Source organism: Anolis carolinensis, chromosome 2, assembly GCF_035594765.1.
Source record: "Anolis carolinensis isolate JA03-04 chromosome 2, rAnoCar3.1.pri, whole genome shotgun sequence".
NCBI lineage: Eukaryota > Metazoa > Chordata > Lepidosauria > Squamata > Dactyloidae > Anolis > Anolis carolinensis.
In genome coordinates, this window is record NC_085842.1 from 104,523,855 (window position 1) to 104,668,033 (window position 144,179).

General features: G+C 40.7%; 1 protein-coding gene across 10 annotated transcripts; it reads left to right on the forward strand.

Annotated features, from left to right (window-relative positions):
• Window positions 1-18,661: 18,661 nt before the first annotated feature.
• Window positions 18,662-92,901, forward strand: LOC100563478 (core histone macro-H2A.1). 10 transcript variants are annotated; one of them, XR_010002741.1, is made up of 9 exons: window positions 18,662-18,797; window positions 35,022-35,233; window positions 72,911-73,017; window positions 73,194-73,391; window positions 74,266-74,373; window positions 82,493-82,583; window positions 86,293-86,395; window positions 86,823-86,912; window positions 89,068-89,085. XR_010002741.1 is itself a non-coding variant. In XM_008115518.3 (9 exons), the coding sequence occupies exons 2-9, from the start codon at window positions 35,062-35,064 to the stop codon at window positions 92,361-92,363; spliced, it is 1,116 nt and encodes a 371-aa protein (XP_008113725.1). In that variant the 5' UTR covers window positions 18,662-18,797; window positions 35,022-35,061; the 3' UTR covers window positions 92,364-92,901. The 10 variants fall into 10 exon arrangements, 6 of the variants coding, with proteins under 6 accessions (XP_008113725.1, XP_008113727.1, XP_008113726.1 ...); XR_010002742.1 differs by lacking the exon at window positions 89,068-89,085 and adding an exon at window positions 77,061-77,160; XM_008115518.3 differs by lacking the exons at window positions 82,493-82,583; window positions 86,293-86,395 and adding exons at window positions 77,061-77,160; window positions 92,198-92,901 and having other exon boundaries at window positions 89,068-89,242.
• The last annotated feature ends 51,278 nt before the right edge of the window (window positions 92,902-144,179 follow it).

Genomic DNA, 144,179 nt, shown 5'->3' on the forward strand with positions numbered 1-144,179 from the left:
ACTGTTTCATGCACAAAAATATTTTTAAAATCTTGTCATAAAATTGCCTCCAGCAAAAGATGAAACATCAGTGAATTTCATGTTTAGACTTGGGTCCCATCTCCAAAATGTTGCATTATGTATTGGATTGTATTATATTATTTTAAAGTGCAGGTATTCCAAATCTTTTAAATCTGAAATCCAAAACACTTCTTCTCTCAAGTATTTTGGGTGAGGGATACTCCACCAATAGAAGCAGTCTGGCAGCATAGTACCAGACTTTGTCCTATAAACCTTTTTGTTGCCTTATGCACTCCTCGGTTAACCAGAAAAAGGATGTTGGGTTACTGTTTTGTTTATTTATTTGACATTATTTATAACCCAGCTTGCTTCCAAAACTGGGATTCAAGGCAACATAAAAATAATTTTTAAAAGAATAAATAAGAACACCCTCATGTTTAAATAATAAAATTGAACAAATTATAAAATTAAAACATAAATAATTCAAAAGCAATTTTGAAAGTATATCAAATCCAGCACCCTCTCATTAAAAACCCTCTTCCTTGGCAGCCAATCAGTTGCAAGAAGCCCACCTGAAGAAATCTTTGCTGGCCAGTGGAATGGCACAAAAAGGAGGTCAAGTTAACTTCTCTTGAAAGCGAGTTCCAAAACGTAAGAGCAAACCCTCAGAAGGCCATCTTTTCCATTTTCAGTAAATGTGCGTTTGAGACTGGTGGATCTGACAAGAATGTTACCTAAAAATCTGAAAGCTCAGATATTTGTGACTTGTTTTCTATGGGCCTATTTACACTGACCACTTACTGTGAAACAGCCCTGGTTAAGCTCAGTGGCGGCCAAATGCCACCCGGAGCTGATCTGGAGTAATGTGGGGAGGCCATATTCACACAGCCTTGACCCACGTTAACCAAAGTTGTGAGATGCTCCAAGTTCTGTCCCAGAAATTTGAGAACAATTCCTGACTTTGGACTCATGCAAAAAGTTCGGTCAGTTCCGAGATGGAACCAGCTGCAACTGTTTTTACTGCCATCCCGTGTTCCCTGGGCTTGAGAGTGCAAGATGGTATTATTGTCTCCTCCTGTTCTCTATGTTGCAGTGATCTCCAGCTGTGACAAGGGATCTATAGGTCAGCGTCATCTGCAATGAGGTCAGTCAAGAAGATGGGATAACTGGGGAAGGGAGGGAGGAAAGGAGATGTGAATCCTCCTTTTTCTTTTTCCTTTGCCCCATCGCCCCAACTGATGTCACAGCAGGCAGTGGCCAATTGGAAAAGGGAACAGATCAGGCACATGTTGCTGCCATCACAGCTCGCAGACAGCCATAGAGCTCCTTGAGAACCCCTAGGCATCATGGGAATCCCATAATGACATCAGCAGAAGCACTCAAGTGACCAGGAAGAAGGGGAGAATTGCAGTGACCATCTGGACTCCAATCTGCTGTCACTGTGGGTTTGGGTTTTCTGCTTTCAACTGGCCTTAATTCACCAGCCAGTGTATATGAGCCCATATTCCTAAACCGTAAAATATGGTTTGATTATCTCATCTTCATTATTTTCCATAGTGGTCCTATTGGACTCCTTGCAGGTCCGTCTAGCAGGGAAGAATTAATAATGCATCCTTTATTGACTGTTTTTCCTCTTTCACAGGAAAATGGTTTATGTTTTCTTATAAGTAATTTTAAAAACAGAGCTCACGATGGTCCTTTTCTACTGATCTAACAATATGTTAGATCTGACCAAGGTGGTCCATGCCTTAGTTACCTCTAGACTGGATTATTGCAATGCACTCTACGTGGGGCTGCCTTTGAAGACGGCCTGGAAACTGCAATTAGTACAATGTGCGGCAGCCAGGTTTCTAACTGGAGCAAATTACAGGGCACATTCTACTCCCCTGTTCAAGGAGCTCCATTGGCTGCAGTTTATTTTCCGAGCCCAATTCAAGGTGCAGGTCATTACCTACAAAGCCCTAAACGGTTTGGGGCCCACCTACCTTCGCGACCGTATCTCCCCCTATGAACCTGCACAATCTCTTCGCTCGTCGGGGGAGGCCCTCCTCTCGCCCCCACCACCCTCACAATCGCGGTTGGTGGAGACAAGGAAGAAGGCCTTCTCCGTCGTGGCCCCCCGGCTTTGGAACCTGCTCCCCAGGGAGATCAGGCAGGCCCCTATCCTCCTCTCCTTTAGAAAGAGCCTGAAAACATGGCTTTTCCAGCAGGCCTTCGATAATTGATCCAGTATGTCTGACCTCTTGCATCTCCAATAATAGTCCCATATTTACGCCTCTTCCAGCACCCTGAAGGCGTTGACAATTTGGATAATTCTCCCTTCCTGATGATTTTGACAAACTAGCACTTTGGCCCAGGTTTTTTCTAGATTTTATCCATGATTTTACCTTTTGTTCTTGAATGTGATTTTATTACTGGTTCTTATTGTTATTATTTGTTTTTATTGCTTTGTTTTTATTGTGGACTGGGCTTGGCCCCATGTAAGCCGCTCCAAGTCCCTTCAGGGAGATGGGGCGGGGTATAAAAATAAAATTATTATTATTATTAAATTATGTTGCACATGCAAGATTATAGTCTGTTCACAAGATAAAAGGAGAATCAGAGAATATTTTGAAACCTGATATGCTACGGTACACAAATCTATGCAGTTCATCATAGTTGTAGAAAACAAATCTAAAACTGAACAACAAAACTAAACCATATTTGTTCAGACTTTTAAATAAAGAACATTTCTGCAATAAAATGCCGTGTGTGTTAATCATAAAGATTTCAAGCAGTAGTGATAATAAACCACAACATAGTTTCAATGCAAAAATTATCTGGATTAAGATGGCTCTCTGTGTTAATGGACAACATTTGTTTCAGATATTTCAAAACATTTGAACTACCTGAGGTGACTGGGTTTTGGCAAGAACAAGACTCTCTGAGTAATCTATGTGAATTGTCTACAAAAGTGCCATCTCCTGGTTGAAAAGTTTAATTGCATATCCATGTTTGCTGTCAAACTGCCTTTGACATGTTGTGACCCAGTGACTGAGGCCTAAACAGTACACAAAAAATACCAGATCCCACTTGATCTTGGAAGTTAAATAGGGTCAGTCCTAGTCAGTATCTGAATGGGAGACAGCAAGTGCTGTAGACAAAATACCAAGTGCTATAGGCAAAATCATCCTATATCTATTACTTGCTTAAGAAACCCCTATGAAATTAAAGGCACATAAACAAGCAGCTGAATGAAAAAATCTGAAATGCCCCTGAAGTGCCTCACTCACCAGTAATCTTACTCAGGTCTTTGAGTCAAGTAATTTATATTTGCATCAAGCCACTGCTTACTTACTTAGGCGATCCCTCGTAGTTCGAGGATGATTGTCTTCCACCTTGGGTGTCCATAGATAGCTGAAGAGACCTATTCTTGATCTGCATGTTCTCCCACAGTGAGGACATCGGTTTTCAGGTTGAAGGCGATCTCGGTCAGGGTTGGCTTGACGCTCCTTCCTCTTGGCATGCTTCTTCCTTAAGCCCTCCATTCGTGCCTCTTCGAACTCTGCAGCACTGCTGGTCATAGCTGACCTCCAATTAGAGCGCTCAAGGGCCAGGGATTCCCAGTTCTCAGTGTCTATGCCACAATTTTTAAGGTTGGCTTTAAGCCCATCTTTAAATCTCTTTTCCTGCCCACCAACATTACGTTTCCCGTTCTTGAATTCGGAGTAGAGCAACTGCTTTGGGAGACGGTGATCGGGCATTCAGACAACGTGGCCAGTCCAGCGGAGTTGATGGCATAACAACTGCAATTCGTACCAGCATAAAAGCTTCCCATCATCTCTGCACTAACATGATTGTTTAATATTCTTAAATGAATTTTGTAGTACAATATGTTATTCCCTGAGATCCTCAGATATTATTAAGACAATAAATAGCAATAGCAATAATTATGAAAGTCTCTGTCACTTAAAACTATATCATTTAAAATCAGTTGTAGAAATTTAAAATAATGCCAACCATAGCAAATGTACAAATTGCATGAAAACAACTAGGCCTGGAGGCTGTACTAAAACAGACATATTTTAATTTTAGAGTGAAACCAGTATTGGTGCCAGTCATACAGCTTTTCTGGTCTACTGTGGTATTTTTGGGTTGAGTTCAGATGTCTCCGGTGAGGAATCCTGTGCAAGCAGACCGCTATGGGAGTGGGAGGCAAACTGGACTGTGAGTACAATGTGGCCCTTGGGTCTTAAACGCAGCCTCTGAAGCCCCCAGAAGCTTCAAAGACTTTTAAAAAACAGACTGATTTGGGGGGAAAAATTTCATCCAAACTGCCCCGAATGTGCCTAAAGTACAGTGGTTAAAGCCACAAAATTGGCCAAAATCTTGGCCAGAAGTAACATCACATTACTTTTGGTACACCAAAATGTGCCAGTGCAGCTAACTGTACTGAGGATGAATGATTATTTATATTGGCAATAAGTTTCAGGTAAGTTCAGTTGCTCCTGCAACTTGGCTTCATTTTTTCTGAAAATGCCTATACCCCCAAGTAGAGGATTTTTTTGGCATCCCAGTGGGTCTGTGTTAAAGAACATGCCTTCCTGCCCTGAAATAAGGGTGGTAGTTGTGTACCTTGAAATCATTTATGACTTATGGCACTCCTAAGGCAATCCTAACAAAATGTTTTCTCTGCATGTTTTATATACAGTGGGGTTGCTATTATTTTTACCTAAGGCTAAGATAGTTATCTTGAGTTTCAATGGCTGAGCAGGGATTTGAACCCAGTTATTCCAGAGTCCTAGTCAAACACATGAACCACTATACCATACAGTCCCTCTTGAAATAAGGGACATTCTTTATTCCAAAGCAGGACTTATTAAACGTTTTTGACTTGTGACCTCTTTACATTCAATAATTTTTTACATGAGCCCAAGTATATAAGTATATAAAATAAATATACAGATCAAACATTTACTGTTAATAAATCATAAAGAAATTTATTTAAAAACAATTCCTTGGTATATGCATAACTTTACCATTTATTAAAGATTAAAGTAAATTTGCATACTAATGAGATGGCAATGCTTGTTTATTTTTACATAAAGAATTAATTTTTGATTGAATATTGGACACTACAGGATGTAGAGCAGCATAGTGAACCTCTTAGAGACTGAGTGCCCAAACCGGGGGGGGGGGGGGGGGGGCACTGTGGGGCATGCATGCAAGCAAGCAGGCAGGAGAGGTGGTGAGCAGGAAAGCAAGCAAGGGGTGAGTGAGCGGGCTTGGGGGCATCCGAGTGGGGGGGGGGGGGTGAGGGTCAAGCAGGTGGTTGGACAACCAAATGGGCGGGTGAGAGTGAGAAGGTGAGCAGGGGGTGGGTGAGTGAGGGGGGGGGGGGAATGGCAATCAACGGCACATGTGCCAGGAGAGAGGACACTGCATGCCCCTTCTGGCACATGTGCCATAGGTTCACTACCACTGATACAGAGCATCTTCAACATTTTTCATGCCATCCTGGCATACTTGGTTTGCAGCCTCAAGTGACAAAATATACAAAGTGGGCTCTCATTTTTTCTCCTTAATTTGGCGACCGCAATTGAGCATCTGAGGGGGGTCCATATCCCCAACTGAAAAGGTTCAAAGTGGCAGAGTGAGCCATGTGCCTGCAATGGACCCATATCCCCATCCCTCTTGTTCCCATGATGATGTGTTCACATACATGCACACATTCAATTTCCACACACACACACCAAAAAAGGTGGTATTGGCCCTTCTCTCCCTGCACATTACTGATCTTTTAATGACAAATAACGGATAGTTTTTATTTCAATGAAGCATGGTTTATGCACCCAGCTTTGTTTTTTAAGAATCAAAATTTAAAGAAAAGTATTTCTGAACGTGCTAAACAAGGAGGGCTAATTTTCTGGCTCACCACCACCACCACCACACACACACACACACACACACACACACACACACACACACACAAATACGTACAGAAGGGGGGTACTTTTGTTGCCAGAGATGGGAAGAGTGAAAGGAGAAGAGATGTAAGGGGAGAAAGCAGAAAGGGGGAACAGGAGGAGGAAAGCTGGGAATGGATTTGCAGCTGAAGCTTCTGTTCAAGCTCCTTTTCTCTCTCTTTTGCCCATGTGAAAAAAAGCTTCTGGAAGGAGATGGGAGGGGCAGGAATTTGCATACAATCTGAATTTCTGATAAGCAAAAGGGGAAGAGAGGGAGGGAAGGACTGGTTTGCTGGCTGGCTGACTGACTGGCTGGCTGGCTGCTTGGGTCACCTGCTTCTGGGTCTTCTTTGTAAAAGAAAAAGCAGCAGCAAGGGGGTGCTGCGAAGGGGGGCGGGGAATACAGCATTTGTGACATATTGTTACTAAAAGATTCATATACATGTCTAAAACAGGCACTAGGTGGCAACCCCCACATTCAACTACAGTTTTTCAAGCCCCACATTGTTACAGGGCCTTAAATGGATCACAAACCAGTTTAAGAAGCTTTCTTCTATACCTGGCAAGTCTAACACCTACTGATAACATTCCCACCCACTGGCTCAAAGATCTGGCTTTCATTATGATGGGACTTCTTTTCTCTTCACAGTCATATAGCTGTCAAGTAACAATGTGACAGAAGTGACATGTAATCATGTACAATGGTGACTGGTGACTCCCATGTTCAGCCCCACACTGAATCTGCTATAAATTTAATTTCCCTTGAATTAAAATTCCTTGCAAATAGAAGTTTTTCATGTCAAGGAAAAAGATTAGGCTAGAACTGTTTGCCCTGAATGTTTGGGTTCTGAGTAGGGCAGATTTTTCTATTGAGAAGTGGCAAGTGTCGAGAAGCTAATACACCTACAGCCTGCCATTGTATACCCTCCAATATTCCACAGTTGAATAACAAGGAATGTGTGGCCAATCAATATTAGGATATGATCAAGATGACAAAAGTTATGCATGAGAAAGGACAGACAAGTTAGTAAACAAATTCTACTTGGAGGACAAGTTTGGCTCCCTTCTGTGTTCTCTCTCCTGCTGAGTTGAGTGGAGAGTATTTTTGCCCTTTGAATTCAGTTTGCAGCAACTGATATGAGGAGAGAAGAAAGGTGGGAGAAGGATAAGAGAAGAACTAGACATTTAAAAGGCAAGTGGGAAAAACAATTAGGATTGTCTTTTCAGACTGAGATAGTTGGAGCATTTGAAGTGGTTTAGCAGACCCAGACTTGAAACTGAAGAATGTAATACAGATACAGCATATGAAAAAAAGACTGCAAGGAAAAATTACTGCAAGAACTCATCTATTGAAACAGAATAACCTTAGTTTCTATGCTTGTTCTTTTATAGACTGATAAGAATAGCATCAGCAGATGGACTCCAGATGTTCTCATCTGGCACAATGTCACCTGAAGTTCCCAGTGGATCTACACACAACTCTGCTACTTTCAGTGTGAGCCTGTGTCTATGAAATGCAATAAAAGAGCAATTACATTCTCCCTGCAATACACATGATCATAGCCATGAACTATATTTATTCTATATTTCTTTTTCTCCTAAAGGAAATTCAAGAGAAAATCTAGCAATCAATTTGTGGAACTAAGCTTGAATTTCTAGTTTTGCATTTTTTTTATTTTCAGAATTTGAACCTGGAGGAAAGTTTACATGGTTGAAAATGATGACATTTGAATTTCCCTCATATGAAACTGATCACTATGATCAGTTTGTTTTTAAAAAGGAATCTCAGCTCACCATCAGTAGAATTGCCATTTGCTTCAGTTAATTCTCTATCCACAGCAAATTTGAAAGTGAATAGCAAGCATTTCAATAAACATAAATAAGTATACAAATGTTTTGTGCAACCTGTCCTGGTTTGGAGATTTGGATCAGGCCAGCATGGAGTCCACACAGGGACTCCCTCAGCCACTGCAGAGATAGGATGGTGCTATGGGCAGCTCCCCGTTCCCCCTCCCTTCTTCTTCGCTCTGGCTGATGTCAGAGCAAGAGGCAGAGAAAAGGTAGATGCTATGTCATAACTGGGGACCAGAGATTCCCACCCGGGAGTTCAGAGCCGGGAACTCAGGATGGCAGTCAGGATAGCCAAGGCCTATTCTAGTTGGGAACTGACTCAACTATCTTCACAGCGCCTAGGTTGGGGAGTTTGGTCTTCCCCCAATGTAGATTAGCCCAGATCAAGGTTGCATTAAGGTTGTTTTACTCTAGGTTTTCCTGGGTCAGCTCCATGTAGTGAATACCTGCAATAAGACTGATCCTTATCTACACTAACCTAAGTGGTTAGAGTTGATCTGCCCCAAGATCACATGGCAACTGCCACCTTAGGCAGATGCCCTAATTTGGCTAATGGGATGGTCAGCCTTACAATGCTAATTAAGGTGATTAACTGCAACATTCACGCTGGCTTCCAACTGACAAAGAGTTTTTCTCACACCCTGGACTCTCCACAGATATATATTAACCTTCTTTGCTTAGTTGCTCCATGCCTCACAACCTCTGAGGATGCCTGCCATAGATGTAGGCGAAACGTCAGGAGAGAATACTTCTGGAACATGGCCATACAGCCCGGAATACATACAACAACCTTACAATGCTTATTCTTAGATAAATCCAGTTTTTAGTGAGTCACTGATCCTTAATTACCCATGCTTATTTTACATTTACTTACAAATTAGCTTACTTTGTAGGAGCAAAGATGCCTCTGGATCCAATTCTAGATGTTTTAAACACCAAATTGCAGGATATAGGAAATAATTTATTCACACTGAAGCATCAGCCAAAGATGGGCAGAGTTTTTGTTGTCAAGAAAACTGGAGCTGCTAAAAAAATTCACATCTAAAGTTGCCTGAGGAAAATGGTGTTTCCATGCTAGATATTTATTCTAGAATTAACCATTTTGTTCTACATCAGCACCTGCATGTCATCATCATGATTTTTGTATTGTCTCCCCATTACTTTGGGAAGCTCTCAAATGTAGCTATTTCTGAAAAAAGCAAACAGCAATCTAGTTATAATAGCTGTGACTTTATTCTTATGTTCTTTGGAAGAGCGTTGAATGTTACATTAGCAATAACACTTAGAGGAAATGAGCTGATACTTCTTTATTTCAGTGCACTTTTGCTTATTTTTCTAGTCAGCTCTATTCTGGCAACATGTTTTTAATGCAAATTTTGCAACTACATTTTTTACTTACAGTGGTAAAATTGTGCACCTGTATTGTGTAAGAGCCTATGTGGTATAGTGGTTTGAGTGTTGATGAGCCTACAATTCTGGAGACTAGAATTTGATTCCCTGCTCAGCCATGGAAATCCATCGAGTAACCCTGGCCAAGTCAATCACTCTCAGTCCAAGACAATCCTACAACAAGTTCACCTTGGATCACCATAAAACAAAAATGACTTGAAGCCACCCAACAACAAATATTTAAGTGCAATATCCTAGGCATCAGATTCTATCTGATACGCAGGGTCAGACCTGGTTAGTACTTGGATGGGAGACTGTCAATGAATACCCAGGTGCTGTTGGCTGTATTTCAGAGGAAGGAACTGGCAAAACCACCTGTCAGTATTCCTTGCCTAAGAAAACCTTTTTAAAATCATGGAGTCACCATTAGACTTGAAGGCATATGCACACACACTCTCACACACATACAAACATAGGCATTTTTGTGCAAAAGGCTCGAAACTGCTCCTGCAAAAAAAAACCCTTGTTATTTATTTATTTATTTACAGTATTTATATTCCGCCCTTCTCAACCTGAAGGGGACTCAGGGCGGATCACATTATATACATATCGGGCAAACATTCAATGCCCATATACACATAGAACCAAGACAGAGACAGACGCAAAGGCAATTTAACCTTCTCCTGAGGGGATGTTCGATTCTGGCCACAGGGGGAAGCAGCTGCTTCATCATCCACTGTGACGGCACTTCCTCTTTCCAACATCGTAAATTAGTTAAATTTGCCTCCCCACTTTATAAGTGGTACCTTATTTCCTACTTGATAGATGCAACTATCTTTCGGGTTGCTAGGTCAGCAACGAGCAGGGGCTATTTTTTTATTGACGGGTGCTCACCCCGCCACGGACTGGCCTCGAACTCATGACATCATGGTCAGAGTGATTTATTACAGCAGGCTGCTCACCAGCCTGCGCTACAGCCCAGCCCACAGCCCGGCCGGGTTACCCAATACCTTCTGCTGTTTCCAGCTTTTACAAAGAAATTAGACTAAATGAGCAATCAATTACCATTGATTACAGTTTTAATTAAAAGAGTTATGTGCAAATTAAAATTCTATATTAAAATTGCCATTTTGATGTGAATAAATTGATGATTTGTTTAAATGATGCACATCAGATGCAATCCTGTATGTCATGGGAGGGACACACATCTCTGGGCATTCATAAAGAATGAAAAGTTAGAATTCTGCAGGATTCTGGCTTGTTGGAGATAAGAAAAAATGCACTAATGGGGTTTAAAGTTCCACTTATTTTTTGGAATTGGCAATAAGGCAATTCACTCCCTAAACAAGCCATTTGTTTCTTCTAACATAATTATTTGCCTTCTCAGGAAATCAAAATTTTATTTATATCCTGCCCCCTCTCCCCGTGGTTATTCAGGGCAGAAAGACTCAAATCAGTAAAAAAAAAACTATGGACAGAATCAATTAATCCTGCTGGCAGTGGTAGCATTCACAGACCATGTACCAGTTTTGTCTAGCCTCCTACACAAAAAGGCAGCTACTATTCCCTGATGCGCCAACACAGTTCACCAGCCCAAAGAAGTGGCTATGGGGAGAATACTGCAGCCTATGCTACTTTGATCATCTTTGATCTCTATCTTCCTTTGGGCAACAGAGCTATTGCAAGGGGGCAGTCCTTGCTACTACACATGCAAAAGAACAAGTCAGGCAGAAGCTACTTCAATGAGCAAAAAACTGCCAGTTCCGCTTGCTCACCAATGCACTCTCTTTCTATTGTGGGTGAGGAGCAGAGGGCCTTGTGGCACCTTGAAGATATAAGTAGTAATACTAAAACTAATAATGCACATGTTAACCCCTGGTTTGATCCAGTGATCACATGAGGATAACCACCCAAACTTGAGTATTGGCAGAAGAACTTTGGCTCTCTCTGTGTTTTGGCTTACGACTCCCCTGAGCAGCCTGCATTCAGCATGGAAAGGGCTTGGAGGGATCCATTGTAGGTAGGGTTGCCAAAGGGAAAATTGAAGAGGGCACCTGTACATTTTAGTGGTTCTGAAGAAAAGGGATTTTAATAGGTGCTGTCTGCTATGGAACCTGGTAACAAAGAACATCAGTTGAAGTTCCCTTTTCATTGCTGTTATCGTTTGTGTGCCTTTTTCTCCAACTTCTAATAACCCAAAGGGAAATCTATCTCAGAATTTTCAGGGACTTCCACACAGCTGAATAAAATCCCACATAATCTGCTTTGAACTGGAATATATAGCAGTGTGGACTCAGATATTCCAGTTCAAAGCAGATATTGCAGGATTTTCTGCCTTAGTATTCTGGGTTATATGGCTGTGTAGAAAGGCCTTGAGAGTGTATGACTTGCTCTGGATTACCCAGTAGGTTTTCACAAAGGTAGAGGAGTCCTCTCCAATCTTCATTCTGGCAGATGAGCCTGTCCCAATGCAGCCAGTTTTATCCCATTGGAGTGGTTTTACCTGGCTCAACAGCACTGCCCAGGCCAAGGGGGCTGCTGGCCATGCCTGCCACCCACTTGAACTTCCTAGCTCTCCCCCTCCCCCACCCACCAGAGGAAAGGGAAGTTATATCTATTAGGCATGGACCAATTCCTCAGAATAATAAATTGGAATAAAATCGTATCTATTCCGATTTGCGAATGGGGTTCCGACGCACATTAGCACGTTGGAATTAACCCTCAAAGCATTGGAGACCATTCATTTAATGGGCTCGTAATTTAAATTGGTTGCTTCAAAAATGCATGCTCATATATCCAAACTTGTTTGCAGAGAGGAGCAGCCTAGCCTGGGCTTGCCTCCCTGCCCAATTGGTGTGGGCTTTCATGTAAGGGCAGGGGTTTGGACATCCTCCTTTAAAAGCGTCTGGTGCATGCCACAAGGCTCATTCTAACTTGGAAGTTGGAGCAAGGAGGGTGGCTGGTCTTTTGCTACTTGTGCCTGCCTGCCTGGCCTGTTGTTGTTGGAGGGGGACCTAGAGGCACTGGGGCAGCCATTGAAAAAAAGGAGTCGACTCTTTACCAAGAAGAGGAGGCATTTTTGGGAGTGGGGTGGGAAAGGGTGTTGTGACTCAGCCACAGTATAGCCAGAGTGAGGATGAAGAAGGGGATTCTGGGTTTCAGATACAAGAGTCAGTTGAGTCAGAAGATGGGCTGCAGGAAGATGGCATGGGAATGCAGGCTGATTCAGAGGCGAGAATTGCAGTTTAAGCAGAATGAACTGTTGATCCCAAAAGCCATAGATAACAGCTAGGATGACATTCCCATGGGAATTAACGAGCAAGAGATGTCTCAAGTCCCGGTTCAGGTGCAAGATAACAAAGACCTTGAATTATCTAGGGCGGACCGGTTGTTATGGAAGGGAGTTCAACTTCGTAGGAGTGTGAATCTGGCGGGAAAGAGAGAGGCCTCTTCAAGGAAGAGAAATGCTTTTCTGGGGTGCTTTTAAAAGTGTGTGTTTGCAGATAGATCTTCGTCAAAGCAAATTCTCACTTCCCCTGTGTGGATGTTCATGCTTCATGCCTAAGAGAAGTTTTCTGGATCTTTGTAACCTTTGGGCCTTTATTCTTTGGGATCTATTGTCTACTGTTTTGACCTATGGATTATTGGATTGCTATGGCTTATGGACTAATGGATTTTTATGGCTTATGAACTAATTGGATTCCTATTGACTTTTTATTGCAACTTTGAAAAACCTTTCAACTGCCTGCTTTGATATATATTTGCTTTTGCTCAATAAAAGTTCAAAAGACTTCCTTCTGTGTCTGAGTGTCTATAGCAAGGTGAACTATTCTGAGGTGCGACAAAGGGATTGTTGTTTTAAAAATCTAAAATAAAGGAGTAAAAGACAAAGCATTTATTTTTTGAGACAAAAGTGGGGATTGGTAGTTTGGAGAGAGGAAAGGGGTTATTTTAAAAATCGGACGCATTTTCTTCTAAAATCAAAGAGCAAGAAAAAGCATTTATTTCTTGAGACAAAAGTGCGGGTTGGTAGTTTGGGGAGGGGAAGGGGGTTATTTTAAAAATCAGACGCATTTTCTTCTGGGGAGAGGCAGCAAACATTACATAGCTGAATCCATCTATGGGTTCAAGCCCTCTCCACCTTTTGGGTTTGTTTGTTTGTTTGGCCTTATCCTCTTCAAACATCATTTCCAAAAGCCCTCTCTGCTGTACTCCCTAAGTCTGGGGAGCCTAGCAACGTTACATAGCTGAATCCTTCTCCGAGTTCAAGCCCTCTCCGCCTTTTGAGTTTGTTTGTTTGTTTTGGTTGAGCCTCCTCAAAGCACTGCATGTCCCATCATTTCCAAAAACTCTCTCTGCTTTCAAACCAAGAACAGATTTCCTCATTCTGAGGCCGATGGGCATCTGTCAGGAGTGGTTTGATGGTGTGCTATGATTTCTGTTCCTGGTTGATAACTGTCACTTCCTAATTGGTTCTCTCACAAAAACACGGCAAAACTTTATTACACTGCCAAAACTTTGTCTTTGCACAAGGGACATCGTGCTGCAATAACACATTATGGTTTGCTGGATGTCCACCAATTTAACAGAGTTTCAGCCACAAAAACAAAATTTCTCAAGTAGAACAATGACTTTCAAAATAAAGACAACCCAGTGAAACAGGAAATAATATGTTTAAATCAGGAACAGATTTCTGTAATTATTTTAAAAAAAATTATATTAACTATGAAAATTCTCCAAAAATCAAAGGATAAGGGAAATGTTCTGAAATTTGGTAAATAGTGGTAAATGTGTTCTACCACTGTAGCAAATTTCATCAGGATAGCTCAAAAAATGTGAGTGGGTGTCAGGACCCAGGCTGCAGAGCACCAATAACCTTACACAGAGGCCAGAATCTATCTAATATCTTTATTAAAGAAATATATAAAGTCAATAAAAACAAGTGAAGAATATAGTTCAGAAGCAGACCTTTCAGATGAGGTCAAATATAGTCCAGAAATGTATTGTCCAATATAAGATATTAGAGACCAAAGTTTTAATCCACTTGACCGAAACACACACTTTGCCAAGCAATAGTGTGGGGAAATCAACAGAGTCTTTAAAGTCCAATGAAGCTAGACAACAAGGCTGGAAAATAAACTTGATTCTTGGCTGGATCAGTGACTAGAAGACGAGGTAAACATGAAACAGGAATAGAGTCCAAGGAAGTCCGTGAGACAAGACAAGGCTGGAAACTTGATCCGGGAAACAAGGAACTGGATTACGAAGTCCACACACGATCTCTCTCCTCAAGCTGAACAATTGACTCCGCAAAGTATCCCTGGCGCTAAGCACCTATATTGGGTCTCGTTTTCCTGCCAACAGAACTCTTTCCCTAGAGAACGAGAAGCGAAACCCAACTCTGTCCAGATGTGTGACTCCTTAGAATTTCCCAAGGGAAGTAAACCTAATCAGCTTGATTTCTGGCAGCAATGCGTAAACTCCTCCGATGAGCCTCTCTGTTTCCCCTTTCCCGGGAATAAGATTCTTTTCTGGGAAACGGGGGAGAGTTCTGCCCAAGGCCTGTTTGGCTGAATTCTTGAGGACAAACATCAACATCCTGCAGGTGAGAATACTCCGGCTCTGGCTGAACCGGCAAAAATCCCATGTTTTCCTCTTCGTCTGTCACAATAGTACTAGGAACAGGACTACAAGGCCCATGAGTCATCACAGTGGGAGGGTCCCTTAAAATCCCCCCCCCCGGTGCTGTTTTTTGCTATTGCTCATGTGTGTCCGCCATTAACAAAGTAATTACGAAGTTTTGGAAGTTTCAGAAACTTTCAATTTGTTTTGCTTCAAAATTCAGAAATGACTTTAGAAACTAAGCGCCAATGCCCCCTCCTTTTGAACAGTTTAGACCCATTTTTTTCTGGATCACACATGCCTAAGTGTGTAGTTGGATTACTACTCAGAGAACCAGGCTTCCAAGGTCCATTCTCACCAACTAACTATGCCCATTCCTTGAGAAGCCAGATATGGCCATGATGGTACATGCCTTAGTTACATCCCGTCTAGATTACTGTAACACATTTTACGTGGGACTGCCTCTGAAGAGTGCTTGGAAACTTCAGCTGGTCCAAAGAGCTAAAGCCAGTTTGCTAACTGGGACTGGGTACAGGGAGCGGACAACCTCCCTGTTGCAGCAACTCCACTGCTTGGCAGTCTGTTTCTGGGCACAATTCAAAGTGCTGATTAGGACCTTTAAAATCCTAGATGAGTAGTTCCCAACCTTTTTTTGACCAGGGACCACTTGACCGGGGACCATAGGGACCACTCTCCAACATTAGTACCAAAAGAGTCATGAATCAGTTTATGTTCAACTTTAGATTCGGTTTGGTTATTTGGATAGACCACATCAGCTCTAGTTTCTGATACAGAACATATGACATCCAGTAGTCGCCATCTGCTCACCCACAGAAAATGTTTTAATAATCTAGAGCACCCCAAATAACCCCAGGAGCAGGCCTAAAAACAAAGACACCAAGAATATTTTTGGGTGGGCTGTATTATTATCTCTGGATTTTGTTAACACTCATGTAAAAAAAGGGGGGGGGGGAAGGGGTTGAGGTTGAAAAAAAATACAAAAAGTGGAGTGTGAAACTCAAGAAACTGTCCCTAACAGCTTTAACAACCATAACAACAACAACTTTGGGGAACTAAACAGGGTCTTACAAAGGGTTGCTTTCCCATTACAACTGATGTATGGAAATAAGAGCTAATTATAGTAATAATAATTTTGGGGACTCTCCTTCTCTGGCGCATGCGTGCTGCCGGGTGAGTATTCTCCGTCCTGGTCTGGGAAGCCTCCCAAGGGCGAAAAGCACTGGCAGGGGTGAGGGCAACACGCTGGTGTCTCCTTCTTTCCTTCCTTCTCTCCCTCTCCTCGCTCTCTCCTCCAACAGCGGCACATACCCCCGGTACCAATATTCCTCACGTCTCGCGGACCTTACTTTAGGTCTTGTGGCCCATGGGTTGGGAACCACTGCCCTAGATGGTTCAGGTCCAGGCTATCTGGCTGACTGCATCCCCTTGCATGAACCTGCCCGGGCTCTGGGATCTTCAGGAGAGGCCCTTCTCTCAGTCCCACTTCCATCTCAATGAGAGCGGGCCTTCCTTCTGGGTGACTGCCCCTTGACTCTGGAACTCTCTTCTTCCCAGGGAAGCCAGAATGGCCTCCTCCTTGCTATCCTTCCAGCGGCAGGCAAAAACCTTTTTATTTTGACAGGCTTTTAAAGATGAAGGTTTTTAAGATCAATTCAGGAGGTGCTGTGGTTTTTTGCTTTGAATTTGATTTAATGATTTTTAACTGGGATTTTTAAAAATATTGTTTGCATTTAATCCTGTTTGAATGTTTGTATATTTTAAATTGTTACGCTGATGGTTTTATGTTAAGCTGTTTTGAGTGCCCCTCGGGGAGATAACTGTTGGCAATAGTAACCTTCTACAAGCCTCCTATACACTGTCAGTATGCTGCAGTGTATAATTAGTCTTTATTGAGTTGATGTTCAGTAATGTATTAGGCTGAAGAGAATGTTTGTATGTACCAAATAAGAGACAAAAACAATGTTTTAATTGTTTAAACTAGTGGTTCTCAACCTATGGGTCCCCAGGTGTTTTGGACTACAACTCCCAGAAATCCCAGCCAGTTTACCAGCTGTTAGGATTTTCTGTGCTGTATGGCCATGTTTCACCCACATCTACAGCAGCCATCCTCAGAAGTTGCAAGGGATTCCCCCAGGCAGGAACCAGCCAGGCCTTGAAGCTGCAAGGCTTTTCAATGCTAATGATGGTGATCAATTACGACATTCACACTTGCTTCAGGCAGACAAGAGTTCTTTCTCCCACCCTGTACCTTCCATAGATTAATAAACCCAATACCAGGGGTCCTCAAACTTTTAAAGCAGAGGGCTGGTCCACAATCCTTCAGACTGTGGAGGGGCCGAATTATCATTTGAAAAAAAATTTCAATGGGAAGTGTGGGCCTGCTTCTGGCCAATGAGATAGTCAAGTTAATTAGGACTGTTGTTGTGCCTTCAAGTCATTTCAGACTTTGGCCGAGCCTAAGTCTAAAATTATTTATTTATTCATTTACTACATTTATTTATTACATTTATATCCCGCCCTTCTCACCCCGAAGGAGACTCAGAGCAGCTGTATGTACATACAATGTATTATATTATTAGCATAGCACAATATTAGCATTATATATTACTATATTGAACTATACCACTATACTGTAATATTATATGTAATATATAACATATAATTAATATTATTATATGGTATTATTATTAGTATTATATTGTATAACATTATAATATCAATATTATATGTATATACAATATATTGTTTTATTTAAAATGATATAAAAATATTATAAAACTGAGGGCGGGGGCCAGGTAAATGACCTTGGAGGGCCGCATCCGGCCCACGGGCCTTAGTTTGGGGACCACTGCCCAATACAGTGTTCCCTCACTAATTCACGGTTCACTTTTTGCGGATTCACTGTTTTGCGGTTTTTCAATAAACTCTAAAAGACTATTATAAATGATAAAAATTTACAATTTACAGCCTAAGGATGGGAAGAAGGAAAAGCCAAAGGGGGAGAAAAGGCACCCACGTGGCAATGGGAGAAGGAGGCGATTTATCAACACACAATTGACTGATAAAGACTTAAAATAGTGTATAACTACTAAAATAATGTATAAATATTAAAATAAATATAGTATCACTATGCGGATTTTCACTTATTGCGGGCGGTCCTAGAACCTAACCCCAGCGATAAGAGAGGGAACACTGTATACCTCACAACCTCTGAGGATGCCTGCCATAGATGTGGGTGAAACGTCAGGAGAGAATGATTCTGGAACATGGCCATAAAGTCCAGAAAACTCACAGCAACCCAGTGATTCCGGCCATTTTTTCGTGTCAGGAGCGACTTAAGAAACTGCAAGTCGCTTCTGGTGCGAGAGAATTGGTTCTCCGAAAGGACGTCACCCAGCGGACGCCCAGATGTGTTTTTGATGTTTTTGCCTTCCTTGTGAGAAGCTCCCCGCATGGAGCTGGAGCTGAAAGAGGCAGCTCAGCCGCGCTCTCCCCGGTTGGATTCGAACCGGCAACCTCCAGGTCAGCAACCCAACCCTCATGTACAAGAGTTTAACCCACTGCGCCACTGGCGGCTCCGGAGCTTGTGGTTTGTGCGAGGGAGGCGAAAGGCCTCGCGAAAGGGCGCCGCCCCCCTTCTTCCAGAACCCGGGGCCAGCGGTGCCCAACCCGCGGGCGGGCGAGGCGGGGCCTGGGCCGGCGTTAACCTGCGGGAGACACCGCGGAGGGAGAGGAGGGGCGCGAGGCGGCGAGAGACTCAGGCAGCGGCAGCAGGGAAGGCGGCTCTGCGCCTCCCTCCTCGGCCGCGGACGGAGACGGAGGAGGAGGGGATGTGACGAGCTCGGGCGCCGTGCATTGTGGGACTCCCTGCCCAGCCTGCCGACTTGTTCCAGTTCACACGGAGGCGAAGCGGAGAAAGAGAGGAGCCGGGGAGGCGCAGGGAGACATATTGCCTGGCGGAGCTCCGGGGTAAGCGAGGGGCGCCGGGGCTCCCCGTTCCTCCCTGTCCGCCTGCCTGCCTGCTTGCTTTGGGCCCCGCGCTCGGCCGCCTCCTTTGTGCGTGCGCGTCCCAGGTCTGAAAGGGAGAGGCAGGGCTTCCCTTGGCTTGCTTGCCCGCCTATCTGCCTGGCTGGCGGGCTTCCCTCCTCCCAGGTGCAGCCCCGGCACAGCGTTTGCCTTGAGGGACCGGAACTTGGCTTCCTCTCCCGGCTCTGGTCCCGCTCCCAAGGCAGCGCCCTCGTATTGTGTATTGTGTTGCTTTCCTTTCGGATCTGAGCCTTGACGGCTGGGAAAGCGAACGCCTTTGAACAAGGTGGGGCGCAACCGCCGCCAAGAAAGCCCGTTTCTTTCTTTCCTTCCTTGCTGCTTTTCCTGCTTGCTTGCTTCCCCTCCCGCTCCCTCTTTCCTCCCTTCTTCCCTTTCCCTGCCTTTGCCGCCCTGGGTCGTGGCGCACCAAAGAGAATCCCTCTGTGCAGAGAGAGGAGTAAGGCCGACGAGACAAGACCAAGACCAGGTTTCGCTTATCGCCCGTTACTCCATCCTGGGAGAACCCTAAACAGTCACCAGCCCTTTCCATAAAACCCACTGTTGTGTCCTTACTCCATCCTGGGAGAACCTTAAAGAAACACCAGCCCTATCTATCCACAATGCCCACTGTTGTGTCGTTTCTGGCCTTTTGGAATGCCAAGGCAGGAAAAGGCTGTGGCAGTTGCAGGTGGCAGTTGTGTTTTCTCCTCTCAGTGGAATAACCCCCGACTTAAACCTAGGCCATATCAAAATCCATAAGTTGGGCCCCCACACCTGCCTTCAATGTATACATGACTAGATATCAAGCACGAGGAAACTTGAGCCCTCTCAAGTGTTTTGGACTTCAACTCCCACCATTCCTAACAGCCTCAGGCCCCTTCCTTTTCCGCTTATGCGGCTGAGGGGGAAAAGGAAAGGGCCTGAGGCTGTTAGGAATGGTGGGAGTTGAAGTCCAAAACACTTGGAGGGCTCAAGTTTCCCCGTGCCTGATATATGTGATAAATCCCATTGGTTGCACTAGGGCTGTTCTAGGCATGACTAAAATCTGGGCCCAGCTATCTCGGTGTGTGTGTCTTGCTGTGATGTCTTTGCAGTTAGGTATTTCAATCAGATATATCTTCAAGGAGTTGTCAAAAGCTTTCATGGCTGGAATCACTGGGTTGCTGTGAGTTTTCCGGGCTGTATGGTCATGTTCCAGAAACATTCTCTCGTGGCGTTTTGCCCACATCTATGGCAGGAATCCTCAGGGGTTGTGAGGTCACAACCTCTGAGGATGCCTGCCATGGATGTGGGCAAAACATCAGGAGACAATGCTTCTGGAAAATGACCATACAGCCCAGAAAACTCACAGCAACCCAGCTCCAAGGAGCTTCAGGTTTTGTGGAATGCCCAAATTGTAAGTGCTGATTGGGATTTCAGATTTTGTCAGTATGATCAAAGTGCTCATATTTAAGCCTGTGGTTATTGTGAGGCTGTCACTTAGCAACAGGTGTATAGTGACTTCCAAACCAAAATACAAGAAACTGTCATTACAGAAGGAACACCTGCTGAGGAGATATATTTAAGCAAATACAGGCCCATTACATTTTGATTTAGCATTTAAATGTTGTTGAAAGAGTGACTGAGTAAATCCAATATATCAATTAATTCAGCTAAAGATCTGTGGCATGTTTTAAAACCTATCTCTTGAGACATAATGTGGAAGAATTTCAGTCTGTTTTCCTGTTATTCTGAATCTAAAATAAGTTTGGGGAAGAAATAGAGGAAGTTAAGCTCTAGATTTTACACTGTTGTAACTGAGAACAGAATTTGAACCAGTGACATTAAACACTGGAAAATACAGTTCAAGGGTTCCTAACTTTAGCACAAAGTGTTGTGTGAACTATTGATTAGAAAACATATCAATATATACACATAGGAATATAATGTTCATGGCTCAAAATCTTCCAGTCACAAAATAATGGCTGCTGCATAAAAGAGAATTTTTTGAAATAAAAGGCACACTCAGTTTAAGTATTTTAAAAAATTAAATTCTGCAGTATATGTAGTCATCTAACTTACAATTATAATAAAGTATCTAAATTATTTAATCAGAATTACTGGGGAAAATAAGGGATTTTTTTGCCTTTGCATAATTACCTTTGATGACATTTTTGAAAACCTCAGCCTACATGTCTAGCAGAACCTAGGTATATGAACTTAGGTATATGGAAAGGATGAAAAGAAAACTACACTCTGTACTTTTGAGAGGATCTTTTGTCATCTCAACAAGGAGAACAAGGGAATATGGTTTTCAAACAGAAACCTGGAGAGAGATCCTTTAGCTTTAATGATTATGCAGAAGAGAGAATTTTAGTAGGTGTTTTTTGTCACACAGCCAGATAAAAAGCTTTATATATATTGTCAAATATACAGAAGCCCTGCCTATATTTCACTGTGACAATCTTACCAGGGAGTAGTTCATGCGTGAAGAGGCAGATTGCCAGCATGACAAGAAATAAACATATACTGGGCAAGCGAGGGAAGACTTATGAATGCAACCCAGCCCACAATTAGTGGAGCAGTCCTATAACTTCATATTTCAAGAAAAGGGAAACCATGATTCCCTAGACCCCATGGAGTTGCCATTGCTCTCATTCACTGATGCTGCTAACAACAGAAGCTTTAATGGCTATGTAAACTATCCCATTCCCCCATATATGTTTCCCCCATTCTATTCCAGAAGGATATATGTATGATTATCTTTTCGAAGTGGCAGATGTCTATGGCATAGGATTCCTCTGTTGTCTTAGAGGGCATCTTGGCTCCATTCTGCACATCCGAGAGGTGCTGTGGTTGCCACCAATGTTAGTAGTTGCTGTGATAGTGAGAAGCTTGCATGGGTATGTGCCTCCAGATTGCTTGTCAACTTAGAGAACCCTGGACACTGTCAAATGGGGGTGATGGCAACAGGAATGTATGGCTTACTAGGTAGGGTGATGGGTCCTGGAGAGTTGTAGTGCAGCATCTCCCCTCCAGCCTCAGTATTACCCACCTCTGAAATATAGCATGATGATACAGTGAGTTTAAATCCTGGAGATGTATGGATTTATGTTGATGTTGGTGACTGCACTCTGAAATACTGAAAGTATACCAAAACTCTCTTTAATTTGAGGCTTCTTGTGCATGATTTTCCTGATAAGTATAAATTATTTTATCTTTATCCTTAGAGAAGTAAAGTAACATGCACTCTGCCTATTTTCTCAGTTCAGTGGTGTTGCACTTATAATCCTGCCTCCTCCACTTGACATTCTGTACTGCCTATCCATCCACCTGTGATTTTTCTGTCCACCATTCCCTTGTCTGGTGGGATTGGCACTTGCTTTGAATAATGTGCTTTGTTTGCTTTGAAAAGACACCCTGGTTCTTGTTGTTTGTCTTCAAGTCATGCCCTACCGATAGCGGTCCTATCATGGCATTTTCTTTGCAAGAGTTGATCAGGATAGGTTTGCCTTTGCATTCCTCTGAGAGGCTGAGAGAGTATGACTTGCCTAATGGACTTGTCACCCAATGGGTCTCCATGGCTGAGTAGATATTTGAACCCTGGTCTTCAGAGTCATATTCCCATGATCAATCCACTACAGTGGGAAATGCAGTGTTTAGTTAGAGCCATGGGATTTGTTTCCTGTAGTGATGGCTTAGACAGCATTAAAAGGGAATTAGATAAATGCATAGAGGTTGAGGCTGTCAGTGGCCACTAGTCATGATAGCTAGAAGACAGCATGCCTCTGGATATCAGTTACTGGAGGAGAGAGCTGTTGTCTTTCCATGAGTGGCTGTGCCCTGCCTTTCCGTGAGTTACCACCTGTGGAGAACAGAAAGCTGAAAGTTTTAAACTGCTGCATGCCAACCGTTGTTTTGAAATTTGACCACTTTATAGTGGTTAACCACATTGTCTCTTTGTGTCAAAATAATTAAGATGGAACACATTGTTTTGATATTATAAATAATTAGCATGTTTATGGTTTATAGTGTCAGAATGCTTTTAACCCCCACTGGCTCACACTCAATTTCTCATGCACATGTGAGTTTTTCTTTTTCTGATTGCACGTCTTTAAACATGGAAGGACTTTTCAATGTGTGTAACTTTGTGCTGTATGTACAGAGATCTAACTCCATTGCTTAAGCTTCATGTATAGCCTCCACAATATAGCAGTATATTGTAAGTTCTAAATGAGGTGGTTTCCATGGCTTCATTTATCAATTTCTCTAGCAAAATATGTCTTCTCTAGGCATTTTCTTGTACCTCCAATGCAACTTTATGGTATTTTGAGGCCAAAAGCCCTTAAATTCAATAGGGTTTACTATTTGTAATTTCACATGAGCCCTCGGTGGCGCAACAGATTACACCGCTGAGCTGCTGAACTTGCTGACCAAAAGGTTGGTGGTTCGAATCCAGGGAGCAAGGTGAGCTTCTGCTTTTAGTCCCAGCTTCTGCCAACCTAGCAGTTCGAAAACATGCAAATGTGAGTAGATCAATAGGTACCGCTCTAGCAGGAAGGTAACGGCGCTGCATGCATTCATACCAGCCACATGACCTTGTAGATATCTATGGACAATGCCAGCTCTTTGACTTAGAAATGGAGATGAGCAGCAACTCCCAGAGTCAGACATGACTAGACTTAATGTCTGGGGAAAACCTTTACCTTTACCTATGTAAAGTCTGGGAATGTATCTCCCGCCACTGTGAGGGTTGTATTATATGCAGTTTTCTGAACATTTAATATAGATGTATATAAATATAGCATAGGTGCTGTTGGTTTTGTCCTGACTTTCCGTCTGTTCTTGAAATATGAAGAGTTGATGGGAAGGGGGAGATAGATGCCAATAGGATCATAAGGAGCTGTGGAGTACAGTGTGTGGAGATTGGCAATGATACTGAAATAGGAGGAATTGGAATTGTAGTAGAATACTTAGAAAGAATTCAGTAGAACAGTAAGAGAACAAGTGTTATATCATGGTCAGTATATAGGAATTACACTTGGAAGGCTTGGAATCAGCAGTGAAGTAGGCTGGATGGTCAATTACAGTCCCTCTTCCTAATGAATCTCAGGTGGGTTTTATGAAGAAAAATGAGCCAGCCTACATGGCGGAAGAGTTGAATAAATTGATATGATAAAATAATATTTGAGTGGTACAAGGCTGATATAATAATATATTACAACCCCTGTATGGAGGGCATGTCCCCAAACTTCACATCTATCTTTAAAAAAATGTAATGTGTGTTTTTCCCATGGAGTAAACAACAAAACCACTGAACCAGATCACACCAACTTTGGCCACAAAAGACATAGTTATCCAATCTATATCTTTCAATAAAAAACCTAGAAAAATAAAGTTCAAATTACAGAGGACGAGGAACAGCTGTTCTCCCTCTGGCTGCCAGTTAGAAGGGTCGGACCCGCCCCCTTTAGACCTCACTCACTTCGTGTCCTAGCAGCCCCCTCCGCTACAATGGCTGTGGGTTCACTTAGGCCTCTTCCACACTGGCTATAAAATACAGATTATCTGATTTGAACTGGATTATATGGCAGTGTAGATTCAAGGCCCTTCCACACAGCTATATAACCCAGAATGCCAAGGCAGATAATCCACAGTATCTGCTTTGAACTGGATTATCTTGAGTCCACATTCCCATATAATCCAGTCCAATGTGGATTTTTTTACAGTTGTGTAGAAGGGGCCTCATATAATCCAGTTCAAAGCAAATAATATAAGATTATAAATATAATATATAAAAATTACTGTGGTATAATAAAACAGAACAATATAATTTCTAAAATCAAGACAGTAAGTAAACAACCACCCTTTGAAAACAGGGGAATTCCAGATATGAAACAATCATGGCCAGCTAACAGCTCCCAACAAAAGATTCCCCCAGGGAAGAAGCAGCCAGGCTTTGAAGCTGAAAGGCCATTACATGCTAATCCTTCTGGCTAATTGCAGCATTCATACTAGCCTCCAACACACACAAAAAGGAACAACCAGAAACATTGCATATTCACAAGCTTTAGGAAATAACATATACTAACTACCACTAATTCCTCAATACATTATTTCCCATACCACCACACTTTGCCACAGCAACATGTGGCTGGGCACAGCTAGTGAACATACAAAATAGTAGATAATAGTGAACCCTATTGAAATGAAAGAATTCTGGCCCACAAATACCACAGAGTTGTTTAGACCAGGCATAGGCAAACTTCACCTCTCCCGGTGTTTTGGACTTCAACTCCCAGAAATCCCAGCCAGCTTACCAGCTATTAGCGATTGTGGAGGTTGAAGTCCAAAACAACTGGAGGGCCCACATTTGCCCATGCTTAGTCTAGACAACGCCTAAAGAGGATATATTTTGTTAGACATGGATAAATGGAACTGCAGGTACCAATTCCAGATACAGAGGTTATATGTATCTGATGGCAGCAAATGAGATATTAGTTATTTAGAGGAACTGATGAAAAAATAACAAATGTATGCCATAAAGTATATCTAGCAAAATCTGTCACTTGTCTATGAAGGCAATTACTTTCCATAAACATGCGTATCTTAGAATAGACGGGCCAATGCATTATATTCATTAAGATGAATGCTAATTACTCTGCTGAAATGAACTGAGTATCTTGCCTATTACAAGCCTGTCTTTAGCAGGACCCTCTTTTGTGCGGCCTTCTCCAACACAAAATGATTAACCACAGATACAGGCACAGCAACCACAGCTTGAAGGTCTTCCAAAAAGCAGTAGTTTTGTGACAGCCAGACCAGAAGAGGGCAACATAACTAATGGATTGTTGTCCGCCCCTCCCCAGAAACTTTTGGGATGGGGAGGACTGGAATCCCAATCTATCAAGAAAGTAAAGATGAGAACTCTTAACACAAATTGTAATCCCAGCTATTTAGCAATTTAATACCACTCATAATGAAAGGCACACAAATGTTACAGAAGCGAAGCCTTAACCACAGTGGCTGTCAAAACATATTAGACCAAGCCAAAAAAGAAAAGTTTTCTTGGATCTGCATATATTTAGTCCCCTTCTCCAAATCTACCAGCCTCTATTCATGGGGTAGCTTCCAAGATCTTTAGTATCCTTTTTTTTTTTTTAAAGGAAACACAGAAGACCCTATCTTCATTCATCTGCCAGTTTCACCAGAATACCAAGGGCTATTGCCAGGCTCATTGGCAGAAGATCCTTTTAGCTTGATACCACACAACTATAGTGCTGTGATTTCACTTTAGCTGCTATGGCTGCATTTTATGGAATCCTGGGATATGTAGTTTGATGAGATACTGGAATTCTCTGTTGGAGCAACCCCTCGTGAAGCTACAAATCCATGATTCTGCAGGATGTAGCCATAGCAGTTAAACTGGAATCACAGTGCTGATATGAAAGATTGCCTGTGCCTAATGCTGCGCTTATGCATTGAGTTGGAAAAGATGCAGAAGAGATTTTGAAAAGTGAGTAATATTGAAAACTATTAGCTTCCCTCCAGTGAGTAATGATTTTGTGTCTGCTGATAAATTTGTTCATTGTAGTTGACTCAATACATCACTCAGTAGATAAATTCTTTTTCTTGGTGTAGGTGCCTAGTTAATATTTAATGCCGGTTAGAATTATTTGTAGCACTGCAGGAGACAAAAAACCAATAACAGCCCTCTTCAATTTCGAGCAGATTTGTTAAAGTGGATATAACTGTATTTTGCAAGCAATATTTCTTGTTCAAGTGGAGTCCACATGTAATTAAATAAAAAGTGGGTGAAGTGATGGGGGGGGGGGGGGGCACAGCCATATGGGCTACATTGAAAATTTAGAGTTCTAAAGTAATTACCAACTGAATGCCACTTTAACATGTATTCATAAGTATTTCCAGAAATATTGTTTTAAATTCACTTCAGATATTAATGAAAACCCTGGTAAACCTCCCCTTACATTTCTGTGAAAGGATGATGTGATGCTAACATGTTGATTTAGGACCTCCTTCCACAAGGGAGGTGGGAAGCGGAAGGAATCATTTTCTTGCAGAAAATTTACTCACCTTCGTTATGCAGAATCACCTCCTCCCATTCCTAGTTAAACCCTGTGCTTCATTTCCCATCACATGTGTGGACAGGTGTTGTTGCCTCCCAGTCCATCATGCGTGGAGTGCCCACGTCATAGGTTTTTTTTTAAAATATCTAATGTGCAGTTGAAGAATTTCAAAGGTTCAAAATTGTGCAGTTACAGTAACAAAAAGAAAAAAGGATAGAAGTCCGAAGAGTAAGGAGCATTGAGGGGCCTGAAAAGACCACCTATGTGCACACCCACATTGAAACACCAGACTTAAAATGTGCAAATACACCATTTCCCGTCCCATGGAAAAATACCAGTTTCTATGCATTTCTAACCGCAGGGAGACCAGTGAAGTCAATTCCAGACTGTCTTTAAAATCCACTCATGTTTACATGCTGTAGAGATAGGGTCCCACAGGCAATCCATGGAACATGTTGTTCATGGTTTGATGGGATGCATGGAATTCCATCTATGAAGTGTGGATTAGGGAGGACAATCTCCTTTCTGTCATGGAGGTACTTTTTTTTATTTAAAAAATCGTCTCTTTCAACCTTCTATTGAGATTAAGGGAAGATAATGCTGGTTAGTACTGCACAACTACATGGTAAGCTGAATATCACGGAGGAGAAAGTATAGTGGTAGAACACATGCTTTACTTGCAAAGGGACCTTGTAGCTTCTTTGAGACTTTCTGAGAAAAAGACATTGCAACATATGCTTTCAAAGACTCAGTCTTCTTCCTGAAATGCTTGCGTTACGTATGTAGCTTTGCTTTTGTTCCTACAGAAGCATTTGTGACTCTTCATATCCAACATCTGTCAAAGTAGAAGTACATGTACCAACTAGAAGAGCGTGAACATCCATGCCATAGCAATCTTAAAAATCATAACATGAAGAAGACTTCCGAAGTAGTTCTTTTGCTTTTCAGCAGTTATTGTTTAGTATTACATCTGCAGTCAGATAGCTCCAACTTTTGAAAATCAGAAGTGGGGGACTGTGGCAAGCTAAGCATATGCATTAATTCTACAAGAGACATTGGTCAGCCACACACTTCACTATACCTCTTGCAAAAACTAACTGAATTGTTTTGCCCCGCATACCCTCTCAGGGGGCATAGTGGCATACTTTGGGGCCTTCCTGGGTGCCTAGAGTACATTTGAAATAGTGCTTTGACCTCTGGGGAGGTCCAACTGTGGTAGAATACCCTCCAAACTAAAAATGATTTCGGAGGCATTTCATAGCATCATCACCATAATCAAACACTAGAAAATATTTTACCCCCTGAGGAGGGAGTGGTGGGCCCAAAAAGGGTCTGGAGTCTACACTTTGCCCAGACCTTGTTTAAATTATGGTGTAGGGGAGGGAGTAGAAGCAAATCATGATAGTGGATATTTTCTGATCAAATGAGAACTGAAGTGCATCGAGTGTTAATGTGTGAGTTACGTTTACAAATAGGGTTAGAGGTGAATAATTAATGTATATTTTCCTGCCCACTTCCAACAGAATAAATTTAATTTTTTTAATAAGTCCAACTTACTGATAGTCATAGCATGTTGCTACCATTTTGCTGGACCGTAGTTTACTGAGAAACATTTTAGGACTCTTTTTGTCTTGGTATGTTATATTTGCAAGCCAGCCTGATATAGTAGTTTGTATGTTGGATTAAGACTTTGGGAAAACAGTTTGAATCTCCACTCAGCCACAGAAACCCACTAGGCCACCTTAGGCAAGTGATGGCACCATGTGTGCTATTGTAAGCCACTCTGAGTCCCTAAGGGAGATGGTGGCAGGGTATAGATAAAAGATTGTTGTTGTTGTTATTATATCACAATTATTCAAAGTTGACCTGACGGCAGTTAACAGCAACAAAGGTTTGCCCTAAGTTAGAAGTGGTACACAATAGCAACATTATATTCACTGAGACAAAAAATACTTAATTGGCAAATTATAAATAAATGCCATATGATCATTCTTAAGGGATTCAGTGTGAAATTGCAGATCTCCTAATATTAATATATCCTTGTGCCCTATGGATCTATATTGGCAGTGTGATTTTTCACTTAAATAATTTGAAGTAAGAGTTAAGCAGCTTGGCAGCCTTATTTGTTGGCAATGCCACATTATTTATAATGATTAAAACAAAAATGGATTGCAAACATCTCCAAAAGACCTCTTCAATTTGGAGGCACTGGAGCAAAAACCCTTCAATGCATGTATAGAAAAAGAATCCAAAATTAAATGGTCTCTATTACACTGCCCTTTTACAAATGCATGATGAGGCATTATGATAGACCGAATGCCATTTCATACACATTATGTGGAGGCAAATGTCTGATTGTCCTGAACTGTACATACAAAGTAAGTGTTGTCCATCATATATCCTGATTTGCAAACTTATACATGATATATACAAATATGAGGTACCTTGAAAGATTCCTTCTCAATATGTAATTTCCCATCTCTTCTGAAATGTTGTTTTGTTTGGCCTTTTTCCTGTGGGCATTTTCCTCTGATGTGTCAAAACTAATATTCAGATTTGCATTGTTTATCTTGTACAAGAGAACACGGGCTCTTGTTTTCATCTCCCCTTTTAGGAAGGTAGGAAATCAAAGGTTAACAAGATTGTGGGAGAAAAAGACAGATTCAGTTAGGCATTGAAATTGCAGCCACAACAGAAAACAGGTTCCCAATCTGATATTTAGACAAGCTCAAATGTGTGGAATAGCTAGACCAGGGGTCCCCAAACTAAGGCCCGGGGGCCGGATGCGGCCCTCCAAGGTCATTTACCTGGCCCCCACCCTCAGTTTTATAATATAATATATTGTATATACATATAATATTGATAATATTATTGTAATGTAATATAACACTAATAATAATAATACCATACAATAGTATTAATTATATATTACTAATAATATTACTAATAATATTACAGTATAGTGGCATAGTTCAATATAGTAATATATAATGCTAATAGTGTTCTATGCTGACAATATAACATATTGTATGTACATATAATTTGTAAGCCACTCTGAGTTCCCTTTGGGGTGAGAAGGGTGTGATACAAATGTAGTAAATAAATAAATAAATTTTAGACTTAGGCTTGCCCAAAGTCTGAAATGACTTGAAGGCACACAACAACAACAACAACAACAACAATCCTAATTAACTTGATTATCTCATTGGCCAGGGGTCCCCAAACTAAGGCCCGGGGGCCGGATGCGGCCCTCCAAGGTCATTTACCCGGCCCCCACCCTCAGTTTTATAATATAATATATTGTATATACATATAATATTGATAATAATATTGTAATGTAATATAACACTAATAATAATAATACCATACAATAGTATTAATTATATATTACTAATAATATTACTAATAATATTACAGTATAGTGGCATAGTTCAATATAGTAATATATAATGCTAATAGTGTGCTATGCTGACAATATAACATATTGTATGTACATATAATTTGTAAGCCACTCTGAGTTCCCTTTGGGGTGAGAAGGGTGTGATACAAATGTAGTAAATAAATAAATAAATTTTAGACTTAGGCTTGCCCAAAGTCTGAAATGACTTGAAGGCACACAACAACAACAACAACAACAACAATCCTAATTAACTTGATTATCTCATTGGCCATAAGCAGGCCCACACTTCCCATTGAAATCCTGATAAATGTATGTTGGTTAAAATTGTTTTTATTTTTAAATATTGTATTACGCTTTTATTGTTATTTCATTGTTGTTGTTGTTGTTGTTTTTGCACTACAAATAAGACGTGTAGTGTACATCGGAATTTGTTTGTATTTTTTTTCAAATGATAATTTGGCCCCTCAACAGTTTGAAGGATTGTGGACTGGCCCTCTGCATAAAAAGTTTGGGGACCCCTGAGCTAGACATTTATTTAAAACCCTGTATGGCATGTCAGCACAGATCAGAAATCACATAATAGAAGAAGTTGCAAAATGTCAGAGTGGAACTGGATGAACTTGCTCTACTTCATTTGAAAATGAATCCCTTTGAGGTGCCTGACAATATATATTGATAGGTTTGCCTTACAGGGAGAGAGCCCAGGAGCAAGAGAATCAGAACAATGCAGGGACAAGCAGCTAATGGAGAGAACAAGCAGAAAGAATTCAAAACCTAGACATGATGATTTAATAATAGCACAAAAAGGGGGAGGATTGGTTAGAAAGGGGAGGAGGGAAATCACTCTGAAAAGGTACCCCTTTGTGTTAGGACAGCTTTGGGTCAGCTGGAGGTTTTCCTATGCCTAATATACACAGTTGGGTTTTCCTTTGGCTTATAAAACATTGTTTATAAACCTGTCTATCTCTATAGGGGTGAAGGAAAAAAGTCACTACAGGCTTGCCTTACAGGAAATCAAAGGTTTAGGAATTTGGACTAGTTTTCTAAACCACCAGCTCCCAGAAGAGCAACAGTTTCTGTGCTTGTAAACCGCCACTCTCCATGGAGCTTTTCAACATTTTAATTTAATGCCTATACAGTTAGAAAAACACAAGTTAAAAATGACAGACACTTGGCAGAACTATCAGCAATATGTTTGTGTGTGGCAGTAAATTAACCTGCAATTGCCGGCCATCACTCACGGGTGTCTAGTCCAATTATGTTTGTGGGAGGAAGTGATCAGATTGAAGTTTATGAAATTCCTGCGGGAACAGCTTGATTGGCGAGAGGAGATAAATTCCACAGCCTGAACTCCGGGAGCTTAATTGCAACCCTGTGTCCTTTCTAAACAGATAAATTAACAAAACAATATTTTGTGTTGTGGGATATAGCCAGAAAGTGGGTGTCAGTAGCCTTTAGTCTTGGAATGTTCATTTGAGACCTAAAAATTGTGAAAAATAAAACCTGTTGAAGTCACAGTGGATACCAGAGTACCTCTTAGCATCTGCAGAGTGCCTTTTTCTAATGATAAGTAGCCCTCCACATCTGATACTTATTGACAAAGTGCGCCATGCAATTTTTATAGGAAAGTTACCATATATTTTTCATAAAATGTTCCATGGAAGGCAAATAACATGTACTTCTCAATACTCTAAGCTAACCCAGCCATTACCAGAAAGTACAAGTCTAGAAACAATCTATAGATCTCTGATCTGTGTATTTTAATACGTATTTTATAGAAAGACGTTTTAATATCTTTTATAAAAATACATTTTAATATGTTTATTTATTGAATTTTTACAATGTTTATGTGTTTTAACAATGCTGTAACCCTTGTCAAACCACAGGGAGAGGTGAGCAAGAAATTAAATAATAATAATAATAATTATTATTATTATTATTATCTGCTATCAGTTTAAAAATGGAGCCCCCGGTGGTGCAGCGGATTAAACCACTGAGCTGCTGAACTTGCTGACCAAAAGGTCGGTGGTCCAAATCTGGGGAGTGGAGTGAGCTCCCGCTGTTAGCCCCAGCTTCTGACAATCTAGCAGTTCGAAAACATACAAATGTCAGTAGATCAATGCAGTCATGCCGGCCACATGACCTTGGAGGTGTCTAAGGACAACGCCGACTCTTTGGCTTAGAAATGGAGATGAGCACCAACTCCCAGAGTCGGACACAACTAGACTTAATGTCAGGGGGAAACCTTTACTTTTACCTTATCAGTTTAAAAATTCAGAATGGAACATGAATCAATTGGAAGTTCATGTTTTGTTTTGTTTTGTTTTTAGTTTGGGGATATGTTTTTGCACTTGTCAATGAAGCTCATTTTGTGAGATGTATGAGATAGCTGAAATGAACCAGGATGGAAAGGATGCTTCCACTCTTGTTTCTCATTATCTCTGAATGGCCATTATCAGGAACACAGTGGCTTAAACCCTTGTGCTGGCAGGACTGTTGACTTGAAGGTTGGCTTGCTGACCTGAAAGATGCCAGTTCAAATCCAACCCGGGGTAAGCATGGATGAGCTCCCTCTATCTTCTCCAGCTCCATGCGGGTACATGAGAGAAGCTTCCCACAAAGATGGTAAAACCTCAAAACATTCAGGCTTCCTCTGGGCAACATCCTTGCAGACGGCCAATTCTTTCACACCAGAAGCAGCTTGCAGTTTCTCAAGATGCTCCTGACATGGAAAAAAAATATCTTTTAATGGCCATTATAACAAATAAACATAAATATCCATGCTTCTTAAAGTTTCTGCATCTTTATTGCTTTTAGGGAAAACATCTGTGTGTGTGTGCGCGCGCTTGTGTGTATTTAGACTGCAGCTTGTGCCTACTTTCCTGAAAATGCATTGCATTGAAAACAGCCTGATTTACTTCTGAGTAAATATGCAGAAATGTGCTGTCAAAAAGCCAAATTTTTGATTCTGTGTTCTTATTTTCTTTATATTGACCCTATGATGTTAGATACCCACTATCTTGCAAGAGATGGCATTCAAATTTTATAAACAACACCATATTTGGGGTGGGAAATTTTCTCACATTGGCGAGTGACTGTCAGTGGCCTTCCTTTGTTGGCATGAAGCTGTATGTTATATGAATAATGTGGAGTCAGTGTTTTAACTGATTTTGGGCTTGTTTTGTGTATTATCATTTTTGTCAGGTAGTCTGATTTTTGAATGGAAACATGGATTAGATAGCCTTCAGATGCTTCTCTTCTCTGTCAATAATTGACAAAATAGCTGAGACAGATTTTGGGATTGGGTAGAAGGGTAAGTAGCCAGGACAGAATGAGATTCTGTTGGTGTACTGCCCACCCTGCTGCTCAATAGTCTCCCTTCCTGAGCTAGCCAGGGTGGTTGCAGGGTTGGCATTGGAGATCACCTAGTATAGTATAGCAGCTACTAGTGCTAGGAGACTTCAACATCCATGCTGAGATTGTCCAGGCTAGAACGTGCGAGCGAAAGGAAAGGGAAGGGGGGAGGGCTCTGTGGTTAAAATGGCGCCAGTTCACGGGTGGGCTTGGGTGCTCTAGCCCAGGCCTCTGGGGCACTCAATGGTACTGGCAAGGCCTAGGCCGGTGCTGCTGGCAGCGGCCTTCTTCCTGAGGCGAGCAAGCAAGTGGGCATGTCCTCACCTCCTCCACCTTCACAAGTGGTTTCTTTCTGTTGCCGAGGCCATGGCTCTACTCTGAGGTAAAAATGGGCACGACCGGAGGGAGGCCTAGTAGCTAAAACAGGCATGGACCAACTTGGGCCCTCCAGGTGTTTTGGAATTCTACTCTCACAATTCCTAACAGCCTCAGCGCGATTCCTCGATGAAGGATGAGGGAGCAAAATAAGACATCCCCTGAAAATAAGGCCTAGCATGTCTTTGGGAGCAAAAATTAATCTAAGACACTTTTATTTTCGGGGAAACATGGTATCAGCCAGTGTCCAACCTTCTTTTTTCGAGCAACGTTTTGGAGCATGTGGTGGCTCCCAACTCCAGGGATTTCTGGATGAAATGAATTATCTAGATCCTGTCAGAGTCCTGTTCACCAAATTACTGTTAAACAGCCATACATCGTCTCATAATCCAAAGCTGTCTTAGGGCATCCACAGCAGTCAGCCAAAATAAGAGTGAGACACAAGAGTAATTCAAAGTTCTTTCCAAAATGTTCAAAGCCAAGTAATCTCACTAACACTGAGGCTGCAAGTCAAAACGTAATCCACACACCAAAGTCAAGGTTCACCGGCAGAGACTCATACTGTAGCAATTTCACCAACTTTGCTTTCAGCAATTAGCTGATCCAGTCTCCCACTACTTATGCCACTTTCCCAAGTGATCCTACCTGTTGGCCCTCCTCATAGCTAGCCAACTAGATCTCCTGAGTTTAATGCCATCACTTATGCTATATTTCAGTGGAACGAACTGGAACACCACTTCTTGATATCTCTTCCCAAATAAAACCTTATTAACTTAATAAGGTCTCATGAATTAACAGGTGACTTGTAGGCACACAAACACATGCAGCAATTGAAGCTGAAGTGTAGTCAGAAATCTGGGAGTCTGATTGTGTCAGTGGTGCTTTAAAGGACTTTGAAGGCTACACAGACATTTTGTAAGTACTGTAATCATTATAGACTTTCTTAATCATGTCACACTTTCCTGTTTACAGGTTTTTTAAAATCTGCTGACCGGAACCCACTTCAAAGAAGATGTCCAGCAGGGGTGGGAAGAAAAAGTCGACAAAGACCTCTCGCTCAGCAAAGGCAGGGGTCATATTCCCTGTTGGACGAATGCTGCGTTATATTAAGAAAGGTCACCCAAAATACCGAATTGGAGTTGGTGCTCCAGTTTATATGGCAGCTGTACTTGAATATCTAACTGGTAAGTTTACCTGAACTAGCAAAATAACATATGAAGAAGGAAAAAAAAGGATATTTAATATAAGCATATGTATTTAACATAATGCATGAAATTCTCAATGACAGAGTTTACATTGTGGTTCAGATTTCCTTGCCTAGGAAGTATTGCCCCAGTGCTCTGAGCTGCTATAAACCCTCTTCTTTAAATATCATTTATAATGGATTTCCACAGTATACTTTTGAATGAGCCTTTAGTGGTGCTAAATCAAATGCTTATAGATATAGCGTTTGCAATAAGAATCACTGTCAGAGCCTAACCCTGTAGTTTAATGCATGCATTGTGTCAGTTCTGATAATTTGGGTTTATGAAAAAGAAAAAAAGAGAAATGAAAGAATACACTAGCTCTGCCACACTGTAGAATTGTAGCAGTTTGATATAATATTAACTGCCATAGCACAATGCATTGGATTTTTTTTAGTTTTTTGAGATATTTCACCTTCTCTGTCAGAGAATGCTTGTTATGGTTGAGCCTTATGGCTCCAATTCTGGGAGACGTGGTCGTAAGACTCCTCGAGAGTCAGACTCTCTTGAGGAGCGAGAGAGGAAATGGCTGCGGGACTTATTTGCAGAACCAACAGACAAAGATTCCTTTGAGGGTTTTACCGAGGGAATGGAGGAAGATGTGGTTAGCTCAGAGGAGGATGATATGGAATGGACTCGTGTGAGGGAGGATTTGGGTGTTCCTGGTAATGATAGCATGGGAAGAGACTGGCGGGTTGCAGGATCGGACCCGTGGACGAGTTGGAGGGATGGAACGGGATCCACAGCTGGGAATGCTGTGGGGCGTAGTCAAAGATGTTTTAGCTCTGATGAGGATGATGATGATGAGGCACCTGGAATTAGGGGAGCAGCTGATAGCGATGAGGAGTTGTAAACTGGCATAAAATGGGGTTTTGAATCCAGGGCTAATTGCGTTGGGCAAGGTAATCTGGACGAACGCTTGGGCTCTTGTTGGGAATTTCCTGAAGACGGGTGTGTTTCGTTTGCTGAATACGTAAGTTACCAAGGACATTGGGCATAGACGGCGGGAGGAACTGTGTGGGCTTTTGTTGTGCAACCTGTGTTTAATCTTATTAGCTTGGACCTCCGTCGTCTTCTTGACGGACATTATTTACCTACTCTGGATTGACGCTGGACTGACTGACTGACTACGACCTTGGCCTATCCTTTCTGTGGCTATCAGTGGAATTCGTGGAACCTTAGACGCCTGCACCTGGCTATCGACCTCGGACCGGATTGGGACCTCGCTGACCGCTGCAACCCTGATTGATGTGTTTGGACCCGGAGTTCGCCCGCTGCACGGAGGAATAACAACTTAGTTACTCAACCACAGCTGCTAAGTAGCAGAGAGGAATCTGCTGCCAGTATTTATGTTTTATTGAATCTTTGTTTACCAGCTTTTGTTTGTTTAAAGTGCCAGGCTGAAGTAAGCATTTTTGGTTTAACCCGGATTAAACTCCTGTTTAATCCGGTTTATCTTTTGAACCGTTTTTGAGTGACTTTTCATATTGAAGGCGAGTGTTTGCCTAGCCCTTTGTTTTTTACAAGCGTCTTTTGGTTCTGTATCTTTAAATAAACTGTGTTGAATCTTATCTGGTGGTGTTCTGTCTGTGACAGATTGCCCAACGCCTGAAAAAAGCTTTTTCTAGTTAGGTAATTACGTTAAGAAGACGATGGAGGAGCTTAAGGCTCGTTTTGACCAGCTGCAGGCTGCATTTTACGCTGCACAAGCAGCTCAGCCAGCTAAAGGACATGTAATGACTCCCGAACGCTTTGATGGGTCTCGAAATAAGCTGCCTACTTTTTTGGCGCAAATTGAACTTTATTTTTCCCAAATTAGTGCTCAGGCTTTTCCTACGGACACCAGTAAGGTGGCATTTATTCTGAGTTTATTGACCGGTCCTGCGGGACAATGGGCCACTAATTTGATTTTGGGAAATGACCCAGTCAAGGACAATTTAAATGATTTCAAAAAATTATTATCTGACACTTTTGAAGACCCCCTCCGTATGGAGAATGCTAGCTGGGCTCTTTATCGGTTGAAACAGGGAAAAGGGTCTGTTTTGGACTATTTAAACAAGTTCAATTCTTATCGCCATCAACTTGACTGGGGAGAGAATGCGTTTATGCTCTTGTTTATTGCGGGCTTGAATGATTATCTCCAGGATGAATTGGCGCGTTTAGAGCCGGCAGAAAACTGGGACGCTTTGGTGGCTAAAGTTTTGCGTTTAGACGCCCGGTTCGAATCTCGCAAACAGTCTAGAGCAATGTATGCGCCAACTGTATCAGTGCCTAGGGCACCTGTAGCAAAAGGGGAGGAACCTATGGAACTTGGGGTGTTTAGAAAATTGTCAACGGCAGAAAAGGACCGTAGAAGACAACTGGGACTGTGTTTGTATTGCGGGAATGCTGGGCATTTTGCTAGAAATTGTAATGTTAAGCCTTCTCAGCTTTCGGGAAAAGGTCAGCCCTAGTGCGACGTGAGTCCAACGCACTAGGGCTTCTAAAGCAGTCACTTGAGGGGAAGAAACATGTCTTTGTACCCATTTCTTTATCTGTTGGGGGAAAAGAACTTGCTTCTACTCTGGCACTGCTGGACTCAGGGGCTACGGTCTCGTATGTGGATGTTGGGTTTGCAAGGAAGCATGGGCTTCCTACAGTACGAAAAGCATGCGACATATGGGTGGAAGGAGCGGACGGGAAACTACTGGAGTCTGGGGTGGTTAATCGTGAGACCTCAGAAATAACGTGGGAGGTACAAGGAGTAACGGGAAAGTTTGTTTGGGACATTACTCGCTTACCAAGATATAATGTAATCCTGGGAATGGATTGGTTAACTTTGGTGAATCCTCAAGTGGATTGGGTGAAACGTACTATAGCTTTTAACAGGCAGGAATGTTTTGCTCTTAGTCCTTCTCAGCCTGACATGGAGGGAGTGCCTGCTGAATATAGGGAATTTCAAGATGTGTTTTGTAAGAAGGGAGCAGACAAGTTGCCGCCTCATAGACCATACGATTGTGTGATTAAATTAGTAGACGGCGCTAAGTTACCAGCAGGAAGGTTGTACGCTTTAACGGTACCAGAAAGACAAGCTTTGAGGGAATTTCTTGACGAGAACCTAGCTAAGGGATTTATCCGCCCGTCTAGCTCTCCAACTGCTGCACCTGTGTTCTTTGTAGCTAAAAAGACGGGGGAGCTTAGACTAGTGTGTGATTATCGGGTACTTAATAAAAACACCATTCGTGATAGGTATCCGCTACTTTTGATTTCGGAATTACTATCGAGAGTGCAAGGGGCTAAGATCTTTACCAAGCTTGACCTGCGAGGGGCGTATAACTTGATTAGGATACGGGAAGGTGACGAATGGAAGACGGCATTTAACACGTGTTTCGGATGTCACGAGTTCCGAGTAATGCCTTTCGGACTTTGTAATGCGCCTGCGGTCTTCCAAAGATTCATAAATGATGTGTTTAGAGATTTAATTGATCAATTTGTGGTGGTTTAGTTGGACGATATATTAATTTTCTCTAAGGATGAAAGGGAACACCAGCAGCATGTAAAACAGGTACTGCATCGTCTACGGGGTAGTGGGCTTTTTGCTAAGGCTTCAAAATGTGTTTTTCACGTGTCCGAAGTTGAGTTCCTGGGACATGTAATTTCGGGAAAGGAACTAAAAATGGATCCGCACAAAGTTGACGCAGTCAACTCATGGCAAGAACTCAAGTCTAAAAAAGATGTACAACGATTCTTGGGATTTGCTAACTATTACCGAGAGTTTATCCCAAACTTTGCCAAACTCACTGTACCTTTAACGCAACTTTTGCGAAAGAAACAACCGTTTGTGTGGGGACGGGAGGCTCACGATGCATTTCTACAGTTAAAGTCTAGTTTCCAGGCTGACAATATACTAATCCATCCAGACATTAATAGACCGTTCATAGTAGAAGCAGACGCTTCTAGTTATGCATTGGGGGCTGTATTATCCCAAAGGGATTCTTCAGGGACTTTGCGTCCCTGTGGATTTTACTCCAGACAACTAACACCTTTTGAACAAAATTATACCATCTGGGAAAAGGAATTGTTGGCTATCAAGGTGGCTTTTGAGGTGTGGCGGCACTGGTTAGAGGGCGCACGACATCAAATTGTGGTCAGATCTGACCATAAGAATTTAGAACATTTACAAACTGCCAAGAAATTGAATCAGCGTCAGATTCGATGGGCTTTGTTTTTCTCTAGGTTCAATTTTAAAGTTCAGTTTGTAGAAGGGAAGGAAAACTTATGGGCAGATGCACTATCACGTAAGCCTGAGTTCAAGACTTGTGAGCAGTCAGTGTGTCAGACAATTTTGCCTACTGCCTCTTTATGTGTGGTGGAAAACGAGGCTGGGTTACATGCTCAAATCCTAGGGGCTCAGAAGGAGGATAACTGGACTCAAGAGCAACTCATGCTCCTTTCGGTAGGGAATCGTACTATGCTGCCTCATTTACAAGACCAGGAGGGGGTATTAGTACGTAATGGTCAGGTTTATGTACCGGCAAGTGCACTCAGGTTGGAAGTTATTAGGGCACATCATGACGAACCAATGGCTGGGCATTTTGGCAGGTTTAAGACCGTACAACTCATTACCAGAAACTATTGGTGGCCAAAGATGCGACAGGACATTCTCCGCTTTTGTGATAGCTGTGCAGTTTGTCAGCAGAGTAAGACGCCTGTCGGGCGCCCTAGGGGTTTATTATCTTCCTTGCCTGTTCCTGAGAGACCATGGCAGATTATTTCCATGGATTTTATTTCTGACTTGCCTAGGTCTGGGGGTTATACTTGTATTTGGGTGGTGGTGGATCTATTTTCAAAAATGGCTCATTTTATACCGTGCTCAACAATTCCAGCGGCTCCTACATTGGCCTTACTATTTACCAAACATATTTTTCGTTTGCATGGAGCTCCTGAGGTTATTATTTCTGACAGAGCTCCTCAGTTTGTGTCTCGTTTTTGGAGACACTTCCATGAGTGTTTGGGAACCAAATTGAATGTGTCTTCTGCTTTTCATCCACAAACAGATGGTCAATCTGAAAGAGTGAATGGGTTCTTGGAACAGTATTTACGTTGTTTCTGTCTGGAACAACCAAGTGCTTGGGTTAAGTGGTTGTCGGTGGCTGAGTTTGCCTATAATAACGCTGTACATACGTCTAGTCAACACACCCCATTTGAATGAACTTATGGCTTTCATCCGCGGGGAGGGGTAGCGCCGTCAACCAATGTGGTTTCCTCTGATCCGGTGTACCGTTCGTCTGAAATGGCTGCCTTACATGATGTTGCTCGCCGGCTGTTGTTAGAAGCTAAGGCAGCGCAGAAGACTCAAGCCGACCGCCATAGACAAGCCGGGGAGGAGTTGGAGGAAGGGGATCTGGTTTGGTTATCATCTAAATATATTAAACAGGCTGGAGGAAAGTTTGCGCCACGGTATTTGGGACCTTTTCCTATTACTAAAAAGATTTCTTCTGTGGCATTTAGATTGCGTTTGCCTTCTTCTTTTAAGATCCACCCTGTCTTTCACCGTTCTTTGTTGAAGTTAGATACTTCTGGGCGCCGTAACACTGTAGCTGAAGACATCACTGCTGTATCTGCACCTTTGGAGGAGGAGGCCTTTGTGAGAGGGGATAGTGTTATGGTTGAGCCTTATGGCTCCAATTCTGGGAGACGTGGTCGTAAGACTCCTCGAGAGTCAGACTCTCTTGAGCGAGAGAGGAAACGGCTGCGGGACTTATTTGCAGAACCAACAGACGAAGATTCCTTTGAGGGTTTTACCAAGGGAATGGAGGAAGAGGTGGTTAGCTCAGAGGAGGATGACATGGAATGGACTCGTGTGAGGGAGGATTTGGGTGTTCCTGGTAATGATAGCATGGGAAGCGACTGGCGGGTTGCAGGATCGGACCCGTGGACGAGTTGGAGGGATGGAAGGGGATCCACAGCTGGGGATGCTGTGGGGCGTAGTCAAAGATGTTTTAGCTCTGATGAGGATGATGATGATGAGGCACCTGGAATTAGGGGAGCAGCTGATAGCGATGAGGAGTTGTAAACTGGCATAAAATGGGGTTTTGAATCCAGGGCTAATTGCGTTGGGCAAGGTAATCTGGACGAACGCTTGGGCTCTTGTTGGGAATTTCCTGAAGACGGGTGTGTTTCGTTTGCTGAATACGTAAGTTACCAAGGACATTGGGCATAGACGGCGGGAGGAACTGTGTGGGCTTTTGTTGTGCAACCTGTGTTTAATCTTATTAGCTTGGACCTCCGTCGTCTTCTTGACGGACATTATTTACCTACTCTGGATTGACGCTGGACTGACTGACTGACTACGACCTTGGACTATCCTTTCTGTGGCTATCGGTGGAATTCGTGGAACCTTAGACGCCTGCACCTGGCTATCGACCTCGGACCGGATTGGGACCTCGCTGACCGCTGCAACCCTGATTGATGTGTTTGGACCCGGAGTTCGCCCGCTGCACGGAGGAGTAACAACTTACTTACTCAACCACAGCTGCTAAGTAGCAGAGAGGAATCTGCTGCCAGTATTTATGTTTTATTGAATCTTTGTTTACCAGCTTTTGTTTGTTTAAAGTGCCAGGCTGAAGTAAGCATTTTTGGTTTAACCCGGATTAAACTCCTGTTTAATCCGGTTTATCTTTTGAACCGTTTTTGAGTGACTTTTCATATTGAAGGCGAGTGTTTGCCTAGCCCTTTGTTTTTTACAAGCGTCTTTTGGTTCTGTATCTTTAAATAAACTGTGTTGAATCTTATCTGGTGGCGTTCTGTCTGTGACAATGCTGGTGTCACAGCAAACTACAAATCCCAAGATTCCATAGGATTTATTACAGCAGTTAAAATGGTATTAAACTGTTATAATATTGCAGTTTGGGTAGCGACTAAGTAGTTCTAAATTGTGTTAGCATTAAAAGTACAGGAGACATTATTGCAAATATTTATAATAAAGGCTTGTTTATTTTACTTTCTCAATTAAATTTGAATTCATTGTTGTTGCTTACCTTGGCATTGGATTAAGGCTGAGGTCTTATTTAATGTTGGCAAAGGATGGAATTTGGCCAACATACTTAATGTACGAGATCCAAGAAGGTGGCACAACCCTCACCATTTAGTAGCTATTTGGGTTGAGGAGGCAGAACTGCGTGTGCCTGGCTCTGTCAAGCAGCCATTCCATATCCTGAAGGATACAGTACAGGAGAAGGAATGGGATCCCTCCTTGCACAGTGTTAGAGAAGACTGTTATATTAGCTATACTGTAATGTTAGAATAGGATCTCGAGCATCCTAATAAGGAAAAAAAAACATGTTAAATAGTGAGTGTTAAATACAATCAGCACTACTTAAGTAAAAAGGGATAATAACGAAAGATATGGAAGTGATTCCATCACAGAGTAAGTTAAAGTATCCAGACCTGAAATGTTTGGCCTGAGTCTTCTGGAGTGGACAAAGGATTTGAGAGATCAAATTATAATGCCCCTTTGTCTTTGAAAAAACAATTTAAGTGCATTAAGTATAACCTTGGGCCCTTCCAGACAGGCCCTATATCCCAGGATCTGATTCCAGGTATTTTCTGCTTTAAACTGGATTATATGATTCTGCACTGCCAGATAATCTGGGATAAACAAAAAACCTGGGATCAGATCCTGACATATAGGGCCTCTCTGGAAGGGCCCTTTAATAATATAAATGGCCTGAAAAGAAAAAAAAACTACCAAGGATGTAACCAAATCAATGCAGTTTGATCCATATGAAGCATTTGTGGTGTTGTGAGCCTTGAGAGTGTAGCTGTTTCATTTCAGGTACAATTTATCACTGCATTTGGGGCAGGTGTCACAAATCACACATGGATGGCAGGTTCACACACTAGGAATTATGCAGAAGACTTAAAAAGGAATTTAAGCCCATATGCTGTTTCTTATATACGAATTCATCCCCAGTGTTCTCCATATGGTAGTTATTCCAATATTTGCTTTCTCAAAGAAACATGCCTGCACATTGAAGTATTATCCCCCCCCCCCATTTATATTCCTCTTAGCAATATAAATATGTACTCAAGGTGCTCAGAGCCATTAGTATTAGTATAATTACTAAGAAAGCACTTTTGTCTTAATAAATGTCCTCAAGAATTATGGGACTTCTTGTCATTATTAAAAATGCATTAAAAAAGCCTTTAGTGTTACTTAATCAGAAATATTAATTAACAATGGGAATTTCCCTCCTAACTAAATATTTGCCTCAGGCGATACTATATATGTATATTTTAAAGGAGTAGAGTGTACATTGAGTAGTTTATGAGAACTAGATATAACCAGACCATGATCATAATTCAAGCCTACATGCAGCAAGACGGGTGTAATTTTGATATTTGGAAATATGGCCCTAGGGATTGCGGGATGCTGTAGCAGAATTCTATCTACAAATGTCCTCTGCATCATTGCTGTGGCTTAAAATGGAGCTGAGTGCAATCTGTAGAAATGCTTGAAGCACAGCAAGATGTTTAGCCTGGAAACAGGAAGATTAAAAGCTAACATGTTTAGATATTTGAAAAGATGTTATATGGAAGATGGAGCACGCTTGTTTTCTGCTGCTCTGAAGACTAGGACATGGGGCCATAAATTCACACTGCAGGAAAAAGAGACACCCCCCCCCCTAAACCCGTGAAGAACATCCTGATGGTAAGAGCTGCTCAACAGTGGAACATCCTGTCTTAGATTGTCAGGGGAGCCTTCTTTGGAGGTTTTATGTAGTGGCTGGATGATCATCTACTTGGAGTGCTTTGATTGTGTGTTCTTTCATGGCAGAATGAGTCTGGACAGGATGGCCTATTTTGAATCTTTTTTTAAAAAAATGAATATAATTGATACTATAAATTACACATACAGTAAATTGCATATACCCCAAAACTGCAAATAATAAAAGATCACATCTCCTCCAACTCTGTGATTCTGCTTCTTTAAGATCCTAGACTTCATTGTTGACTGGACAAGTCACACACCAAAACACACTACCAAGAAAACTGAACCCTGACATCCCTCCCGGTGGAGGCAGGAAGAAGGGAAGCAATACTTTCTGCTTCCCTGTCATCCATACTTTCTGCTCTGGTCTTGGAAGCAGTAGTTTTCCTCTGTTGACCTTTCCCTCTCCTCATCATACACTTGGGAGATTAACTTGTCAAGTCATCATTGCTTTTGTTCATTCTATCATTTTTAGGCTTTTACCTAATAGCATTGCTAAATTATATTGTAAAGTAGTTGAAGGCTTTCAAACAGGCTTTCAAACAGTGAAGCCAAAGTTGATTGTACAAGGGTTGAATGAAAAATAATGCCTCCACCTTTGTAACTCTCCAACAGATAGCAGTACTGGTATGCGGCAGGTACTGGCTTGTTCAGTAGACCCTCCTCTACAATTCCATTCGGCAGGATCCTTAGCATTGAACGGTTGTGTTGTTAAAGTGCGAAGTATGGAACCCTGCGCAGATGGTTGGTCAATGCGACTTAAGCAACATGCAGTCATTGAATTCTTGACAGCAGAAGATGTCACCCCAAAGGAGATTCATCAGAGAATGAAAGCTGTTTATGGTGATTGTGTTGATATGAGTACTGTGCGTTGTTGGGCGAGTAAGTTTAAAGATGTTAAGGTGGGAACATCTGACTTGGTGTGACAGACAAAGAGTTGGACGTCCTGTGACAGCAACCACCGAGTTTCACAAGCAAAAGGTTGGCAGATTGATTCAGATTGTGCACAATGGGTACAGTGAGACGCTGGTTGCAGAAACAGAGTGTCGACTTCTTCCATAATGATTTCAGAAAACTTGTTCATCGTTGGCGGAAATATATCCAATTGTCTGGTGATTATGTGTAAAAGTGAAAAGTGGTAGTTAAAGAGCACATTCTAAGGATTATTTCTGTGTTTGATTTATTAAAATATTCCCATCCAAACCCAAGTAACGAAGGTGAAGGCATTACTTTTCATTCAACCCTCGTAGAATGATTTTATAATATTAGGACAAGATGGATGGATGGTATCCTTGAAGTGACTGGCTTGACCTTGAAAGAGCTGGTGGTGGTTACAGCAGAAAGGAAGCTCTGGCGTGGGCTGGTCCATGAGGTTATGTCAGAAGAGTCAGAAGCGACTGAACAAATAAACAACAATTAAAATGTAATTTCAGTTTTGAAAAAAAGCAGAAAACATACCTACTTCTCAGACTTACAGTCATTCTGTAAAATTTAGAGTCCAAATGGAATCATTGCTTCTACCGGATAAACTGAATTTAACTAGGTTTTTCTATGTAAGTCAAGATAGTTTGCTATCTTGTTGAGAAATTCCTTAAAGTGGAGCCACTGACCTTGAGCGACATGTTGTTTTGTCTATGGTCGCCCTTCTTCATAAACAACTGAGGAGGCAGGAACTGGAGAAGAGAGGAGAGACCGGAAAAGGAACTCAAAAGGAGAAGGGCGGAAAGACCCCAAAGGAGGTGGCGAGAAGGACGGGCGGAAACAAAAAGAGGGAAAACTAAAAGAGGTGCACCACCATAGAGCTCCCGACAGGAAGTGAATTTCTTGGGAGAGGTAGAAGCATTTAGAAGGTGGACTGGAGGATTAAAACTACAGAAACCATAGAAAAATAGTGACACAGAATGGCAGTTTTTGAGAAAGAGGTCCAACGGTAAGAATACGGAAGCAAAAAGAAAGGCGGAGGACAGCGGAGGCATGAGAGAGGCACCAGACAGATCAGAGACAACATTGAGAAGAGGAGGAAGTCAAGGTGTGTGGGAAGAACAGGACAGTGAATAAGGAGGGAACCAGACGTCAAAAAGATCAGCGAGGGACAGAAGAGACAACAAGGAAGGTCAGGAAGAAGCGGGAAGGACTGAGGTTTGACTGAGGATTGATAGACTGAGATTGAGGATTCGATATATCACAGGGAAGAAGTTCAAATATATACAAGGAAAAAAATCAATTATAAATTGACCAACAGAGATCTCAAGAAAAGGACAAAAGAAAAAGTGAAGGTTTCTTAATAATTATTAGGGTAAGGACTGAATCGCACAAGTGGGTAAACTGTGATATAGACAACAAAGAGAAATCTTCAAAGAACAATGGCAGGACCTAAAACAAAATTAGAAAAAGAATTCAAGGACAATAAGGGTATGGCAAGAAGACCCTCTCAATCTGAGGAGATAAGCATGAAAGATATTATGAAGGAAATTCAAAAAATGTCTGAAAAACAGGACAATCACCAAAAAGAATTACAAAAGATGGCGGAGAAACATAACAAACAACAAAAGGAAATGCAACAAGAAATGTTTGAAATGAAGAAAGAAACCAAGGAGGAAATTAGTCAACTGAAAGATGAAATGAGGAAGACACATGAGGATATCAGTCTTTATTTCGGTCAACAAACCATTGGCTAGGATCAAGTTACAGTACAATGATGGAATACACATGAGGATATAAGAGATCTGAAAGAGAGCACAACAAAATTAGAGAAATCACAAAGTAAGATGAAGAAGATAGAAGGACTGGAGCTAAAAAATACAAAAGTAAAAAGAATGTAAGAAAAATTGGAACAAAGGGAAATGGAATACCAGCTCCGACTAAGATTCATTCAAGAGGAAGAGAATGAAAATATAAGACAAATTGTTATCGAAATGATGGCGAATCTATTACAAATTCTGGGCCAGGAGGCTGAGAAACAGATTGACAGATGTTATAGGATGCAGACTAACTACTCGAAAAGAAACAAGGTAGCAAGGAATGTGATAGTACATTTTGCTAAGAAAAGGATAAGAGACAAAGTTCTAATACAGAACAGTCAATAACCCCTCTATTATAAAGACACTAGGATCGTGATCTTAAAAGAATTTCCCTTGGCAACCTTAAATAGAAGAAAAAAGTATTTTTTTTTCTTAACTAACAAACTCAAAATAACAAAAAAAAATTAGGTTCAGGTGGGAGAAAACACAAGGCATTATGGTGAACTACATCACCAGGCTCATCCTCGATAAAAGGAAAAAAGCCCAAGAGAGCCAGATATCACTCCCCTGAAGAACAAGAACTTGGAGCAGCCATGGGCGGAATGGACTCGGACTACCCAGATGAAGGAGATGACAGCGAATCAACAGAGGGAAAACGTCAAGATGAAGAGTGAAATATCACAAAAAGTAAGATGCTATTCGAACAACATTAACGGCATCAACTAACCGAATAAATGAAAGGCCATAGTAAATAAAATTATGAAAGGAAGATATGATGTGGTGGCACTCCAGGAGACGCATATTTGCCAGAAACATGTATCACATTTAACAAATTTTTAAAAATGGAAAAGAATTCTTCTCAAGTGACTTAAAAAAGAAAAGGGGAGTGGTAACATATGTGGATAACAATATCCCAGCTGAACTAAAATTTAAGGACACGAAAGGAAGGTTCGTGGCAGTTGAAATAACAATTAATCAGCAGAAGATTTTATTATGAAACATTTATGCACCCAATGGCCCCAAAACCCAATTTACAAAAATTTAAGAGAACAAATTTCAACGACAGAATCAGATCATATAATTATCCTGGGGGACTTTAATGGGGTATTAGACTCCGATATGGACAAAAGTAAGAAAGTGAATAGGCAAAATAGAGACAAGGTCGGGAGGATTTCTAAAAATTTTATAACACTAAAAGAGGAATATGACCTTCAAGCAGAAATAATAAAGAAAAATAAAGATTTAACAAAAGAATTCTTTATGATAAATGATAATCAAGAAGTAAAAGAACAAGTCTTATGGGAGACATATAAAGCAGTGATGAGGGGACATTTAATTCAACAAAAGGCCAGGAGAAAATAGGCAAAGAAATAATATAATAATGGATATATGTAACAAATTAGCTATAAAAGAAAAAGAACTTAAAGAAACCCCCAGGATCAAAAAAAAAAAAATGAGATTAAAAGTTTGCAAAAAGAAAAAGGTCAACTAGAATTGGATCAAACTGCAAAACGTTTAAAATATATCAAACAAAATAATTTTGAAAATGCAAACAAACCAGGGGCCTGGTTGGCAAGGAAAATCAGAAGAAGAAAAAACATCAGCAGATCATACATTTGAGAGGCAAAGAAAAAACCTGCACCACGGTTGACGAAATTAAAAAAGAATTTTTTGAGTTCTATAGTTGATTGTACAAATAAGAGGGGTAGGATCCAGAAAAAATAACGAGATATTTAGGAGAACAGAACTTACAAAAAATCACAGACAGTCAAAGAGAACAATTAAATAAAGAGATATCTGAGGAAGAAATAAGGAAAGCTATCAAAAGCCTGAAACCAAATAAAGCACTGGGCCCGGACGGGTTTACGGCTTGATTTTATAAAATTATGAAAGAGGAAATAATGGGCCACCTAAAGGAAATAATAATCAAGCCTTAAATGAAAAGAAGATCCCCGAATCATGGAACGTGGCAGATATAATCACGATACCTAAAGAAGATACAGATAAGGCAGATGTAAAAAATTACCAACCAATCTCCCTACTAAACGTGGACTGCAAAATTTTCACAAATATATTAGCGAATCAATTTAAATAATTTTTAAATAATTGGATTGGACATGAACAAAATGGCTTCCTCCTTGGAAGAAATATAAAAGAAAATGACAGAACAATATTAGATATATTTGAATATTACGAGACAAACTACCAAAAAGAAGTAGCTCTACTATCAATTGACACGGAAAACGCTTTTGATAATTTAAATTGGATGTTCGTTAAATTACTCCTTAAAGAGATAGATATTGGTAACAAATTTAGTATATATTTATTTATTTACTTTTATTTCCAACATTTATATCCCGCCCTTCTCACCCAAAGGGACTCAGGGCGGCGTACACAATTGGCAAAAATTTGATGCCTACACATAATTAAAACATAGCAATGAAAATCCAATTAAAACAATATAAAAATATAAAACATATGGTTAAAAATCAGTTCATCCAAAATCCTCGTGCTATAGCTGTAAATGAGTCCGGGTCGTCTTTATCATTTAATCTTCAAAAGCCTGGGCACATAGCCATGTTTTCAGGGCTTTTCTAAAACTCAGAAGGGTTGGGGCTTGTCATATATCTCTGGAGAGGGTGTTCCACAACCAAGGAGCCACTATTGAAAAGGCCCTGTCCCTCATCCCTGCCAGCCGTGCTTGCGAGGTAATGCGGTGAATGCTATTTATGATCAACAACAAGCCAGGATTTTGATAAGTGGTCAATTTAAACAAAATATAAAGATAAACAAAGGAGCACGTCAAGGCTGTCCTTTCTCCCCACTAATTTTTATTCTTGCCCTCGAGATTTTATTAAGAAATGTTGGAAGGGATGGACAGTTGAAAGGGACCAAAGTTGAGAAGCATGAGTTTAAAGTAAGGGCTTTCGCCGATGATATTATTTGCATAATCAAGGAACCAAGATCCCAAATACACAATTGGATAACAAAAATAGAAGAATATGGTTCGCTAGCAGGGTTTTACCTAAACAAAAAAAAACAAAAACAGAAATTCTAACAAAAATATGTCAAAAAAGAACCAGGAAGTATTACAAGAGAAATTAGGAATACAAATAACAGCAAAAATCAAATTAGAAATTTGGCTTACTGTGAAGAATGCAGAGCTATTAAAGAATAACTATCAAGAGAAGTGGAAAGAAATTGTGAAGGACTTACAAAATTGGAAGAATTTAAATATATCACTACTAGGCCGAATAGCAACAGTAAAAATGAATATTTTACCGAAATTGTTGTACCTATTTCAAAATTTGTCAATAATTAGAAACAATTAGTTCAAAGAGTGGAACAAAGAAATTACAAAATTTATTTGGAAAGGAAAGAGACCAAAAATAAAATACACAATAATGACTGACACAAAAAAAGAAGGGAGGCTTTGGCCTCCCAAGTCTTAAAGCTTGACTTTGAATTATTGTGACTAAAAGATTGGGCATCACTACAAAAGAAGAATATCTTAGCACTAGAAAGTTTTGACCTGAGACGTGGTTGGCATGCGTACCTGTGGTACAGAAAAAGACATATGGAAAAGAATTTCGGCAACCACTTTATCAGGTCATCATTAATTAAAATCTGGGACATATATAAAAGAAACCTGTACACACGAACCCCAATGTGGGTATCACCACTAGAAACCACAAGAAATACCTGGGCTGGTCGGAATGGCCCAGATATAAAGAGTTATTTGGTAATGAAAAAGATCTAAGATCTCAAGAAGAATTAAAACAAAAGTACAACAATTTATCTTGGTTTCAATATGCACAAATTAAGGAACAATTTGTGAAGGATAAAGAAATGGGATTTAGCGAAGTAAAAAACTTTTGGGATAAACCGTTACAGAGCAATAAGAAAGATATTACTAATATATACAATCAAATGTTAGAATGGTCCACAGAAACCGAGGAAAAAAAGAAATGTATGATAGAATTGGGCAAAAAAAATTGGACGTCCAATTAGGTTAGCAGAATGGGAGTTAATATGAAACAAAAAACTAAAATAACACATATTCTTCAGGCCTACAGGAAAACTGGCTTAAGATGTTTCATCACTGGTACCTAACACCAAAGAAACTAGGATCCATGTACAAAAATATCCAGAAAAACTGTTGAAAGTGTAGAAAGCATGAGGGAACATCTTACCATGCACGGTGGACCTACACAGAGACAACAAGATATTGGGAAAGAATTCACGAAACAATGCAAAAACTAATGAAAAAGACATTCCCTATGAAAGCAGAATATTACCTTTTAGGACTAACTGACAAAGCGATGGACTTTAACTAGAATGAAGACATCTTATTTACTTACATAGCTACTGCGGCAAGAATAACCTTTGCAAGATGTTGGAAAACACAAGAAATTCCTACAAACGAACAGTGGCTAAATAATCTTGATGAAATTCATGATATGGACAGATTAATCTTCTTATTGAAGGAAAGTAATGGCAAACCACTAAAGAGAACAGATTGGAAGACATATGAAGAATATAGAAAGAAGGCAAAGGACTCAATACAGTAAAAAGGAGCACTTTGTGCTTCCTTGCTACAACTTTGTGCTTCTACCATTTTAAAGTTGATCTTCCTTTTTTATTGTTCCATGCGAATGTACATTTATACATTATTTGTTATTTATAAAGTCCTTTTTCTTATTTTAAAACACATATCAAAAAATGGGGGGGGGGGGGGAGTGCCGGAACAGATTAATAGCATTTAAATACATTTCAATGGGAAAATTCACTTTGAGATAAGAATATCTGAGTTAACAGCTCGGTCACGGAATGCATTAAACTCTTAAGTTAAGGTATCACTGTGTGTGTGTGTGTGTGTATGTGTATGTGTGTGTATGTGTATGGATGGCTGGAGTTACACTCTTAAAAACAACTCTTCCGAATTACTTACAAATTCAACTTAAGAACAAATCTACAGAACCTGTCTTGTTCGTAACTTGGGGACGATTAACGGAAAGCCTAGCTGCCTTGAATCCCTACATCAGGAAATGGCAGGACAAAAATAAAGTAAATACATAAAAATAGCAGACATAATCATTTTCATTAAATATTTTAATGCATAGATTTGAAGGGTGTGCCTGTGTGCACACATTTTCTGTTATTCAACTGAGTACCAATGACATTTTCTCTATTTTCTTGGACTAGCATTGTATTCTGATTTAAGTGGCCAACTGTCAAGATGCAGACTTATCAATTTCAATTTTCTCCTTTAAAAATGCTTCCATTATTACAATTACTTCAGACTAGCTCTGGTCTTACACATGTTGTATTCTGAAGAGCACACACATTTATAAAATAGCTTGTGTTGAGCATTCTTTAAAAAACCAAGTAATGAGATGCATTAGGTATCATTAATGAGAAACATATGTTCCAAATTAAGGAGATGATTTGCTCAGTTCTGTGAGCCAATGTATCTTGAGCAAGGAAAGAATAAAATGGAGCATGAAGACCATATTTTGAAGAAAATAATAAAAAAAACACCATGGGAATTTGTAAACTGGGGTTTACAATCCCAGCTACATTTGCAGTCCCAGGAACATATTAGAAAGAGAGGTAAGAAAAGGGGATTCATTGTCTTTAATTAGTTCAATTTGATTAACTGAAATACTTATTTTTCTTATTAAAACTCTGACTTTTTCTATTTGCTCTATAAAGATGATCTCAGGAATTGATAGTATTATTTGCCTGATTTATCCCATGTCAGTGTACATTTAATATTGCATCACTATAGAAGTAGTCTAACATTATTCATTCTTTACCTTAAATATTATGTCAATTCAAGCTTCATTAAAGTGCCTGTAGGGAATAAACTATCACCTGTTTCTCATGATTATATAATAAAGATTCTTACCTTCTGTCTCCAGTTCTCTGGTAAAATCACTCTTCCATCTGACTGTTAATACTCTCATAGCCCATATTTCTAGAGCTTGTGAGTCTGGTTCTCTTGTGTGCTGTGAATTATGCCAAATTTGTTACCAGGTGAGTGTATAGCGGAACCAGTAACGTCCAGTTAACACCATGTGCAAAGAAACTCACACCAGGCAGAGGAATTGAAATGAACAAAGGAACTTTACTCTTGCTTGTTGAGTTGAAGTCAAATAAACAGTTCAGCAATTGTACAATGTCCTTGTAGTTGCATGGGATCAATAACTAATCAATCAGCATTCAATATATACAGCATAGCACAGGGGTCCCCAAACTAAGGCCCGGGGGCCGGATGCGGCCCTCCAAGGTCATTTACCGGGCCCCCACCCTCAGTTTTAGACTTCGCCTCACCCAAAGTCTGAAATGACTTGAAGGCACACAATATCAACAATCCTACTTAACTTGACCATCTCATTGGCCAGAAGCAGGCCCACACTTCCCACTGAAATACTGATAGGTTTATGTTGGTTAAAATTGTTTTTATTTTTAAATATTGTATTGTTCTTTCATTTACTAATATTGTGCTATGGTAATAATTGAATATATTGTGTATACATATAATATTGATACTAATATTATAATGTAATACAATATAATACTAATAATTATACAATATAATAATATTAATTATACATTATATATTCAATGTAATATTACTAATAATATAGGACAATATAGTAATATATAATGCTAATATTGTGCTATGCCAATAATATAATATATTGTATGTACATACAACTTGTAAGTTGCTCTGAGTCCCCTTCGGGGTGAGAGAGGGTGGGGTATAAATGTAGTAAATAAATAAATAAACAGTTGTTGGGGGGGGGTTGCACTACAAATAAGACATGTGTAGTGTGCCTATGAATTTGTTCGTATTTTTTTTTTCAAATGATAATTCAGCCCCTCAACAGCCTGAGAGCCCATGAACCGGCCCTCCACTTAAAAAGTTTGGGGACCCCTAGCATAGCATATTCAAACAGCTACTTGACCGTAGCTAGAGAGAGACTGTCTTTTTCTGTGCTCTCTCTTGAAGCCCAGATTTCCAACTGTCAAAACCAGCCATCTGCCAGCAAACTGATACATTGTTTTAGGCGTGGCTTTGCCTCTGCAAAAAGCTGAGCTCTTTTGCGGAGATCCCTTGCAAACAACCCTGCAAGGATTTCTTTACACACACACACACATATAGCAATTTGACGCAATAAAATTTACCTGTAAGTAAGATGTTGCAGGCTTTCATTGAAGCTCAAGAAGCTCCCAGTGAACACACAATCCCTAAAAATTCCATAAATTGCTTTGTTGCTTTTTACCTGATGGCCACTGAAAAGAGCACCACTTTTTTTGTGTCTATGAGAGTGCTTGATCTAAAGCAAAAATTTAGGGTGGTAATCAATAACCTGTAATTATTATTATGACCTTTAATAGGAGCCCCTGGTGGCACAGTGGGTTAAACCCTTGTGCCGGCAGGACTGCTGAATTCGGGGAGCAGGGTGAACTCTTGTCTGTCAGCTCCAGCTTCACATGCGGGACATGAGAGAAGCCTCCCACAGGATGGTAAAGCATCCGGGTGTCCCCTGAACAACATCCTTGCAGTCAGCCAATTCTCTCATACCAGAATAGACTTGCAGTTTCTCAAGTCACTCCTGACACGGAAAAAAAATTAGCCCGTAATACAGACATCAGAGAAAAAGGAAATGGAGCTGCTCAGAGATTTCTGTTTTACAATGGAAGATGAATCCTCTGCTGTTATGAAAATAATAAACCCAGAGGTTGAGGCATTTGTATTAACACTGAGATCTGTTCTGCTGGAGCCTGAGATTCCAAGCAAACTTCATATCCATTTTGTAACTGCTTTATCCTTTTTGTTGTTGCTGCACAATGATCTAAAACAGAAATGCCAAATTTCAGGAGAATTTCATGAATCCATTGTGTACAAAAGCATCAGTAGACTTTGGATCTTAAAGTCTTGTGACCAAAGGCATGCAAAAAAAACCTCACTTAAGCTTTTATTCTAACATTTGCATCCCATTCTTCACTAATGTATTTCACTATCCGAATTCATATCCATATTCACTATATCTAGTTTTTCTTTGCAAAGAAAAAGGCACACTGCATCCTCTAAGCAGAAGCTGTTAACCTGCAGCTGCACTTGGGGCACCTTGAATACAATTATATAAAGTGTTTTTGCTTCACTAATCAGCCAAATAAAAAGTGAGGAATTCTTAGGCTTTGCACAGATTTTTTTCCTCTTCCCTTAAACATCTGGAGCAGTTTTTTTTGTGGATTCTATATGTGTGTTGTTCAGTGTTAAACCAGACTCTGAAAGAAGGAAAGAGAAGAGTGTCATCTAATAAACAGTTTTCTTCTGATCTTTCACTTTTCATCTGACATTTCATGTCAGGCATATAGCAAACTGTTCAGGGAAGACATCTTTATTACTTTTCCATCATATCAGAAATAATTCCCTTGAGAGTTATTTTCACCTGAAAAATCTGTCTTTTCTGTGAATATGCTTTAAAAAGAATGTCCTTTTGTTTAGAAGAAAGTACATCACATCAAAGATCTGTAATACTGTGCCTAAATAGGAGAGATTGGGCAAGGCTGGGGAAAATGTATTAACCCTATTCAAGTTGCAGCCAATAAAATCAAATAGTCTGCTTTAGTACTACGTACCTGGTTGATAATAACAATGATTCCACTATGGAATTCTGTCGCTTGCAGTTTCGTCAAGGCCATTCTGAATATGCCTCTCTAAACTGCAAATTCCAGGCTCCCATAAGATAGAACTATAACAGATAGAGTGGAATCGGACACAGTGGAATCAAATACAGTGGAATCATGGTGCTATAATTGTATAGTGTGGCAGGGCCCTTAGACCGTGTGTGTCTTGCTGCATCTTTTATTTCAAAAGTCTGTCTGTTATTCTTTGCTTCCTTACTGATGTAGCCAACTAAATGTACTTCACCCGATATACTGTGGTTTGCCAGATGCATGACAAACATTCAGAAATACCCAGTTTTAGACAGTCTTGTACAGTCAGCAAAATCGTAGGATTTATTGTATTGTTGATGGGTGCTGTAAGTGGTTGGTAAGCTGTGTTTCTGTCAGCCTGCTGTGTTGGACTCTACTTGTCTTTTGTTATGAAAGTAGAAAATTATATACTACAGTTTCATATATAAAATAATAACACTTTCTGTTGATGTAATCACTTTGGCCAAGAAATATGTTTCTTTTACAACAGGAATACACTAGAACAACACATAGGATTTACCACGTCTAGGATGTGCATGTTTGTAAAATAATGGAGAGTTTCTCTCTTTAAAATACTGTGAGAAATAGGTTGAAGTGTCACTGCCTGAATACAAAACATAAATTGAGAAGTGACCCAGCAGAACATAGCTGACTTGTATATTTAATTCTCTGTTGTAACTTATTCAGTATTGTTATGATAAATGCAAAGATGCTAGTAACCTTACTGTACATGTTTTGCCACCCATTGTCTTTATACTAAATCTGGATTCCAAAAAATAGAAGAGCAGAGTGATTTTCAAATTCTGTTTGGTGTTTTAAATGGGGTGGATAGCTCTGTATTCGTTAATATATTTTCAACTACAGTATTAGAAAAAGAATTAGGAAAGCAAGGGGGAATAAAACATGGGGTTCTGAGAGCACAAGTGCCTACAGTATCCACAAGCTCTGTTTTGTCTGAATATTTTATGTCACTGTGTTCTGTTTCACCAAGAATAAATCTGGAGATCAAAAAGGAGGAACACTTTTCTGGCATTTAGTGGAGGTCAGTGTGCAGAGTCAACCATGAATTGATCTGAGATAGATCCCTAGTTTTGTTTAATCTGCATTTGCTGCACTTACCCTTTTTCTCTGTGTACTTTGTTATTTTACTAGGATTTCAATCCCATTTACTTAGATAATTTCTGCTATAAAATAAGGTTTTAAAAATGAAGAAAAAGACTCAAGGTGCATAGGGAAATAATTTAAAGGTAGCAGAAATGAAACTGGTGGGAATTGCTGGGAATGGGGCTGACTTATAATGAAAAACAATACCACAACAAGCAAGGAAAGAGTAAAGTTTATAAAACAGCAGGTGATATATAAAACATTTTTACTTCCCCCATCCCCACAAAGGTACTTTGATTTATGTGATTACACAGTTAGAAAAGTCAGGGAGGGAGGGATAAACAATTGAAATATCTGCTTTGTCCACTAGCATTTTCTCACCACTATTTTATTGCCAGTCCATTCATTTGGAAAAAAATTAAACCAGGAATCTGCACTCCCACCGTTTGCCTTCAGTTTTTGAATTCCAGAGCCCTTATTCCTTCTCAGAGGTTCTGTAGACTTTGAGGATTTGTTTCTGTGTTTCTTGACATCATCATCATCAGAATATTCCTGAGTGGACTTTCAGATGCTCCAAGTTGGCTCACTGCTTGATCATGATTCTTTCTCATTGCAGAGACCTATCTCAAGCCACTTACTCAGTGCCTGAAAAATAAGACCACCTCCATTCCTTATGTTTAAACATTCATCCCAATTATTCACAGCATTGCCTGCCAGAACTCATTATATACAACAACTATTCCAGCCTGCTGCCTTTTTTCTTCTTGAGAAAATAAAGATATACGACAATAATGTTTGCTTCTTAATATATAATTTCTAGTGCATGATTGTGTTTTAAAAAGACAGGTGTTTTCCTATAGAAATCATTAGAATCAAAACAGATTGCAATCCTAAGGTTTTGAATGATGTTAATTATGGAAGTGGGAACACATATGTTTTGAAACAATTTAAAAAGATCTATTCAATTAATGGTAGCATTTGGAACATATGCTATATTTTCTGTACTTCTGATGTGTTGAAGATGCATTATGAGCCACTGCAGGGGACTCAGTTTACTAACATGCATAAGCACACACAGAAACAAAAAAAGGTCTAAAAGAGTGAATATATGTAGTGTCTCAGAGACCCTCGAGTCATGACCCCGTCGCCATTATGGATCAGACCGAAGATACGGAGTTTGTGCCGACTCAGCAAGATTCAGCTCCCTTCCAGATGTCCCCTGTTGATAGTTTTAGCCCACAGTTAATTACAAAGGCCCTTGAGCCAGAGCCCGGTTCTCCAGAGAGCGCTCCTTTTGACCGAAGATTGTTTTGGGAAACATCTCGCTCGGAGAAGCAGAATCAGAGAAAAAGCGCTAGATTAGCGAAGAGAGCAAGCGCTAATTAAGCCAGTTCCCTTGAGAGTTTCCCGGGAGGGTTGCATCTGGCAAGTTGTTGACTTTAGTCCACTTTCCCTTGGGAAAGAGTGTTCAGACACCTGGTTTGAGGGGAGATTGTAGTCCCATAAAAGTTCTGGGCGCAGACTGACCTTTGCGGTGTCAACGTGTCAGTTGAGGAATTCACATCGACTCTAGTTTCTGCAGCGCGCTACTCTCGAGTAGACCGGGCGTTGCATCTCGCCTCCCTGCCAAGCCTGGACAGCTATTCAGCTCTACCACGACTAACTTTGCCTTGCCTTGTATCCTAACCTCGGAATTGAAACCTGGAACTCTTTGACAGACCTTGCTATAATCCCCACTCAAACAGCCTAGAAGTTTGAGTGTGTTTCGGTTATCGGATTTAAAACTTTGAACTCTAATACTGGACATCTACTTTCACATTACTGGACTATATTTGACCTTTTCTGAAAGGACTATTGCTGGGCTATATACTCTGCTTATTTCTGTTAGTCTCCTTTATTTCTTTAATAAAGATATTAGATTGTTTATTGGCCTCCTTGTCGGGTTCCCAGTGCTCACGCTGCCCTGAGGCGTCACAATATAAAATATAAAATATTAGAAATATATTTCCCTGCTGAGTCCTGGAAATTAAAATTCTACCCAAATAAATCACTAGAGAATGTTTCCCAAAAGTTAATTAGGCTGTAATTATACAGAATATACAGTTATTTTTCCATATTTATTTGTTTTAATTTATACACCACCTTTTTCCAAATAGGACTCAGAGCCATTGTATGCAATTACCTGAGAGTAGTGCTTTTAATGGGTCTTGCTTCTGAGTAGATTTACATAGAATTGCACAACAATGTACTATATGTATGTACTTGAATCTAACACTCATCTTTTTTTTCTTTTTTTTTTGCCTAAATCATCTTGCCGAAATTAAGGTTCGCATTTGATTCGAGTAATACAATAATCTTAGTGCTGAGCCAAAGCGATAGGGGAAGCTGCTTCAGGAGCACCTGGAGCTCCTATTTGAGGGATATTATCTGTAATTTAATTGTCACAGCTCAATGCTATGTAATCCTGGGATTTGTAGTTTGCTGAGGCATCTGCACTCTTTGGCAGAGAAGGCTCAAGACCTTGTAAAACTACAGCCCCCATGAATCCATAGCATCAAACCAAAGCAGTTAAAGTGGATTAATTCTACAGCATAGATGCACCCCAAGATTTTCCTTTCCATTGCTGGAAGTTTTGGTGTCCAAACATTTTTGTTTTTAAAGAAGGAATTCTAAGCAGGCAGCAACTGTAACGGGCATATTACAAAGAGTGCACATTTTGCTGCTGTGCATTACATTAATCAGCATATACTTTTTTTGGTTTCAGGGTTGTGAAAACTGAGGTGCACATTAGATTCTATGGTATATATTTTAATGGAATTTCTTCCCTTGACAATATTTTAAAGTTTTTAAAATTGTGATATAGATTAATAAAGATTAAAACCAGAAATTAAGCATAACTTACGAACAAATCATCTTTAATGTATATTTCTTTCTTTTGAGTGAAATATGGCACATTGTAGACTATAGCTGAAATCCAAACTTTGGGCAATTCTTTCAGCCAGCTCTCCTTTGCTGGTGTATCATGTTCATTATCTGCCTATGCTCCTTAGGAAATAATGTCTGTAAAGAAAGGGAGTTTGGAAAGCCAATTGTAATGCAACCCAGTTATCTGTTTTCAACAAGCTTAAATTACATTGTAGTCTCTTGCCTATTTTTTCAAAAATAACACCTTGAGGTCAGTGAATTAGTTCTTTTTCTACTAGTCAAAAATCATTTTTGTAACAGCTTTCTGACTTTGAAGCCTAGACAACCAGTGAATATAGTCCGTGATGTATTCTGATTATGCATAACTCTTACATTTTGCCAGAAGTAGCTCTCTGGGATCTGCCCTAATTGTACAATAATAGATGTTTTGTCATTGCTTTTCTAGAGATTTGCCCCAAGTGGCAATATGTCCTTATATAAGATAAGGTAAGAAGAGATGCACCCTGCTTTAAGCCACATGGATCAAAAACATGACCTTCAAAAAGCATGTACGAAATATATAAAACTTTCAAGGATCTTGAAAATGTTCTGATGTTCACATCTAATAAATCAGCTGTCTGACTTTTGGGCTGCTAACATCTCTGTGGCACCAGAGCAGCTGAACCATTCCACTTCATATTACAGAATGGCTGGCAAGTGCAGTGCCAGGTCTCTGGCTATTTATGGATCTTTAAATAGACCATGGTGGTATCCAGACTATGTCTGAGTAGGATGCAAGAGGTAGAGGTATTAGAAAGAAATTACAAAAGGTAGGAAATGATCACTACAGTATGTGATGAGGGAATGCAGGCGCTTCAACTTCATTTCTAATTTGGTAAGAATGAGCTATCTTAGTAGCAAAATGGGAAGCTAATACGTACTTAAAAGAGCTGCTTTCAAGAAATCGTTCCTTCTTTTAACTCAAAGCCATCGAAAGTGTTCATATTCAGTGCTTTATAGTCTTCATTTCCAACCCTGCAAGTTCACAAAAGAGTTTACAACTTGTTTTAATCATGACTTTCCTGTCTCTTGAATTAGATCTGCTTGTTATAATTTCAGCTCCAAGTCTTGTGTTTGTGTTTAACTGTAACTTTCATGGTCTTTTATATTCTTCAGCAAGTAGAGTGGGTAAAGATTCACAAGCATTGGAGAATTGCTAGGGTACCGTTTTTTTTCTTGGTAACAAGCATAAAAATGTTATTTTATCTTTGTTAATCATGATGAGACAAGGAACATCTATTGTCATTTTTCAGAATACAGTTTGAACCTTTCAGTCTGGACAAACAAGGGCAATGTTAGTATGATAAACAATTCTGAATTTTTCAATTTGTAACTACATCAAATACAGTATATGCTTAGGACAGTGGCATGGTTGTAACATTTGTAAATCTTCATACTCTGTTGATATCCTGTGATTATCATGGCACTGTTGTTAATATGACAAATACTGTTACTGCTGTCAATAGTGAATAACAAAAGATTGACACTTTTCAGTATTCAGAGGTCCCCACGGTATTAGATTACTCATTAAGGGTCTGTGCTTGTTGGGAAAAAAAGCATTGTAACAGATAGCCCCTATGAACAGAGAGTTAATAGCCTCGTTTTATAACATTGATTTTTATTTTATGTATAGCTCCCTTAGGATATTTCTGAATTTAATATTAGATTCTTAGAACTTTCAGTGGTATATCACTATTGATTATTGAGTAATACACTAATTGATAACATTTTAATAATGTCCCATGTTTCTTTTTAGTTAACAATCGCATTTTTCAATCCTATTTGTTCTAGCTTAGTGTGTCATTTCATTCCCCCCCCCCTCTCTTTCTCTCTCTCTCGTTCATTGTGCCCTCTTTTATTTGGAAAATTAAAACATTTACCTGTTTAGAAACATTAAAATAAGTTTGTATACATTCCTTCTTTATATCTTTTCATTTTGGAAATGTAGAAATAAAGACTATCCAAAGAACCAGAAATAAAGAATACATTATTATTATTGTTATTATAATTTATTTTTATTCCACTTTTCTCCCAGAGCGGGACTCAAATGCTCTTCCTGTTTGAGGAAGAAAAGCATTTCTTCTATCAATTATTTTTATAAATGGGGTATTACTAAAATACCCCTAGTGCTTATAAAAACTATTGGAACTGAAATGATGCTTGTCTTCACAAATTGTTGTTTACAGAGCATAGATTGTATAGATACGTAATATCTATATGTGCATACACATAAGTAACTATATAAAAGTACATGGACGATGGCAGTAGAGTACTGTGAGAAAGTACTGGTTATTAATTACTCTTGTTTCATATTGTTCTTATAATAATTCTAATGGCCATTCCAGAATATGCTAAAGAATGTTATGCCACAACTGCCATAATGCTAAAAGTCGGGGAGGGGGGGAATAAAATAGCAGAAAAGCCATAATTCACTAATATAAATACAGAAGTTTCAGATTAGGTCCTTAAGTGTCCTCCATGTAGGCCTGGAGAAAAGTCTATTGTCAGAAACCATGTTGAGTGTTTGCCAATCAACAGAGACTGTAGATGGGTAGCTCTAATAATATTGGGCACCATTTTTCAGGATAAGTGCTCACAATTGCCCTGTATTTGCTTTTTAAAACCTTTTTTTCCAAATTTTAATTATATTTTAGTTAAAATGTGGAAAACTTTTACTACGTGTATATGTACTACTGAGGATTAAATTCATTACATTGGTTCTAAGAGATATTAATCGTAATTGACTACATGACAGTTATTTTTTATTAACTATAATTAATCAGTTGATTTACTGTAATTAGTGTAGGGCAGCATACTCAAAGGCAGACAATAAGCAGGTGAAAGTCTATTGCTGGTAACTGATATTCTATGTTTGCTGGTACACTTGTAGTTCCTCCACCATCTAATCTTGGAATTGCCTATCCAGCGAAGTATAGCTGTAGTTTGAATAGTACTCCCTTGTTTTAGGAAAAGGAATACTCTGAGAGAGCCTCGGTCTATAAGCTTTAATAATTCAATCTTAATTGTTTTCCCCTATCATTAATTGCAGCCTTGCATCTCAAAATTCAACAAATAGACAATAGATTGTTGCTCTCAAGTGAATGTATTTCTCACTCCTCACTGTTCTCAATTGCTTTGTTGTCACCAGCTTTCCAACCTGATCTCTGGCAGGTTTTCCTTTTAGCAAGTGAGCCTAAGGCATCCTAGGGACTGTAAGAAGGGTACTGTGGGTTGTTTCATGGAATTGTAACTTTGAGGAAAATGGGTCTTTGATTCTTTGCTTTGCATGACAGTCTCTTTTCACATGACGTCATGCAATATCCAATGCTGGTCCGCCACCTTCCCATCAATAGGATGCTGCAGGGTGGTGGCAAGCAAGCAGTAATGTCCCCAGTGTGTTTCTAAGGCTGAGCTGGGATTTGAATGCTGATCTGCAGAACTCCTAGCCTAACAGTCTTGCATTTCACTGATCCTGGAATCCCAAAAGGACAGTCTAAACAGCAAATATAGTGCACACAGTTTCATTTGCAGCAGGGAGAATCATGCAATGTTAGGGGTAGGGCCAGAATTGTAATCTGCAGACACAATATCTTCGCCTTTCCCATTTATATGGTAAAATATGAAGCTCCATCACACTGCTGACATAGCTTGTGAGTGGATTGTTATATCTCAAATTCCTTAATATTTTGTTACTAATTTTGTTAATATATGTAAAGGGATTCATGGGACATGGCTGACATCTAATTTGTGTTAATATACGTTTACACCAAAAAGTCTTAGAAATCAGACCATAATCTGAGAGCACATTTAAAGACATAAGACCTGCCCTAAATCGTAACAGCATTTTAAGCCAAAAATTAAACATAACTATGTTCACTCAAGCAACATCTGGCAGTACTTAGACTAATCATGTATAAATGTGTTTTAAAGGAAAAAAAGCATATGTAAACTGTTAAAAGTAACAGTGAAGTGTAAACTGGTAGGCAAACATCATTTTACAGAGAGAAAGGACAGAGAAGGCCAAGTATGAAAATGTCAAGATGGCTTTGGCTTCCTGTTAACACACACTGAAAACATATTGCATTTACATTTGAATTCAGTTTATGCTCATTCTGTAGTACATCACCTTTGGGTTACTTCTTTAGTTTGCAGTCTAAAATAAGCATAATGGGAAGTTAACCTTAGTGAACACTTGTGTGATTTACTTTTCAGTAAATATAGATAGGAATATACTGTCTTCCTTACAAATGATTCACTTAGAACTGCAAGCATCTGAGAGGAACAAAACCCCTATAAAATAATGTATTATGTAACTGTGGGTGCTTGTCAGGACTGGCAAGATTTCTATTGTACGGTTCTTCTGTCTCATTCATAGAATTTCCAGGCAACTGTTGTTTTCCATCTGTAAATGTCCTGTGTTTTCTTCCATTTCTCTCTTTTTGATCTCACCACCACCTTGAGCCTTCCTTGTGTGAAATGAGAAAAACACAATACTTTGTTTGGAATACCCAAGCTGTAAGTGGCTTTTATATCTACATTGTAAGATCTGTGTCAAGGTCAACCTGTCACTTACATTCTACAAATACAAAACCTTTGCAGCATAGAACAATTGCCTGGAGGAACAGGTTCATCGGTATATGTGTATCTTCAGATTGCAGGCACATCGATTGTGTTAGTCAAAGCTAAAATTGACATTTCTGTAAAAAATAAGTATGCATAGGGAAACGAGCTGCCATGCAATTCTCTTTCCTTGAAGTAAAGGAGTATTGTGAGCAATATACAAGGGAAAGAATTATAGTTGATTGGCTCTGACTGGGTTAAAATGTTCAATGAATCATTGACAGCAGCATGATGATGAAAATGTTGATGATTTTGCTTAGAGTTGCCCAGATAGAATAGTTATAGAAGGGATTTTATACTAGTGTCTCTCTCTTGGTTTTCTAGAAATGGTTCTGGATTGAGGATTGAGTTTCAACACATTTTTCCATTTATTTTCTCTGTTGAAAATTTGTTGCGTTAGAAATACTGGCTATTCTTCAGCATGTCATCTGTTAGCTGTTAGTAACTAAATTCTCAGTGTTATGACTTCATTTTATTGAACTAAAGGAAGACAAAGAGTTTTGAAATAAGAGAAGTGGTTTCACTCAAGACATGAAATTTCTTTGTCCCAAGAGGACATAAAATAAAGCTAATCAAAGTCTGGATGAAGTCAGAGTACAGAGCTGTCAGGTACATTCACATTTGCATCGCAAAAGACTGGTCTTGAATACCTGTCAAATGCAAGGACTTTCTCCTTGAACGAAATACCAAACACACAAATCCACACATGAAGTTACCATGTAAATTTACAATTTGACTATTCTTAAAAAACAGTAGAGTTGACTTGGAACAACTACTGTGTTGATGCAAGAAAGGAGTCTGACCAGGCTTGGATTTCAAAAGTGAAAGCTCATAATAGTTCCTCATTAACATTAATAAGCAAATTCTATCAAATTTATGGGGTTGCCATAAGTTGACAAGTGACATGTACACAAACTTTAGTATTTTTGAATTTTTGTGATCAGTTATTGGCATATCAAGTCCTACTATTTTGTTTTCATTCATTTTCCTGAAATGTCTCTTTCCAGTCAGTTAATATAGGTCCATCAGTGAGTAGGCCTTTTCAAGAGCTTATCATTTGCTACATGGCTGAGAACAGCACTGTACTCTGTTTCTCTGAACATAAGACATCCCCTGAAAATAAGATCTAGTAGAGGTTTTGCTGAGTTGCTAAATATAAGGCCTCCTCCAAAAGTAAAACCTAGCTAAGTTTTTGTTTGGAAGCATGCCCTCTGAACAGAACACCAGAGCATGCAGGATCGGTAAATGTACGTACCATAGATTGTTGTACATGGAAATAGTGGTAGTAACAAGAAATTCTTGACAGGATTCACAGTTTGTCTGGTCATGCTGGTTTGTGATGACAACTACTGCACAGTATATAATAAATGTTCTCTTTTTTCGGTTCAACAATAAATGTGAATTCTTCATGGAAAAATAAGACATCCTCTGAAAATAAGACCTAGTGCATCTTTGGGAGCAAAAAATAATATAAAATACTGTCTTCTTTTTGGGGAAACAGGGTATAAATTAACAGCATTGCATAAAATAACTGGTTGATCGGAATTAAATAATATATTTTTAAAAAATATTAACATAACTGGTTGCAAACACCTGCCCTTAAAGGCCCATAAACATAAAGCTTACTAAACACTGTTGGCCATATTACAGCTGTTCACAGTTTAGGATTAAAAGCCTCCATTTCAAGCGAAGACAGTGAAAATTGCCCAGCCCTGGAAGGTACAGAAATGTCTTAGGGAAGATAAAAATCAAGAGATGGAACATTAGCAAGAGTGCATTTCTTTCATCTTTAGCCTGTCTACTTCTTGCTCATTGTTCTTGCTAACATATGTGTAATTTATATTCATGACTAACAATGGTACTTTCCTTGAGAAGTACTTGTCACTTGACAGAACTTTACATTTATATTTTTGTCTTTATATGTGCTGGGGTGTTTTTACAAATAAAACTGTGATAGAGAAAATCAAAGAAAGCAAATGTGTCACAGTATTTATGGAGCTCTTAACAACTTGACTTGACTCATTAATACTCTCTCTGCATTATTTAGCCTCCATGCAAATAATGTATGAAGAGGATTACAGCTGTACAATTATTAAACACAATGGATTTTTGGATAGAAGAAAAATTACTTCAGATCTTGCATTAAAAACAAATCACTTAGCATGTGCTGTAAGCTATTTTAATTCTGCCTGCTCTCCTACATGTGGACAGTTAATTCTCAGAAGTAATCAGTTGCAACTCCTCCTGAATAGTTGTTTGCCATTGCAGTGAATTTTTTGAGTAACTCCTTACTTTCTCAGTATGAAGTACTAGAGGCTTCTGACCTATGATTATTAAAGTGTCTATAAAACAATAACACACTGCAAAAAAGTTTGAATGATTATTTGATATGTTATAGCCTAATTAGTTATTTGGGAACATAAATTAATTATAAGTAACATGTTATTTTAGCTTGAACTTTCCAAGCTCTGACCATTCGCCACTGGATTGAATTAGTAGACCTTGGAGTTCTGTTTGTTCAAAAAGTAAAACCTTGTCCTTAGACTTCTATATCCCTTTCAATTTTGATCTAAACCTCTGTGGAATTGCATTCATGTAAAACTGGTGTAAAAAAGAGAAATGTTTTGTAGGAGCCTGTCAAACAGTAACATATGTAGGTGAAACTGGTTTCTTTAGTGTTAGCAAAAGATCTGGTTTTGCTTTTCTTTGTTTTGCTTTTCCTCCTCCTTTTTAAAAGTATAACTTTTCTGGATATTGTGTGTGTATTCCTTTTTTAAAAAATCAGCATCCCCACTTATATGGAAAGCTATAAATGCAGTGTTTCTGCTCTGTGTTGCCGAAGGACTATTAAAATGGAGCATGTGTGAGAAAGAGGCTGGGGGTAAGCAATCCCCTCTGTACTCCCCTGTGGAATTCCTGAGTTCTTACCCACCCTAAGCTCTCTTCCTCTTCCGCTTAAACCTGCCTGTGTCTGAGAAGGAAGTGGGATTCATAAACTTTCCCAAAGAACTTTTAGAAAGCAACACTTTCAGAACCACAATTCTGTCCACAGAGGAATGCTTAGCACTTTCCAAACATTTTTCCTCTGAAAGGTAAAGGAAAAATACAATACCCTTCTGGGGTGTGTGGGGGGGGGATCACAATAGAACTTCTCTGCATGATTGTATCTGGTGCCAAGAGCAACCAAAGAAATATCTTACTAGTGTCAGCTAAATACAGAATGCTGATTGAAGTGGACTCGTAAAGAGAAAATAAAGGAAGCCATGGTGTAGGTCAGGCCACATAAGGCACCAAGGATATTGTGTGCATGAAGCAAAAGAGATTCTTATTCCTTTAGCTCAGAACGGCCAACCTCTGGCCCTCCAGGAGTTGTTGAAATACAATTCCCATTACAGTTGGCTCTGCTGGCTAGGGCTAATCAAAATTGCAGCCCCCAAGTTGTCTAGCTTCGTGCTAGTCACTGCTGCCCTATTGACATGGCAGTGCTATCTTCACATAAAGTAAGTGTATTTGTTATGAGTAAAGAACAATCCATGCCTCCTCAGGTTGATAGCTCTACCTCAGAATTTTCTATATTTTTTCTTCCTTCAAGTCATTGTTTTTTTCCTGTGCTTCTTCTACATACTCTGTACAGACTTCAAGGGAAGGATTAACAGTTAACCAATATTATATTTCTTACCGGTTGGACTTACTTTTCTTGACAGTTCCACTTTCTAGTGGAGAGCAGAAAGTCTCCTGAGTGAGACATTTTGAGTTCATGTTCTGTTTTGCTCCATAGGGGATAGGGATAGGGATAGAATTGAGATTCTCAAGGTCATATTCTAAAGCTACGTTGAGAATGAATTTTCATGGTGCTTTGCTTCAAAGGAAGAAGCATAACTGAGCTAGACTGTACATCTTTCCCACCTAGTGTATGTGTTACGGATATGTGTGGTATTTGTTTCCTTTGTTTCCTTTGTGCATTCGTTTTGTGTCGATCATTCTTCTACACGAAATGAATAATGACATTTTCATATGAAACGTAAGGCGACACTAAAATGAAAGCTGCATGGTCCATACCTGCAATCACTTCCTCATGCATCAGGGAAGGATGCGGGGAGGAAGTGACCCTTGGCCAATCGGAGGGCAAGGAATCACTTAAGTGGGCTGGGCAGGGAGGGTATATAAGGCGGGACTGCCCCTAAAGCAGCCATTGCTACTGAGTGCTGGGATTGGGTTTGTGTTGCCTTTTGCCTTTGAGGAACGTTTTCTTACCCGCCCACCCCCCCCCCCCAAAGGATCAGCAAAAAGGCTTTTGAAGAAGTTGTTTGATGTTGTAATATTTTTGTTGAGAAGTAAAATCTTGGGGCTAGGCACTGGGTTGTGTGTTTGTGTGAAGCATTTTTCCCATTTGGGTGACTGGCAGCTCCCTGGCCCTCTTTCTGCTGCTGCAGAAGTTAAGAGGGCTAGTCAGTGGGGAGGGAAAGGGAATGCTTTTATAGGGGATTTTATTTCTAAAAGGAAAAAAAATTGCTATAAATTGGGGGAAGATCCAAATGTTTTAAAAGTTGTGGGCTAAAAGGGGTCGATATGCTCTCAGTGGCATAAAAAAATTGGTTTTTTTCGTAAGCGAGACGAAAATTCTATTTATATAGGTGCCCCGTTTTCAGAAACGGAAACAAATACAAAAATGAGACAAAATGAATGAAACTACACAAACCGAACAGCAATTCCATACAAATGCACAACACTTGTATGTGTATGTTTTTGTTGGGATGGCAACTGTTGAGGAAAAAATTATGTAAGTAATTCGATTGTGTAGTGATTTGGAGGCATCTATACCTCCTACTTCTTAAAAATGATTCCTTCTCTGCCAGGAGCTGGACTGGATAGCCCTTGGAGTGCCTTCCAACTCTGCCCTTTTGTGATTCTTTGAAAACAAATCTTTCAGTGCTACCAAGTGACATACTGAAGGCAATTTGGTTCTGCCCCCAGTAAATCTCCTGTCTTTATTTTTCTCAAGACTAAGCCAGCTTCCAGACTCTGTTTCACCTTTGGTTCCACAGAGTGTGGCATCTCTTGATCTAATCTTATTTGCCTTTGCAAAGGTGGGAGTCACCAACAAGCATATCCTGCTGAAGATGTCTGTGTTCTTCAATGCAGTAGTTTGAAGCCACCCCAGGGAGAAAGTGTGCTGCACGAAATAATTTACCTAATTTCATTTTATTTACTTAATTATCATGCTAAGAAACTAATGAGTACTTCCTGTGATTCCAAATCTAACACTGAATGATATTGTGGATGTCAACATTGCGCTTGCTCTTTTTTTCTTTTCTTTTTTAAATTTCCTTGAACAAAAATGCTCTGACAGCCTGTCAGATCATCTTCTCCTAGGCTGACAAAACATTTGCATAAGTAGATAAGGAGTGATACATTTATTGGAAGTGATTAAACCCATAAGAGTTTCCCAAAAGCATCACTCCAGAGCTTGAGCCCAAGCGCTTCATTATTAATCGGGTTTAATTGTACTTTTATACAGCTCAGTTACTTTTCAGCTTTGCTTCAGAGTTTTATGGTGAATTTCAATATATTAAGCATGAACCCTTTATAATATTACAATATTTTGCTTTGCCTTTGGTACATTTATAATAAGTAATAATAAGATGATCATATTTCCCACAAGGTTTGGTGCATTGGGTGAAGATGTATGATGAAAATGGGTTATGGAGTGGGGAACGGAGGGAAAAGATGGAACTGTAAAGCAAATCTTTGATATCTCCACTAATTTTGTCTAATGCGATTTAATGTTCATTTGCCTTAATTCTGCTTTACATATATATGATAGAATAGTATCAGTAATGGGAATGGTACTAACACATTTATATAGTGCTTTCAAGTGTTCAGGTTTCTTTTGAACATTGTCTACTTGTAATTCTTAGAACAATCTTGTAGATATTGTCATTTGCATCAGACAATATGTGTGTGTGACAGAAGTTGGGAGCTAATTGATCTGTAGGTAAGACTCTTATCTACTATACAACATAAGCATGGTGTCATTCACAACTGAATACCGTTTTGCTCAAATATACACAAGGGGTATGCAAATTTGAAATTTGATAGCTCATCATTTGGAAATGCAGGGATTTGATTTGGTGAGAGTTGAATGTGCACATTTGCACCAGATTTGGCCAAAACACTAATTATGATTCATGATTCCTTTAGGGCAGCAGATGGTAGAGGGTAGATTAGGATTTACTGATAGATCTCTGGATACTTTGAAGGTGCTTCCCCAGTGATTCCCAGTATTTTAAGAAGAGGAAAACTGCAAGGGAAAAATAGCTCTAGGTTTTACACTGATTGCTGAAGATTTATTAAATTGCAGTGCTTTTTAGTGGCTTTAAACAATGTCTGCTGGGCATTTTTAGAACCTGAGAAAGAGACTACAGCCCCCAGGATCCTCCAGCCAGCATGTCCACTTCCCAAATTATCCCTGTCTAGCATACATCCCAGTGTATTGCGCATTGGGTGGAATATAAAGTAGACTGTGCCCTCAGAGTCACCTTCTTATGTCTAGTTCTGTTTGATAGATGTCAGGTATCTAGTTTTTTAAAGGACCCTACAAGCCCAGTATCTGACCATTATGGCCTACTGGACTACCACAGCACCCAAGTTGCCTAGTCCAAAGTTTTTCCCATTTGTTCATTTTTTTACTTAAGGCTTATAATTCATTTCTGACATTGGTGACCATTTGTATTCTAGAAGCATGGCATTGCTGTTGAACATTTTTTAAAAAGAAGCAACAATATGCACGGAATGTGTACCATAGCAGATGTTTAACTGCAATAATGCTATGGCATTAAGCAGATTCACATGTTACAATTCCAGACATGAGGTGATAATAGCAGAATTATTCTCTGCTATATGTGGAATTATCGTGAGTGAATTGACCTTGAATATTCAACTCACAAGAGATGCTGTGAGCATTAATAGTGCTTCATGGAAATGACATTCAACATATGATTAACTTTCTAGACTTTTAATTTAAACTTTGTAAGTTTTTAGCCACAAATATGTGAAATCATGTTTAGTCATCATACTGGAGAAATTAAATACTCTCTGAGTGCCATGTCTTTTAGCGATATGAGGATGGTGGAAAATACCATACTCATTTGCAAAATAACATATGTGGCTTGTCTAGAGGCATTCTCAGGTTTTCCAATAAGTGTTGTAACAGGCTTATCACAGGAATTGTGATTATAGTAGTAATATTATAAAGGTCAGCTTTGCCAGTGTGTGTACTGAAGTTGATCCTTTATATAATGTGAACCACAGTTTTAATAGTTTCCTTTTCCCCCCACTGGAAATGGTTTCCCCTTCTACATATTCCCCAAGCGGATCCATGTAACAGCTTTCTTTATGCAGTGAATCAGTTTTTATGTTACAAGAGAAATTCATAAATGACACTTAATATTTGTTATATGAAGAATAAGGTAAAACAGACTGAGCAGAACAGATGATTTATTAAATTGCAAAAATGTCTGCATGCCTTCCCATATTTCTTTTACATTTATAGGAAATAGTAGGTCTAGTTTGATAGTCTGAAAGTCTTTGCAATAGTTGCGAATATCAAAAGATACAATTTAAGAAAAGAGCACTACATCACAGACTGCACACCATTCTGTTCTAGGTATTTCATTAGTTCTTAATACAACAAAACACTCCCTAGAGCCTCAGTTCTCAAGCTTTGGCCCATCAAATGTTTTAAACATTAACTCCCAGAAGCCTAAACTATAATGTGCAATGATTGGGGATTCTGGGAAATGAAGGTCAAAACATCAGAAACACTAAAGTCTGACAACAATTTGTCAAGAGCGATCATTTCCACTTCTTTGTGGAGCTTCTCATAAACCATATAATGATTTCAAAATGAGGGTTTGTTCTGATAATATATTCAAAACTGACTTTAATGAGAAGAACCGTTAAAGCAGCTGAAGTAGAGCTGTGTTGCTGTTGCGTGCTGAACAATGCTCTCAGTTGTCAGTTTGTCAACAGACTAGGAATTAAGAAGTGGCATTTTTGTGATGAATTAAATACTCTGTTTCCATGGAAGATTCTGTTTTGTACCTGTATTTGAAGCCAAAAACGTTTTGAAGGATAAAATGTAGAAGAAAAATTTCTGAAATCACCTTTTCTGTTTGATGTTAATATGCTGGTTATAGGATAATAATTTAAGCTTGAGTATGAACTCCTGTAAATCTAGTAAAATTTCTAGTAAATCTGATATATGCTGTATATTCCCATGTATACATTCACTTCATGTATAAGTCTAGGGCAGGTTTGGGGGCCAAACTTATGAATTTTAATATTAGCTGTGGATAACTTAAGGGTCTTTCCACCAAAAGGAGAAAGTGCCAGTGCCACTCTAGAATCACCCACCCCCGGCTATTGCCATATATTAACCCAGGTTTTGGGGGTTGATTTTTTGACTAAAATTTCTAGATTTATTAGTATATATAATAGTAATAGAGCCAATTGTATACATCAGTGATTGCAATCCATTGTCATGCAAATGATACTGTGATTTCAGAGCAGGAGCGTCAGGCAGTCAAATAAATGTTTGATCAACTGCTAATGAAAAGTTACTATATAAGCTTTGGTTAGATTTATTCACTATAACAGAAGTCAATTTTGAGTTAAGTAAGATGGTTTTATCTTCCTTGGCAGCGGAAATTCTTGAATTGGCGGGAAATGCAGCACGGGACAACAAAAAGGGTCGTGTCACACCTAGACATATCCTCTTGGCAGTAGCAAATGATGAAGAATTAAATCAGGTAAAAATAGATGCCCTCTTTTTTAATTTGTTTTTGTCACTTGTACAGATTTTGTAATGCAGTTGGCCCAACTTAATAACTTGAATGTGAAATGTATTGGCAACTGTTCAAACTGCAATTGACACATAAAACCACTTAATGTTCCTTTTGTTGTTCTTCTTCCTTTTCCTTTGAAGCTATTGAAAGGTGTCACCATAGCCAGTGGTGGTGTGTTACCAAATATTCACCCAGAATTGTTGGCAAAGAAACGAGGGTCAAAAGGAAAACTGGAGGCTATCATTACTCCACCCCCAGCAAAAAAGGCAAAATCTCCTTCTCAGAAGAAAACCACAACAAAGAAAGCAGGTGTCAAGAAAGGAGCCAGAAAATCTAAGGTATTCTTACCTTTGTCATTTGTAATCCATTTCAGCCCATGTTTACTCAGATGCACTGTGTTCACAAGAAAACGTTATGAAATTTGTAGGATTGTCATGCACACACACACACACACACACACACTTGACATTTGGTCTATCACATCCAATTTCATACCGTATTCTAGAAGAAGCAGTGGACCATAGACCCCCATTCTCTTTAGGGGGAAATCCGCCATAATGCAAATTTTGGCATTACAGATATTACTAGACTATACCTACCAGCATTCTTCACCACTGGTTATGTTGACCCAGTGTGATGAATGTTGCAGTTTATGTTGCATGCTTTGCCATGTGCCACTGAAATGTCAACAAGGAATCCAGCAACTCGGATTCCTCTTAAATAATATCCTATTAAGCCACCAGCTCTTTCTCTCTGCGTTCATCAGAACTTAGAAGACGAATATTAAAAAGTAGTAGAATTGCTTCTACTTAGAACAGTTTTGCTCTTGACTTTGAATGTCATTCTGCAGAGAGGGAAAAGGGCCAGAGCTGCCTCAGGGGACACCATTTCTCCACTGCCACCAATTTCGCACCCAGACATTCTAAAAAACCAGAAACATAAGAGCTTGTAAGGGGAGGGGGTGGATCTGTGATTCTTTTAGGTTCTCCTGGGACAGACTAAGTTCTCATCTTTTGCCACTATACTCAGAAAAGGAGATGGTTTCTTAAGGCATATACTCACATGGACTTGTTGATAAGTTGACCCAGGTTCGGGTGATTAATTTTTTGGCTAACATTTCTAGACTTATATATTATATGCATTGTACTGTATTCATTGTTTTTGAAGCTGTGGTTTCGCTTTTTGATTGTTGCATTGATTTTTCATGACAAGAAACAGGGAGAAGTCAGCAAATCAGCAAGCGCTGACAGCACAACGGAAGGCACTCCAACAGATGGCTTCACTGTCCTATCGACTAAAAGTCTATTCCTTGGGCAAAAGGTAAGTATGGACATTTCATTCAGAATACTTGTTAGTAAGGAGGCATCTTCCTGCCTGCACAATAGATTGACAGACACCCAACTTTTCATCTCCCTTCCATATACTATGTTGAACATCTGGAAGAATATTTCTTTAGAAACAAAGGAATTGTCTCATGATCCTTTCTTGAGTATATTGAAAAATAAGAGTTCAAAGCCCTACTTGGCCATGGAAACCTGCTGAGTGATCTTAGGCAAGTTACAATCTCTCAGCCTTTTTAATACTGGCTTCTTACAAACTTTAATAGATAACACATCACTTATTCCAGGGAAATTGCAATGAGCACAGCTAAAACATTGTCCTCATTAAATCTGCACCAGACCATATATTTTAGCCAAAGTTGGCATGACACTTGCTACCATTATGGAACACATTTACATGTTTTTTGGACAAACAATAAAGACAATTATCAACATTTAAACAAGCATTTTTATATTCATAGTACATCTTGAAATACTATCAAATGAATATCTTTCTTCAATGCTAAACAGTTTTTTTTCTTCGTCTTCTTTCTAAAATGTTAGTTACACCAGTAGTCAAACACAAGGCTCAAACAGCAAAATATGAAAATGGATGAATAAAAATCATTAGAGGCATATGAAATAATTATCATCTAAATTTTGCAGTTTATTTTAATCCAAAAACTCATCCCCTTGTATTGTTATGGAATGTATGGATATATTTGCAAGAAGCAGTATTCCCCCAAAAGCAGGCCCCTTAACTTCCTGGAAACACAGGTTTCAGCAGTAACTAGGAGGGCATTTAAAACAGCATATGCAATCTGCCCACATTGACACATGCTTTGTTACATCCTATTTGGATTACACTCTATGTGGAACTGGTATGTTTGGAAGTTTCAACTGGTCCAAAGATCTGCAACCAGATTACTAACTGGGCACAGTTAAAAGTGCTAGTTTTTTTTATTCAATTCTAGATTATCTTATGACCCAGTTTGTTCTTTGCCATCTGCAAGGAGACTCTTCTCGTTGTCCCACCAGCTTCACACCTGATGAGAACATGGGAAAGAGCTGCCACCAGGCTTTAGAACTTCCTTCCCAGTGAAGTTAGATGCCCCTTTCTTTTGTATTTGACAGGCATTTTTGTGTTCTAATAGGCATTTGATAAGGTACATCTCACCTGAACAACACACTGGATCTTGCTAATTGTCATTCTGGTGTCTCTCTCTGTGTGTGTATAATGGTGTATGTTTTAATATGAGTTTAATTTTTGTATTGTTTAATCACATTTTAACCTTTATATCTTGTGAGTATTTAACACTGTGTTTTCTAAATTCTTGTCCTGAACTGGAAAAGAGTGAGACACAATTAAAAGAGTAGTGCAACACTGGAGAGAGTAGGACACACTGGCAATCCACATGACTTTGAAGCCCATTCACAATATCCAACTATTGTGCTGTTTATTTTATGACCACTGTAATTGTCATATGTCCTGTGTAATCCTGGGATTGGCAGTTTAGGGAAGGGCCTTTTGAATTCTCAGCCAATTTTTTTCAGTGCTTCTAACCAAACTACAAAGCCCGGAATTCCATAGGATGGAATGATGGAATTTAAAAATGAGTGTTATAACTGTGTAATATGAATGGACCCCTAGTTTTTCTAAGTTCAGAGTTATATATCATTATGGAGTCTCAATGGCAGAGGCGCATTAGTACTTTGGTCTCCAACTCATGGTGACCCATACACAAGAGGAGAGTGGTTCATGGGAGGGCAGTGGGCGTTATTCTTATTCCCTGGCCAAAACTATTCAGAGATGGCCACAACAAGCCAGTGTGAGATGTCTACTTTGCAGTTTCCTGCTAAGCGATAAGGAAATTGGGGCACGTTAAACAGATTGTTTCTCTATGAACTGTACCAAAAAGTAGGTTATATTTACTCTTGAAGTTATATGTGTCCATGTATGCACACCAGTACAAACACACAGAAAGACACATCAGACCCATCCTCCCTAGTAGTAATAATAATGAAATGTATGATGTTGCCATGCCCTTAGGTCTTGTGTCAACAGATTAGACATATGTATTCAGTTATGTGGTTATTTGTAACGACACCTCCCTGCGAGCTGGCAGAGACATTTACATTTTTTACACTATAATTTTCAGATTCCCCCAACTAGGTCTAGGGAAGATTTGTAAAGTAACTTCCCACGGTTCAGAATGCAAGATGCAAAAAACTACATATGCCATGCCCTGAGGTGGTTATTTAGAAGAGGGAATTTTAGTAAGAACTTCTTAACACACAACCAGTGCAAATAACACATGTGAAAATTCCCTCTTCCACACAACTATGTGAGACACAAGAGCCATCTCCAGTTCTCAGGTTGGCAAATAATTTTCAGAGATTGAACCTCAGCCCCCCCCTCACTCCACACATTCAAAGTGAGCTGAGCTGACTGACCTGAGTATGCTTCTTTTGCACATGCAGAATTATGTTTCTGTCTTGGGTTTGAAACACATTCTCTTCCTTTTGTTCATTTTCCAGGAACCTTCTTTATGACCTGCCATTTGTTTTTGCACATTTGTTTTGCAGTGGTGCTACCCCCATCTGTGTTGCAATTCTTGCTTACTGCAGCTTCTCTGTAATTTCCCAACTGTCCTGTTGTTATTTCCCACCACATGCTTTTCTTTTCAGCTGAACCTTATTCACAGTGAAATCAGTAATTTAGCCGGCTTCGAAGTGGAGGCCATTATCAATCCCACCAATGCTGACATTGACCTTAAAGATGATCTAGGTAAATGGGGAATGGGCTGCCATAACTAACAGTCACATGAAAATTATGGAATTATCACACTATTGCCATGTAATAAGGGCAGTAAATGTAGAGTGCACTTCTATTCCTATCTATCTGAAGTAAGTCCCATTGACTTTGATTGGGCTTATTACTAGGCAAGTGGCTATAGGACTGCAGACCTAATCCCAAAATACATAATGGGAAGATAAGTAGCTCTCCGTGCCTAATAGTTGCATGATGACTATTAACTGAGTTCTGCTGGATGTCACTAAAATATTGTTCCATAATAATCAACTGTGACTGTTGGTTCCTTTGGGAATGTTTCGTCTATGGATTATTTGAGGACTAAAATAATTTTATATCTGTCAGTCTTTCTAGTCATCAAATTTCTTTCAAACTGATTGGTTTCTCCATTATGATTATATGTTTATGTTTTGACATGAATAGGTAGACATAAAAATTGATAGTTAAAGAAAAGATACTTATCTTTTTCCATGCTTGTTTTTCAGTGCAATTCAACCAGCTCTTGTTCTGCTGTAGATGAATACTATTTCAGCAACTGAATATCTATACTATTTATGTTTTAAATATTTGCATTTTCAAGATGAAAGTTAGTCACCCGAAGGATAGGTATTTAATAATATTAATCTAAATGTGTGTATGAAGGTGGTTCTTATTCCATATATGTTACTGTAAATGCATTTAATAGTTTCTTAATGAAACAATGAATTAGTTCTAACAACCAGCTCATGTTTCTGAATGTTAATATATGCATTAGCAGGCCAGACCTGATCTAAAATGTTTATGGGAGAGTTTCTCCCTTCAGTTACTCTCAAATGAAAATTATAGATAAGCTTTAGAAGGAAATGTTAAATATTTATCAAAAATTAATGACTATGTTTAATATAAATAGTCACATAGCTTTTAAGTCTTCTATTAGAAAATTCTTGCTTTACATTACAAAGTACAAGTATTATGGCAGGCACCATATTTACTTATTTACTTACTTTGGCAATCCCTCGTTGTTTGAGTATGATGGCCTTCTAAGTGTAGTGTCTTGGCGATGGATCCTTAGGTGACTGGTAGAGACTCATTCTTGATCTGCAGTGAGGACAGCGGTTTCCAGATGGAAGGCAGCCCCAATCAGGGAACCTTCCTTTTCACACGTTTCTCCCTTTCACCCTCCATTTGTGCCTCTTCGAATTCCACCGCACTGTTGGAAACAGGTGACCTCCAGTTAGAGCGCTCAAGGGCCAGGGCTTCCCAGTTCTCAGTGTCTGTGCAGCAGTTTTTAAGGTTAGCTTTAAACCCATCTTTAAATCTTGTTTCCTGTCCACCAACAATCTGTTTTCCATTCTTCAGTTGGGAGTAGAGTAACTGCTTTGGGAGATGGTGATCAGGCATTCAAACAACGTGGCCAGTCTAGCAGAGTTGATAAAGGAGGATCATCATTTCAATGCTAGTGGTCTTTGCTTCTTCCAGTGCGCTGACATTTGTCTGCCTGTCTTTCCAAGATATTTGCAAGATTTTTTGGAGACAACGGTGATGAAATCGTTCCAGGAGTTGAGTGTGACATCTGTGAATGGTCCACGTTTTGCAGGCATATAACAGGGCTGGGAGGACAATAGCTATATAAACAAACATCTTGATATCTCTATGAATGTCCCAATCCTCAAACACTCTGTGCTTCATTTAAGAAAATGCTGCACTCACAGAGCTCAGGTGATGTTGTATTTGAGTGTTGATTTTAACTTGTGGAGAAGTGACTGCTAAGGCAAGGGAAATGGTCAACATTTTCTAACATTACACCATTAAGATGTATTTCTGGCATTGCAGAGGGATTGGTTGGTGACTACTGGAAGAGCACTTTGGTTTTCTCAATGTTCAGTGAGAGGCCAAGCTTTTTGTATGCTTCTGCAAAGGTGTTTAGAGTGGCTTGTAGGTCTTCATCTGAATGGGTACAGAGTCAGACTACATTATCAGCAGCATATTGGAGTTCTTTAACAGATGCTGTTGTGACCTTGGTTTTGGCTTTCAGTCTACTGAGGTTATATAGCTTGCCAGCTGCCCAATAGGTGATTTCCACACCAGTGAGAAGCTTCCCATCAACAAGGTGCAGTATTATAGCTGTGAAGATGGAAAATAAGGTTGGGGCAATAACACAGCCCTGTTTCACACATGATTCCACCTTAAATGAGTTACTTTAGGAGCCATTGCTGTCCAAGACTGTTGTCATCATGTCACCATGGATGAGCTGCAGGATGTTCACAAATTTGCCAGGGCATCCTGATTTTTTGGTGGATGGTCCAGCGAGCACTGCGATTCACTGTGTTGAATGTCTTTACAAGGTCAATGAGTGCCATGTACAGAGGTTGATTTTGTTCCCCGAATTTTTGGAGCTGTCATACAGTCAGAACCGGCCCGAGGTAATTTTAAGTGTTAAGCAAAACAAAAAACTTGCGCCCCCCCCCACACACACACACACAGCGCGGGAGGCATGGCCATGCACCGCGGGAGGTGGGGCCTGGCCAGACCTGGCCCCGCGTCACGCGCCCTGGCCCCGACACTCGCGCAGTGTGGGAGGCAGGCCGTGGCCTTGCGATGCGGGAGGCGGGGCCCCGCCCAGACGAGGCGCCGCCTCCCACCCTGCGCGCCCAGGCCCAGCCGGCCAGGAAGCGGCGGGAAAGTCCTTCCAGGCCGCCGCGGCCCAGCCAGGCTGGCTGGGCCTTCCCTGCGGCCTGAAAGGACTCCCACTGCAGCCTGGCTGGCTGGCTGGGAAAGGCCAGCCGGGCCAGGGCGAGTGGTGCGGGAGGCGGGGCCAACCCTAGCGCCGCCTCCCGCGCCGCTCGCCCTGACCTTGCCTCTCATGCAGCGTGGGAGGCAAGGCACCACCCAGATGTGGCCCCGCCTCCCGCGCCTTGCGCTCTGGCCTGGCTGGCCTTGCCCAGCTGACCAGGCTGCAGCGTGAGAGCTTGCTTGCCACCGAATAGGCCTTCCTGTTCGGCGGCGAGTGAGCCCATGGTACAGTGAAGATCATGTCCACTGTTCCTCTGGATGGGCAGAAGCCGTTCTGGGAGGATGTCTTCTGAAATAGGTAGAAAGCAGTTTGCAAGAATACTCAATACTTTCCACAGTTTGTTCTTTCCCCCATTTTGAAAAGGGTGATGATGGTGGCATCTTTGAAGTCTGCTGGAATTTTCTTGGTCATCCACACTTTTTCAATGAGCTGGTAGTGTTGTTGTGTCAGCTCAGATCCACCCTCTTTAAAGATTTCAGCAGGGATCCCATCAGGTCCACTGTCTTTGTTATTTTTTAGTTGATTGGTGGCTTTGCTGACTTCCTCCAACCAAGCAGTGCTGCAAGCTCATCCCTGGTTTGTTGTTGTGGGATTTGCGAGAGAACCTCTTCTGCCATATTGGAGCTGTGGTTAAGGAGGTTGTGGCAGTTGTCTTTCCAATGTAGTGCAATTGATTTTCAGAAGTTTGGTTCCATCAGATGAGCATAGAGGGTGTATATCAGGCATGGGCAAACTAAGGCCCAGGGGTCAGATGCGGCCCCCTGGGTGCTTATCTCAGGCCCTCCTCATTTTCTCTGTCCTCTTGCATAAGGACACAGCAGCCTGCCATATCCTTATGCCAAAAAGATGGGGAAGGAAGGCACGTAGCAGCCACAGTGTATCTCGTCCTCCTCCTGGCATAAGGATGGTGCAAGCAGTCCCATTCTAATGCAAGGAGAACAGCTTAAGGAAGGCATGCGGTGGCTGAGAGCACTCTCAGCCGCTACCTGTCTCGCCCTCCTCCCAACATAATGCCAAGAGGACAGCCCGAGGATTGGAGATGGAGGATGGGGAAGAGGATTAGGGCAATCACCGTGTGTCCCGCCTTCCTCCTCACATAGGGATGGGTTGAGCAGCCCCGTCCTTATGCTAGGAGGACAACCTAAGAATGACCTGAGCCCTGCCCCGCCCTCTCCCAGGCCCGGGCCCTCCCCCTCCAGTGTGTGCCTGGCCCCCCTCCCTCCTGGCCCTGCCCTTCTGGCCACCCCCACATGCCCATGTTTGCCCATGCCTTGTGTATACCATGTTTTCTTGGTTCATAGATGACCTTTGTGGCGTTGAAGAATCCCTGTGCATCATGGATATCTGCAGGGTGTTAGGTCTCTTCAGCTTTTTTGTCCACCAGATGTTCTTGAGTTCTCTGGTTCTTCTTTGGACCTCAGCATTTGCACTGGCATAGATCTTTTTCTTAGCAACGCAGTTGGTGTCTCTGCCAAATTTGGAAGGCTTTCCTTTTCTTATCAATTAACTGTAAGATCTCGTTATCATTTTCATCAAACCAATCTTGATGTTTCTTAGTTTGATATCCAATGGTTTCTTCACAGACTAATGATGGAAGTCTTCAGTTTATTCCAACTGAATAATGGCAGGTACCATATAACTAAACTGAATCATTTTTACAGTGTAATCATTTACATGGTTATCCTGAATTACTAAAGCAACACTTGACTCTTGAAAACAGAAAGGGGCTCATCTATCTCATGGGCACCATTCATCTAAACATTAGAAATAACTTCCACTGTTTGACAGTGGAATAGACTGATTTGGAAGGTGGACTCTCCCTTGGATGTCAAAAATAGAGGTTGGTTGAGCATAATTCAGAAATGCGGTACTTGATATTCTTATATGGCAGTGAGTTGGACTAGATCCTCCTTGTGGTAACTTCCAGCTCTGTGGTTCCATGATTCTAGGTAACTGAGTTTGGTGATATTTAACCACAAAGCAGTGGATAAAGGAGAACAGCCTGAAATCACAAATAAAAATTCAGAATATAGCAGGATTTTAAAATTTGGTTGGATTGAGGCATATCCCTGATGTGATAATAGCTATGGCAAATTATCAAGAAAAGATACAAATAAAGTCTATTAGGAATCAGAATGGAGAAACCAGTTGCTTTGTTGGGCTTGATGATTCAGGTGTAAGATGTTGTTGTCATCATGTTCTATAAGATTCCCATTTTGCAGGTTTCCGTAAAGCCAAGGTGCTACTACTGCTCTTAATACTTCATTTAATTTCTGAAATTCTTGCAGTATCTTTGATGTCTTGGTGAATTGCAAACATTATTGGATTTGAAGCTTCTGTTCCTCCTGCTTTCACCTCCCTCCCCTTTTGCTCAGCACATATCTGTACATGTATTTTTGGGTGTTGTTATGATTTTTGGCATATATTTTCAACCCAGAAGGTAGGAAAACAAAAATGTTGGTACTTGCATAAATGTAGATCCTGTTCTGGATCTTTGACCAACATGATTGATACACATTTGTTTACCTATTGTAGTTGCAAGTTGTTCAGGCTGACATTGCCATGATCGACAGTGATGCTGTCGTTCACCCGACAAACACTGACTTCTACACCGGTGGTGAAGTAGGTAATGGAGAGTTCAGTGCTGCAGAGTTTGTATGTGTATGCATGACTAATCAGCAGCCGCCAGCTTATCCACCCTTTGCAGATCTGCATTATTTTCTCATTTCCAGCAGTCTTGTCAAATTTCAAATAAATCCAGTACAAAAGACTTCTAATTGAGATCTGCACCATATGAAGCAATTTCACTGAAACCTTTGTTCTTTTGGCCATGTTGAAATTGACGGCATTAAAAGAAAGGTGGTATGCTCACTATTAACATAAAAATGCCAACCTAAACACAGTCATGCCTCATAGGGTGAAATCTGAGACATTGGCTTTTGGAGCATGTTTAAATCAGTTTGATGATAATAAGCTGCCTCTAAGTGATCCTAGAAGGCTCTGTGGTAGATCAAACATCTCTAACGAAGGTATCCTCATTATTTGCTAGAATTCATAATCATGAGATGAAATAATCGATAGTGTTTTAAATTCAGTATATCATGTATACTGTATGTCAATCCAGTATATCATTTATACAGTATAAATTCATTGAACTGCGGTGGCGCAATGGGTTAAACCCTTGTGCCAGCTGAATTGCTGACCTGAAAGTTGCTGGTTCAAATCCTTGAGATGGGGGTGAGCTCTTGTCTGTCAGTTTTAGCTTGCAGGGACATGACAGGAGCCTCCCAGCTAACACATCCAGGCATCCCCTGGACAACATCTCTGTAGACGGTCAATTCTCTCACACCAGAAGCACCTTACAGTATGTTCTCAAGTCGCTTCTGAAACCTTTTTTTTTAAAGTATATCTTTACAGGGTTGATATTCTAACAAGTTCATATAAGGATTCTTTTTTTAAAATAAAATTATTGGTGGCTCATTTCATTTATTATTATGGCAGTGGTGAATGGCCGGTTTAAGTACAAAATGGTCACTTTGAAAATGTGTGAATCACAAATAAATTTCCTAGTAATTTTTAACATATCTGAGCATGTTTTTGAGTGTGACATGTGTATCTTCAGCTGCAGTTGGGCAGCTATGAATACACAAAATCTCTGTGTGGATATTGAATCACAGCTATAGTAGGATGTTAACAAAACAAAAAAGCATATGAGGTCCACAGGCTTAACATTAGTTTGGAGACAAGCATTTGAAGAATAGTAACAAGCAATGGGATAACCCCCAACCTGCATAAGATCAGGAACCACTGTTAAGACTAGAATATAGTAACATACCTTTCTTATATTTTCACTAACTAGACTATAAGGTGAAAAACAGGATGGAACTGAAATTCTGTGAGAGCCAGACATCTGGCTCTCACAGGCACATCTTTGGAAAATCTTTCTGCAGATAATTTGCAGCACCAGGAGCCATTTGTCATTATCCCATTTTGGACCATATCCTGTATTGCTCTTTCCTACAAGTTCTGAAAATATATGAAAAATAACTATAACTGAGTTATGTAAAATAGCACTTAGAGCATCAGATATTAAATGTATCTTGAGATGTCAAACTAGCAGGTAGGATTCAAATGAAATGAGTCATACTCATTCCTATTGAATTCAATATTAAAAATTAGCCATGTTTTAGTGGAACCTAAAAGTGAGACTAACTTGGTCTAAACTACCCACCTTTCTGAAAGAGCACAAGTTTGTTAACTTATGGTAAAGTGACACTTTCATTTCAATTTGGTGAAGAACCTGGTTTATTTCACTCATAGCCTACAATGTTTTAATTGTCAGTGACTGCTGGAAGGAAGAATAGAAATGCACACATGCTTAGCTTCAAATGATTAACTTTTATCCATAGAAAGGCCTTTCTAACTGCAATATGTGCTGGGGAAATATATGGAAAAAATTACAGGCTTGAATTTTTGCAGAGGCTGTTGTCACCATTACACCAGTGCTTGCTTTGACAGCATGATTGACTTTATTCTGTGGGAGTAACACATATATGTATGACTGTGACAAGCAGAAAAGTACTAAACTGGAGATTGTGGCCACAGTCCTTAAATTAAACTAGAACCCCTTAACTCAGTTTAATATAATACCTCATTTCTTGAGTAATTCTAGTGGTGTGGCAGCACAAGTTTGACATAGCAATCCATTTTAAAATCCCACCAAACTGAATAAAGCTAGTAATATTAGAAGTGTCTTTAAGTGGCAGCAAACTCCAAAACATGTCATTGGTTATTATAAATCGTAGCCTTCTAAAGAGGACTCTAAAATCTTATGCCTTAGGCACCAAAATGCCTTGAACCTTCTCTGATGTTGATATAGATGCACAGGAGAGCAACTTCAGGGAAGAGAAATATTTCTTCCAGTAATGCTATGTATGACTTTATGCCTGTTTTTCATATCCATTTTTGCCCGATAAAGTATTTTTACAGGAATATAGCTAGGCACATATCCAAGCATCCTCAGAGTTGAAGTGGTTGCCCTTTTTTGGGTGCTTTGGAATAATTAATTAGTCAGATTTCCAGTTCCATGAAGCAGTTCTATTCACATTGTCAGCGGAATCTGCCTGTTATGGACTCAGCATTACAGACTGGCAGTAGCTTCCCACAATTTCAAATACAGGTGCTTCCCAGCAGAATGTGGAGGTCCATGAAAACGTCTGCTTTACCAACAATGGAGCCGTCATAGTCTGAACATGACTCTTTAACATGACATTTAAATATATTAGTGACACATAACTTGTTCTTTCTTCAGTAAAGTTAGTTCTGTTGCTCCCATATACTCAGCCGATGTTTAACAGTGCATTTCTTGGACTGTTTGCCATTACTTCTGTGAATGGATTAGTATCAGAGCACACTATGCAACTGACTTGCTAAGGAAGTCAACGTCTGGTCTCAGCCTAGCTGGGAGACAATTTAAAGAATCCCATCAGGGCCATATAAACCCTGAATTTAACATTTGCTATAAATAAATAAATAAATTCGTAAATAGCAAATTCTAAATAAACTATGTAGATTCCATTCCATATCTTTTTCTAATAAAGAGGTGAATTATCATGATATGAGACGTCTGCCACATTTACTCTGTGAGGATACAAAGTACAACTTCAGTTGCTGTTATATTTTTTACATATGCTCCCAGTTGCAAATATATTTCACTGAGCATATGATATGTGCACTTCCACCAGAAATTGCAGACCTCTCCTCCATATTGCTGAAATAAACTTTATTTCACAAAATATGACAGTATTGTGGCTTTAGTAGTAGCAGCCTGTTTAATTTGAAGTCTGCATTGCTGAGTTCAGTAGTAAATATACATAAGATCTCAGCCAGGGGCTGTACATCCCATTGAAATAGAAGCATGACTTACTTCCTAAATAAGTACGAGGTTTAAGATTTGGCTGCAGGAATCAATTTGCAAACCAACTTTCTCAGCCCAGAATCAATCAAATATCAATGACACAATTTCCTTGCCTTTCTACTCGCATAATCATGAAGCAGAATGCTTTGGGAATTTTGGGGTGTTTAATTTAGGAATAAGCATTATGGGCTGTCTTTTGATTTCTTCTGCATTTAACTAAAGCTGCAAAATAAGATCTAAACCATTTTGTGGTGGACTGCCTTTGTGCAAATCTCAACCTGTAACTTCAACGATGCAGCTCCCTTCCTTACTCGAGCAGCATTTGTAATTATTTTGTAGTTGCAGTTGAGCAATGCAGTGGAGGAATATGTTCCCTAGAGAATCTCCTTATTACTGAGGCTCTTCCTCTTGGTTAAAGGTGGTTCAACAAGCCGGGCAATTGTCAAGTAAAGCAGCCCGCTACACTCACAAGACTGTTTCACTCCCGGGGGCCACCTGTTGGGGTCAGGGATGAAGATGAGGTGAGTTTCAAGTTCTTCTTATGGCAAATTTGTCTTTAACACGATCTGTAATAGAAGCAGGACCTTGCCTTCTGAGGAAAAGAGTGGATGCCATTGAATGACCATGTTTTCAGGAACATTTTCTGCCTCCTGGTGCAGAGGAAGCAGCGAGAAATGCCACCCCCTTGCTGGATGGCAGTGAGATTTGGAAAATATTTTCAGATAGATTAAAAAAATATTTGGGAGGGTACTTAAAAAAAACAGAGAGGGGGAGTGAATTGTAGAGAGAAAGAGGAAAATGTTACTTCTGGACTAGTCCCCAAAGGTTTAGATCTTACTTTGCAGTCCCCCAAACGTTTTGCTCAGAAAAATCTATGATGTTGTAACCATCAGATGCAATCAAATGCTCTCTCAGATGTGGAACAGTCACAAATCTGTCCTTGTGCAGGGAGTGCCTTGGAGAAGAAAGGTGGAAAAGAATTCGTGGAGGCTGTTGTTGAACTTCGTAAAAAGAATGGGCCATTGGACACAGCAGGAGGTGTGGTTTGAACTCCAGAAAAACAAGCAAGAATAAACATTCCCTTATTCCATCAGCATCTAGTTTGGTTTAGCTAAAATGTGTTACTTGGTTATTACAAAAGGGTTACTTGTACCAAGCCATTTCCTAGGACACTCTTGAATTTTTTCTCTGCTCTTTTTTAACTCTAAAAATAACTTAAAACAGTGGAAATGTAGACTAAAAACAGAAAAGTGATATTATGCACAGTTTTAACATATGATTCATATTCCAATGTTTATATTTAAGAATGTGGGATTTGAAAACTACTTGTAAGTAAGTCCCAGCGATTTCAGTGAATACTCAGTAGGTATACAATTACAGCTTAAGGTATTGCCTCAGTATGAAAGAGTGATATAGCCATTTTTTATTGAAAAAGATGTAGTTTAGCTGTATTTTTCACAACTGATGTACTGGGATGGAAAATGAGCAAGGAGAGACATTTACACAACTTTTGGTGTTCATCGTAACCCATTCCATTTTGCTCTCCTTTCATTAGTTAATGTTTTCTGTGAGAGATATTATTTTTTGCCAGAATATAAAAACAATATATTAAACAGTAAAAATGCTTCCCTATACCTGACATTAATTTCTGGGAAGTAATAACATAATTACCATAATAACAATATGAATTCCATGCAAGGACACAAAATAATAGATAAAGATAAAGTAGATACAATAAAATAAGCATGATTTTGAACACATAATAGAAGAGTAATAGATAATTGCAAATAAATAAATAAAAAACAATGGTGGTTGGTTGAACTGCAGGCATGAGCAGTAGCTGAATTTCATGACTGTACAGGTTTTTTGTTTGTTAGATTAACCAATATTCAGTTGTTCCATAGAAAAACAGCCAAGTTTTATAGCACAGTGAATTACACATTCCTCAAATGTCAATATTGTTAGAAAATGTACATTCATATAGTGGTTTGGCTTGAATGTAAAAACCATAGTATTACTTGCACAGAAGTAAAAACCACAGTGTTACTATGACATCTCAGTTGAGGAATTCATATGCTCCATATCTCTTGTTTCTGCATCTGATGTTGCCGAATAATAATAATAATAATAATGCAAATGGAAGAGATTAGAAGCTTACCCTTTCATTATAATAACCATGGTTTATTATATCTGTAGCAGTAACTGATTAATCATAGTGGTAGTTTAAGAAAGTGAACATGGAAGATAAATGAAGTTCCCATTTCCCTCCAGTCCATAATTGAGAGTTGTTATTCTAATAAATATTATTATGTTTATGTATACCCCGCTTTTTCTCTCCACAAGGAAAGGAAAGCGACTAGAGTTGCAACCCTATTTTGACTTCTGTCATGATAAGGAACTGCAGTAAGTTGGAAGCAAACGTTTCCAGTTTCCTCCTCACAATGGAGAAGTAGAAGGACTGACTCATTAAAATGAAGTTCATTTAATAGGACTAAGGTGAGGTGGGCACCCAGCTGTCCCTCCAGCTGTTTTTGCAGTTACTGCTAAATTTAGCAACATGGCAATAACTGCAGTAGTGTAATGGTTAAAAAAAGCATGAATATTAAAACAAGATACATGGGGAGCACACACCTTGTTTTAAAGAATAATTGCACTTTTGGCACCCTCTGGGGACTATGATTTTCCTCTAAAATAGGTGGGGAACATTTGGTAGTCCCTATTGTTGGGTGGGGTTTGGGTTTTTTTAGCCTCAAGGCTCTCCAACCCCTTCTCACAATGACAGATATTTTAAAAAATACTACATTTTTGCAGTTCGAGCTTTGAGGGCTAGTGAGGGATGCGGCCCTCAAAGCTCTTGGTTCTCAGATAGTTTAATCCTAAAACAAAATGTATGTTTCCTGTATATCTTGTCACATAGGTGCTCTTCTGATACTAAGATGGTGTTTCTCCCACTTCCAGTTGCTACTACAGCACTCAGTTTCTCCAACATGAGGCAAAAAGATGTGTGGATATGGAGCAGTAGAAATTGCCACAGACCTGCCAAATTAGCTTTCCTGTGCTAAACCAAACATCCAAGAGTCAGTTGTGTTTCAGTAATGAATCATATGTATTCATCACAAGTTTAATCATGTTTCTCACTCTTTCACTTGTCAGACTCTCAAATCACCAAAAATGTCTTTCTTTTTCCAATCAGCTGCTGTCAGCGCAGGCCATGGATTGCCTGCTAAGTTTGTAATCCATTGCAATAGCCCTAGCTGGGGTGCAGACAAATGTGAGGAGCTGTTGGAGAAGACAGTGAAAAACTGCTTAGCGCTGGCAGATGAGAAGAAGCTGAAATCAATTGCATTTCCTTCCATTGGAAGTGGCAGGTAGGCTGTCCTTAAAAACCTTTTTTAATAGTCTGTTGAGATTTGTTTCTAGTACTTTGGTTTTTGTTCACATATGTCATTGTGTCACGCTGACCAGTTCTTGCTTTCATGCTCTGGTTGCTTCTTTCCTTCAGTGCAAGAGTCCCCAAACTAAGGCCCGTGGGCGGATGCGGCCCTCCAAGGTCATTTACCTGGCTTTAGACTTAGGGTTGATCTTAGTCTGAAACGACTTGAAGGCACACAACAACAATCCTAACTTTGGACTAGTTCATCATAGTCCAGCCCCCCAACAGTCTGAGGGATCATGAACCGGCCCTCCACTTTAAAAGTTTGAGGGCCCCTGCTTCAGTGTATTCTTGCTTATAGAGGTTGCTACACTCCCTCAGGTTGCTCTCTTCCCAAACATGCAGTGGCTAGAGGCCTTTCCCAGTACATGCCCCATGCCATGAGGGGAAGTCGATGCTGACACTGATTTCTACCACATGTGATTCTGGCTTCTGTGATGTCCTCCTTGAGTTCAATGTAAATACCAGTAGTAGAAGTTGAATGCATATTATTCGTGTACTTTGTTGAAAAGCAATGTGTAAATGGGTAAGGGAGCCATTTTCTGAAAGAGATAGTGCTTTTGAGCATTTACTACAGTGGTAGGCAAGGTCCAGCTCTGGGGCGCAGTTGTAACCATACAGGATCCTGTTTGAGAAGGCTGTCTACAATTTTCCAGACTCCATGGACTCCGCTTATTTTTGCTTCCACCTTCCCCAAAAATTGAGGATTGTATTTTCTGGGAACTTCCAGGAACAGGAATTCACCTTTTAAATTGGTTGCAAGGCCTCCCAAATTCTTTAACATTATTATTTTTTCCGAACTAGAAAGGGACTTCTGGCCACTTCTGGTGGGGCAGTTATGGCAGCCCATTTGACTGCCTGGGGCAAAAAATTGCCCCCACACCAGCTGTAGTTGCCCACACGTTTTGAGAGCTCTGAAACAAGGCTTCATGTCTGAGGTAGTTTTAATTACCTTTTACAACAGGCAGCTTGTGGTCAAAGGAAATGCCTGTTACTACAAAATTGTGTTATGAAAATATATGGCTGTAGAGTGTCAGAACTGTTAAAGAACCCGAGTCCTTACTGAGATGTTTGTGGTGACACACAAGTGTTATGTCATTGTAAAGGTGAGGAAATCTTACGTTGCATTCTCATATTTCAGCTTGACATAGATCATGTGCTTGCTGTGAAATACCACTATATCTGTTCAGATGAAAATTGATTGCATTCACATTTCTGACACAGTCCAGACTTCACATAACATTTTGACAGCATTCCTTACCTGTACATATGCATTCCTGAGGCCAATCGTAGCTTGATTGCTGAGCTGTATAAGTTTAGTGCCACAATAATGGAATATTAGAGTGTATATGGACAGAAGTAAACCTGATGCAAAGCACATTTGTACAGGCCACAGCATTTCAGTGATTGTAGAGATCACAGTGTTATTCTGTTTCCTTGATATCTGGTGTTCAAGCTGTCATTCCTAAGTGAAGCTTAGATAGCCTTGTTGCCGATGTCTAAATGGAGACATCTGAGAAACTGTAACAAGTATGGAAAGACAGGAAAGTCTCAACTTGCATAAATAATATAGCAGAGAAAAGGAAAAAGGGTCTTCAGCATTTGATGGAACTACACTGTGTGTGGCAACAGAGGAGCCGAAGGGCATTTGAATTAGGGTAGTGCTTTAAGTAAAAATTTCTTTCTTTGAAGTGAAACTTACCCATCCCACCAGTTCAGTCTGCAAATACGGGAGATTTTTTAAAGAACAGCCTTAGAACATGAAGTGTTTCTAAGGCATTCTTCCTCAGATCCAATACATGTACACAGCTGTTGTGGGACAGACATCTGTCAAGCAGACAGTATGCATTAAAACTATATAAATAGCTTCATTCTCTTTTATGACTGAAGAATGGGGTTACATGGGGTTGATTGTATGTGTGTATGTAATTTTTTTCAAAAGGGCAAGGGGAACAGTTGCCCGTGTACAGATTTTAGTGTGCCAGATGGCCTCCCAAATCTATATTCTAAAAACCAAATAAAAAATAGCTGCAAATTCTGTGCATCAAGTCTTAAAGCAACAGTTATTGCTAGCTTAGATGTCAACGTCAAACTTTATCCTGGTGTTGTTTTTTACTGTTGCAAATCTGGCTTTTATTTGAATACATAAAGAAATCCAAGAAAAATTCAAATTATACTTTAATCATTCAGTGCCATGGGAATAGCTGTCTTCTTATTATCAAATGCATACACTCTTATTAATTGGTTCTATTTGAGACATTTCCACACTGTGTTATTGAAGTACTTTTATTCCACCAACTGCCAGGGCTGTGTCCTATGGCATGCTGGGATTTGTAATTTGATCAAATGCACCAGAGGAGCCCCTTGATTGAGAATTCTAAATAGCTCTGCTTCTCAACTTAGGACATATTCACATTACATAATTATAGTGCTATATTCCACTTTCCTTGGAATCCCAGCATTCGGAGTTAAGGGAAAGTCCTTTGGAATCCTCAGGCAGAAGAGCTCCCTTGGTGCCTCCCCAAACTAGAAATCTCAGGGATCCATAGTTAAATTGGAATTATGGCACTATAAGTGTGTAATGTCAGTGGTCTTAACCTAGAGCATTACATTCAACAATTTAATCAGCTTAGGAACGTTTAATATGGTGTTTTCTGATCTGCAACCTTTGACAAGCTTAACTTTGTTTTCAGCAACTGAAGAAGGCGGAAGCCATAATGTTTTGTTAATTAGCTGTATTTGTGAACTATGTTTGCTGATCATTTAAGAAATACAGACATACAAACTTTGTAACATTTTTCTTACAAAGATATTGCCATGTGTTCTTAGGAATGAAATTTGTCAGTGGGTAATACTAACCTTTTTCCTCTCCCTCTGTATTTTGCTGCAGGAATAGTTTCCCAAAACAGACGGCTGCCCAGCTGATTCTGAAAGCCATTTCCAGCTATTTTGTGTCAACAATGTCCTCTTCAATCAAAACAGTGTATTTTGTGCTCTTTGACAGTGAAAGTATAGGGATTTATGTGCAAGAAATGGCCAAGTTAGATGCCAACTAAGCCTAGAAAGTAAACAATACCTGCCTCCTTGTCCATCCCTCTCCCACTCAAATTCTTGATTCCACATTGTGAAACAGAGCGCCCCTTATTTTGAATTTTTGCTCATCTAGGGGAAATAAGGGTGGGGCTTTTTTGTTAATTTCGAAAATGTTTTCATGTTGGCACTGATAGTTGGCATCACTGCTGTTAAAGCACTGTTTTCCAGGCATTGTCTGAATTTAGTGTAATCTAGGAGATTTTATAGTCTTATTTTAATGAAGTTTGGATTGATGGCGGAAAGTTGTTAGCATAGTCTTTTATTCGTGAAAGAAACTGGCAAACCCTATTTTGTAATTGTGTTGTGGTGCTTTTATTAAGTGGCATTCTTTTCTCATTTTTCTTTTTAAAGAAGGAGAGAGAGAAAAAGATGTTACACATCTAATTTGTGTTTACTTCTTGTCTTAATGATAAATCTGGGGAGAAAAGATCCCTGTTGCCCTGAATTATATTTGCAATTTGGAATTTGTGTGAATTGATTTAGTAAAATGTTTGAAATGGTCTAGTTGGTGTGTGTTTTGGGTTAATAGTTTGCGAGTATCCCATAAGTATGCTTCAACATCTTTCAGAAGTTACCTTTAGTCACCAAAGAAGATACATACGTTATGATGTAATGAATGCCTAATCAAACATGATTATTGACTTACAGTGTTCCCTCACTACTTCGCGGTTCACTTTTTGCGGATTTGCTGTTTTGCGGTTTTTCAATAAATTCTAAAAGGCTATTATAAATCATAAAAAATTACAATTTATAGCCTAAGGAAGGGAGGAAGGAGAAACCAAAGGGAGAGAAAAGGAGCCCAAGCGGCAACAGGAGGAGAAGGAGGTGATTTATCAACACACGATTGGTTGATAAAGACTTAAAATAGTGTATAACTACTAAAATAATGTATAAATATTAAAATAAATATAGCGTCCCTACTTAGTGGATTTTCACTTATTGCGGGTGATCCTGGAACCTAACCCCAGTGATAAGTGAGGGAACACTGTATTACCTCTAACAGGGTAATCCTAAAGTGGGTAAGAGGAATGCGACAGAGGAAACCGCATTTAACAAGGCTACGGTATTGTTAGTATCCCTGCTCTTTTCCCCTGTCTCCCACCCCTACCCTATTGCTTTCAGTGGAAAGGAACAGTTGGAAGAGACCACAAGGTCATCCAGTCCAACCTCATTGTAGGTACATACAATCAAAACACCTCTGACAGATGGCCATCCAGCCTCTGCTTAAAAACCTCCAGAGAAGGACACTCTACCACACTCCAAGGAAGAATATTCCACTGCCAAACAGCTCTTACCACCAGAATGTTCTTCCTAACATTTAGGGAGACTCTCCTAAACTTGACCCTGTTAGAATATTGTTGAACCTTTCCTAGTTCATGTACAAATTATAACATCACAGATGCAGACTTTAATCATGACTACAGTATGCATCACACCAACACCACCAAGACCATGATCAGGAACCTTATGGGGAGATCAACTCAAAGGTAGACAACCCTCAGGCTTGGAAGGAGGTCACCCATAGAAGGAGACGCAGGACCAGGCAGCCTCCACAGAACTCCTCTGCTCAGCTGCATTTACACAACAGATTTGAAATTCTTACATCATTAACATACAATCAGGAAACACATCTTGTGGAGGACCACAGTTTCTTAGATACCACTCAGTGGACCATCCTGGATCAATGCGCAGGGGATAGCCCTGACAGGGACAGTGCATCACCACAGTCACACTTATGTAATCATGCAAATGCTCCATCCCCAATCATAGACCAGGAGCAACAGGAACATCCTTGGGAGAGTAATGGGCTCTCGGATGTATCTCAATGGATTGTCATTGATGAATGCACTGGGGATGTTGAGGAGGAGGACAACACTTTACACCTACATGATTCACTTCAACAGGAACACTCTTCAGGGGACATACACACTGTCTTGCACAAAAGGGACCCTGTCAATCCTCAAAGGAAACAGGTCTTGGTAGTAGGTGACTCCCTCCTTAGAGGAACGGAAGCCATCATTTCCAGACCGGATGGGATGGCTCGAGAAACATGCTGCCTCCCGGGGGCAAAAATACACCATATCACTCAGAGGCTCAGCAGGCTCCTAAAGCCCCATCACCCTCCCCACCTTCTGTTGATTCATGTAGGTACCAATGACACCGCTAGGCATACTTTTCAAAAGATCACAAATGATTTTCGAGCTCTGGGAACAAAGCTAAAACTGTATAATGTACATGTGATCTTTTCATCCCTCCTCCCCGTTGTAGGACATGGCTCTACAAGGGCCGGAAAAATAGTACAGGTCAATAACTGGCTCAGAAAATGGTGTCAAGAGGAGCATTTTGGCTTCCTTGACCATGGTCTACTCTTCCAAGAGGATGGACTACTGGCAAGCGATGGGGTGCATCTCACACAAGTAGGAAAACATCTTTTTGCACACAGACTCACAAACCTCATCAGGCGCACTTTAAACTAAATCCACTGGGGGAGGGGAACAACAGCCTGGCGAACACTATATTACCCACGACCACAGGGAACCGCCGTAAGGCTAAACGGAGGGCTGCACAAACACAGCAAGGACCAAGTACAGAGAGCACAATAATCCCAAATAAACAGTTCGAGGGGAGGTCACAGGGGCTTACATGTCTTTACACTAATGCTCAGAGCATGGGAAATAAGCAAGACGAACTCGAACTCCTAGCACAGCACCACACATACGATGTCATAGGCATCACTGAAACCTGGTGGGATGACTCCCATCACTGGAATTTAACCATTGAGGGCTATAACCTCTTTCACAGAAATAGAACAAAGGGGAGAGGAGGGGGAGTAGCTTTATATGTCAAAAACAGCTACGTTGCAGAAGAAATGCAAGACTGTAATCCGGGAAACCAGCTTGAAAGCATCTGGATAAGAATCAAGGGAACCGGGACTCAAAAAGATCTTGTCGTGGGTGTCTACTACAGACCTCCGAGTCAGGATGAAGGACTTGATGAAGCCTTCTGTCAACAGCTGACCAAACAGGCACAAAGAAGAGATATAGTAGTCATGGGCGATTTCAATTATCCCGATATCTGCTGGAAAACAAACTCAGCCAAGAGTACAAAGTCCAACAAATTCCTCACTTGCCTTGCAGATAATTTTATGGTCCAGAAGGTAGAAGAGGCAACAAGGGGATCAGCAACTCTTGATCTAATCTTAACAAATGTGGAAGACCTGATCAATACAGTTGAAGTGGTTGGATCCTTAGGGGCAAGTGACCATGTGCTCCTGCAGTTTGCAATACAAAGGAATGCTGAAACTAAGACAAGTCAAACACGCATTCTGGACTTTAAGAGAGCTGACTTCCAAAAAATGAAGGAATTACTGAGCGGCATTCCATGGACGCCGATATTAAAAAACAAGGGAGTTAAGGATGGATGGGAGTTTTTCAAAAGTGAAATACTCAAGGCGCAAATGCAAACAGTGCCAACAAAGAAGAAAAATAAGACAAGTGCAAAGAAGCCAGAATGGATGTCCAAAGAACTTCTAACTGAGCTAAAGCTCAAAAGTGACATGCACAAGAAGTGGAAAAGGGGAGAAATCACCAAAGAAGAATTCAAACGTATAGCCAACTCCTGTAGGGAAAAGGTTCGCAAGGCTAAAGCGCAAAATGAGCTCAGGCTTGCCAGGGACATAAAAAACAACAAAAAAGGTTTTTTTGCTTATGTTGGTAGAAAAAGGAAGAAAAAGGAGGCGATAGGGCCACTGCAAGGAGTAGATGGGGTGATGGTGACAGGGGATAGGGAAAAGGCAGAACTGCTTAATGCCTTCTTTGCCTCGGTCTTCTCACAAAAAGAAAGCCATCTTCAACCTCAGCAACATGGAATGGACGAAGGATTGGGGGAAATCCAACCCCAAATAGGGAAACAAGTTGTCCAGGAACACCTGGCCACTCTAAACGAATTCAAGTCCTCAGGGCCAGATCAGCTACATCCAAGAGTATTGAAGGAACTAGCGGAAGTTATTTCAGAACCACTGGCAATCATCTTCGAGAGTTCTTGGCGAACAGGAGAAGTCCCAGCAGATTGGAGGAGGGCGAATGTGGTCCCTATCTTCAAGAAGGGAAAAAAGAACGACCCAAACAATTACCGTCCGGTCAGCCTCACATCAATACCAGGCAAGATTCTGGAAAAGATCATTAAGGAAGTGGTCTGCAAACACTTAGAAACAAATGCGGTCATTGCTAATAGTCAACACGGATTTACCAAAAACAAGTCATGCCAGACTAATCTGATCTCTTTTTTCGATAGAGTTACGAGTTGGGTCGATACAGGGAATGCCGTGGATGTAGCATATCTAGATTTCAGTAAGGCCTTCGACAAAGTCCCCCACGACCTTCTGGCAAACAAACTAGTAAAATGTGGGCTAGACAAAACTACGGTTAGGTGGATCTGTAATTGGCTAAGCGAACGAACCCAAAGGGTGCTCACCAATGCGTCGTCTTCATCATGGAAAGAAGTGACAAGTGGAGTGCCGCAGGGCTCCGTCCTGGGCCCGGTTCTGTTCAACATCTTTATTAACGACTTAGACGAAGGGTTAGAAGGCACGATCATCAAGTTTGCAGATGACACCAAACTCGGAGGGATAGCTAACACTCCAGAAGACAGGAGCAGAATTCAAAACGATCTTGACAGACTAGAGAGATGGGCCGAAACTAACAAAATGAAGTTCAACAGGGACAAATGCAAGATACTTCACTTCGGCAGAAAAAATGGAAATCAAAGATACAGAATGGGGGACGCCTGGCTTGACAGCAGTGTGTGCGAAAAAGATCTTGGAGTCCTCGTGGACAACAAGTTAAACATGAGCCTACAATGTGATGCGGCAGCTAAAAAAGCCAATGGGATTTTGGCCTGCATCAATAGGGGAATAACGTCTAGATCCAGGGAAGTCATGCTCCCCCTCTATTCTGCCTTGGTCAGACCACACCTGGAATACTGTGTCCAGTTTTGGGCACCGCAGATGAAGGGAGATGCTGACAAGCTGGAAAGCGTCCAGAGGAGGGCAACTAAAATGATTAAGGGTCTGGAGAACAAGCCCTATGAGGAGAGGCTTAAAGAGCTGGGCATGTTTAGCCTGCAGAAGAGAAGGCTGAGAGGAGACATGATAGCCATGTACAAATATGTGAGGGGAAGTCATAGGGAGGAGGGAGCAAGCTTATTTTCTGCTGCCCTGCAGACTAGGACACGGAACAATGGCTTCAAACTACAGGAAAGGAGATTCCACCTGAACATCAGGAAGAACTTCCTCACTGTGAGGGCTGTTCGGCAGTGGAACTCTCTCCCCCGGGCCGTGGTGGAGGCTCCTTCTTTGGAGGCTTTTAAGCAGAGGCTGGATGGCCATCTGTCGGGGGTGCTTTGAATGCGATTTCCTGCTTCTTAGCGGGGGGTTGGACTAGATGGCCCTTGAGGTCTCTTCCAACTCTACTATTCTATGATTCTATGATTCTATGAGTAGAGTCTCACTTATCCAACACTCGCTTATCCAACGTTCCGGATTATCCAACACATTTTTGTAGTCAATGTTTTCAATATATCGTGATATTTTGGTGCTAAATTCATAAATACAGTAATTACTACATAGCATTACTGCGTATTGAACTACTTTTTCTGCCAAATTTGTTGTCTAACATGATGTTTTGGTGCTTCATTTGTAAAATCATAACCTAATTTGATGTTTAATAGGCTTTTCCTTAATGCCTCCTTATTATCCAACATATTCGCTTATCCAACATTCTGCCGGCCCGTTTATGTTGGATAAGTGAGACTCTACTGTATTTCATTGGAACAGATCCCAATTGACTTCTCTACATTAATCATTCATATTTTAAAGTTCCAGCACGCGCCTGAAGGTGCATTCTGTACAAACTCCACTAGATGTCACTGAAATGATTGCAAGAATGGAGGAAATCTCAAGTCATCGCTTTTGAATTTTCCCTGCAAGAGGCAAAAGTTTGGTTTGGTTTGTCAGCACTTTTCCAAGGGATGCTGCATCTGTGATTTTTGAATATAAATGGAGTCTTAGATGTCCTGGATGCTATTTGCAAGGAATATGCTGTGGGCGTGAGAATTTGAAACAACAACATGCTATCAGATGTCAGAATTGTGAAATGACTGAAAACCATGTTGCATCATTTTCAGACACTAAAATGAAAAGCAAATGTTCTTACCCAGCCAAGTTCTGCAACTGCAGTTCAAAGAGAATAAAATACAACATATAGCATAAATTATCCTTCACAGCGCAAAAAGCATTTGACAAACATATGCCTTTTGTGTTTTATAGTGGGATGGGCTACGGTGTCAGTAGTGATTCTCAGACATAAAAATAACAGTTTTAAATTGGCCTGTGGACCATGCAAAATAACTCCATACCCAGACTGTACTTGTATTACCGTATATAGTTGAAGATAAGCCAAGTTTTTCAGCCCTTATTTATGAGCTGAAAAAGCCTCCCCCGGCTTATAATCGGGTCGGGTCAAGGTCAAGCCAGGCAGTGGAGCCTGGAGACTACAGTATGTTTTCTTTTCCAAAACCTCCCTTCTCTGCTTCTCCTCCCAGGCTGGAGTTATCTTATTTTTTAAGAGAGAGAGAGAGAGACAAGAAGAGAATGTTTTCAAAAGCGAAAGGAGAGTGAGTGAGAGCCTCTTGCAAGCCAGGAAGAAGAAAAAGATTGCATGGGTGCAAGGGGAAGAAAAAGAGAGACTCTTGCAAATTTGCAGGATTTATTATTATTATTACTATTATTGCAAGAATATTTGAGTCAGTAGGGAGGGAAGGAGGGAAAGAAGAGCAACAGAAAGTGTGTATTTCTTTTTATTCCTAAGGAAACAAAAATGGGGTTGGGTTTTTTGGGAGAGGAAGGGAAGTTTTAAAAAAGCCTTTTCTCTGGCTACTTTTAGAGTTTGAAAAGGGATAAATAAAAGAGGTGGGAAAGGGGAGGAGAAAAGAGGCCAAAGTTGCTAAAAAAGCCAACGGGATTCTGGCCTGCATCAGTAGGGGTATAGCATCTAGATCCAGGGAAGTCATGCTATCCCTCTATTCTGCCTTGGTCAGACCACACCTGGAATACTGTGTCCAATTCTGGGCACCGCAATTGTAGGGAGATGTTGACAAGCTGGAATGTGTCCAGAGGAGAGCAACTAAAATGATCAAAGGTCTGGAGAACAAGCCCTATGAGGAGCGGCTTAAAGAGCTGGGCATGTTTAGCCTGCAGAAGGGAAGGCTGAAAGGAGACATGATAGCCATGTACAAATACATGAAGGGAAGTCATGGGGAGGAGGGAGCAAGCTTGTTTTCTGCTGCCCTGGAGACTAGGACGAAGAACAATGGCTTTAAACTAGAGGAAAGGAGATTCCACCTGAACATCAGGAAGAACATCCTCACTGTGAGAGCTGTTTGGCAGTGGAACTCTCTGCCCCGGACTGTGGTGGAGCCTCCTTCTTTGGAGGCCTTTAAGCAGAGTCTGGATGGCCATCTGTTGGGGGTGCTTTGAATGCGATTTCCTGCTTCTTGTCAGGGGGTTGGACTGGATGGCCCATGAGGTCTCTTCCAACTCTACTATTCTATGATTCTATGAGTCTATGAATTAAGCACCAAAACACCATGTTTTACAACAAATCAACAGAAAATGCTGTTTAATTGGTAACATTATGTAGTAATTACTGTTTGTTACAACTTTAGCACCAAAACATCACAATGTATTGAAAACATTGACTACAAAAACATTGACTTCAAATAAAGATAGAATTGCATAAAATGAACTTACAGAAACAACGTCAGAAGTTAAATCCGCAAGCCCTGTGGAGATTTTTTAAAATCTGTGATCCTTGCCTGCCTAGAGAAACAGCTGTGGATCTGGGCAGGAGGCAGACTGCATTGGATAATACGGAACGTTGGATGAGCGAAGGTTGGATAAGCAAGACTCTATATACAGTAGAGTCTCACTTATCCAACATAAACGGGCCGGCAGAACGTTGGATAAGCGAATATGTTGGATAATAAGGAGGCATTAAGGAAAAGCCTATTAAACATCAAATTAGTTTATGATTTTACAACTTAAAGCACCAAAACATCATGTTATACAACAAATTTGACAGAAAAAGTAGTTCAATATGAAATAATGCTATGTAGTAATTACTGTATTTACAAATTTAGCACCAAAATATCATGATTTATTGAAAACATCGACTACAAAAATGTGTTGGATAATCCAGAACGTTGGAAAAGCGGGTGTTGGATAAGTGAGACTCTACTGTATATACTTGGCTGGAGTTACACTTTAAAAATCTACCTGTTCTGACTTACATACAAATTCTACTTAAGAACAAATCTACACAGCCTATCTTGTTCATAACTTGGGAGATACCAGTATTGTGGAATGCCCTCTATTTCACACTAGGCATGGGAGGTGTTGTCTTCCTGATGATGAACTACAGCTCCCAACATTCCTCACCATTGGCTAGAAATGCTAACAGTTGCAGTTTAACAACACCTGGAGGGCTGCAACTTTTTCATCAGAAAACATGTGGATTGATGTATTTTTGTCTCCTGAAATATATTGGAATCCCCATAGGATCAGGAAATACTTCAGAACCTACTATATAATTTTCATCCATCTGAACAAGGTCTAAAAAAGGGTTGATTCAAGCATAGATCCCCAGATTTTGTTACTGACTGCTCTATGTTTTTATACTGAGTTAAAATAAGCTGAATTGGGAAACTGGTATAATTTTTTTTATTGTACCAGGAGGTGACAGAAAATATCCTGGGATAAAGAAAACATGTATAGATCTCCAAAATAAAATCAGAAAGAACAGGAACAAAATCGGGAACTTTCTGGCCTTTTCAGTTACATCGGATCATTGAGATATTAGCACACAGGTTAAAGCATGTGGAAGGGTTTTTTTGAGAGGAATGAGATCAAATAAAGAAATAACAGAAGACTGTCATATTATGGATGGTGGAGATAAAGAGTGAAACATCTTCCACTGCTTCTTACAAAATGTGATGAAAATGGTTGACCGTAAGCTCAAGCAAATCTCTTCCTGTAAGGTCTAACCAACATCAAATTCACTGCCTGAATGGCTGATATTTTTGAATGATATTTTTAAAAATCTAGTAAGTGCTTCAAGTCAGTACAGATTATTAAATCTTTCATGGAAAAAAGCAGACTGTTTCTTAGATCTAGATGCTGCTATGGAAAAGAGGCCATGAGGGCCTTCATGTCCAGATCCTGCTTGTGGACTGAGAGCAGAAACATCTTGTTGAAGCAAGCCCCCAAAGATATACAATACATATATGCATACATTTTTTTAAAAACCCCACTGCTGGACATAATGATGGCTCATTATGATTCAACATGTTCCAGAGCTAATGATGCTTCCTGCAGGAGCTGAAAAATCTCAACCATACAGAACTGTACAACTTTCCTAATGAATAAAACCTTCTCAAATATGGCTAAGCAATTAATGGGCATCATTAAAGATTTTCTATTTTTTTGTCCTGCACCAGATTTTGTTTTGTCCTCCCTTTAGTTTGCTATATCAAGTGCTGTGTTCCTGCTTGTATTTCACATAAGCATTTTTGGAAAAGGAAAAGGAAAGTCAGATGAATGCTGGTTGGAATTAGTAAACGCAAACTAAATTCTTGGGCAGTTTTATTCAATGTAAAAGCAAGAGAAATAGTCAAAGAATGACTGTTCTGTTGGGACTACATTTTTTTTCATGATTGCACAAGTATGCTAAGGGATCAACTAGCACAAACAACATCTAGTGTAAATTGTGTAAGCATTTGTGTAACGGCTTATGCTGTGGGTTAAGCAAGTGAAATCAAAACATTGGCACCAACAGTTGCACAACAATGAGAAATGGTTTCTGCCAGTTGCAAAAACGTTGAACTAACTGACCAATACGATTAGACACAACCCCTCCGTTTCTCAACACTTTTCTTAAAATATGCCATAGTGAATATTTAGAATGCCCCGTCCCCACATTTTGGAAATGTGTAATTACAGTAATACCCTATTTATAATGGGCAAACACATCCAAACACATTTATCAGCTGTTTGATCAGCTTGATATGAATTATAATGACTACTGCCATTATCAGGCTATAAATTTATTTATTATTATTTATTTACCATATTTATATCCCGCCTTTCTCTACCCCGATAGGGACTCAAGATGGCTTAGAAACAGCAGTTATACAGTCCCTTAGGCATAAAACACAGACATGAGATAGGATTACAAAAATTAAAACAGATATAAAACATAAGTAGAAGGCATTCCACTATGAGACACGTCATTCAAAGGCAAGGTCTAAAGTTGTTCCAAATCCATTACATGATTTCCAGGTTTAAAAAAAATTGCACTGGGCTATTTATCAAAGGCCTACTCCCAAAGCCAAGTTTTTACTCTCTTCCTAAAGATTAGGAGGGAGGGGGCTGATCTAATATCGCTAGGGAGGGAATTCCACAGCTGGGGGGCCACCACTGACAAGCCCTGTCTCTCATCACCACCAGTTGCGCTTGCGAAGGACGGGGGATCGAAAGCAGGGCCTCCCCAGATGATCTTAAATTCCAAGGTGGTTTATAGGGGGAGATACGTTTGGACAGGTAGACTGGGCCGGAACCGTTTAGGGCTTTATAGGCTAAAGCCAACACTTTGAATTGTGATCGGTAGCAAACTGGCAGCCAGTGGAGCTGACGCAACATTGAAATTGTATGTTCCCTGTACACCGCTCCGGTGAGCAACCTGGCTGTCGCCCTTTGGACCAACTAAAGCTTCTGAGGCAACCCATGTAGAGCGTGTTCTTTTCTCCTATACATCTTCATTGGGCATCTTCAAAGGCAACCCCATGTAGAGCGCATTGCAGTAATCTATACGGGATGTAACCAGAGCATGGACCACCGTAGCCAAGTCAGGCTTCCCAAGGTATGGGCACAGCTGGCGCACAAGTTTTAGTTGTGCAAAAGCTCCCCTGACCACCACTAAAACCTGGGGTTCCAGGCTCAACTATGGTTATTCATTATTTTAGACTACGAACAGGATAGAAAGAAAATCCTAAAATAATTTTACTATGTATTTATAAAATGAATATGGACATGCACACTGAGAGGATAAAATCAATTATCCAAAAGTCACAAAATAGCCAGGAGTATGTACAATGTTTTTTCATACTAGACAAACCAAAATATAAACAATGGGCAGGAAGGGTGGTTGTGGCAAACTGGAAAAGTCCCTGTTTGGGTCACAATGCAGTTTCAGATATAGAGAAATTGTACAAATGTTTCTATTTCTTTTCTTTCATTACTCATGCATTTCTAAGTATGGGATGGGACTGGTACATAGTGTGGTGGACCTCAGTTACAGGCACCCACAATAAGTTCTCAGCCATGTCAAGCCATTGTTTTGTGTTCTAATTTCTGAACATGAAAAACATGCTCTTTCCATCTTCCGCTTGGGGTGACATGATAAAGGAGTATCATATTTTCTTCAAACCAAAAATACCCATCTCCATAAACTGTTCCCTGCAGGCCTTGTTTTCCAGGCCTTGTTCTAGCTTGGTTGCTCAAGACAAGTGACTGACTGGGGTATCTCATAGAGAGAATATTTATGCCACCCTTGTAGCAGAAGCTCCTTTGGAGGCCTTTAAACAGAGGCTGGATGGTCATGTGCTTCGATTGTGCTTTGCAGGGGGTTGGACTGGATGGCCCATATGGTCTCTTGCAACTCTATTATTATATTATTCTAGGTCTGCTCAGAAGAAAAGCTTCCATGCTTTTCTCCTAAACACCCAATGAAGATGTATAGGAGAAAAGAAGCATTGACTGATGAAAACATTGGGCATGCCACTGGGTGATAAGAGTCCGATAGGTCACTATATAACTTTCCTTCCAACTGAGAATCATGAGCTTACAATTATTAGGAAGAACATATAAGGTAAGAACTCTATCAAGGCTTTTCAAAGTAACACAGTTTGGATGGAGCCCACTGTCACTGGCTTTGCCAGGTCAGGTTTTAATAATAATAATAATAATAACTTTATTTTTATACCCCGCCCCATCTCCCCGAAGAGACTCGGGGCGGCTTACATGGGGCCAGGCCCGATAAAACAAACAAAACAGTAACAAAGCAATAAAACAATTATCCCAGTAAAAAACATCAACATCAATAAAAACAATCATTAAAATCAACAAGCAGGATACAGTGTTAAAAACAGGAGACTAATTCGTAGAGCCCAGGCGAAATGCAGAGTGTTACGAAATGAGAAAAGAAAATCTCAAGTTGAATGGACAATAAAGTGCGGAATAAAATGGCAAGACAACAACAATGGGACTATTATGGAATGGACAGATAGATCAATCCAGCAACAACTAAACATTGAAGGCCTTTTGGAAGAGCCAGGTTTTTAAGCTCTTCCGGAAGGAGAGGAGCTTTCCCATTAAATGCATGAAGACTTTTCCTCTGAATGGTGTTATTACTTTCTCACTTACCTCACCAAGCATATAGTAAATCAAAGCATGAATCCAACTAGAATAAATAAACCAAATCATGTAGTTAAGCTTACAGTGTAAACTATACACATATGTAAATCCAATATTTTCAATGGGTTTACTATATTTCATGACTAGAAATTGGATTGAGGCTCAGCTATCATGACACTGAGAATGTTGTGTATGTCTGAATTATCTCTTTGACTAGGTTCGCATGAACATAATACAGAGATAGGCTTGAATACATTTTCAGTATAATATGTATTTCCTTCAGACAGTTTTCTTTAAAAATGTTTAATAAATTCCACTTTGAAAGCGAAGGCAGGAAGTTACACTTGCGAGACTTATTCTCTCACCCTTTTTTCTGTTCTGAGAGGCATGCTGGATAGATGTGATCAACTAGAGACATTATTGGAAAAGGGTAATCTCGTCTCTCATTTACAAGTGGCCACTACTATTTGCTCTTAACCCAAAGCACAGCCTGAAAAATGGCCATGCAACTGGGATGTTGTAGGAATTGTGGTCCAAAAAAAGTAAATTTCTGATCTCTGATCCAAAAAGAAGCCCACCATCTCTCCTCTCAGTGTAAGATGACTACAAAATTCTATGCTATTTTTTAAGTCCATAATTTAAAGGAAGAGAAAGTTTGATGCTTACTTCCATTCTTCTGAATTTAAATGTAGACTTGCTATTTATTAACATTGGCTCCTTTTTTTCTCATCTTTGATGCCCAGTGTTGAATACTCCATAGGGGTGCCTACTTAAACTTGTTGTGTGCCTTCAAGTCATTTTCTGGGATTGATAGTCTGGGACTCATGTAAGGTCACCAGGTGGGATTTCATGGGAATTGAACCCTGGTCCCCAGAGTTCAGCGCTCAAACTACAACACCACACTGGCTTTTGTCCACTTAAATACATATAATAATACTAGCTGTGTCCAGCCACGCGTTGCTGTGGTGGAGTATGGTGGTATGGGAAATAAAGTATTGAGGATTTGTTGATAGTTAAGGTAAAGGTTTTCCCCTGACATTAAGTCTAGTCATGTCTGACTCTGGGGGTTGGTGCTTATTTCCATTTCTAAGCCGAAGAGGTGGCGTTGTCCATAGAGACTGTATTGTTCTGCTTTATTATACCACAGTAATTTTTATATATTCTGATTTTTGTGTGTAATAATAATAATAATAATAATAATAATAATGCTTTGCTTGGCGCTCTGCGCATGGTCTGGAGTCCCTGTGATGCAGTGTGAATATCAATATACATTTATACATACACACATATATATACACACATTCATACACCAGATATCATTAACGGCCCTCCCCATTGTTGTTCTGGGCATTCTGCACATACTCAGAGGAGACATTCCCAAACCCCTCTCCTCCTATCTAGCATCTCTCTTTCCCCCAGTATCCTTTCTCTCAGCCAGGAGGGTCCTCCTCCTCCTTCCTCCTGCCTTGCTTGGCACTCTGCACATGCTCAGGGTGCCCTCTCTCCTTTCCTTCCTCCCTGCCTCCCTCCGTCCCTGGCTTTGCGGCACAAAGGCGGTTAAGGGGGGATGAGCCAGGCTCTGTCCTCTTCCTCAATTGCAGATCCGCTCCCTTCTATTCCTGGAGGTAGACACAGCCTCGTATCCAATGGGAACATGAAGGTGAAGAAGGGGAGCAGCGCAGGCCCGGGAGGCGTTGTCAGGACCCAGGCTGCAGAGCACCAATAACCATACGCAGAGGCCAGAATCTATCTAATATCTTTATTAAAGAATTATATAAAGTCAATAAAAACAAGTGTAGAATATAGTCCAGAAGTAGACCTTTCAGGAAAGGTCAAATATAGTCCAGAAAAACAATGTCCAATATATGATATTAAAGTCCAAAGTTATAATCCACTTCACCGAAACACACACTATTTGGCAAGCAATAGTGTGGAGAACTGTCCATAGTCTTTGAGGCTCAAGGTAAATCCGAAGGAAGGGAAACAAGGCTGAAATCCGAGAAGCAGGGTCCGTGGTTTAAAACGCAAGGCAAGGCAAGACTTGAGACTTGGCAAGGTCCAACTTGAAACAAGGCAATCGTGGAACAAGAACTGAGTCCATAGAAATCCGTGGAACAAGGCAGGGCTGGGAACTTGATTCAGGAGCTGGGAACTGGGGTACGAAGTCTACACACGATCTCACTCCACGAGCTGACGAATTGACTCCGCAAGGATTCCTTTGTGGCCAAACATCTATATAGGATCTTGTTTTCCCGCCAAAGCACACTTTCTCTGGGGAACAAGAATCGAAACCTATACTGTGTCCAGATGCAGGACTCCTTAAACTTTCCCAAGGGAAACAGACTTAATCATCTAATTGTCTGGCAGCAATCCTGGCGCTCCGGCGAGTCGCCTCGCGAGCGCCTCTTTGTTGATTATAATAATCTCGGCGAGAAAATGGGGGAGATTTCTGCTCAAGGCTTGTTTGGCTGACTTCTGGAGGGCAAATATCCTGCAGGTGCAAGGGCTCCGTTTCTGGCTGAAACGGTGGGAAATCCAAGTTTTCCTCTTCATCTGCCACAACAGTACTAGGAACGGGACTACATGGCCCATGAGTCATCACAGGCGTGGGGCTGGGGCCCGGGGGGCAGCGGCGGCGCCCTCCTCGGTCTCCTTCTCCTCCTCAGGATCCTCCTCCTCCTCGGCCCTGTGCAGCGAGGAGGAGCTTCTGCGGAAGGCCAGCATAAGCCCTGAGGATGTCTTGTGGCTCCCCAAAATCACCTGTGGTAAGGAACAACGCGCTTCCAAGATGGCGGTGGTTGGAAAAGGGGAGCACGCAGGAGCAACCATTGAGAGGAGGGGTGGGTGTTGTTGTGGCCGTGTGCGAGATCGCTTTTTACGGAGGAGGAGATGGTTTGTTTGTTACTTTTAGATGCAATTATGTGGAGCAGGGAAAAAAGTTTTGAGGAAACGTTGAGGGCCGCTGGATGAGTGAATAGGGTATGTTGCGTTGGGGATGGTGGGAAAGCTGGCGGAGGTGTCGTTGGGGGGAAAAAGGGAGCGCGTGGCAGCGGCCGTAGAGGGGAGGGGGGTTGTTCTGTTCACACGAGAGGTCCCAGTTGGCACAGGCTCAGATGGCGTGTTCTTGTTTTTTGGGTTGTGTAGTCCCCGTGGAGGTTCGTGATGTGTAATTGTGTCGTAGGAACCTAGAGGAAAGGATGGTGGATTGTGTTGCCAAATTTCTAGGTTCTGGGGCTTGAACTTTTGTTGTTTACTCCTAGGCAGTCATTTCATTACTCTTTTGTATATATAGATGCTATGAAAATTTTTTAACTATTATTACAAAGAGTTCCTGAATGTTACTCATGCTGGTGAGAAATCATGAACTGGGATTTATCCAATAAGATTTTCCAGTTGTGTAATCTTGGGAACTTTGTGAGTTCAAAGAATCTTCCCTTTTCAGGAAAAAAAACATGATCTTGATTACCTTGATGAGCAGAGCTTGTGTTATCTGCCACCAAACTCCCTATAACAAAAATGGATTTTAAAATACTTTCTCCTCAAAAAAACATAGTGCATACCCATTTTCAGGCACTGCAATTCCTCAGCACTCTTTCCTTTAGAAATATTAAGCTGATCATTGTTTTGGATTGTTGCCTTGAATGGGAGCTGTTATAACATTCAAGAATGAGGCCTGGTGCCTCTACTAACTAGCCTTATATTTTGCTCTGTATGTCCTTTGCAGAGGGCCATAATACCTCAAGTGGTAACTGCAACTCAAAGGCAGCAGCATAATTGATAGGCCTGAAGAGTGCAGGTAAGTAGAAGGATTGCATTTACATTCCTGGCCTCAAACCCACAGGGGACTCGGCTAGTGCACACTGGCTAAAAGTCTTGAAAATTGCCACCAGTTCCTGTGTTCCGTTCTTCAGAGATTTAGTTCATTCCTCCAAAGAATCCAACTTAATGCCTTCACAACTCATGTTTAACCATTATCACTAGCAACTGGTTCACAAATGCCTTTGCTTTTTGCTGCTGCTCACAAATAGGAATCAAGGAGAGATGATATTTGCTGTTTTCTAATAGCAAACAAATAGTGACAACATTTCAGAGCGGAGCCTATGAAATCCCAACTCTGCCACATGTGTTTTTGCACCAGCCCAGTTAACACAGGAAATTTGATATTTCTGTACCTTGAAATGACTAGGCTTCTTAGGCTTAGGAGAATAAATTAAAGTTGAGCCAAAGTATGCCTCAGCTGCAGTGGATGGGCAGATTGATTTGCTTTCCATCTGGGAGATTAAACTCTACTGCCAAAAAATGGCACCAGCATAATTAGCTGTCAGTCAAGCTGCAAAGAGACAGACTATGTGGGATAATTGAAAGCCCTGCAGCTTCTCATTACTTACTACAGTAGCTCTATTTGCAAATTTCCACCTTGAGGTGGTTCTCAGAATGTTGTCAGAAATTGTACTTATCCCTGCTGGCACATTCTTCCCAATGCAAAATGAGAATATTGGGCAAAGTGTGGATTAATGTTAAGTAACTTTCACTTAACCCAACTTTGTTGTAATATATTTGTCAACAGCCACTGACAGCTTCACCAGGCCTTAATTACAAGCATCCTCACACACTGAGAAGGAAATGGAGAGCCTTTCACCAGGTTGTATCCCAGAGGCATTCTGCAGGCATAGAAATCTTGCTTGGGAAAGGGGCAGAAATGATACCATCTAATGTATTTCATTGTTTGGTATGTAAGCATGTAGTACCTGTGGTTAAAATAGCTGATGTAAAACAAACTATGGAGTTTTACATGCAATAGTGATAAAATCAATTCTTTTTAAAAAATATTAGTAGCACAATTATATATATAAAACAACATTCAAAGTAAGATTACAAAAACAACTATAAATTAAAATAACACATCATTTAAAACTAAAGCATACATATCTTAAACAAAAACAAAGGGAAGGGGGGGGGGAGACAAGTAACTTCCAACGTTCTGGCTAATGGTTATAGAAAGTTCAAGCATATTCTAAATTTTCTAAAATATATTTAAAATGAAGTTCTACATACTATTAAATGCTGCAGTTTTTCAAATTCTACTAATGATATTTTTCCCCATAGTCCCTCAAACTTCTCCAGATCAGAGCCATCAATCTGCCTCACTTGGCAAGGTCATACAATTGATTTAACCATTTCATTTTACATGTACAAGAGTTTAACAACCATATACTCATATACTATGTCAGGGCTTTCCAAACAGTATGTCGCGACACCTGAATGTGTCAGCTGCAGTGTATAGGCGTGTCAAAGGAACGGAATGAGAAACTTCTGAGTCTATGTGAAATAAGTAATAAATCGTATATTTTCAAATATATAAATAAAAGTTTTTTATTAGATATGTTGTGTCTCCATGCATTTAATTATTACAATTTATGTATCTGTTGTTATCCTTCCTTTACTAGTATATTTTCCTGGCTATGCATAATATCTGTTTATATTTAACTTTATCATCAATCCCCTCTCAATTTCATACATCAAATCTCAATATTGCAAAAAAAAAAAAACCTTCTTATTATCCCAAAAAAAGCCAAACAACATTCTATCAATTATATTACTTAAATCTCTCTGTTGGCTGCTCTCCTCCATCAAATTGCTCTTTTTTATCATAATAATTTTTATTAAAATATGTATTTTCCAAGAAAAATAAAATAGAGGAAGAAGAAAAAATAAAGAAGAAAAAAGAAATAAAAAAGTGGAAAATCCAGGGGGATGGGGAAAATTTCATGCACTTCCAATCATCTTCATCGTGGTTTATTTAATTGACTTAAAGGTTACTTCCCAAACTAGGCTCTTCCTCTTCAGTCCAGATTTATGTGTATCAACTACTCTTCTGAATCAGTTGGGACTAAATTATCATATTCCCTTTGTTCTTTGACATGTAATCTTTAAAGTGTCCAGTCTGTTATTTTCTTGTATTTGCCTTAAAATGTTGTTACTAATTGAGTCAACTTGTCCATATTCATAATCTCCAATACTTTTATTAGCCATTGATCTAACAAAGGTTTTTCTTTTGTTCTTCAGGTTCTAGCAAATGCTATTCTGGCTATCGTTGTCATGTAATTGAATAGTATATCTTTGTTTATATCCCAATCCATATCTGCTGACATGTTTCCTGTACTTCTTTCCAATAGGCTTTTGCTGTTTCGCAAGTCCACCACATATGGTAGAATGTGCCCTTAAGTGTGTCACACTTCCAGCATTTACTTTGCATGTTTTTATAATATTTGGCTAATTTTTGTGGGGTCATATACCACTGGTACACAAACTGCTCTTTTTTAATAGTTCATCCATTCTCCAAGCTGATCATCACTTCTTCAAAGTAAGCGACACTATTTACCCTGATTTTTGTCAGTCTTTCATTTTTCATCCAGTGTTACTGATTTGCAACCAAAGACATTTTATCGAGATATTCCCACAGTACTGTTCATTTAAAAAATTCACACTATTCTTCCTTGTCTATAGTTCTCCACTATAGAAAACATTGTTTTCTATAAACTTCTCCAACCTTTCATTCTTCAATCCAATAATAATTCTTTCAGATATCAGAATTGTAGTCATCTGTATCAGGGTTTGTTTTATTTAGCATCTGACCTTCAAATCTTCCTGAACTCCAATTTTTAGATCCCTCTTTAAGTCTGATTCTTTCTGATTCATTTCTGATTTCAACAGTTTTATTTCTTCCAAAATCCTTTGATTGAGATCAATCAACTTGAGTGATTGATTCATTCTTCTGTCTCCAAACATTTTGACAGTTATCAAAATATTACAAAGAAAGAAAAACCTTTTGAGTTGTAGTCAATCTTCTTCAACACTGAGTGTCATTGAAGCTACCATCCAACCTTACTTGCACTCAGTAGTATTAACCTGGAAGGTTAGGTTCATGCAATTCACTTCTCTGAATTTCATCAATGACCTTGGTCTTATCAGATGACAAATAAGCAAAACTTTTCCCCTACACTTAAAATTAATTTTTGCTTTTTAAATGTCAAACTAGGTTTTTTAATTCTTTCAAAGTCTCTCAGTGCTATATTAACTTTTTTAATTTTAGGTTTGAACTGTTGGATTTAATAGTGCTGTTTTCCACTTTCTGAAAACTTAATCCAAAAGTGACTTATCCCCCCCCCCCCTCGCTCACCCATTTTTGGTGGCTAGATGTAGTTGGGCAAGGTGGATTCTCACAGTCCCTTCTGTTCCACCCATACACCGATGACACCACATGTGTCACTACATGTAAGGAACAGGAACCCTTCCATGCCAGTCTGGCAGTTTATGCTGACCAATGTCATCTCAGATCAGCAATCACCACATCTATTGTCTCATCCTCAGAAGAGCAGCTAAGAGATGCAGTGATTAAGCACCATTTCCCCATGATGTTGGTTGAAATGATTGTTTCAAAGTATAGGTTAGGTACTTGATGCTAATGTGATGATGATGATGGAGGATCCAAATTTATGTAATGACCTGATACCATTGGATTCCCTGGAGTCTTTCTGTAGTTTTAACAGAAACTGAAACAAGTTTAAACTTACTTTGATTACTTTTATTCATTTATTATACAGAAAGAGCACAAATTCCAAGATTGTCAAGGTAGATTTTACAAAGTCTTTTTATGCCTGCACAATCCTTTTTCCACGTTCTCTATGTAGTCAGGCAGTTTACCTTCTCCTCATGTATGCTTTTTTTTCACAATTTTGCATTTGTACACACTTCTTGAGAATTTTGGTCTGCAAAATTCTTTAAAAAGTACAAATTTCATCAGCAAATGTATTACACTTGACTGATAGGTCCATGAAATCTGAATCTGTTAAGATTAGACAAAACTTTGGATTTGACAAATTTATTCTACAGCCATAGTGTGACGGGATCATTTTGTATAGCACAGCCATCCATCCTAGCAGCATTTATGTGCACTTTACTGCTACAAGGCAAAAATGGGCTTCACTGCTCTGCTCTCTCATCTCATCAGTTACTGATTGGCATTATTCTTAATTTAAAATTCATATCACTGTGATCTCACATTTTCAATAAAATTATTATCGTAATCTTATTGGTTTGTTCAGCAAGAATAAACCTACTGAATCATTTGTTGAATAAACATGTAGGAAATACCACTGGATCAATTAATGTATTCTGGTTAGAATACAAATAGATCCAACCACTATCAGAGGTAGTAAGATATGGAAAGTAATAGTGAATTACCGTAATATCAAAATTGGTTGGTATATAATGATAACATGTTGTGGTAGGATGAGAAAAGGCAAGTTTATATATTCCTAGTACTTGATTCTTATTTATTTATTTAATTTAATTTATATATCACTCTTCTCCCCAACAAATAGAAATAGAAATAGAAATAGAATAGAAATAGAGGAACCGAATAGAGGTATTTGATTGTTAATCCTGCTTTGCTTGAGCATTCCTGCATGGTAAGGGTTTTGACTGAATGATCTTTCTGATCTCCTCCAAGCCTATAATTTTATGATTTATGAGTCTACGCAAGACTCTTGTTTTCTCTGTTAAATGGCATTTAGTCCTGCATGCCTCTCACAAATGGTAATACAGGCAGTCCCCAAGTTACAAACATTCGACTTATAAACAAGTCACAGTTGAGAATGAGGGTGAGACAACGAGAAATGAGTGAAAGCTATGCCTCAAAGGGAAATTCACTCCTGAAAGAGTTACCATGGGGGGAAAGGGTCTTGGCTGTAACTTTGTCGCCAATTTTTGTTTCCACAACAAGTCTTTTTTTTTTTCAAAATCCAATTATCACAGGGTGAAATATTCTGAACCGGACCACAGACAACAAAACATGCTATCCAAAACATGCTATCCAATATATATATATATATATATATATATATATATATATATATATATATAGAGAGAGAGAGAGAGAGAGAGAGAGAGAGAGAGAGAGAGAGAGTTACACTTTAAAAATACACCTGTTCCAATTTACAAAAAATTCAACTTAAGAACAAACCTACATAACCTATCTTGTTCGTAACTTTGGGACTACTTGTATGCATATACAATGTAGCACAGAAGTTAAGTCCATCTAAGGGGTTTAAGTATGCCTACCAGCACTTGATTATGGTCTGTTATGTATGAACAAAGTTCTAAAAGAATATTTTATTTAATATTATTTATACACACATACTTACTCATAGCATTTCTAGCCTGGCTGCCTTTCATCATGACATTCAAGGCAACATGCATAGTTTCTTGGTTGGTCTTCTCTCCAGGCATAGGTCACCTGTGTGCCTGTATCCCTGACCCTTTCACATGACACAATTATTCCACTTTGACCACCATGGCTGCATCTTATGGAATCCTGGGCTTTGTAGTCAAATGCTCTATAGCTCTCTGGCTGAATAGAAATCCCGACATGACCACAAACCCTTTTCATTCACCAAATGCAAGTAGCACTTTCTTTGACACATTGCCAGCACATATGGCCTGGTGCCCGACTCATATGTTTAATCTTAATATCCAAACAGGGCTAGAAACAGAACACCAAGGACTTAGCACAATCAACTTCCTTCATTTTATGTGTTAACCTGATGTAAACATAGTATGATCTCAAGTCCTTTATTTTAATCCAACAATTCCTCAGATGTGATCTGGAAAATAATTTTGCTCTTTCTGTCCATACACCACACCCTTTTCTGATTAATATGACAACTTTAATTTAGCCTCAATTACTAAATTCAAATAAAAGATGGGAAATGAATATTTCTGACCCCTATGTGTTAGAAAATCTGTAAGGTAGGGCAGGAAGTGAAAATTACACTTATTTAACAAGGAAGATGCCTGAATTACTGCAGCTGTCTGAACATAAATGGGCAGTGTGGTTTTAATCCTGTCCTTTGACAGAGCTGTACAATAAAAAGAGACCTGAAGTGTGCAAAAGCTTCACATGTTGTGGTAAGTATCATCACGTCAGTGCTGCTATGGCACATCTTTCTCCTGGAGAAAAGGCCTATTGAAACCCAGTGACCTTCGACTTTCTTGAACACTTAACAAATACATTGCAGTATTGAATAAAGGTTTGGACAGGAGAATGAGGTGCTGTGATTGTTTCTTGTTTGTCTCCTGATAATTAGATACCCAGATGGAGTGGAGGCAGGTGACTTTTAGCGGTGCCCTTTTGTTGTCAGACCATGGCTGGAGCAGAGTGTTCGTCTTAAGTTTCAAGCATAGCCCAGCTGTTCCACAGCAATTACTCTTCCTTTTCGCACATGAAACTCCACCGTTTCCCTCCTGCCCTGTCTCTTCCTGATGTTTGTTCAGTCTAGCAGCTTGAATAAACTCTCCATGTGCACGTGTCCCCCCATAAATTCACTCAGTGTATATTGCGATAACATTACCCTCTTGTCGCTCTGCAAGTACAAAATAGCTGGCCCTGTGTTTAGCTCTGGCACTTCATTCCAAAGGTTTGTTTGTCCTCTTTTCTTAATGAACCTTTAGACATGAGCTCATTTTGTGCAATCGAGGGGGAATAATGTCACGGGACCAGACAGTAATTATGTAAACAGCAACACAATGTGTGGTAAATTTTTTATCAAGCTGTAATAAGATTCTGTGAATTATCCTTTTAAGAAGTCCTTGACCTTTTTACCTGTACCTTTTTAACCTTTTCACCTGTGTAACTCTGGTAATTCGTAATAGGCTATCTGCATTTCTTGTTATTTTTAGATGTTAAACCTTGATTTTGGTTCTACTTGCAAGCAGCTCAAGGCCTGACCTGATGATTCTTATGCTTGTTCGTTTCAATTAAGTGCTGGGCGGGGAGTGCACTTCCACAGGTCCCGCACACAACAAGTGCTGGCCCGGGACTATTTTCCTGCCTCTCCCCTCACTGGAAGGGAGCAAAGCACTTCCCCACCCACATGCTGACGGCAGGAAAGGAATTGTGTGACCCAAATTAAGTGAACAATACCACATTTTTTAAACAGAGTCATCGTAGCATTTGTTCCTTAAAAAGGTTCTGTTTCTTACAAATTGCATTAGACTCTACTTTGATTTGATTCCGAGACCCTTCCTTGGATGTAAAAATCCAAGGATACTCAAGTCCCATTACAATATAATGACATAGTAAAATGGTTTGCTTTATATAAAATGGCAAAAATTAAGCTTTGCTTTTTGGATGTTTAAAATACCTTCACATATCTGTGGATGTAATTGAATCTGTGGATACAGAGGATCAATTTTATAGTCTTGTGACATAGATAAGTGTTATCTGTATAAATGGTAGCAGGTGGATACCATTTTAAGTGCTATAGCTACATACTGCTGTATCCAGTTAAAATAAAACTGCTATTCTTATATTTATTTATTATTTATTATTTATTTCATACAAGGGTGGTGGGATTGAGAACAGGGCCTTCCCTGACAATCTTAACTTCCTAGGTGGATCATAGAGGGAGATACGTTCGTACAGGTAAGCTGGGATGGAACCATTTAGGGCTTTATAGGCTAAAACCAGCACTATGAATTGTGTTCGGTAGCAGACTGGCATCCAGTGGAGCTGACATAACAAGGGGGTGGTATGCTCCCTGTACGACCTTCCAGTGAGCAATCTGGCTGCCGCCCGTTTGACTAATTGGAGCTTCCGAACAGTCTTCAAAGGCAACCCCACGTACAGCCGTTACAGTAATCTATTCAGGATGTAACAAGAGCGTGGATCACCGTGGCCAAGTCAGACTTCCCAAGGTATGGACACAACTAGCGCACAAGTTTTAATTGTACAAAACCTCCCCTAGCCACCACCAAGACCTGGGGTTCCAGACTCAACGATATATATTGTTGATACATCCAAAGTTTGAATAAGATGCACTTTTTGCTGTTGTCATCCCAAATGTTATTATACCAAGCACAGATGTACCCAGAGCCGGCCCTAGGTATTTTTCGAGTGTAGGCGAACAGAATTTTGGCGCCCTCCCCCCAAAAAACCAATCACTGAAAAATAAAAGCGTTGGATAAGTGAAAATGTTTGATAATAAGGAGGGATTAAGGAAAAGCCTATTAAACATCAAATTACATTAAGATTTTACAAATTAAGCATTAAAACGTCATGTTTTACAACAAATCAACAGAAAAAGCAGTTCAATACCTTGCGGAGGCAGGCCGCAGGAGATAGGAGTTGCCTCGATGGCGCCCCCAACAAGATGGTGCCACAGGCAACTGCCTAGTTGGCCTGGTGGTTGAACTGCCACTACCATCTTTAGACAACTGGCAAACTGCAAAAAAATAATCACTCCTAGAATCCTATTCCAACATAATAATAATAAACTTTATTTTTATATCCCGCCCCATCTCCCCGAAGGGACTCGGGGCGGCTCACAACAGGGACAAGCCCGAACAACAACAACATATTTAACATAACTTAAAACATTCCAACAATACACAAAATAAAATAATAGACAAATACATTAAAATCCAAGCATATAAAATCAGAGTAATTAAAAGCAACCCAGTGGGGACAGGTTTCATAAAGTGCTGTATCATGGAAATAAGTAGCAATGATAAAGTTCCATATGTTTTCAAAACAGAAAGTATTCTAATAACAGCTCTTTTGGGCCTGTTCATTTAAACGCGCTCTGGAACAACCATGTTTTCAATTCCTGACGGAAAATGGGCAGAGAAGGAGCTAACCTGATCTCCTTAGGGAGAGAGTTCCAGAGCCGGGGGGCCACTGCCGAGAAGGCCCTCTCCCTCATCCCCACCAGTCGCATTTGAGACAAAGGCGGGAGTGAGAGGAGTGCCTCCCCGGATGATCTTAGGGTTCGCGTTGGTTCGTAGGAGCGGAGGCGATCACGGAGATAGGCAGGTCCTGAACCGTTTAGCTAACATAGAACATAGCTAACATAAAAATTATTTAGCTACATTATAGATTACCTATTTCAATGTAAGCTACCATAAGATCTTTGAAATAGATGCGGTATAAATACATTCATAAATAAATAGTGTGGAAACAATGATTGGTGCTATAACACCTGAAGCAGCATTTTCATTGTTATTTGTCTTGAGTAAATTTCTTTCTTTCAGGTTCACAAACAGTTCATATTGTTTGCATCAGTGCTTGCTAAAACAAGGGCAAATGCAAATGTCATCTGTTGCAATGGGTTATAGTGTCATGGATTTCATGTTTGTTTACTTTTCTAAACAGTTTCTTATTCTGTATACCATAGCATTTTTTAATTTTTTTATTATGATGATGGCTTGTTATGAAAAAGCCTAATTAATATTCATTCTGGAAGACTAAAATAAATAAGATGCAAGAGATGCATGATCAGTTTTCCTTGCATTTACATTTATAGATAGAAGGTGAATGCTGTGCCCAAACAGTAGTTTGCGGGGGAAAGGATTAATAATTTTATATAATAATAATAATAATTTTATTCTTGTACCCCGCCCCATCTCCCCGAAGGGACTCCGGGCGGCTCACATGGGGCCTTGCCCAACATCACAATATAAAATCAAAACAAAAACACAAATTTACAACAATAAATCAACAATATCGGTAAAACAATCGAAAAGGACAATCTTACAAGATAAAATGTTAAAACAGGTATATCAAACACAAGTCTGGGCCAAAAGGTGAATGTGTCAAGTCGGGGGGAGATAGTTACATAATTGACATAGTCAATGAAGTACTATAAATGACAATAGTGACAATAAGAGGGCAGATCAGTGGGTCTATAATTACGTAGGCAGGCATCTTAAACCTACAAAAGTCACTCATCAAAGGCTTTCCGGAAAAGCCAGGTTTTCAGATTCTTCCGGAAGGAGAGGAGGGTGGGGGCCAGCCTAATCTCCCTAGGGAGCAGGTTCCAAAGCTGGGGGGCCACGACAGAGAAGGCCCTCTCTCTCATCCCCACCAACCGCGCCTGCGAGGGTGGTGGGAGCGAGAGGAGGGCCTCCCCCGACGAGCGAAGAGATCGTGCGGGTTCATAGGGGGAAATGCGGTCTCTAAGGTAGGCGGGTCCCAAACCGTTTAGGGCTTTGTAGGTAAGAACCTGCACCTTGAATTGGGCTCGGAAAGTAAGCGGCAGCCAGTGGAGCTCCTTAAACAGAGGCGTTGAACGTGCCCTGTAATTTGCTCCAGTTAGAAACCTGGCTGCCGTGCGTTGAACTAATTGCAGTTTCCGGACCGTCTTCAAAGGCAGCCCCACGTAGAGCGCATTGCAATAATCCAGTCTAGAGGTAACTAAGGCGTGGACCACCATGGTCAGATCAGACTTCTCGAGGTATGGTCGCAGTTGGCGCACAAGTTTTAATTGTGCAAAGGCCCTCCCGGCCATGGCCGACACCTGAGCTTCAAGCATCAGCCCCAAATCCAGGAGGACCCCCAAGCTGCGGACCTGCGCCTTCAGAGGGAGTGTGACCCCGTCAAGCACAGGTTGCCACCCAATACCCCGATCGGACTTTCGACTGACCTGGAGGACCTCTGTCTTATTAGGTTTAAGTCTCAGCTTGTTCGCCCTCATCCAGGCCAACACAGCGGCCAGACACTGATCCAGTATCCGAGGGGCTTCCTTGGATTTTGGTGGAAAAGAGTAGTAGAGTTGGGTGTCATCCGCGTAGAGATGGCACCGAACTGCAAAACCCCGGATGACCTCGCCCAGCGGTTTCATGTAGATATTGAAAAGCATGGGGGACAGAATAGAACCTTGCGGGACCCCACAGGACAATGGCCAGGGGTCCGAGCAGGTGTCCCCCAGCTTCACCATCTGGGAACGCCCCTCCAGGAAGGACTGAAGCCACTGCAGAACAGTACCCCCAAGGCCCATCCTGGAGAGACGTCCCAGAAGGATACCATGGTCGATGGTATCGAAAGCCGCTGAGATATCCAAGAGAACCAGCAGGGTCACACTCCCCCTGTCCAGCTCCCTGCGGAGGTCATCCACCAAGGCGACCAAAGCCGTCTCAGTACTGAAACCAGGCCTGAAGCCAGACTGCGATTGGTCCAGAGAATCCGTATCATCCAAGAATCCCTGGAGCTGAGAGGCAACCACCCGCTCCAAGACCTTGCCCAAAAATGGAAGGTTGGAGATTGGTCTGTAGTTATGCAAGTTGGTCGAATCTAGGGAGGCCTTCTTTAAGATAGGTCTCACCACCGCTTGTTTTAGATTAGATGGAAATCTACCCTGCTCCAAAGAGGCATTAATTATTCTCACAAACCAATCAACCAACCCACCACTGGCCTGTTTTAAAAGCCAAGATGGGCAAGGGTCAAGGGCACAGGTGGTCGCCCTCACCGCTCCAAGAATCTTGTCCACATCATCAGGCTGCACAAGCTGAAACGAATCCCACAAGATCGAACAGACAGAAGCCTCGGTTACCTCACCTGGCATTGCAACAAGGCCAGCATCTAAGTCGGAACGAATCTGAGCGACTTTGTCTGCAAAATGGTGAGCAAACTCGCTACACCGAGTTGCCGGGATGTCAGGTGCCCCCCCCAGCCTGAGGAGGGTGGAGGAGCTCCCCAACAACCCGAAACAGCTCTGAGGATCTAGTTGTTGCAGACGCGATGCGGGCAGTCGAGAAAGCCTTCCTGGCTGCTCGCAACGCCGCGGAATAGGCCCTAATAGCGGCTCTAGACCGTGCTCGGTCAGATGCATCACGAGTTGTCCGCCAGCGGCACTCTAGTCTCCTCCTCACACGTTTCATCTCCGCCAGCTCCCCAGTAAACCAGGGGGCTGGGGCAACTCCACGTAGCGAGAGTAGACGTTCGGGGGCGATCATGTCTATTGCCCTGGACAACTCACTGTTATAGCGAGCGACCAAGGCATCGACAGGATCGTCAGGCTCCATGGCAGACAGATTTATTTTATTTATTTATTTACAGTATTTATATTCCGCCCTTCTCACCCCGAAGGGGACTCAGGGCGGATCACATTATAACACACATAGGGCAAACATTCAATGCCCATAAACACATCAAACAGAGACTGAGAGACAGATCCCCAAGAGACCTCAGGAATCCCTCAGGATCCATAAATCTCCTGGGGCGGACCATCTTAATGGGTCCACCACCCCTGTGGAGGTTTACGGGTGTGGTGAGTCTTAAACTGATCAGATAATGGTCGGACCATGACAATGGAAGGATAGTTTGCTCTTCCACTCCAACCAAACCGTCGCCCGCAACAAAAACCAGGTCGAGTGTATGTCCAGCTTGATGAGTGGGACCCGATATCACTTGGGACAGTTCCATGGTCGTCATGGCGGCCATGAATTCCTGAGCTGCACCTGTCAAGGTGGCCTCAGCGTGAATGTTGAAATCTCCCAGCACCACCAGGCTCTGGGAACCCAGCACCACGCTAGAGACCACCTCTGCTAGCTCAGGCAGGGCGACTGCTGTGTCGCGGGGTGTACGGTACACCAGCAGAATCCCCAAACTGTCCCGGGTACCCACCCTCAAGTGGAGACACTCAAACCCGGCAGGTTGCAAAGCGGCGCATCTAACCAGGGCGATGGACTGCCGAAAGACCACCGCAACCCCACCTCCCCGCCCTCCCGGCCTGGCCTGCTGATGCACCCAAAAACCCGGAGGACAAAGCTGGGAAAGGCTAACTCCACCCAGTTCATCCAGCCAGGTCTCGGTGATGCAAGCCAGATCCGCCTGCTCATCCAGGATTAAATCCTGGATAATAGATGATTTACCCTTGACGGATCTGGCATTGAGCAGCAGGACCTTCAGCCCGGAGGGGCTGCCATCGAGGCTACCACACCTATCCTTCTCCAGGGTCGCAAGAACTCTGTTGCGCTTCTCCCTGGGAATCCGTCGACCGCAATTCCTCCTCCCCCCTCGATTAACCGCTTTAGCTGGGACCATTTTTCCAATATAAATCAAAACATTTAAGGGTTGTTGTATGTATTCTGGGCTGTATGGCCATGTTCCAAAAGTATGCCTCACAACCTCTGAGGATGCTTGCTACAGATGCGGGTGAAACGTCAGGAGAGAATACTTCTGGAACATGGCCATACAGCCTGGAAAACATACAACAACCCTGTGATCCCGGCCATGAAAGTCTTCGACAACGCACAAAACATTTAAGGTTGCTATGTGTACATGTTGTTTATTTGTTGTCAGTTAGGGAAACTTAACTGGGCCACTGTGTTTGGGTGCGTGTACAAACAGACACTCCTTCATTTAATCTGTTTTAATTGTATGTTTAAATGTTTTAATTTTATTACTGTACACAACATTTAATGTTTGCCATTTTTGTTTTTGAAAACCGCCCTGAGTCCCTTTGGGGAGAGGGTGGGTTAAAAATAAAGTTTTATTATTATTATATATTTGTGTCATCTGTCTACTTGTATGGCTTACGTTGACCCAAGACTCTTAAGCAGGTCTTTCTTAGCCAAAGGATACTCAGAATATTCCAGAATATACCAAGGAATCATAGAATCATAGAATCATAGAATAGTAGAGTTGGAAGAGACCACATGGGCCATCTAGTCCAACCCCCTGCTAAGAAGCAGGAAATCGCATTCAAAGCACCCCCGACAGATGGCCATCCAGCCTCTGCTTAAAAGCCTCCAAGGAAGGAGCCTCCACCACAGCCCCGGGGAGAGAGTTCCACTGTCGAACAGCTCTCACAGTGAGGAAGTTCTTCCTGATGTTCAGGTGGAATCTCCTTTCCTGTATTTTGAAGCCATTGTTCCGTGTTATTAAACTATAACTATAACCGTGTTATTAAACTATAGCAAAACAGCACTGTTATTCCTTTCCAGTCCCCCACCCAAGTAATAACGTAATAACCCAGCCCAGCACTACTTAGCTTTCAAGATCGGATGAAATCTAATAATAGCAAAAGGAAACTTAAGGAAGCCATGGCTCTGAGGCCTCTTCTATACTGCCATATAATCTAGATTATCGAATCAGATAATCCACATGATCTGCTTTGAACTGGATTATATGAATCTACACTGCATATAATCCAGTTTAAAGCAAATAATCTGGATTTTATATGGCAATATAGAAGGGCCCTAAGTGGCACATACCAGCAACAACCTTTTCCAACTATGTATTAAGTTGGTTACATATTCAAGTTGTGCATTTGGGTGTGCATTCAGTTGTGCAACACTGCCATTCAACACAAGTGTTGGTAGCATAATCAATGTTCTGAACATGCAAATTTATGTTATGTATCCCTAATGTAAAATGCTGATTCTGAAGACAGTGGAGATGGAAAATTGCTCTTACGTATGTGTTGGTTTCAAATGTCTTTTGCAGATTTCCATATTGAAAATAACTGTCTCATTTTGTAAGCAGATTTGGGTCAACCTCCAAGTTCCCAGTCATCCACAACCCTGGTCACAAATGACCACAAATGTTCTACTGTATATAACTTTAAAGAGAGAAATTAAGTTATAGAAATTGCTAAAATGTTCTGTACCTGGGGCTAGGCCATTAGTCAAAATGGAGAATGTAGTTACAAAATTAAAAGACCAAGACTTAGAAGGGCAGCTTTGAAGGCATTAAATCCTCAAGGATCCTCAGTTCATTTTCTGCTGCTCCAGAGACTAGAACATTAATAAATGGATTCAAATGAAAAAAAAGAGAGATTTTACCAAAACATAAGTGCTGTTCAAAAGAGGAGCAAATTGACCACTGGCCAGGTGGACTCTCCATATATGGAGTTTTTTAAACAGAGGTTGGGTAAGCATCTTTCAGGAATGCTTCCATTCTGGATTTTTGAATGACAGAAGCTTGGACTAGATGTCCTTGAAGTACCTTCTAATTTGAGAGTCAATAATCTGATGAATCATTGCCATTTTTTTCATGTCTGGAGTGACTTGAGAAACTGCAAGTCGCTTCTGGTGTGAGAGAATTGACCATTTGCAAGGATGTTGCCCAGGGGACGCCCAGATGTTTGATGTTTTACCATGCTTGTGGAAGGCTTCTCTCATGTCCCGCATGGGAAGCTGGAGCTGACAGAGGGAGCTCACCCGCTCTCCCAGGTTTTGAACCATCGACCTGTCAGTCAGCAGTCCTACCGGCACAAGGGTTTAACCCATTGTGCCATCAGAGGCATTGCCATAATTGCACAGAAGTAAAGATATACTCAACTATACTCAAAGAGCCAGAAAATAATACCTATTAATGTGGTCTGGCAGACTAGTCTTCCATGACTGGATACTTTGACATTATTTGGGCTAGGGGCATGAAAGCTGTATGATTTACCTTCTTAACAGAATTTTGCATTTTCAGATTTCTACCACCTAGGTGGCTAATCCATCCAAAAAGCCTCATTTGTCTGTCAGAAGCCCCATGACTCCAGTTTAAGAGCTTTTTTATAGACCTGACTAACAAAGTGAGCTTCTAACATGTTTGTACTTCACTGAGTTAATATATGTAAAAAGAAGTAAGGCCGAGGTTCCGTTTTTCATGTGTAACTTATCAAGTACTTTAAAAGGAAAGACATGACATGATAGGGATGTGGGTTCAAGTTTATTGCATTTTTGTCATGTCATTATTGCTGTAAAATAGCAATAAACTAAACAACCAATATAGAAAATCTCATTGATATAGAATATTTTAATTTTGTTTTGTTACTCCCCCTCCCCAAGAAATTAGATCCTAATAAAATCTACAAGTGATGGCAATAATATTTATTTCTGCATGTGTTGATTTATATCTCATTTTGTAAAAACAAAATTCAGATTTACTAAAACTGTACATGATTATTTTGAAAAGTAGCAATCATATATTAAAATAAACATGAAACAGACTGAACAGAAGCTGAAGGAACAAAAGAATTGGATAGCCAATAAAATAGCATCCAAATAAGAAATTATCTCATATGTCAGATCTGTCATAAATGTATTTGTTCCAGTCCAGTTTCATTGTTATATTGTGTGGTTGCTTTAAAAAAAAAAGTTGACATAATGGCAGAAGAATGTCTAAAACCATAAATGCAATATCAGAAAGGGTGTTCAGAAGAACTGTTTTTAGGATGTAAGAAATGTAGCTAAAATTGAACTGGCTAAAGTTAGTGCATTGTCCTAAGAAGTCTCCACTTAGATGGTCTTTGGCCAGTCACTGTGTTGAGTTCTTTAGTTTATCCTGAGATATAATAATACTGGGTTTACTGTATTGTATACCATTATGGAGCACTAGATAACTGTGTTAGAGTGTAACAAGGGCAGCCTCCCTGCCAACCCTAATAAATCCTGTGGCCACTGTCCTGTCCTACATAAAGAGCAATGCATGCCACATAATCTGTGCTTCATCTCCTGTTCCCTTAGGCGTGGTTGAAAAATCTGTCCCACTGCAACAATTGAAGTAATATGGAATTGTCCATTCTTTGCAGGAAAAGAGGAGAGCATCATTTTGAGCATTCTCTCAGCTGAGTTTATAAATAGATAATTCACATCAAATGCTTTTGGATATTAAAATATAAACATTATGTGCTATATGTCAGTATTTACATCAAAGCCAACTAGCTATGTGCTATCAAGTTGGCTTTGATGTAAGATTTTCAGGAGACCCTGTTATTAACCAACTGTTGCAAATTCAGAATTGTGGCTTCCACTTATGATTTAATTCCCATCTTTCTATTGATGTCTTTACTGGGCATTATCATCTTTTATAATGTCATGGTCTCTTATGATATGTCCAAAGTATGATGACCTCATTTTCATCATGTTGGGTTCAAGCGAGAGTTTGGGCTTGATTTGTTGTTGCCCTTTTATTTGTCTTTTGGAGGCATTGTGGTTTGAATGTTGGATTAGGACTCTAGATGTTCACCATAAGTCAGAAATGACAAGAAGGTATGCTACAACAACTTAAATGTTGTCATTTATTACATTATAAAGACATATTATACATAGGTGGCTTTTATTTTCAATTGCCATAAAAGTGGCAAGGAGGGTGGGCAAAACAATGCAAAACAGAACATTTGGAGTTTTAATTGTATTTTAATGTGTATCTTAAATGACTTTCTTTGTATTTTGTTTTAATGGCATTGAATTACTCCCACATTGTCAAGCCACCCTGAGTCCCCTCCAGGGTGAGAAGGGTGGGGTAAAAGCAGGGCCGGCCGGAGATATTTTTTTATGTAAAGCGGGGGTGCTGAAAAGCGCCCCCGCCACCGGCGCCCTGGCCCCGCCCAGCGTGCCCTGGCCCCGCCTCCCACGCTGCGTGGGAGGCGGGGCCAGGGCGAATAGTGAGGGGGCGGGGCCAGAGTTGGCCCCGCCCCTGTGCCCTGGCCCCGCCTCCCACGCAGCGTGGGAGGCGGGGCCAGGGCACGCTGGGCGGGGGGGCGGGGCCAGAGTTGGCCCCGCCTCCCACGCTACCCCCGCTCGCCCGTCTGGCCTTTTGTAGCAGGCCAGACTCAGTCTGGCCTGCTACACAAGGCCAGACGGGCGAGCGGGGGTAACGTGGGAGGCGGGGCCAGCTCTGACGCCGCTCCCCCCCCCGCCCAGCGTGCCTTGGCCCTGCCTCCCACGCAACGTGGGAGGCGGGGCCAGGGCACGCTGGGCGGGGGGGCGGCGTCAGAGCTGGCCCCGCCTCCCACGTTACCCCCGCTCGCCCGTCTGGCCTTGTGTAGCAGGCCAGACTTAGCGGAGGTTTCTCCAGGCCGCGATTGCGGCCTGGAGGAACCTCCGCTAAGTCTGGCCTGCTACACAAGGCCAGACGGGCGAGCGGGGGTAACGTGGGAGGCGGGGCCAGCTCTGACGCCGCTCCCCCCCCCCCGCCCAGCGTGCCTTGGCCCTGCCTCCCACGCAGCGTGGGAGGCGGGGCCAGGGCACGCTGGGCGGGGGGGGCGGCGTCAGAGCTGGCCCCGCCTCCCACGTTACCCCCGCTCGCCCGTCTGGCCTTGTGTAGCAGGCCAGACTTAGCGGAGGTTCCTCCAGGCCGCAATCGCGGCCTGGAGAAACCTCCGCTGAGTCTGGCCTGCTACAAAAGGCCAGACGGGCGAGCGGGAGTAGCGTGGGAGGCGGGACCAGCTCTGACGCCGCTCCCCCCCCCCCCCGCCCAGCGTGCCTTGGCCCCGCCTCCCACGCTGCGTGGGAGGCAGGGCCAAGGCACGCTGGGCGGGGGGGGGGAGCGGCGTCAGAGCTGGCCCCGCCTCCCACGCTACTCCCGCTCGCCCGTCTGGCCTTTTCTAGCAGGCCAGACGGGCCAGGGCGCACTGGGCGGGAGGCGGGGCACCGTCAGGGCGGTGCCCCGCCTCCCGCCCAGCCTGACGGCGCCCCCCCGGGCCTGCGCCCGAGGCGGCGGCGTCAGCTGCCGCATGAGTGGGGCCGGCCCTGGGTAAAAGTATAGTAAATAAATAAATAAATGAGATTGAAGAAATGAATAAAGTATTGAAATGGATCATTGGCAATGGAGGTGCTAAAGCAGAGATCAGGCTTAGATGTAGGCCCTTCTACACTGCCATATAAAATCCAGATTATCTGCTTTGAACTGGATTATATGGCAGTGTAGAAGAGGCAGTAAAGGTGACACATTTCATGATGAAAAAAGTTGAGTAATCCTGAAAAGAGTAGGATTATTATTGTTGTCATCGGTATTTGTATTAACATTTTGATGGTTTAAAATTAAATAAAAATAGAACTGAGTAAATCCAGTCTTTGCAGGAAAATCCCTTTGTGTCAGTTCAAGTACCCAGAGGAAGTGTTAGCTATGATCCTCAAAAAGTATGACTTGGACGGAGTTTCCTTGAAAGCTTTCCTTCTTGATGCCTCATTTTTCATTTACATGAAATGCGCACACACTTTAGTCCAATCTCTCTGAAGGGTGGTGAAAGCCATGGAATCCGCAGCCAGAAGCCAAGTGCCAGGTTAACTGCTTTAATTCCAAGCTCAGGTTCTACTTAAAAATATTGTTCTGGGCTGTTATTTTATTTGACCAGAAAGCCAATAAGACATTTAAACTGCTGGGAACTACAGGCTAAAGAAACCTTTTATTAAAAAATTGTCCACAATTACATGTATGGGTTGCTCTTGTGTTTATTCAATAATTCTTAGCTTAAAGGAGATTCAAGTTATTCAGCCTGGCAGCACTTACTGAGAATAGCAAATGTCCTCATACTATGAGGCATTCAGATCTTCTTTTCATACACATAGTTTATATTGATTTATAAAGGAACACCTTTGTACTAGAGGTTATGCAAGAGAGTATGAAAAAGATTGTATGCTTCCAGTGTCTTAGCTGTGACAGCAGACCACTTCTTATCCTTTAAATGGAATTGTAGTTCTGATTCAAGGATCTCAGCCACAAAACACTTCAGGTTATGCCCTACAATGTGCCTCTTAAGTATCAGATAATCCTATGGTGAGCACTTCCAGCACTTACGATTAGATATGATTACTATTATGCAACATGATGACTTGTGATTTTGCACTAGCATCACAAATTAAGTCAAGACACTGTTCCACTAGAACTGTATTAGTTAGCATTGCTCTGTTGACCGTCTTCTTCACCTAGGGCAGCAAAGGAGCATTGAAAAATGAGAGTTGAATAGAGAGTTGACTGGAGGAGGCTGGGGGGGGGGGGGGGGGGGGAGGCGGGAGATAGACTAAAAGGAACTAACTGACAGAGTTCTTGAAGTGTTTTCAGTCACCAGAGACACAAGGCTCTGGGACTCTCTTCCAAGGAAGCCTAGGCTGAACTCTGCCATATTTTCCTTCCCCTGGCAAGCAAAGAACATCCTGTTTATGCAGGATATTGACGACTGATTTCTTGCTGAAGGGGAGGCTTTTCATGAATGGCCATTGTACTCTTTTATGGGTATTCTGTAATTACTTTAGACTCAACTGCATTTTAACATTGTAATTTGTTTAGTAACATTTTAATTTTGATTGCTTTAAAACTCTCTTTTAATCTTATTGAGAGCTGTTTTAACTCACAGACTTTGGACAGAGGGAGTATATAAACTGAACAAAGGTACACATCAATGACACATGTGGGGAGGGGGACTCTATGGTATTAAAAGTTCAGAACTGAATATTCCCATGACATTCAAGCTCTAAATACTATGAAGTAATAACAATAAATGTTGAAAATTGGGTTGTTGTATGTTTCCCGGGCTGTATGGCCATGTTCTAGAAGTATTCTCTCCTAAATTGTTAAGGGATCTATTTCTTTTAGTCACTTGGCTAATTAATCTTAATTTCATTTATCAATCATCTCTATTTATGCAGTAGTTGCAACTGACTGAAAGCTCATAGCATAGTTTAGCAGCTCAATAAAGAGCATTATGTTTAATATCTGCACAGAGTATATTTTTGGTATCACTGCTATTCCAAAGGGCTTTATTGCAGAAATAACAGATGAATAAACGAACAAATGAAGCCACGTAGGTGCCTCGTTTGGAAAAATATTCAAATTCAATGGGAATAAATTCATTATACATGTTATAATTTGCTGTATATGTAAAATAGAGATTAGTGATCCTGGGAGCGTACAGGCAGTCCCTGAGTTACAAACATCCATCTTACAAATTACTCATCGTTAAGAACGGGGTGAGACAACAGGAAGTGAGAGCAATCTCTACCCCCCAGAAGAGAAATTCACTCCTGAAAGAGTTACCATGGGGAAAAGGAGTCTCCACTAAAACGCTGGGCGCTTCCAGTCAGCGCTCAAACCTGTGCTGAAGTGGGTTTAACAAACTCATTTTAGTGTGGGTTTAAGTCCCCATGCCACCTCAAAAAAATTGCCTTTCACAGTGAGGTGTCCCCATGCCACCCCCTGCCTCCTGGCACATGATTTCTACATGCCAGGAAGACTACCAGAGCAGCATAGTGGTGGTCCAGTAAGTTTTCTTTAATTTCAAGGGCTTTTGGGAGGGGACTTTGGGGGAGGGGGTGGGTGCCCTCCCGTTTCTCCGGGCTCATGGAGCATGAAAAACCAGGAGGGCGCTGGGGACTGACCTTTCAGGAAGGCCCAGATCTAATGAGGTATTTAACTAATTCGAGATAAAGTGGGGTTTACCTGTTTTCTCCTGAATTAATTTTCTTTTACCTAATACGTTGTTTGGATGCTTCAGGTAAAAACCCAACAGGCCCCACATTTTGGGGCCTGTCTGGATGAGCCCTTTATCACCAATCCTTGTTTCCACAGTAAGCCATTTTTTTCAAAATCCAATTATCACTGCGACAGAAAGTGAGGTAACTTGGGGATTGCCTATACATCTTACATGTATACACCTGTGCGTGCACAGACACGGAGATGCACAAATACACACATACAGAGCCTCTTTCCTAGGCCTGGCTGTCTGGACTGTCTGTAATGTGGAAACAATTCTGTAAAATGTCAGTGGTTGACCAAACCATTGTTATGACATGGAAATTTACTTGGGAGTCTCTTGGAAGAATGGCAACTAATGAAGATTTCTGCAGCATAAAAATTGATCCAGAATTTATTGGAAATGACACAGAATGTTGCAAAGTCAGCACAAGTACACAAGTGCATTTTAAAATGTCTGTGGCTCTGTATTTCTACTTGAAATTTGGAATCCATGCATTTTGGCAGCAGCTCAAAACTAACAAAGTCATCATCAAGTTCAGGGACAGTGTTGCAAACTACTTCCTTCTATGTCCAAATCTATTAAAGAAAATACGCTGAACATGAGATAAACTGGGAGAGGAAAAATGAATCCTGGTGAGGAAAATTCATATTCTGATATGCAATTTATGCATGAGGAATTAATAATTCTTATTAGTCCTTTGTCTGTATTCACTGTAATAGAAACTCCTGTCTAGACTGAATGGCTACCCCACATAATCCCAATAATATCCAGTAAAATCGCTCTGAAATGTGATAGCCATAGTTATCAGTGAGAGGCAGGATTAAGTTGATTGATTGAACAATGGACTTCTGCTTTTTAAACATGATCTATATGCTTTTCAGAAATATATAATATATATCAAAAGAGAGAGAAGAATGGCTATTAATATTTTATTGCAAAGTGAGTTATCATAGTCGGTAAATGTACTGACAACCTTAAAAGGACAAAGCTTGGCAATGTTGCCTAAGAAGAAGGATAAATGGGCAACTGACAGAAAGAAATACTTTCAGCCCTTTTTGTTTGATAAGGAGTGTTCTTTCTGTCAAGCACACATCACGAGCAATACGGTTGCTTGTAGTTCCTACAGCTGCTCTTGTTCTGTAGTATGAAGCTGGCATATGCAGCAGGCTCCCTTCAGAGGCAGACTATGAAAAGAAGATAATTTGTACTTCATCTAGCAATGATGTTACTGAGAAGCTCAGCCATGATGTCTTTTTACATGTACATAGAATCATAGAATCATAGAATAGTAGAGTTGGAAGAGACCTCAAGGGCCATCTAGTCCAACCCCCCGCTAAGAAGCAGGAAATCGCATTCAAAGCACCCCGACAGATGGCCATCCAGCCTCTGCTTAAAAGCCTCCAAAGAAGGAGCCTCCACCACGGCCCGGGGGAGAGAGTTCCACTGCCGAACAGCCCTCACAGTGAGGAAGTTCTTCCTGATGTTCAGGTGGAATCTCCTTTCCTGTAGTTTGAAGCCATTGTTCCGTGTCCTAGTCTGCAGGGCAGCAGAAAATAAGCTTGCTCCCTCCTCCCTATGACTTCCCCTCACATATTTGTACATGGCTATCATGTCTCCTCTCAGCCTTCTCTTCTGCAGGCTAAACATGCCCAGCTCTTTAAGCCTCTCCTCATAGGGCTTGTTCTCCAGACCCTTAATCATTTTAGTTGCCCTCCTCTGGACGCTTTCCAGCTTGTCAGCATCTCCCTTCATCTGCGGTGCCCAAAACTGGACACAGTATTCCAGGTGTGGTCTGACCAAGGCAGAATAGAGGGGGAGCATGACTTCCCTGGATCTAGACGTTATTCCCCTATTGATGCAGGCCAAAATCCCATTGGCTTTTTTAGCTGCCGCATCACATTGTAGGCTCATGTTTAACTTGTTGTCCACGAGGACTCCAAGATCTTTTTCGCACACACTGCTGTCAAGCCAGGCGTCCCCCATTCTGTATCTTTGATTTCCATTTTTTCTGCCGAAGTGAAGTATCTTGCATTTGTCCCTGTTGAACTTCATTTTGTTAGTTTCGGCCCATCTCTCTAGTCTGTCAAGATCGTTTTGAATTCTGCTCCTGTCTTCTGGAGTGTTAGCTATCCCTCCGAGTTTGGTGTCATCTGCAAACTTGATGATCGTGCCTTCTAACCCTTCGTCTAAGTCGTTAATAAAGATGTTGAACAGAACCGGGCCCAGGACGGAGCCCTGCGGCACTCCACTTGTCACTTCTTTCCATGATGAAGACGACGCATTGGTGAGCACCCTTTGGGTTCGTTCGCTTAGCCAATTACAGATCCACCTAACCGTAGTTTTGTCTAGCCCACATTTTACTAGTTTGTTTGCCAGAAGGTCGTGGGGGACTTTGTCGAAGGCCTTACTGAAATCTAGATATGCTACATCCACGGCATTCCCTGTATCGACCCAACTCGTAACTCTATCGAAAAAAGAGATCAGATTAGTCTGGCATGACTTGTTTTTGGTAAATCCGTGTTGACTATTAGCAATGACCGCATTTGTTTCTAAGTGTTTGCAGACCACTTCCTTAATGATCTTTTCCAGAATCTTGCCTGGTATTGATGTGAGGCTGACCGGACGGTAATTGTTTGGGTCGTTCTTTTTTCCCTTCTTGAAGATAGGGACCACATTCGCCCTCCTCCAATCTGCTGGGACTTCTCCTGTTCTCCAAGAACTCTCGAAGATGATTGCCAGTGGTTCTGAAATAACTTCCGCTAGTTCCTTCAATACTCTTGGATGTAGCTGATCTGGCCCTGGGGACTTGAATTCGTTTAGAGTGGCCAGGTGTTCCTGGACAACTTGTTTCCCTATTTGGGGTTGGATTTCCCCCAATCCTTCGTCCATTCCATGTTGCTGAGGTTGAAGATGGCTTTCTTTTTGTGAGAAGACCGAGGCAAAGAAGGCATTAAGCAGTTCTGCCTTTTCCCTATCCCCTGTCACCATCACCCCATCTACTCCTTGCAGTGGCCCTATCGCCTCCTTTTTCTTCCTTTTTCTACCAACATAAGCAAAAAAACCTTTTTTGTTGTTTTTTATGTCCCTGGCAAGCCTGAGCTCATTTTGCGCTTTAGCCTTGCGAACCTTTTCCCTACAGGAGTTGGCTATACGTTTGAATTCTTCTTTGGTGATTTCTCCCCTTTTCCACTTCTTGTGCATGTCACTTTTGAGCTTTAGCTCAGTTAGAAGTTCTTTGGACATCCATTCTGGCTTCTTTGCACTTGTCTTATTTTTCTTCTTTGTTGGCACTGTTTGCATTTGCGCCTTGAGTATTTCACTTTTGAAAAACTCCCATCCATCCTTAACTCCCTTGTTTTTTAATATCGGCGTCCATGGAATGCCGCTCAGTAATTCCTTCATTTTTTGGAAGTCAGCTCTCTTAAAGTCCAGAATGCGTGTTTGACTTGTCTTAGTTTCAGCATTCCTTTGTATTGCAAACTGCAGGAGCACATGGTCACTTGCCCCTAAGGATCCAACCACTTCAACTGTATTGATCAGGTCTTCCACATTTGTTAAGATTAGATCAAGAGTTGCTGATCCCCTTGTTGCCTCTTCTACCTTCTGGACCAACATTGTGTGGGTATTACCCTAACACCTTGTCTGGTATTATTTTTATTTTTCCATAAAGGATGCACAGGCTCTGGAAACATGGTTGCTAGGATTAAATGGATCTTGATGGTAAAAGGCAAAGTACTAGCACTTGATATGTAAAGGTTCATGATTTCCGTATTGGTTCATGATTTCCGTATTGTCTGCTGTAATGAAATGACAGTATGACCTCCATATCCATGCAAGGTATGTTCCAAGACACACACACACACACACACACACACTGGATACCCAAAACTATGGATAATAGTGAGCCACATATTTTGACTATACTTAGGCTGGAAGTGTACCATAGAATACCGCAGTATCTAGAGAGGCCCACAAACACTTCCAAGGGGATATTTTTTGAAGGGAAATCGTTGATATCAAATCTGTGGATGATGGAGGTTATATTACCATGAATTGCCTTTTTGTGCATATGCAAATAATGGAAATCCCAGCTACAAGCAAATTCACTCCTGACTTTCAGATCTCTAACTTAGTCCAATGGTCCCTTTATTTGGATCCCCCAACTGTTATTGGACTCCAGCTTTCTCAAGCCCCATATAACAAACAATGATAGAGGGTTCTGGAAATTATATTACCTCAGAACTGGAAATGCATGCCCAGAACTACTTAGTAAAACAATAAACAAGGAGGTGAAATTGTTAAAAGAATTGTTCTACTAGCTAGCACAGTGTACCTCCTGTCATATTTGTGATGCCTCTCTGGCCTCATCAACCAATTCTGTGTAAATATGATAGAAATGACTGAGGACACACAGTAAAAATAGTAGCTTATGTGGCATAATTCCTTCTCCCAGTGTAGTTTATGAATTTTTCCTAAGGATGGAAACTCAAACCTATACCTCACAAATAGGCATGGTAAGTCTGGATTACAGCTATGTCTGACTGAAGTAATAGGTACTTATGACAGAGCGGTCCTAAACCAACAACAATCCCTGCAGAAGACTATTTCCCTAGGAGCTTTCTTCCAACATACTAGCTTTCTCTGCTGTATGGAGCCATCATCCTTTTGTATGGAGGAGAATTTGCCCATATCTCCATCTGAAAAATCCTGGCTGCCTTCTGCTCTTCCTAAGTCTAAACCTGTAATCTAGTCTTCCAGAGCTTGGAAGCAACTAGTTACAAATAATTAACTCATGATTAATTGAATTCCTTTTAATCAATACATCAATTTTATTATGATTTAAAACATGTTTGTAGCACTTTAAAGATTAGTCCTTGTTATTTGACATAAACTGCCACATATTCCAGTTTACTTCATCAATTATTATTGTAACACAGTGAGGAATAATAAAACACTACACTTTACCTTAAAAGGTAAAGGTAAAGGTTTCCCCTGACGTTAAGTCCAGTCATGTCCAGGGCCGTAGCCAGAAAAAAATTTCGGGAGGGGTTTTGAAAATTTCGGGGGGGGGGGGGGGTTAACCCCTAGCACACACCCCTCCCTGCTACAAACCTGTCAATATCTGCTTGAAATAGTGCCTGGAGGGACTCTTAATGTTTTGTGTCTCATAGACTTAGCATGGGGATTTGGTTAACCAGTTAAAATTCATGAGTAAACCAGGTTTTTTTTAATAACCTGAAATATTTCGGGGGGGGGGGGTTGAACCCCTAACCCCCCCCCCTCGCTACAGGCCTGTGTCTGACTCTGGGGGTTGGTGCTCAACTCCATTTCTAAGCCAAAGAGCTGGGGTTGTCCATAGACACCTGCAAGGTCATGTGGCATGACTGCATGGAGCGCCGTTACCTTCCTGCCAGAGCGGTACCTATTGATCTACTCACATTGGCATGTTTTCGAACTGCTAGGTTGGCAGAAGCTGGAGCTAACAGCGGGCACTCACTCCGCTCCCTGGATTTGAACCTGCGACCTTTCTGTCTGCAAGTTCAGCAGCTCAGTGCTTTAACACACTTTGCCACCAGAGCTCCTTATACTTTACCTTAATGAGGATAAATTTACTCCTGTTGCAATGTAACCATAGCCTTTTAGTTGCTTTTCTAGATATCAGCATTTGGCTTCATTAAATGCTGGTGGAAGAATACGACATGGCTCAAGGGCTAACCTATGGTCTGTTGGGAATATTGATGCAGCAATGAAGTTCCACCCATAGCAACTGGCTTTTGTCATCTTCCCACTTGACTTACCATGTAAAAAGTTGAGGAGTTCTGGAGAAACTGAAAGCTTGCACATTGAGTGGGAAAATGTTGACTAGTAAAGGATTTTTTTTCCTTATGCCTAACACATCTATTTTGGGGGTTTGCAGTTGGATCCAGGGAGTAGAGAATGTCTTGTTACAGAAAAGTGCTATGCCAGCTTTGTTGCAAGAAGCGGTGCACAACTGCAGCCTGCCCACACAGGCAGGTGTCCCTATATGATGTGGATTATTCAGGCTAATTTCAATCTGGCGTTTTATATGAACACTACACAAAAACAACCTTGGTCTCTTTGATTGATGGTCTACTTTGAGATAGAGATGGGGGATTACACTATTTATTGTTCTTGATCTCCTGGTGGACTTTAATTTTATTGCCCATGGTATCCTCTTGGGATAATTTGGCAGGTTGATTGGAAGAGACCCTGTACTGTAGAGGTTACAACTTTTACCTTCATGCTCAGTTCTGTGGCAGTTATACTGTGCTGTTCAACAAGATTCTGTCTTGCCTCCCATCATCTAGGAATTTGGAAGACAATGTTATTGCTATGAAAATAACACCCTGACCGGCTTTCCTGTTCCATCTCAGTCAGAAGTAGAGCTATGTGAGCACTGGATTGGTACCTGAACTCAGCAATTGGTTGGTTAAGATAAATACTCTGTAGTATCACTTTTATGAATATCTGGTTCCCAGGTCCAGAAATTAGGTAAACAGCATATTTTGGATGAGGCTCCATTCCTTCTTGCCTGAGGGAATATGTAGTTTGGAAATGTTCATCTATTCAAAGTTGTTACTGGAAGACCCACTGATCTCAGTGGTTAGGGGTGCTTACAATCAGCTTGCTATAATGGAGGGGCCTGCTAACCAGGGCCACCAAACCAAAACCGATCAACAGCTGAGAGAAAGCCAATTCTGCATAAGAAGACTTACTGATAAAGAGAAGCAGCATTTGTGCCACACCAAGGAACGTCCTCCATTCAATCCACTGTAGAGGGGTTCAGTCTATGCTTTCTAGGGGCTAGCTTGTCTCTAAATGGGGAAAGAATTAAAATACTTAGCTGGGTTAGTCTGGTATATCAGTACTCAAAGGGATCCTGTAGCACCTTAGACACTAACTGCATCTGAAAAAATAGACCTTCAACCTTGTCACATGTGCCGCCAAAGGAGTCCTGGATCACTTTATTTATTTATTTATTTATTTATTTCCAATATTTCTACCCCGCCCTTCTCCCCGAGGGGACTCAGGGCGGCTTACACAACTGCTAGGATCACTACCAGTACATCATAATACAATAAAATAAGAATAAAACAGTTAAAATAATTAAATAACATAGTAAAATACAATATATAAAAATTTAAAACAATGCAACACCAAATATATATACCAATCATCCATCAGACCTTGTGCAAAAGCCTTAATCCGATCCATGTCAATGCTAACTGAGTTCATTCATTAAACGCTTGCGCGCATAGCCAGGTCTTCAGCTTCTTCCTGAACCCCAAAAGGGATGGAGCCTGCCGGATGTCACTGGGGAGGGAGTCCCACAGCCGAGGAGCCACCACCGAGAAGGCCCTGTCTCTCGTCCCCACCAGCCGTGCTTGTGAGGCCGGTGGGATCGAGAGCAGGGCCTCCCCGGATGATCTTAAGGTTCTCGTGGGCTCATAGGAGGAGATGCGTTCGGACAGGTAAATTGGACCAGAACCGTTTAGGGCTTTGTAGGTCAAAACCAGCACTTTGAATTGGGCTCGGTAGCATATTGGCAGCCAGTGGAGCTGGCTTAGCAGGGGGGTAGTACGCTCCCTGTAAGCCGCCCCAGTTATTAATCACTTTGTCTCACCAGTGGTCACACAGGGGTGTGAGAACCCGCCTCCCCACACTCCATTCCATCACAGCCTTCCTCTTCCCTTATCACATGGGGGAAGCCTTTTTTTGGTGGCTCAACCCATCTTTCCTTATGGAAAGACAGGTAGCTTGCCGTTGTCTGCTGTCATGCCCCACCCACAGAACCACCATGGAAGTAGTTGGATGGAGTGTGATGGGAGCCATTGGACTCATGGCTGAAGTCCAAAAATGCCGCCAAAGGTATGTGTGAAGAGGTGGCACATCTATACCAGTCAGTTCAGCCTGGTGTGAACATGCTTTGGGCTGTTGTTTTGACAGCTGGGCAGTGCATCAGCTCTGCTAGGATGGTCTGCATCTCACTTCCTCCATGTTACCACCACCACCCAAGCCAGCCACAGAGTTCCTGGCTGTCACGGGTGCTTCTGCTAAGATCAGCATGGGATACCCGAATGATCAGCATTAAAGAGGGGAGTGATCTCCCCGCCTTTTCCGAGTCAGAAAGGCACTCTGTTCTGACTTCAACAGAAATGTACAACCAACTAAGAAGAAAGGTGGTCATGTGGGTGACTTCGCTGATGTCAGAAATGGGTATGCAAGTAACCAGGAATAAGCAGGTTGTGTTGTTGCCCCATTCTGGTGTCAGCATAAATGACAGCTAGGAGTTTGTATGGATCTCCATGGCTGGCCAGGTGCAGCAGTAACAAAGCAAAGATCCATCTCTTCACCTGGGCTCAGAGACATAGGGAAGGGGTGATGGCACCAGAGTCTAGTCCGGATGACCCAATTCAGCTGTCCAAACTGTCCCAAAGCTACAGGATACTCTGAAATTTCCAACATACTCTGAAGTAACCCTCAACTTTGCTCAAAGTCAATTTAAAGCAAGAACAAAACAAAACAAAAATCTTCCATTTGGCCGAGCCCGTGGTTTGTTTGGTTTTTTTGTATTTTGTTTTTGCCAGTGTAGACAAGCCTTTTGCCTATGAAAGCTCATGCTTCCAAATTGTTCTCTAATGTGTCTCTAATGTACTACAAGATCCTTTTGCACACTGATGTCCCTAAATGTGTGTGTGTGTGGAATTCCCTGCTTTGAGAAGGGTCATGTTTGAGACAATGAATTTAAAATAGCAGGACTAGGGAAAACGTCAACATAAGAGACTGTATTTTATATATATTGTTAGCAAAAACAGGAATGTTTGATTGGTCTTCATCCTGGCCAACTCAACTAACCCCTTAAAATAGATCCACTACTTGATCTTTGTCCCTCATTTTTATCACTTAACCATGTGGAATGATACCCTGAACATCTTGATAAACAGCAATAGATGGCAGTGTGGCACTATCCTCTTGATCTAATTAACCAGGGCAACTATAAGTGACTATTCAAATTAGATATTTATGTTGCACAAAAAGTTGCACCAAGTCTGCCAGCAACTTGCTTTCCCCAACATCTCATAGAGCCCATCATTCCTCCCCACCACCCCACCTGCTCCATCCTCACTTCCTTTAGATTCTCATATTCCATGTCAGGAAGTCCTGCAATTGGATATAGTGTTTCTTTTGACATCTGCTGTATCCCCAGAATACAGTGACCCAATCCATTGTGAGTGTAAATGCTTCTGTTTTCCTTGTATTAACAGCTAGTTCAGTGGCTGTCGAAGAACCATAATCCAGTGGGATTAAGTATCATTGAAACAACTGCAAGGTTTTCTCACCCAAATGTCTCAGTAATCCAGGTTCTCATGGTAAGTGCAGAAGCCCTTTTAAAAGATAGCAGCAAAGATCCTGTTTCATGTAATTGCTGAGTTGATGTCAATAGCCGGTTATGAGATATATGATGTTTCCATTACAATCATAACATTTCCTTAGACACTTTATGTTGTCATTGTATATTTAAACTAAGCAAACCAAAACATTAATTAACTCCAAGGAGAAGCATTTGAGATAGCCATGTATCACAAATCTAATGAAGAGTAATGGAAAAAGAATAATCACAGCATATCATTGAATAATATCTAGTATTATCAGGGGGGTTGTATCTATGCTAGGTACAAACAGGTGCCAACTTCTAGATTACTTTGTCCCAGTGCAGAATGTGGTTGCTGCTCAGACAACTATAGTTACAGGAGAACTGATAAACTGAATGAATAAATACAGGATGTGAGAAGCTGACAAGAGTACTCTTGTGGATGTAGAATTAAATAGAAGGTGAATATTAGAGAAATGAAAAGAATTAAATGTATGAACCCATTTTATACAAGGCCAGAATATGTGTCCCATCTGATATATACTCTGGAGCATGAAAATATGATTTTTGAGGGATAAGGAACACTGACTCCCAAAATTATTTAGCTAGCATTACCAGTGGCCAGCAGGGGAAAGTACCTTTTTTGCAGCAACTTTTAGGGTTTCCAGAATTTCATGCATCCTATTCAAATTGAAATTTATGTCAGTCTTTTACAGGAAAACATGTGATCTGCCATTAAACTATGATCTGGAACACTTCACAAGATGAGAACTACCAAAACACCAATTCAATCAAATGGATCATATACATACTGGTGGCCATAAAAACATTTTGTGGATTTGATTCTTTGCAGGTTTGAGTAATACGGTCTCTCTAGGAATGACTCTATAGGAATGACTCTATAGTTGACAATAGAGTTGTACTAGAGGATTTAGAGAACACCACTCTAGGTCCTCCAGCATAACTTTATGGTCAACCTCCAGCATAATTGAAATATCATCACAGTGGAGTACCTAGAGATTTCTAGAGAAGTGTTCTCTCAGGTAAAATAAAAGTGTTTTTTTTAAAAAAAAAATCACATTTTACTTGACAATATTCTTCTTGCACACTTATGGAGGGTTATAGTGGAGTTGCTAGACATAGTGCCAATGTTTGTTCCCTCCAATGGCTTTGTTGTGATGTTACCTCTGCTGCTGCTTGAGCATAGGATCAAGACCATGTTGGTCCATCACTATTAGTTCTGACATATTGGTCATCCAGTGTAACAGAAATCATTACCTATCTGATACATAGTGTTGGGGTGCGTGAATCATTTTTCCAGCTTCTCAGTTTGATTCAGAATGGCTTTTTTGAACTATAGTAAATGAGATCCACATAAATTTATGTATATTCATAACCATTCCAAGCTTCATCAAAATCCTGATGTTATCACAGGAGCATGTAAAAGCCTAGACACTTCTGCACTCCACAGCCAAACACATTTACCTACAGAGAAGCAAAAGGAAGAGGATAAAATCTTAGATTATTCTGTATTACAGTACATCCCTCCTATCCAGAGGATTAGTATCCACATCCAATATAATATGTCCTTTCTGGGCGTGTTCTAGGTCCTCAAGTGTGATTCTATGAAATTCTTGAAATCCTTAATTTCAATAGAGTTTACTATTAATCATGGTTTTGCATATCCACATGGTATGGGAAATATCCCTCACAGGGGTCAAACTGTATTGTCAATCAGCTTTGGGCATTCAGTTCCAAATGCTTCCCAGCTGGGAGCATTTGAAGCTACCCATCATTGCTATCTAACCACAGTGGCCATGAATGTTCACTGTTCCATCTGTTGCTACTGACAGCCTTTGAAAGGAGGCCTTTAATAATTCCCGGTCAACTGACCCAAGAAACATTTAGAACCATACATCCCATGTTTTTCAATTGGCAATATAAAGACATTGACAGCTGGTGTGCTTGCCTCACATGTATAGAAGTTTATCTATCGTTCAATTACAAAAGAAACTGTGTTCCCCTATTAGATCATCTATGTATTATGAGGGAGCAAAATGCTTTTATAAACCAGGTAATTATGTTCTGTGGTTTCACTACTACTCATAATTCATAACAACACAGGAACAAGAAAAAAAACAGAGGTATTCTGAACACAATGGGAAGGAACAGATTTCTAGTCAATTATTTGGAATTTGGAAAAAAAAAACAAAAATAAAGGAAATCTGGAATGTAGACTTCATAGGCATGAAGACTAAGCTATATGTTACTATCATGGCCTAGTCAATGTGATTGGAAGTGGTTTAAAGCCTTTTAAAACAAATGCTTCTTTTATTATAACATGGACAAGAGGTTCAGCTGAAATGTTGACTTTGTTTTACATTTATTGAAAAACACAACAGTAAAATTTCATGGGAGCTGTAAGAAGAATCCCCTTTCCATCCACACTGAAGAAACTGTGTTTGGGATTTCTCCCTGAGGGCTGAAAGGGAAATCCCATTAGCAAGGAAATGTCAATTTCCTTTTGTAAAACAGAACTTATTGTACAAAGAGGCAGAACTGGGAAGAATATGGCAGAATAATGGGCCAACAATTCAAATTAATCAGAGGGAAAGTCCTGGGTGAACAGAAGACTATATACTAATATTCACACTACATTTGCAGGCACTGAGCCTTCCAAATGGCAACATTTTTTAAGAGTGAAAAAGATGAATCCTATCCACCAAGAAAGTAGGCAACTACTCAGTTTCATGACTGCATAGAAGTTTTAATTCTTCACATAAATTATTTTGATATTTTAAGAAGGTGAAGGTCAAGGAACAGAACTTCTTTTCAGCTTAAAAACTTTGGAAGCACAGAGAGTCAAAGCATCACAGGAATCTCTGCTACACAGGTTAATCCATAATATCATACTCCCCAACTGTCCTAATTTGGCAGACAGTCCCGTTCAATTCTATACCACCCTACTTTTTAGCTGCTTTCAAAATGTCCAGGTTTCCCCTTCCTCTTGCTGTTTTTCCCCTTTGTATCCAGGAAGGTTCTAATGCTTCAAACTGAGTTCAGAGTGCAAAAGTAATTTACACTGAATTAACCCAGCAAGACAGAAAGGAGAGGAGATGGCAACATGTGTCCGAGTGTTATTTCTAAAATGTTGGAAGGCATATAATATTTATTTCAAAGATTATATATCAACAGAGAAAGGATATACCATATACATTCAAGTATAAGTTGAGTTTTTCATCCTTTTTTAGGGCTGAAAAAGCCCCCCCCCCCCCCCCGGCTTATACTTGAATGAGGGTCCTGGCCTGTTTATATTCAGGTCGGCTTGTACTAGAGTATATAAGTAATCACAGTTGGACAGTGTAACGGATTTTGCCTACCTTACAAGGTTGGTAAGTGGCCTACCTTGCAGGACTGGTGTGTGGTCATTTTGTGAACAGGGCTGATGGTGCAGCCATTTTACAGATCTTACTTGCAGAAGCTCAGCAGAGCAGGAGAGAGGAGTAGTCAAGCAGCCCGTTGTACCTCAGCACTGGTTCAAAGTCTCTGTAGAATATAGTAACTCAGTCCTGAAAAACAAGGCAGCGTGAACTCCAAAATACAATCCAAAACCCAGGAACTAATCATGAACAAAAATATGAAACCTTTTCCATGAGCAGAGATAAGGCAGAAGTTAAGCTTCCAAAATCAATGTTGCTTCATCTGAAATCTTTCCCTGTTTCTCTCTATTTAACCATGCTTACAGGCTAAGAAAGCATTTCTCTGTCCTTGAGTTCCCACATGTTTCCCAGCTATTCTCAGAGAATGCCTGGGATGATGAACCCTTAACCTTAACCTTGTATCTCGATCTAAGAAAGACTCCTCTGGCTCGCTGCCAGAGCCACCTGGACTTTGTTGATGTTCAAAATCCTGTGAAAGGTCAACCTTATCACTAACTTCAGCTTCCCTGGTAGCCTGCGGCCTTTCTAACAATTCAGAGTTTTCAACTTTTCTTTGGTCAGCCTGCATTTCTGACAATTCAGAGCCTTCAACATTTCCTTGGTCAGCCTGCTAAAACCCAAATCCCCCTTCATCATCAGACTGAACCACAACACAGCCATTACAATGCAATTACAGTCTGATTGGCTGGTGCAAATGAGAAGTTGCTTAGCAACTGGAGATAGGTGGAGCCAAAATGACAGTTGGAGCCAGGGAATTCTAGTTAAAGTCTAGAATTCCCTGGCTCCCAGGGAATATATAGTTAAGGTCTTTAGGAAACGAAGGCTGAAAACTATATTTTGTGAACTCTATAGTCTAGAGTGTTGCTATTGAAATCCCAAGAGAAGTGGATTTAAAAGTAAATTATCTGTGTTTCCTTGGTGAAGGAACATATTTACCCAGAAACCAAATTATATGAACATCCTTTGAAGAGAAAAGCATAAGCCTTTAATGAAACCACTAAGCATCTTTACTGTTCAATGTTAATGAAACCATCATGTATATTTACTGTTCAAACTACAAATAAACAACAATTTCTGGTTTTTCCTCACACAAAGTGACTCATGTGTATCCCTCAATATCCTAACCTAGAAGAGGCTCCTGAATAAAACATTGGTGGCAGCATTGGTAAAAGTAGCGAGTTCGAATCCTCTACATTTTGGAGGCAGCAGAAATAAATAAAAGCCTTTGCAATTCTGGCAATTTGAAAAATCTCCTCCACTCTATATTGTTGAACACCCCCCTGCCCCGCAATCCTCCATAGATAGTCTTATCTTATTAAAGTCTTATTATTATCTTAATTACAGTTTTATATAAAATTAAAAAAATAACTTACTGATGCCTCAATTAA

What these genes read in the sequence shown, in the direction of transcription:
- LOC100563478 (XM_008115518.3), top strand. Translation starts at nt 35,062, where the DNA reads ATGTCCAGCAGGGGTGGGAAGAAAAAGTCGACAAAGACCTCTCGCTCA. An exon ending in GTCTATTCCTTGGGCAAAAG is followed by an intron (nt 74,374 to 77,060) that starts GTAAGTATGGAC and finishes TTTTCTTTTCAG; the next exon opens with CTGAACCTTATTCACAGTGA. An exon ending in GCCATTGGACACAGCAGGAG is followed by an intron (nt 86,913 to 89,067) that starts GTGTGGTTTGAA and finishes TTTTCCAATCAG; the next exon opens with CTGCTGTCAGCGCAGGCCAT.